We start from the raw sequence: 144,179 nt of genomic DNA, 5'->3' as shown, positions 1-144,179 counted from the left end.
AAAAATAATATAATTATAATAACAAGAATTTTATATTAAAATTTAAAAAAATAAATGCCAGATTAGACAATAGAATCGTAATTATATGAATTTCTCTAGGACAATCTTTACCTTATCAAAAACTTTGTCGATAAAGAACTTATTGATTTTTAACTATTCAGTAATATGCATATCTCAAAAATGTTTTCTTTTAGAGGTTTTTGGATGTAATAAAAGGTTTATACATTTTATTTTTTTCAATAATTAGTAAACAGAGCCAATACTACCGATATAATTATAATATCTTAATAAATTTATATTATTTAAAAAAATTTTTTAAAATTTGATTATAGAAATTAAAATTTTTATTTTTTGTTTCATATTTACATTAATAGAACTCAAGAAATATTTTTAATAGCATTTATCAGTTTTATCTATCCTAATATAATGGAAGAAAAATATGGAATATTTAAATTATAGGAATAATCTTTTATTGAAAAACAGGAGAAGTCCGAATCTTTATTTGTCTATATAAATAATCGAACACAGTATAAATCTATAAATATAATAATCTATTTACAGTCGTGCGATGTATTAACGTAGACGTCCTACATCTTGTGATTTTCAGATCGAGGACGACCTTAACGTTAGTGACTCCCACATCGAAGAGGTAATGGAGACAAATATACCAGTGAGAATAATAAAATCCTTTACCTATATCCTCGACGATCAAACTAATGTCTCGTCTATCGGAAAACTTCATTATTCGCAAATAAATATTTTCCGATTTTCTAAAAAAATTGTTATATTTTTTCTTACTTCTTTTCTTTTACTTACTAGAAGCAGAGTTTTATATTTTCCAATCATTCTATATTGTATCATCAAAATCGCTTAAATTTAAATTTAAGAATTAAGAATTGTACATATAGATTCTATAATTTTATATATTAAATCGACTAATATAAATATCTAATCCGAAAATATCATGCCTGGTGCATTCGTTTGATCGTCAAGTCTTATGGACCGTAATGATGAACTTCATGTGGACAATAAATTATGGTGAGATTGACAGTGTGATATACATGATACTCTTTTGACTATGATGTATACTATACCATGTACGATATTAATTCGCATTTCCAGTTGCACTTTTAATTCTTGAGCCTCTATTCATAATAACCACTGTCGAGACTGACAGTTCAGAATAAATTCGGCTATATAACACAATCGTCATCATTAAAGATTATCGAAAGCTATGAAGTCATAGATATGTTACTAATTATTGAATTTTTTCCCAAAAACAAAGACTTATATGTAAAAAATTTATCCTGCATTTTTGACATATATATATATATATATATATATATATATATATATATATCTTTAAAAATTTTCTCCTTACCGATGCATATTATAAGAATAGAAGAGCGAATAATTTGAGAGAATCTATTAAATTTGAAGAGACAATAATTAAATATCAAAAATTATATTATCATATAATTGTCAATTTTTGGAAATGATAAATGCCACATACTTAGAAAGATTTCAACACGTCTCTTTATATCCATTAACTCCATTAAATTCCTTATAAATCGTTCTACTTGAGTACTCCTGGAAAAAGAGAAGCTTAAGAATCTCTATCGTACAAGATGAAAATTACCTATGTAAAAAGCATTGAATCATTTTATGCTCCGATGATAGTATCCGATGTATGAATATTCTCTAGCATCTGCTGCGCTTCAGTTTCCTTTTCCTTTTCATTCTGCTCTGCCCCTGATATCACGTAAACGGGCTGTTGGCTATAAGCGAGAAAGTGTTGGTCCATGGGAAACGTCTTCGTGGGATCTTTTACCTTCATCTGTAACGAATTTATTTAGAGTGTTTGTAGAGAATTGAGGTTGTAAATAATTCTCATGAACGTTAAAAATATTATTAGATATTTTTTTATAATATTAAAATATTAAATAAAATTTAAATTAAGATCTAGAAATAGAATATAAAGAATATAAAAAACAGATTCTCGTTGTCTCAATGAAGTTTTATGATGCTTTATGAATCTTTACCTTTTTGCGGTACAGCATCAATAGAATCACGAGGCTGCTAATGACAAAGGCGCTACTTGCTGCGAGCACGATCGTGGCTGTTTGGTAAAACGGCGTTTCCATTTGCGTGAGAATCTCACGTTGTTCTAACGCGACGATTCGACTCTGCGTGGCCACAGGTGTGGAGCGATGTGTAAAACGCGAGGTCGTTGCATCCGCGGACGAACCCAGCATGGATAACTTCTGAATTCGCGTGAGTTCTTCCAAATGGAATGCCACGTCCACTTTATTCGCGCCGACAATTTCGAAGCTCAAAATCGCTGAATCCTGATTAATTTCCACTCGAATGTCTTTCCGGAGTCTCGCACCGAGCTCATGCAGAAAATTTTCAGCCTCTTTGGCGAATCGCGTCTCATCTGTGGCCAGGAATCGACCGGGAAAACGTAACGTCACGTCTACAGCTTCGACTGGAGTGGGCACTAATTAATAAATATAATAATTAAATTGTGTTTGCATATAACATATACATGTACGTATATATTATACGATATTATTTTTAATTTATTCTCTACCTTGATATTTTTCAAACTTTTTTGGATTGCGACTCTTATAAAAAACAAAACATAAATACTTCCTTTTAACTTTTGAGTTGAATGAATTTAAAGATTATTTTACTAATTATTAATATATTTTATTACTATCTAAAGTCAAATATATAAATGGAAATTTTCGAGGTTTTTTGTAACTCCTTTGAATTAGTTACGCAATTCTCACTTTGAAAAACACTCTCTATTCCATGTCCAAATCTTAACACAGAAAGCTGTACTTTTAATAATCAAATTTTCATTTAACTTTATTATTAAAAATTGATTTAAATTTAAATTTAAAACATTTTTATTTATATTTGTCGAATTATTATAATGAAGATATTTAAAAAAAAAAAACTTCCACTTACAGCAAATGCTCGTTCCTTTAAAAAATGGTTCAGATCCGATCAATTGATTACCGGCTTCATCTACACACCAGCAAGTATCGCCGGCACATTGCGTAGGTTCAAATCTGCCCTGTGGGTCACATATCGCCGGCACGTGGCCTTTGTCCTTCATCGCCTGACATCTAGTTCCGAGGATCTTTTCTGTTCGTCGTTCATCCGTTTCCAAATTCAGCAGAGCGTCTTCCATGATTGCTTGAATTTCACGATCTATCTCTTGCGATTCTGGTCTTCTGCCACCTCGTCTGGCTTGCCGAAAGTTACACTTTGGCTCGGCGGCTCGAGTGAGCGAACCCTTAACCGGCTGGCCTTTTCGATTCACGCACCAGCAAACACCGACATGCTCCAAACACTGTACCGGTTCCCACGTTCCGCTTTCAGGATTGCACTTGGGTAGGAATGTAGGTTGTTTGAGTCGCTGCGACCGCTTCAAGTTCTTTTCACGTAGTCTTTCACATTGCGATAGTACAGGACACACAGTGTCGCACACCAGCCGGCTAGAGAAATCATTGTGACCTAAGGTACACTCGTGCTTGCGTCGGCATTCATTGCGTTCTGGATCGAAGAACCATCTCTCGGTCTCGTTAAAACCTGCGCTTGGATTACAGGGTACCCTTCGGGGTGGCTCAAAGCAGACTTCACGCGGTTTCGGGCAGCACACAGCGTACTCGTCCAACGGCGATAGCTCGCATTTGTGCGTCGAAGGACAATGACGACCATGCGGACCACAGATAGCGACCGAGCCGTTTTGATCGAGTAACGGTGAGCTATTTGGGCATGGATTATCCTTCTTTGGCAAGCAGACTGGTACCGGAGGACACGGCGGTGCGCTACACGCGACCTCCACCATCCGACACGCTTCGTTCTCACCACGGCACGTTACGCTGCGACACGGGTCGCGGCATGAACACGTTGGGCAGCCCGTGTCCGCGTCTAGCTCGAAGCCATCTGGACAGTCCAGCTTGCAATCGATTTCCGGACATCTCAAGGGTGTACTACAGCGCGGCACGATCCCTTCCAGAACTCGAGTGCCGGCGGCTTCTTTCCCCTCCTCATCTACGCACCAGCATATGCCATTGTGACATTGCACCGGCTCGAACGCGCCGTTGGTATCGCATCTGGGTATGTAGATTCTTCTCGCGGGTTCACCCGATTCTCTGGCGGCATGTTCGGCGACCGCACGAGCGTGTTGGCAAGCCGTGGCCATAACCGGTGCCACGCATTGCGTGCCGCAGCCGGTCGAGCAACACTTGTCGCCGGATGGGCACTCTTGATCATTGCTGCACTGTAGCTCGCAACTCGATGAGCTCGGCACGAGGTATGGGCACTGACCCGGCTTGGTTGTAAGACACGCCGGTACCGCCGGACAATATTCGTTCGGGCCGCAGTTCACGTCGATCATCGTGCAGGTCTCGTGCGGACCGCAGGTGACATCGTGGCACGGTTCGTGGCAACGACATTGTTCACAGCCGGCTACATCCACCTCATAACCATACGGGCAGATCAGATTGCAATACAGACGTTTACAGATCCTCGTGAGTTCCTTGATGGCTTCACAGTCGGCCGAGGCCGATGGATCCAGATCAGTCTTCAAGATTACTCCGCGATGATTCACGCATTTGCAGCTGGTATTATTGTGACATTGTAGAGATTTGTAACTACCATCTTGTTCGCATTGAGGAGCTGAGATTGCCAAGGACATTCCCTCCCTTGTACCTTCCATGCGATCGTTGAAGTCCCGCAGATATTCGCACACTAAACATTTTAGAAACATTTTCACGTGAAGATCTTAGAATAAAAACTTTAATTTAGATATTTATCTTTAATTTAATTAAACAATATATTTGTTGTTATTGTTAAGTATTGTAAATAGATAAATAGATAAATTTATTTATTATTATTATTTTTATTATTATTTTTATTTATTAAGATTGATAGAATTACTTGTGGGTGCTTTCGCGGGGCTTGACGGTTCCATACAGCACACCGATTGACCAGCTTCCAATATCATTGTGCATTTATAGCCGTCGGGACAAGTTTCATTAGTCGAGCAAGTCGCGGCGTTTCCATCCTGATCGATCAACGGTGTACCGAAATCGCAGGGACTCTTGTAGGTCTTCCTGGGTTTACATTCCGGTTTTGTCGGACAGAGAAAGTCGGGACAGCCGTTCTCCCGCTTTAGAATACATTCCTGTTCTTCAGGGCATGGAAATCTGTAAAAATAACAGAGGAATTAAGAACTACTCACTCTTTCTTTGTTATTACTAAAATAAATAATGAAAAAAATAACAAAAGAAGAAATTTATAATTTCATAACTTTGACTCACAAATAAGAGATTAATTATTGTTGCGTTGATATGCTTACCCCTCGCATGGATCATCGCATTCGCAAGTCGGACAACCGGAAGCGTCAGTTTTGAAGCCGTACTGGCAGACTTGGGCGCACTGTTGAAACGTGCAAGACGCCGGAAGTGAGCGTGCTTTGCTTATCGATCTACAATCAATCTTCTCGGCGGGACCCATGGATCCGGATATCTTTCTACCCTCGTCGTCCACGCACCAGCAGACAAGTCCGTTTCTCGAGCATTGTCTCGTCTCGAAACCTCCATCTGTACAATTATTTTATGTGTTAGAAGCTTTAATTCCATTGCTGCAGAATTCGCTTCTCACCTTCCGTGCATTGCGGAATATAGCCACGACCCTGACGCTCGGAGACACTGAGTATCTCGGCGAGCATGCGGTCGCGATGACACGCGCTCAGATCCTGAGGTATCACGCACACGTTACCACCGCAATGCTTGCTGCTGCAGCACTTTTGGGGACCAGGGCACTCGAGGTCATAACGACAGGTAGACCCGCATGAACTTGTCGTCGATTCCTCTGCAGGGCACGTGCCGGGTCGTTGCAGCTTCACGTTGGATGGACAACAGACCCCGTATTCCTGTTTGGGTTCTACCAGGCAGCTGTACATCGGCGGACAAGTTGGTTTACCTGGCGTGTCGCCGCAAAGGAATGGCCGTGGCGAATCGGTGATCTGCAAGGGTTCGCCCGCCGGACAGATTGTCGATAAGGATCTGGTCTTCCGACAGCTGGGTATCGGTGGACACGGCTCCCGAAAACAGCTCACGGCGATTAATTCGCATGTCTGTCCAGTCCCTGGACAGGTAACGTCGTGACAGGGATCCCGACACTCGCATTTGGGGCAGCCGGTGACCTCATTGATCTATCATATTGGGAAACACGGCGTTTTTCTATAATAAGAATCTTATGAAAGATTCCCCACCTCGCCTACATCTAAAATGGTATTCCATTTAAAAACACAAAAAAATTCCCCTTTTTATATCTTAATATATATCTTTAAATGTTTGCAGCCATTTACTTTCTAATAAAATTAGACCTTATAAATTATAACTGTACAGTCGTTTGTAAAATCGATTCACAAACGTTACAAGATATTTAGAAGTTTATTCTTGCAATATGAGAAACGATAGAAGAATCAAAAGAACAAAAAGAGGCTTGTTCCTGGACATTTTCAAAACTGATGATAATCTTTAACGCTGAACACATTAAGTGTAAAATATATAGATTTATATTGGATATACTTCGAATCCCAGAGGGCAGAGCATTCGACAGCTGTGGGCTGGACAATCGCGAGGCCTGTCACAGTCTATGACACTCTTGCTGGGCGCCCTGGTGCCGGGTATCTCGGCGCCGATCTCATTGACGCACCAACAGCTGCGGCCGTGTGGCTCGCATTGTATCCTCTCGAATTCGCCGGTCGCGTTGTTACACCGCGGCACGAACTGCGACGGACCCCGATCGCCGAGGGCCCGTGATCTTCTCACAGCCGCCAACGCCAGCTGTTCACATCCGGTCAGCTCGCCCGCGACGCAGCGGAGACCGCATGCGGTTTTGCAGCATCGTTCTCCCGGCATCCCCTGACATTCGTAGTCATTCTTGCAGGCCGGCGCTCTCGATGGACATACATTCTGTTCGACGAGAGACGGACATCGACCGGCAACTTTCAGCAGTGGCTCTGCGTGAAATGCAAATCATGCGATTTGTAAATCCAAACATAATATCGATATTGTATCGATATGGATTTAGTGTTAAGAAAAAAATTAACTAAGAATATGAAGTCATCATTTCTGAGCATTTCTATTTTGTAAATTAATATTTTCCTTCTCATATTAAAGATATAATTTAGAAATTTTCTAACTTTTCACATCAATTACTCGCTTTATTTCGACGGAATGTTAAAGTCGAAAATTTTTAGAATTCCATTTTCGATATCCAGAAGAAATATTAATTAATTATAAAAATAAAAACAATCGGAAATAACCGTGGTATTTCCGATTGATATTTCTATTGTTGATTCCTATAGTTTGTAAGATTCATTTCAGTATAAGATTTTGCATTTAAACTTTTAAATATTATTCAATCAGATTTAATATTAGCTATTGATTTTTAATTATCATGCTGATAATTGTAAACTATTCGCATTAATAATTCACGAATACATAATTGCAAGCAAAAAATAATAAGAATTTTGAATACATTTATAATACAATGTTTTTTAAGTATATTCAAATCGATATTAGAGAATAAAAAATTCAAATCGATATTAGAGAATAAAAAATAATCATCGCGTTTTACAAACAATTAAGATCTATAAATATAATAAATTAGAGAAAATCAAAATAATATTTAACAGAAAACATATAAATTAATAAAAGATAACAATTTTTAATAAAAAGCACAAAATAGTACAAAAGCGTATGCTCAGTGCCACATTGTGAGTTCAGATTTAAGCTGGTTTAATAGGTTTATTAAGAAATTAATAAGTTCGCTTTAATAAGTTCCCGCGAGATGAGATGTTTTCTCGGATGAGAAAAGTTGGAGTAGCGTTTTTGAACACGCTTGGACTAAAGTGTAGCACAACGATGATAATAATAATAATAATAATAAAAATAGCTGGACTCAACAGCTAACGGTTCCTCGGCATCCTACTGCCACACTTACTATACTTACCTAACGTGCTATGAGCGCATTTCAAGGCGGTACCGTGATAGCGAGTGTCTCCAAGCATTCAAAAAAGAAAAAAAGAACATGCGCCAAAATGGGATGAACGAATGAAAAAGTTAATCTATAAAAAGTTACTATGAAAAAATGGAAATAGATATATGGAAGCAAATAACTCTTAAAACAATTGCTAAAGTATAAGATTCATGTAACAAACAATTTTTACAATTTTTTTTTTTTTTAATTTCAATTGGAATTTCTAATTACAAGAAGATCAATGTACATTAAATGTCTTAAAATACAAATTACATTAAATGTTTTTCAATTCGAAACATTTAAACTCTCGTAGCAAATTTATGCACGATGCGATGGGTGTTTGCCATCCGCGTTCCGTTACATGACACATATTAATACGCGGAACGGTGATGCACGTTCATGTGACAAATGAAGAAAGTGTCCGACTCAGACAGGCACACACGAAAAGAAAATCCACCCGAATGGATATTCCATTTAGGTATCTCCTAGCGAAAGTCCTCAGTACGCTATATATATCAGCGTGTGCAGTGACTATTAATCTGCCGCCCGTAGTATTTTTTGAACGTGGATTTTTTCATCAAAACAGAGTTTCATCAAAATCCAGGTGAAATTCGAGAGGCTTTAAACGCCGTGCGTTCAATTACCCAAATTTCCGATTCGTCATAGATATTCTCGTCTCTTTCGTTCTCTAGATTTATATCATGTAATAGAATATAACAATTCTACATTATATAATTAAATAATTATATAATATTACATAGAATTTTATGCTGATATATACAAAATAGAATTTTACATTGCGTTAGCGTAGAATTTTACGCTGATATGTATATATGTATCAGTTCTTCAAGACAGCAAAAATCTATTGTCTTCTATTGTATTTCAATAAGCGTTACAAATGGATTTAATATATATTACATTGCTGAAGCCAGCGTATCCTCGTATCCTCGATACAATTCTCTTTTAAAAGAGAGAAAAATGATAAGAGGAAGGAAAAAAAGAGAAAGAAAAAAGGGGGTAGAGAAAGAAGTAGAGAAAGAAACAGAAGAGAAGGCGAAGGGATATTTTAATGGTGTGGGAGAAATTCAATTTGTTATTGACATGCAAATCGGGTTGCCCTCGATATTTATTGAGAAGATGCATCCTGTTGTAACACATCGCGATAAGAATCGATTGCCGGAATACGAAATCGTCAGGGAAGTCTCTAATCAGAGTAATATCGCGTTATATCGTTAGATATGCTATTTAATTCGCTGATTCGAATATACATGCATTGCTTTTCCGATCATCTCTACGTCATGTACGTTAATGATCCGTGTAATTCATGCGTGTACGCACGCGTATGACGTATGCGAAATTCGTAACGCTACGATTACCAAGCGAATATCGAGCATTACAACCGATTTGATTCTAAGTTTAGATTCCAAAACTACGCGTGAAAACGCTCTCTATTTATCTCTATTTATATAGTAACAGTAGAATTGCTGCGCATCATTTTTCTATGACGTGGAAAATGAAATTTATTCACAAATTTTTAATTATTGTTGTAAACAAACAGATCTCGTTTATTAATAAATAGTTTTTAAGGATCATTATGGAGAAAATTTAAAGAAAGCCTTCGTTATTTTTTCTTTGATTTTGTATATAAATATTGTTATAAAAATTGACTAATTTATTAAATTAAAAAAAAAGGATATAAACAAGAGATATAAAAATACGAAGTTTTAAATTTTAAAGGAGTGATTCAAATAATATATAACGTTGCACGATTTAAAATGTCGAAATACACGATGAAGATGTCAATTTATTTTCCAAAGATACTTTTTTGTAATCGCATTAATTATCTATTTTTTAACACTATTTACGCACGCATTGGATAAAGATGTCTAACGAGGAGGAAATAACGAAGCAACAAAAAAAAATAGAAAAAATAGAGCGCATACCAGCGGTGATCGATGTCGACAGCGAGAGAACGAGTAGCAGACAAGTCGACGACACCCACACAACGGCGCAGGCAAGCCCACCGTTGCAGAAATCACGGCGCATCCTCAGCACATCAAGTAATTTTTGAGCCGGCCGCTATTATCTGGAACAGTCACAATTGTGCCTTGATTAAAATACGAAAAAAATCCAATCGTCGCGATAATCGATAGGAACGCTAATTTAAAGGCTACATGAAAAGCCGTAGTCGTCTGGCTCCACCATTTTTCTCCTTTCGAAACGAGAGTAAAATAGCTCTGTCCGCTCTGTTCGCTTCAACGTGACGCACTCTTAATAAATTAACGGCGAAGTCCGTTGACTCTTCTTTCAAGTGCACCATCTTTGTGGAAATATCGTTATCCGATGTAGAGTCTCTCCTCTTTTTCGTAATCACCGTGAGTCAGAGACTCTCCCCTTTAAAACCCGGGGAATAACAATGGAAGTTATGTCTCCTTATTCGTTATGCCGCGGGGAATATTCTAATGCGCTCTCTCCTACGTTATTCATGAGCCAAACTCGACTTCAGATCTACGAATTGTCAGACCGTTTTCGTTTCTTCTTTCTCATTTTCTTCTTTTTATATCTCATTACAAGCTCGGCTGTGACGTATCGTTTCTTTTCATCGCGACGATTATCCCGCCGTTGCCCATTGTAGCCATTGTGAGATTCTTCACAGAATGGTTACAATGTAATTAAAAAATAAAAACAAAAGAATTGTAACAATCGTACTCTATCTAATGTAATTACAATTTCAATATTGGTAAATTGATTGATTGCGTGAGACATTCTGATTGGATATCATTGCTATTATTAGAGACAGAAATAAAAACACATTATTATTAATAACAGACATCATTAATATTAGTTCAATAATATTTATGGGAACAGAGTTAGATACATTTTAGGAAATATGATTTAACACAGAAGATAAAATTTTTATGAATGCGCTCTAAAAAAGACGGCTTCGCCGTGATCAATACCGACGAAAGTTATGCCTGTGAGTACGCAATAAATATTTCAAGCGTTATTTTCGATGTATCTAAGCTCTAGAATGCAAAGAAGCCTATCGCTCCCCTCACGGGACGGTCTTTAATGCACCTTACTTCGTGATTTATATGGCGATAGCTGGCAAGGCTGCTCGACGGTGAAATTACCGGCGCGTTGCGGCGGTTACATCCTCTGGGAAGTCCTCGAATTTAGGGTGTGTAGCCCGGCGACATGAATAATGCAACGATAGTGGGATATGGCCGTAATGCCACGCCACTTCTTGGTGCATGATGGCAATTACGTGTAGCAATCGCGTCGAGATTATACGAGATTGTCATTAGCCTGTTGTTGACCGTCAACGGAGAAGTGATTTCTACGTATTGCGATAAATTGCGGTTGATGAAGATGCGAGAGGATTTTTCTCTATTTCATTAATCTCGATTTTCTCGGGATTTTTATTTTAATAAATAAACAAAGAAAAAGACGATGCGACTCAAAACTGAAATTAAATAATTCTAATTGAATTTCTATTTAATATAACCGTTTGTTTTACCTCTTTGGGACGTTTTTTTGACAAATAAATCAAAACGATGCGATCCAAAAATATGGAATTTTATTTAATTAACAGGTACTTCTTTTCGCTATGTCTTTTTGTGCTGAAGAATATATTCTATTATAAACGCAATGGTTAAAGATAAAAGTTATATTTATCCCTTATAATAATACCAATCGCATTCGTTCGAACGACCTCAATAAAACGTAACGAACTCGATCGTGCGAGAAAGTTTGCATTAATGTTCGCGCATTATTTAAGGTATCATTGCTCATTAATTATTCGTGAGAGTAAAAATAAAGACGGTAGGTAAATGGATCATAAGGTGAATTTGATTGAAATAAACGCGTATTTTAATTCAGAGAATATGATAATTATGAACATAATGGAGAAGTAGATACAAGAATAATTCCGCATATGGAAAACTGAACATTTTCATCCTTAAAATTAGTTTTATCAAGCTTTTAAAAAAAGGTACATTTGATTACCGTTATATAGAATCGTTCAATCATAATTTTATTGTACTTTCTGAAAGTAAAAAGAATAAATAAAAAAAGTCGCTCTATAGTTAGATACATAATCAGTCGCATAAAACAATTTCCATATTCGTGTAAACGGTAGAATGTGATATGGTAATATTATATATACTGCAATATAATAAATGGAATATTATCTGTTGAATGGAATAATTATTGTTAAATCAAACAATCGAATCAAGCGCTGAACGTTCGTCAACCTTTATTACGCTTTGGAGCACGTTCTGGATGCGTTTATATTGATATTAGTTATCGTTTTGTAGTTCTCATCTCCACTATCGAGTTTCTACTTATTCGTGATATTTTCCTCAACGGTCCATATAAGCGACTGCATACGTCTACTCTCTCACGGTTGATTCACCGGATGTGGGTCACTCGTCGTCGTCAGCGTCTTCCTTCCGGATCTTGGCCTTTAACTTTCTATTGTCGTGGCATCGTATGGATTCCCGAATGCGTCATCGTCGGTACACTTTCGTGAGAAAAAGAGGAGAGGAGAAAAAAAAGCGGCCGCGCTTATGAAAGAAGGCAAGGTCCGCATATCTTCCAAGGAAAGAATCTCGATTCCGTCGGGCCTGTCGGTCGTCGGAGAATCGTGAATGAGAAAAGAAGTCGAAGTCGCGCCGGAATCGAGGAATGGCCGATCGGCCGAGAAACACGAGAAAAAAAGAAGCGAGGCATCACCCGTCGTAGCCTCTTACATTCTTCGCGAATAATAAGTGGTACGGTCGTGTAATAAATGCCACGGTGCGATTTTAGTGGCGACAGGGTAAACAAATAACTACTGCATACTTGATGGCACTATGTGACATTATTATTAAATGTGCTCAGAATTCAGTATTGAGATGCAGTAGATGTCTTGAAATTTCTAGCTTTAACGACTGCCACATGAATCTTCTTCAAATGTGTAAAATTCAAGATTTCGTTGAATATAACATCTGAAATTGATTTCTGCGCGATTAACTCGAACGTATTTTAATTAAATATTAATTTTTTCAAATTGCTGATTAATATAATAGAATTATTAAATATAATAAAAAAAAAAAATACAAGACATGTGGAACAATTTAGTTTTATATTTTGCATCAATATGTAAACTTCAAAGAAGATTTTAATTTCTTTAGAAAAGTTTAATTTTTTTAAAAAAACGTTACATCTTTTCCGATCAATCAATACCTTCATTACCGTGATTTTACTCGAATAATAATGGTTTTGACGTTTCACGCTGGAAATTGCGCACTCAAACGCAAAGTGCACTTGGCTAATGGCTGCATAGCGAGGTAGAAACAGTTATACGCGAAAGTTATCTCGAGCCTTTGTTTAATGTCATCGGTGCTTTCTCTAGATTCTATTAAAGCATTGTCGTGTATAAACGCTTTATAGAAATCATTATATTTTTCGCAAATGTTACTTTAGATTTTCTCCCAAATTATCATCGTTACTTCACAAAAAATATCATACAATTTATGATTATGTTAAACAATTTTAATACATCATTTCTTTTTATTTTCACTCTCTCATCTTATCATTTACTTGCGTTTTTGAATATATATATATTTATATATATATTTATATATATATATATATATATATATATATTTATATATATATATATATATATTTCCTCAGAATTGCATTATATAATTTTTATTTACTTTTTAATGATAAATATAAGTATGGGATTTATTATCTATATACTTTTAAGGGGATCTATCTCGGATTGAACATTAATTTCCTTGTTTACTCTTTCTTTTTTTTTCATGTCTCTATACATCTCTAAAAGTATCATACATTCGTTTGTTGGTTTTATGTAGAACGTGCTTCGTAAGCTTTTGCAATATTCACATCTACAAATGGAAGTAAGATAGAACCTTGGCTTCTCAAAACTTTGCAGCTCTCTCTTGGATCACGAAATCCAAGCAATACTATTATTTTGCGGAACTTCTGGAAGTACATAGGCATATTCAGAACTTTCTTTCGAGAGGGGTTTTTATCAATTCTGTTAATATATGAATAACAACTTTTTGCGTTAATGAATTGCTTGTTTAAATATTTTAGAGCTTGGAATATCTCCTCGTTCCTGATTTTAAATGAGAAAAGTATTAGGTTTTGTAAATTGTAACTTTAACTTTATTTTAATTGCTTTTTTTAAATTTTGGGGGAGGATTTCAACTCTTCAAATCCTTCCCTTTCTCCACTTAATGGGACACTCATGTGAAGGTATAATCTGTTAATAAAAATATTTTTCACAAAACTAATTTACGATTATGTCTAAATAAAATATTTGATATGCAAATACCGGGGCTAAAGAACATGTGCCTGCTTCCGAAAAGCTCCAATATTTATGGTGGATACCATAGACCGGACGAGACTCTCGTTCGTAATTGTCAGAATCCGGTGGAGGCATGCCAAATCTTGTGCGAAATGAATATGTGGAAGAACGTATGTTGCATACTTAATAAGGGAGATAGTGGCCAATAGCGCTTCAAAATTACGTGCACGATTCATCTTTTTTAATTGCACAGTCTCTTGCTTCTGAGAGCCGTACGCGTTGAATCTTGTGGTAGCCAAAACGGCAGTCCAGTAAGGTCTAGTATATAATTTTCTTACGCGTGTATTATTAATAATTCGTGCTTTCATATTCTATAAATGCGTTTTATTGGAATGCATTAGCAAGTTTATATTATGCAAACATTAAGCTTGCATTACATTTAGAAATTCATATTTTACATAACATCGTAATATGATTTTTAACATATCAATTTGCATAAAATAAAACTGACGCCAATTAGAAGATTAAATATAAAGATAAATATTTTATATCATACAGTTTTATCAAATTGGATATAAAATTGTGCTCTATTACTCTTTGTAGAATATTTTTTATGTATTTACTTATTATTATTCTGTTTTAGATTTTTAGTATTTCTTTTTTAATAATCAATATATCGATAAAAGACATAAATTTCAATTAGATTATTTTTTATATAAATCAAGATTATATGTTTAAATTTTGTAAAGAGAATAATTTTTGATTTGATAACAATAGATATTTTGGGAGTTAAAAAAGAAAGAGAATATATTATTAAGCAAAACTTCATCTTTGGATCATCTGCTGGATGGATAAATATAATAAGTTTATAATTACTCCTCTTACTCGTACGAAGATTTAATCAATATAAGTCATAGAACGATATTCGGTCAAGATAATTAATTATTACGTTATACAGAATGTCATAAATAGAAATTGTTTGAAATCTGAAATTGACTTTTGCTCAGAGGAAATATCAAAATGTTTAATTGACGAATTCTTGAATAATTAAAGACTAAAAGAATTTGTGATAAACTAAACTTCAGGAAGGGATATAAATGTTGAAATCACATTTATCTGTTAATTTCTTAAATTGACATTATATTTTGACAGAGTTTTAAAAGTAAAAATATAATTATAAAAATGAAAAAACTTACATATCTATGAAAGCTTATTTACGAAATATCTATAGAGATATATATATTACAGATTAAAAGTCTCGAAAATCGCATTAAACGATTACTTTTCTCAATATTTTTGCTATGAAACATTATCTTTAAATTAATAAAAAAGTTGTGTTTGAAGCCACAGTAATAATCATTGAGTCAGAAATATCTTGTAAAGGCAAATGCATCGATATAAATCGATGCAAGCAAAAAGCGTTGTAGGCCGCACAAACCCTGGTCGTTCCGATCTGATTAGCACGCTGATATAACATTCAATTTCCCACAGCAGGTTGCTGGTAGATTATATGGATATCTTTGGATGATATGCGTTCCAGATCGCGTCTCCCGAATGTAGACGACCGGAAGAGTAAATGTGCGATTGAACGGTTCGATGGGTGAGTTGTTTTTTGCATACTGTTGCAAATTTTTATTCGAATGGAACCGCACGGAAGTGTGTCATCTCTTCACAAAGCTAAACTGTAATGAAAATTGGAAAATAACGGATGTTCGGCTGCCAGAACCAGATATTTTATATACTATAGATATGGAGTCTAAAAAAAAGATAAATGGAAAAAAATACGACCAAAAAAAATCTTTAAAAAGAATAGAGGAAAAAGTTTTTTTTTGATAGATAGAAATATATATATATTTAGATAGAAATATATATATATTTTTATCTATTAAAAAAAGACTTTTTCCTCTATATATTATAAAATATCTTAAAAATAATGCAATTTTATATATATATATATATATATATATATATATAAAATTGCATTATTTTTTATCTATCAAAAAATTTTTTAAGAAGAATTTAATCTTTTTGATTTTAATTAATTAAAATATTTAAAATTATATTTCTAATTTATAATCGATATATGGTCTTGTAATACTATAAAAAATTTTGATTGGAAAAATATTATTGATTGATTTCATTGTAATAGGAACATATACGTATAAAAGAACCGAAAATAAAATAAAATCTTGAGGTAATTTCAAAATAAAATGAAAAAGTAAAATAAAATATATTATTATATTTCACGAAAGAACTAAATAACCAGGAGAGAAAAAGAAGAAAAAGAGATTATATTATCTCAATGATTATCTTTATCTGTATATTGATTAGTATGCTATCTTTTATAGAGCAAGAATCTACGTTGTGTTTGAATTAATAAAAACATGGCAAATTTAAATCTGTAAATATATAATATATGTAAAATAAAAAACAGATGTATAAAATAGCTTGATATTTAAATCCGATTTTTTTTTCAATTTTATACATGTTTCAATCAAAATAATTGAAATTTCAAATTCTATGATACACGTTTAAACACGATGCAACATTCTTTTCCAGAGCATAGGAATTATCTTGTTTTATTACGTCACGTAATCCCCATGACGGAAACCAAAGTGCATACAAAATCGGGACGAGTGTGCGAGTTGATGCGAGAAAAAAGAAACTTTTTCGCTACAAAATAAAAATCACTACCGACTGTTGGCCTCGGTCGACGTTGCTCCGAAACCAACGACCCACGTATTTCTACCTACGGACATTTCCTCTCGTGGGACAAAACGCCAGGGAAATTCTTTCATTCACTAGAGTCCTTTTTCCAAAAATATCGCGATATTCTGGTAATGTTGCATCGCCGTTACGAGTGGTTTAAAAAGTAATTTTTGCTATTTTGAATCACGTACTCGTATGTGGAACCAGAATTTTGTGGAACCAAATGCAACAGTCTAAAGTCACCAAAATTATTAACATTGCGCTTGTAATGATTTATTAAAAAAAGTACAAGGTGTTGTATATATTTCATCCATTTAATATTATGCATAGAAAGAATTATTTTGTTCAAGAATATAAAAGTTTAATATGAGTCTGAAAATAATTTTATTGAATGATCAAAATAATTATGCAGAATACTTAAATCTGATGATTATATTGTATTAATTTTTAATATTCTGACAACCAATTTAAGAGTCTGTATAAATCTTTTAATAATCTAATACAATTATTTTCTTTTTATCTGTATGTGGTCAAATTTTTAGACATTTCAGCAGAGTTGTTCTTTTCATGAAGATAAAAGCAAAAAGTAATTAAAATATAAAAAGAGATACTCTCAATTTCAATTTTTGTTTAGTTGCAGCAAGTAAATTATAAGCAACAAATCATAAAATTTTCTATATTCGTAGTCGGCTTGTGAATAAAACAAAAAAAAAAAAGAGAGAGAGATACGGCAGTATAAACCGTCTCTCTCTTTCTCTCTCTCTCTCTCTCTCTCTCTCTCTCCTGTCGGAAGTTACGAGCGCGCCACTGTTTTCCTCGCGCAACGCTATTGGAAATTCTTTGTGTGCTTTTGAAAGTAACGCGACGGGTGTTGTCAGCTAGGCGACTACAAAGTACTGCAGATTGCTACAGAGAAGCACAGAGGAGCATTGAAAAATTTTCTTTTGCCCAAATATTTCGATACTTCATCTCATCGATTGAAACGTCACATCATATTGTTCTCTTTGAGCATTTATTCATATAGACGAAATTTTATGGATTGATGAGAAATGAAAAATTCGAATTCACAAAAATCATTTGCACGAGTTAGATTTTAATAAAATTGGAATATACCGCCGAACTTAGATTGTTCAAATGGAACCTTTCGCTACGTCTAGTAATCGCGGAACGTGTTACTACACATGATGGATATGTTACGGCAAATTTAATTTAATTTACGCGTTTCGTTACGACATATTAATGTTCATAAATTTAAGTTTACCTGTGTTCTCTCGGTCGAAAGTTCCTTGGAACAGTGATGGAACGGGCACGCGTGAAGAAAAAAAAAAAAGAAAGAAACTGCTTTCACGTCCGCGTCGCGCGAGGACGAAGATATCGCGGAAATAGAAAACGTTATACAACGCGGTAACAAACGGCGACTCCGTCGCGATTCGAGGCGAAGATTCCGCTATGTGCCGGGCACGCTATTTGAAAATTCTTAGCGGTGCATCCCGTGCAAATGCACACGCGAGGTGTGCACGGGCAGGGCACGGTTCGGGAAAACGTGCGTTTATATGGATATCGCATTCCAGCTGCTTTAGAAAGTATTTGCGCGGGGAATCAGTCAACTCGGGCACGGTATCGATTTATGCAAGAATTTATAGAAAAGATTATAATATTTAACAAGATATACATTAATTGAAATATACAGAGAAGTAAAATTCACCTCCTTTTTTTAGAAATGAAGTACACTTGCGTACCCTCTTGCTCACCCTCTTAAATTTCCATGTTCAAGCTAAATAAGACTCTCTTAAATTTTTCAACAAGTTAAATAAAGTACTTTTTTAAATTTTCTTTTTACAAGTTACATAAATAGATTTTACTATGTCGTTACGTTTAAATTTAAAGAAAAATAAATAATATATGTTTATAAGAAAAATAAATAATATATGTTTCAAAAGACATTGCTTGAGAAAGAGGAATTTGACGTTTGCTGCAAATAATTTTTTGGTGGTATTACGCATGTAAGCTTTACACGGAAAGTTATACCACAAAAATGCAGGAAATATAATGCTCGATTACGATGTACCGCATAATGTCTATAAAAAGTTTCGATACGATCACTTTCTATTTAAGTGCTGAAAGAGTTACGAATATGAAGGCGGAATTTGTTTTAATCCTACTACTATAATAGATATAAAAAAAGACGCGGAAATTTACTGTTCATTTAAGCAACAAATAACTCTCATAACTCTGTACTCCTGCGAAAAAATGAGTATTCGCAAATTTTTACGAAAGCGACAGGTTGAATATCGAGGCGATTTACTGGAGTTCATGGTTTAATGTAAACTATTTAAAAAAAAAAGATTAAGTTATCCCTTGGAATCCCCACGATACTCTTCTTCTCGGGGAATATCGGGGGATCCGTTTAAGCCTTATTCTAATCGCGGCCTGGAAAGTATTTTCTCGGAGGGAAAAGAATTTCTCCGCGCTCATAAATAAATCAGCGAACATCTCGTGATGAGAAAGAAAGATTTTTCGCATGTTGAGAATATATCTCCGCTAGAAAGTTATTGGTGTTTTATAATTTTTTTGTGAAAAATCGATTCATTTGTCTGACGATCTCAGAAAAGCATATTTCGATTTCAATTTGTTCGGCGTAACAATATGAATTTTTGTTTCAGAAAAAATAAAACCATAGTTTAATAGAACTACCAGTAAACAATTATTCAGTCAATTTATTTTGCTTTTATTTTTTTATAAACCAAGATTTTTTTTAGAGATCTAATTAATTTGACAATTTGTATTGTCTTAACAATTTATTACTATATGTAAATTTTACAACAGAAAATTGATCATTAATCATTTTTCTATCGTCAAGAAAAGATGACAGCGTACATAAATACATAAATACATAAGAAGAATTACATTAAAGATGTGTAAAATGAACACGGTATGAAATACAGAGTTGCAGAATATAAAGAAAATATTCTTAAAAAGACTTGCATTTAGCAGAAATATTAATAAAATTTATATAAATTATGATAATATACATTTCAAAATTAAAAAGGTGTTATTCTTGACTTGTTCGAGAGAAAACCTCTGTTTTCACCAGCGTCATTGCAAATTAAAACTCACCTCGCGATCGTAGACGTATCCGTTCGCGAGGATGATGCCGACGACCGGAACTCGTGTAAAATCCTTTCGAGGTAAACCCCTTTGAGTTAGCACCCCGCGTGAAAAATCGCGTGCGGTAGCACCGCGCGACGACGCGTCACGACTGCGCTTCGTTTTATTTACAACGACGACACGGCGACGCCGCTCTCGTGTGGTCCTCCGACGCGCGTCTCTCGCTTCTTCCGCTCAGTCCGCGCAGAACGACACCCGTATACTGGTTCTCGGCTGGCCCGCCGCTCGGCGGCCTCGTATGATGACCCCCTTCTAGAATTCTACGGCCCTACTGGCGACGTACGACACGATCACCACCACCGCGTCGCACCGTGACGTCGGCTCGGGATCGAAATCGATCGCCGAAAGAAGATTTCGGGAGAACAATTTCGCGGAAAGAAACAGTCTCGCTGGAAGTAGATCTGAAGAATAATTTTGTCGAGCCATCGAAATATAGGACGTTCGAATTAATTGCTAGAATATAAAAAATTCTGCGATACTTTCATTATAAATATCCTATATGATAGTTTTGATGGTTCCACAAAATTTATTTTTAGATTTGTATCTGGCCGAAGAGCCTACAGTAAAATTGTTCTTTTTTTGTGTGAAGATCAATTATATCTGTGCGACTTTAGCAATTATTAATTGTCGCTTTATGAATTATAATCATCGATATTCTCTTAATGTAAATAATTATTGAATTAAAAAATGTCCACCATATTTGCCATATTGATCTATATTGAAGTTTCATTCGAGGCTATTATTGGAAATATTTTCGCGTTTTACAGTGAACATCGACTGCGATGAGACGCTTATTGGCCAGTTAGATTGTCGCTGCACAAGCTTCGAAATGTCATGTCGCGACGCGGTCATGTCAATAATAAACGAGATTAATCGATGCGAACGAAAATTACCCAGGAGCAATGTGTGTGATGAGATTCCACTTACACATCGAGAAAGACACTTCTCCAATATCGAGTTAAACTTCCTTGCCCAGAAATTCGTTACCACAGCCGCGAAAAAAAGAAGAAAAAGCGAAAATTTCCGAACAACAAGTACACTTGCGATAATGAATAGTTACGATCCTGAAACTTGTTGACGAACTTGGATTTAACTACAGTTTTGAACTTTTAATTTTAATAAAAATATTATTACAATGCGAAAATACCTTATATATAAAATTCGGTCAAGCTTTTAGCTATACAACAAGATTTTATAAATTACATTTTATAAATATTTGAGAAGTAAATTTCCCACGTGGAGCCAGAATTGAGATTTAACTGATCTTAAATAATAAATTAATGTCCAAGTTAATAATAATAATAATAAGATTATAATTTCATAGTAGTTTTTGAATTTTGATTAATTAATTAATATCCTATGTTATTCGAAGTACAATGATTTAGAAAATATACTTTTCAAATTTAGCTTTCTAAGCGCATGTATGTTCATTAATTTAATATTACACGGATGCAATCTGTTGATTATAAACGTATGGATGGCTTATTGATATTTTATGAGTAAAATGCTAATATCTTTTTTTGCTACCATGACGAGATTATCGGATACGTACGTCACAGCGCGTTACGTGTACGTTGCGCCCATTTTCTGCTATTTTTTTTCATCGTTGAATGAATCGTCGGTGTAATTTAAACGCGCGTGTTGAAAATTAATGTGATCCCGACTCTGGTAGGCGAGGAATTCAATGCTTGTGCGCGACCCGCTTATTCACCTTTACGGTACTCGCGGTACTTTTGGCTGAATCGCGCCGCGTCGGCGTGGAAACTCGCGCGATGGAACGCAAACGCGCGCTTTCGCGCTTCTTTCTCGCGTGCTTTCGCACGCGTTGAAACGTCACGGATAAACGGCCGTGATGTTCATGCATGTTCGATCCCTATTTTTACACCTTTCCTAATTAATGCAATTATTCGCGATTTTTAAATGCGATTTACGTGTCAACAACTGAGCGATTAAGTTGCAAAAACTGCTTGCGAAAGTAATGATCGCTCGGATGTATAATAAATGCCCATTTATGTGAATTTAATCGAGGCCAATTTGGACATTTGTAAAAACTTGTTTTTCAAGATTGTTTTCCGATGATTTATATGCAAAATCTGCGTACAAAAGAACAGAATAAAAAGAATACTATATACATACGTGTAAAAATATTTTCGAAACAAAGAAAAATTTATTTCAAAACTAATCTATACGTATGGATTTATAAATGGACAACATCGAGACAAATAAAAAAAAAAATAATTATAAATAAAGAATAGATTCTTTGTGACTTCAAATTCGTTGTTATGACATTTAGATTAAAGGAAAATCTGGGTCAATCGAAAAAACCATCGTTAAAAATGGATATCGGTGATTCTCGAGCGAGGTATTGTATTCGCGTTTCGTTTTGTTGCGTGCGGGAGAATCCAGTCAGAGTGATAAAAAAAGAGAAATACCACCGGGGAAAGAATCCTTCAACGTTGTCAGAGCGCGGCGCGTGTTGGTTTGAATTCACATAGGCGACGGAAACAGGAGGAATGCCAGAGAACGAGCTGCCACAGCTGGGAAAGAGGAACATAATGGAGAAGTAGGGGATTCTCCGCAACGAACGTGCACTTCCTAGGTGGCTCGAGTTCGAGCCGGAGCACGGAACGTGGCACGGAACGCTCGTCGCCGAGAGAGGTGAGGCCCAGTGACCGACATTCCTCCTCACTCCTGATCCTTCTACCGATCCTCCGCCCGGATCTCACGGCGACCCGAGCATCGCGAGCAACCGGAACCCGTGGGCTCATCGCCCTGAATTTCCGCTTAATACAGCCGTTCGTTCGAGTACATCACGCGTAAAATGTGTATCCGATATGTAAGGGAGTTAAACTGCAATCGGAAATATCGCGCGCGGACATAGTAAAATAAATGACATTACGTTGCGCGCGGATATAGTAAAATGGATGACAAAAAATAAAGAATTATAATGTGATAGAATACAGAATAATTAAAATCGCAACTTAGTTACAATGGAACAATATTTTATATATCATTGTGTATCATAAATCAATCATGGTACACGTCATATTTGCAGCACGCTTGCGCTCATACGCTTTCCAATAAGCGAAATAAATGTATAATACAGAATACGTGAATGTTTAATAAGTTTAAAATTCGCGTATAACAGGATTCACATAGAACTGTGACAGGAAATGTTGGAATAGATCGTGAAACGAGTTGATGATTCCTCGTCTCAGGAATTAATCTTTACTTGCTTATTTGATTTTCTATCCATCTCTGGTATTTAGTACGGATATGAATAGAATAAAATAGATAAAATTGATCAAGTTCCTATTTTCTCATTGCAATCATATTGGATCATGATATCGTGAAGTGAAAAATCATATGATTTTTTTCTATGCTGCGTTATGCTGAAATAAATTAGTTTTTTTTGTATGCCACTATTTCACGCTTGATAAAATGTAAAAAAAAAACTTTTATTTTTATCATCCTGTGTTTGACGTTTTGAATCATTTTATAAAAATGAGTCTTTCTCCCAATACTCCAACTAAAATGGCATGGGTTCAAGTTTAAAATTTATAAATTCTTGCGAAGATGGCGAATTTAATGACAGAGAGAAATTGCTCTTAACAAAAATATAATATATTAAGATATATTTTTCTTCAATTGGTGTATCGAATTATGCATTGACTTTAAAATATCGATTTTTTCAAAATATTATGTATCAGATGACAATATCGACTTTATTAGTATATTTTTTGGTGTGACTGAATACTTTTGAATGCTCTATATCTATTTCTATTTGCATGGGCAAAATCGATAAAATTAACAAACTACTCGATAAAAGCGGAAACAGAAATAACAAAAAAATCGTTTAAATGATTTTATTTATGATTATCATGTAAAAGATATATGCATTAGGTTGACATTTATATATATATGCATATCATTAATATAGAAATAAAAATTATTTATTAGAATTGCTTAAATTGTATTTAATTGTAAAGGAATTAGATATTTTATAAAAAAAAGGTAAAAAACATACCTGAAAGTATTACTTTGTTTAATTATCTTTTTATTTAACACAACCTTAAACAAAAAATAAAATAAACTACACAAAATATATATGAAATCAATTTAATTAGTCAGGTATAATTCAAAATTCTAAAATCAATCAAAATATTAAATATCTAACTACCAAAAATATTTTTGAAAATATTATATAATAATTATATAATATTTAATTACAATTATTTCTATTTTATAATTTTATTCAGATTTGAAACTATATAAAATGATTAGTCATTTAAGTGATAATTTATTAAAATAAATGTAATTGTTATAAAATAGATTACAAGTAATAATTATAAAACTAGAAATCACATTAAATAAAAAATTAGCTATCCAAAATAGAATATTCAATCAGTTTAATTAATCAAATATTTTGATAATTTAGTTAAAAAACTTACTTTTCAAGGTATTATATATGATATTTAATTATTAATATAATTTTTTCTATTGTATTTTCACGCAGATTCTAAATAGAATAAAATAATTAGATGCATATTTAATAACTCATCAATGTTGCATACAATTATTATGCAAAACAGATTACTAATAATAATTATAAAACTAGGAATTATGAACACTCTAGGTGCGCGCGAGAAAAAAAAAAGAAAAAGAAAATACGAATTTCTTGCGTGCGCAGATGATGCGCAAAGGATTTTTGCGCATATTCCACGTAAGTGACAGAACAGGACAAGCCACTACGTCAACATAACCTGTATTATACGCGTGATTGCTTTTACTTTCCGATCCATCGTTTTACGAATATTTAAAATATCTTGCGATACACATAATAATTACCTTTTTACAATGGTGTCCGTTTTAAATACCGTCGACACTGGTCACGAGGACATGATTCACGACGCTGAAATGGATTACTATGGTTTAAGATTAGCTACCTGCTCGAGCGACAACTCGGTGAAAATATTCGATTTGAAGAATGGTACTCAGAGCCTCGTTGCTGTGCTCAAGGGACACATTGGTCCCGTGTGGCAGGTCGCGTGGGCCCATCCCAAGTTCGGCAATCTTTTAGCATCTTGTAGCTATGACAGGTACATAGTCCTATCATAGCCCTGTAACATATATTTACAGAAATATAATGTTTAATAATTAAATCAATTGTATTAAATAATGTAGTAATAGCTGAGATATTTGACATACGCACAATTAACGATCGTGCTTGTTTAGGAAAGTAATTATCTGGAAGGAACTTGGAGAATGGACCAAGATATATGAGCATGCTGGTCATGATTCTTCTGTCAATTCGGTCGCATGGGCGCCACATGAGTTTGGTTTGATCCTGGCTTGTGGAAGTTCAGACGGATCAGTTTCCATCCTTGCAAACACTGGAGATACTTGGCACATGCAGAAAATAACAAATGCTCATACAATTGGATGCAATGCAGTCAGTTGGTGTCCAGCGGTAGATTCAGGCGCTGATCCCAGTGTGACTCAACAGAGAAATGAACCTGTTAAGCGATTAGCCACTGGTGGTTGTGATAACTTGGTGAAGATATGGAAAGAGGATGGTGACAGATGGATAGAAGAAAATAAACTAGAAGCGCACAGTGATTGGGTATGACTTAATTATGATTGAGTTTAAATTGACTGTTATATAAATATTTATGTATTTATGTATATTTTTGTTGTATTTATAGGTTCGCGATGTAGCCTGGGCACCAGCAGTTGGTCCATCCCGAGCTGCTTTGGCATCTTGCTCACAAGATCGCCGTGTAGTTGTATGGACTTCCAATGATTATACTAGCTGGACACCAAATGTTCTTAATGTTTTTGATGATGTTATCTGGAATGTTAGCTGGTCATTAACAGGTGGTATTTTGGCGGTTAGCGGTGGAGATAACAAAGTATCACTCTGGCGTGAAAATTCTGAAGGACAGTGGGCATGCATTTCGGAATTGAACAAAGATCAAGGGAATCTAAATAATCCCGATCAACGTGCATTATAACATCGTTTTAATGGAGATGTAAAATAATATGCAAAATAAGCATTGTAAATTAACATAATTTGTTTGATATCAGATATCTTTTAGCAAAATGTTGTATTCTCAATTTCAGAGTTAGCATAAGTATGATTTATTATTAGTCTTTAGTTATCCATTTATTCCAAATATAACACTGATCTTTATCTGTTTCATCTTTATTGCGATAATCATCGAAAAAAATACTTTATACATATCGTACACCCTTATAAAATACTTTTTTATGAACAGAATGTGTATTTGCAACAATATTTCAATAGTTGTTTTTTTTATTAAAAAAGTTATCAATTTCATCGATATTATATTGAGTAATAAATTACTTATTTGTAATCAATCTTGAGTATATAAAGATGCGGCGAAAACTATGTCGCGTTTAATTGCGGTTGATGCTTCCTCCATCTTTTCTTTTAAAACCGGATCACCTATAGTTACAGCCGCATTTTTAACGTCTCGCAAGGTTTCGCCAAGTTGCTGTATGCAACGAACTATAATTCCTTCCTGGACATCCGTCATCTTCATGATTTCGGCGAACGATTTAGCTTGCGCCCATTCATAAACAACTTCTACTAAGCCAAAATTCAATGGTTGCAATGTTGACAGTTGATAATATTGCTCTAAATGTTCTAATTCTCCATGCACCTCGTTCATTATCATGCAAGCCTAAAAAAAGATTATTTTAAAAAGATATAATAAAATTATATCTTCTTGTAAAAAGATATAATATGTTTTAAATGTTGGATTAACATATACATTAGTGAGACTTGGCGTGAGTTTAGGTTCGACATCCGTACGTTGTTGGAAAATTAATGCTGATAATAACGCTACTATTTCCGCCGGTTGTAAAACAGTTAATACATTTTTGAGAATCAATTCTGTTATCAGCAATTCATTACTACCCATTTGTAGCGCAACTCTTCCTTTTAAGGCCACTAATAAAAAAATATATTGTTTTAAATAAATATTAAATTTACAATTATAAATGTAATTATATATTTTGATACATTTAATATACAACCTCTTTCATCGTTATCTATGTATCTCAAATGTTTGAGGAGTGCTACCATATTCAAATAATCCGGATATAACGCCATTCCTTCATCACTAAGTTTAAGTTGAAGCTGTCGCTTTTTATCCTCGAGTTGATTTCGTTCGAATACAGGTCTAAATTGTTCTTCAAAATTTGGTATTTCCATGCACTTCATGTCGTTAAGACTAGCTTTTAATTTGTCTTTATGTTGTATTCTCAATTTAAAATCAGTTTTCGATGAAGGTTCGATATATGGCTGTAGAACATGTATATTGGTGGAAGCATTAAATGATAGAGAAGTCAATTCTTGGACTGCTGTCTGACATGTTTGTCCTGGTGGATCATTTCTAAAAAATGAGAATCGATAAGTAAAACTCCAAAAATTTTATTACTTTGTTATATTATTTCTTACTTAAATCGTGAGATTTGCCTCTTTTCCCAATCATTTAATATCAGAGAGCAATCGACTTTTATCTGGCAGTTGGTTATTTTTAATATGTGCCATGCGGATAAAGTCACAACCTCATGCGACGGATTAATGTTTGGGACAAATATCTCTTTTTTCGTTAGACTAATAATCTCGCACCATTTCTTGAATATCTGAGGACTTTTGAATTCACCAGCTTCGGAAGTGGACGCATTCGCATCCTTAAGTATCAACGCTTTGTATTGTGTAGAATTTTTGAGATATAAAACTTGCAATAATAGGGCTAATTTATTATAATGATTTTCGTATGATACTAGCAAGATTCTGCCTTCGGTTAAATTCTTTGCTGTTTTTTTGGAGTCAAACAAATAAGGATTCAGAAATTTAACATCTTCCAGATAATCGACCGCTTTTTGATAGAACGCAGAAAGCTTCTTTTGCATTTCAGTCAAAGCCGGCAAATTTAACAACTCGCGTTCGATTTTTCGTAACTCATTGCTATATGTTGCTTCTTGCGAGGCTAACGGTGATTCTTTGAAAGACTTACGCATCATTGCTTCAACAGTGACAGATTCATTTACTCTTCTCAAATTCAGAAGCATAGAATATGTGACTTTAAACTTCGATTCTAATGTTTGTGGTTCACCGCACATCATAGGTTTCAAGTCGTTAAAGTGTGGCACATCATTTCTGCACATTACTATAACAGTTCCCGTGGTGTCGTGACCTCGCCGTCCAGCACGACCAGCCATCTGTATGTATTCAGTTGGATACAAAGTACGAAAATTATTGCCGTCGTACTTTCGTATAGAATCGAACACCACTGTACGTGCTGGCATGTTAACTCCCATGGCAAAAGTTTCTGTCGCGAATAATAACTAAAAATATAAGTAAAATGCAATTTTGTTAAATCTTCTTTACACATCTTTAAAAATTTAAAAATTTAAGAATTTTTAAGATATAATTTTGAAATTTTTTTTTATTTTTCTACATTTCTTTGTAATGTTACCTTTACAACTCCATTCTGAAACAACATTTCTACGATTTCTCTCAAAATTGGTAATATTCCACTGTGATGTATACCCACGCCTTTCTCTAAAAGTTCTTGCATCATAAGTACTTGCGGTAATTCTCTGTCGCTACCTTTCAAATGTTTTATGTTAGATTGGAAAAATACATGCACTTGATGCTTTTCTCTTGCGGTCGTTAAATCGAGATTTCTTAACGTAGCAGCATTCATATCACAGCGTTTCCTTGATAAAGTAAATACGACGACAGGTAACATATCCTATAAAAAATTGATATTTTACATAAAAAATAATTACTGTAAATTTTTTTAGTGGAATAAAAAGTAATATGATTAACACAACGTACGTTGTTCTGAAGATGGCTTATAAATGCTCTCCATAATACTTCTTCTTGTTTAGGTGTCATTTGAATTTTCCTTCTAAAATCCTTTGGGATTTTATCCTTTTTTTTATCAGATGTGTTCGTTGCTTTGTACCATCTGGAATATAAAATATAAAAATATCAGAATTAATATTGCTATGTTTCTCTTTCAAAAATACATAAGAGTAGTACAATAAGTGATTTACCCATCTAATAAAAAAAGGCCATTGCCATCAAGGACTAAGAATTTGTCATCCTTAGTTTTACCGTCAGTGCCAGTATACAAGTAATGTAAAAGAGGTATTGGTCTTTTCAAAGTGCTAATTACATACATTTTTCGTTTTTTGATACGACCAACCCAATCTGCAAATATTATCGGGTTTGGTACAGTCGCAGATAACATTACTATGTTAATATTCTGTGGTAACAGAATGACTATTTCTTCCCATACATGACCTCTCTAAAAATATAAGGCAATTTTTACATATAGATAACAAATGTAAAGAAAAATGATTAAATTACATAGAATATACGCATCATTTTTATAAAATCAATATTACGTACATCTTCATTATTTATATAATGCACTTCATCAAATATAACAAATTCTAAATCTCGTAAAATATCGGATGCACAATACAACATTGATTGTAGAATCTCTGTTGTCATGATTAGACATGAAGCAGTTTGATTTATTTGCAAATCACCTGTTAGTAGTCCAACACTTTCAAATTTCCTCTTAAAATCACGATATTTCTGATTTGATAATGCTTTTATAGGAGACGTATAAATTACTCTGAAACATAAAAGATAAGAGCAGGAAACTGTTAGAAATGTTAGAAAACTATTACATATCTATTATAATAATAACAATACTGCAAATCAATTTTTGACTTTGTAGCTCTACCTTGTCATATGCTTTTGACTCAATGCAATAGCATATTCTGCAACAGTAGTCTTCCCTGCTGATGTATGTGCAGCAACAAAGACATTACTGTTCTCTTCCAATTTAAGAATAGCTTGCTTTTGAAAAATATCCAATTCATAATTGAATGTAATTGCTGGATCAGGTACTCTCTTGTCAAAGTCAGTTACTGGTGCCGATACATCCAGCTGTTCTGCCCATTCTGTCTTTGCAAGTTCTTTTTGTTTCTCGGATATTTTCAAAACAGGTATATCTATATCTTTGGATAAAATGGGATTATCGTCTATAAAAGGAATATTATTATCCGAAGTTTGTACATTCTCTTTCTTTGGCTCTTTGATTTGATTCTTTGAAGACCAAGAACCAAGCAAATTTCCTTCTTCATGTATAACAGACATTAAATTTATATTATTATCATTATAGATTTTTAGTTTTTCGAGTTCTTCAGATACGAATTTTTCAGAATCTTCTGCTTCATTCCATGTACAATTAATTGGTGTGCAATTGTCACTTTTGAATTCTAATCCTGAGCTGAATCCTTTGGCTAACGTTCTTAAATCCTTTTCAAAATCAATATCATCCACGACATCAGTCTGAAGTATTTTAGGTTCATCAAAGCCACCAGGCCAAAATGGAATATTACTAGGATTACCTGTGGAAAATATATCATTTAATATAATTTGTGATTAAATCTTACTAAAATTTTAAGTAGGATATACATGTCAAAATAAAATCAAAATACCTCGAACTCCATCTGTAAGTGGACCAGGCGCACGAGTCATAGACATAGAATTCCTTGCCGTTTCTCCTGCACCTTGCAAGACACTCTCTTGTATTTCACCAATCTTACCTGTTATTGGATCACGATCAAACTTCAGTGTGGTGTTAATTGGAGCTAAGTCAAATTCCAACAATGAAAGAACATTAGATTTGCGTAGCCAGTAACATTGAGTATTATCCAGCTGATGTATAGGCAATCGTTCAGGACATTCAATATATTCCCGTAATTCTGATCTGATATCAGGCCAAATAGGTGGCGGCTCGACAAACTGTAAGGTTAACATATATAAATAAGTAAAATTATAAAAAAAACTATAAAATAAAAAATTAAAAAACTATAAAAAAATGATATATTTAATATTAAATGAAGATTACCTGCGTTGATTCAGTCATTGTTGTTTTATAAATCTTTCTTATTTATAACATATTAATACATAATATATAATTTCTGAATCTTTGCAATCGTCTAATATAAAGTGTAAGTAGTTATACTATAATTAACATAAGATAAGATAATTTACTTGAATTTAATCGATCACTGAACAACAATTACATATATATTTCAAGTTATTTAAATCTTGATGTTTCATTAATGTTTATTCAATTAATTTGAATTAGTAATAATTAACCTCGCAAATACTGAAACAGGTTATACACGAATACCAGGTAGTAGTAAGTCAAAGATTCTCCTCTTAGAACGATTTTCAGCGCTGCCATGCTGAGGATAGCGATCATTTGGAAAAAGAGAGGGAGGAAAGAAGGGAAAAAGGGAAGAGAGAGAGAGAGAGAGAGAGAGAGAACTTAGAGCGATTATGTCTTATCCGCATTTTAATTGAAATCTGTCCCTCTATTAGCACAAATTTGGGTTTATAAATTCATTTGTAAAAGATGTTACTTTCAATAAATGTATAAATTGAAAATGTACATTATTTTAATAAATTATTTTTATCAAATATTAAAATAATTTATTATGTTTTTACATAAAATATCGTATTTTTGTTATATTCAAGAGATTTATGAAACTAATATTGAAAAATAATTACAGAAATAATAATATTCTTTAAAATTTAATATAACTATAAAAAAATTTAGTGAAAAAAACATGATTGATAGTAAAATGTCTCTGTAATAAATCAATAGTCTTCCATATCATCCATGAAGTATTATTGAAAATGCATTTTCTTAAACGGAATCTAGAAGGCTCCACTTAAGCAACAAAATTAATTTAAAAATACATTTAATAAACGTTAAAAATCAATTTATAAATGTTTAAATTGAAAAAATAAAATTTAAATTTGTTTCGTATTTTAAATCATTTTAAATTTATCTAATTTATATGTCCATATTTATATAAAAAGAACATAATATTTTATTTTAATATCATTACTTCGTTAAAAGAAAAAAATCTCTGTAAACATGCCATATGTATGTATACATATGTACATATAAATATGAACATATTTATAAATATAGATATTATGTTGAAAATAATTAGTACTTTATTCTACAACAAAAAATTATGTACGGGTGTATATTATATAAATATATTCTTCGTCCATGAATTGTGGATGCAACATGGATACGTACCAGAATACGATTTTATCAGCAATATTGGAAGATGGATGTTCCAAATTTAAAAATGGATGTACTGGCGATAATGTATAGAAGACATTGACGATCTCACAAAAAAAATCGGAATAGCCTAAGGTTTCTCTCTGCTTACAGTTAGGAATACCATTAAAAAATTTATACACAATTACAAATTACATTTACATATTTTATTACATAATTACACATCTCTTATATTATTTAAGTATAAACGCGTTTCATTTTGTTCTGTCTCTTTTCAATTTTGGCCTATCATTGCGTTTATTCTTTTCTTGCAGTCGCAAATGCTTATTCAGTTTACCTGTGTTTTTCAATTCTTCATACCGTGAAACTAAATTTAAGATCTTTTTATCAGCTGCAAAAAACAGACAACATAAAATGATTAGAAAATGTGATTAGAAAATGAATTAGTATTGTGTTAATGATAGGATTTTAGAACTTACATTTTTTCTTGAAAACAGGCTTTTCTCCTCGTTTAAAAGATTGTAGCAGTTCTTTCTTTTCTTGTAATTTTTTTTCTTCTTTTTCCTTCCTCTTTTTTTCTTCTCTTAACTGATTTTCAAGTCTCTGAATGAGATATTTTATCTTTTTCACAACTTTTTTATCTGTAGTTTCTTTCAATTCTTTTTGTAAAGTTTTGAGATCGTTTTCTCGCAATTTATTAATAAATGCATAAGAACGTTTGAAGGCCTTCTGATCAAATGTACCACATAAACTATCAAATCTAGGATCTCGAGATACAACTTTTTTGACTTCAGTTATTTGTTTATATTTTGGAACTGGTTTTTTGGCAGACATTTCTCTTGGCCTGTTCTTATTTTCCCGCTTAAATTCTGTTCTCTTCTTATATTTTTTTCCAAGTACTCTCTGATTATACACTTTGGTACCTAACTTTTCTTTTAACTTCTGCAAGTCCTCAAAACTCATATGTTTTAATTCCTCTCGTATTTGCTCCTGAAACAAACACATCATGCATATACAAGCTTTTTCATGAAAATTGTTTTGTATAATCAATCTAATTAAGAGAAATAAAAATATAGAGAAAAAAAGCTTACCTGACTTTTATCTTCCAAAAGTAAAGACTCTTCCTCGTAATTCATGTTAAATTTTATGATTTAATATAATGATTTAATATAGTAGAATATAAATTTGTTGATCACTGTAACAAAATACAATACATACATTTTTAGGTTAGAAATATATTTTGTTCATGTAATGAACAATATTTAAGAAAAATAAATTTATTTATTACTTACATTTGTACAAATACTATAACAAATACTATAACATTTATTAAAGATTACGTCCTTCAATTATTATCAAAAATATTTATACAGCCCAGACAGATGATTGAAACTGTCTTATCTACAAATGTCACCAAACTCACAATGTGCTCAATATGTGCTTACAAGTTTCTAACAAATGACACGTGAGGATTTGCAATACTGTATTATCAACTGTTGATTTAATTTTTGTTTTTTATTAACATGAGTTCGAAATCTATTTCAAATCTATTTCAAATTATCAGAACGAAAAAAAGAAAAAAAATGATTAATTGTGATTAAAGTTGATCTACATTGATAAAAATATAGATAGATAATAATTAGCTTACAATGAAGTCTAATTTATAATTTATTATTCACTATAATATATTTATGACATAATAGTATTATATATCGCCGCGGTATTGTATTTTCTTATAATCATTGAAATAAGTTTCTTGAATAATTAAATGATAACATGACACTCGCATTTATTTGCATTAAATTGAATTTATTCCTATATCATTCATCATTATAACTTTATTCTGATATTTCATAGTATATCTATCAATTCTTATGTTTTAATGTAACCTTATATTACATATTATTAGTATTATATTATACTATTTGAAGAGACTAAAATAAGATTAATAGTGAATTATATTATTATAATAGTAAATTAATATTTTATTTATTAATCTTTATTTTGTCCATTTTGCATGACTATTCGTAGCGTCGTGAAGTATGAAAATATAGACGACAAATATTGTAACATTAAAAATAATTTGATATAATTTTTGATCTTTATTTTACAAAATCTTGTGTATAATTATTGTGTATAATTATTATGTAATATCCAATTATAATTAACGTCAATATTATATCAATTTAATATCTACCAAATAATACACGCAGTATTTAATTAAATTAATTTGTTATAAGTAAATGAATAAACTAAATAAACAAATAAGCAAATGAAAAAAAATCTTATGAAAATTATTCATTACACACAATTATATTATATTATTTATATGCAAGCGCATAGGTACATGTAAATAAATATAAAACTAGCAATAAATATGTAATGATAAAATAATAGTTATAAATAAAGCCTATAAAGAAGTTGATTGAAATTTTATTTAAACTTATACACTTATAAACTTATACACTATATGTTGCTAGGAAACATTTTTTTAAAGAAAAAGGAAATATATATTGATTCGAGCATACCATTATTCGAAAAATAAAATGTATGAAAATTGACAATTTTTAAATATATATATATATATATATATATATATATATATATATAATGATTAAATAAAGGTAATGACTAAATCTTTCTCTTGGAAATATTTATATCATTTTGTTGAGGAATAAATTAATTAGTTGTAAGAAAATAATTTAACGGACGAAAATTTTTGAAGTGATACTTGCTGTATTCGAAAATTTTCATTAATAACCATTTAAACAATGATATGATTAGGAAACTGAAAATCATATATATTAAATAGTGAACTAATTTGTGACAGTACAACATTGTAACAGTGAATTAATTTGTCCAAATAATTGATGTGCATGTAATGATGTAATATTCAAACTAATTTTCTCACCGATGCATAATAACTTAAAGATAATGCCGGTATAACGCATGGTATTGAAACAATTATTGGATATTTAGCCTTTATCATAATCGCAGGTAGATATTTTTTTAGAGTTACTGAATGCTTGTACCACTGTGCATCAAAAGCAGCTTGCTGGATTTCACCGCTCTTGCAATCAAATAATTATGCAATAGAAGTAAAATAATTTTTTGTAATAAAATTGTAATTTATTATAACTTGTAATTAACTTACAGTTTGAATCAAATTTTCTGCTGGTCATGTATACATAAATACTTCTGACAATGCACAAAAAGCTAAAAAAATACATTGGATTTTTATAGATGATGGCTGAGTCTGTTAAAAATAAAATCAAATAATTGGTGTAGGCAATGATTATATTATATTAGAAATATTATATAAGACACACACACACACACACACACACACACACACACACATTATCGTTATTACTGGTAAATGTTTAGGTTAGATCTTCCATCTCAGAATTGAATAAATTTACATTTATTCGATTCTTTTTTATCGAAAAATAAAGGTTAATAAAAATGACATAACTAATTAGTTCATAATTTACTATTTAATCTATGATTTATTATTTATTATAAGCATGCACATTTTCGAGGCAACAATACCATCGTGGTATTATATTTTTTATAATTATTGAAATAAGATTCTTGGATAATCAAACATGACAATTGCATTTATTCCTGTATTATGACAACTATATTCTAATGTTTTGTAATATAGCTATCAATTTTTTTTGTTTGAATGTAATTTAATATTACTTATATTGTAATATTTAATATTACTTATATTGTATTACTTATATTGTATTACTATATTGTATTACTAAAGAATAACATAAGATATTACAATGAACTAATATTTTATTTCTTAATCTCCATTTTGTTCATTTTGCATGACTACTCGTAGCGTTGTGAAGTATGAAAATATAGTTGACAAGTACTGTAACATCAATGATAATTTAATACAATTTTTGATTTTTATTTTACAAAATTTTGTAATTTTGTTTAATTATATAATTAGTAACACTATAATATCAATTTAGCGTCTATTGAATAATATATACAATATTTTATTAAAGTTATTTAATAATATAAAAAAAATAGATATAATGATCATATTTAAGTCTTTTAACTTTTTGAAATATATACTTTTTATTTTATTGGGGAATAAATTAATTAATTGTAAAAAAATTAGTTAAGAATTGTGATTATGAAGATATTTAAAGTTATACTTGTCATATATTGACTGAACAATGACATGATCAGAAAATTAATTATTACAAAAAAATCACATTAAATAGTGAATATTAATTCGTCTAAATGATTGATATGCATAATCAATGTAACAATATTTAAATTAATTTTCTCACCGATGCATAGTAATTTAAAGATAATGATGGCATAACGCATGGTATTGAAACAACTAATGGGTATTTAGCCTTTAACATAATCATTTGTAGATATTTTTGTAGAGCGATTGATTGTTGGTACCATTGTGCATCGAAAACAGCTTGCCCGATTTCACCACTCTTGTAAAAATATCAGATAATTATGCAATATAAATAAAATATTTTTTTGTAATAATTAACGTACAGTTTGAATTAAATATTCTGCTGGCCATGTATACATAAATACTTCTGCTAATCCGCTAAAAGTTAAACCAACACATTGCATTTTCATGGATAATGGCGGATCCTATTAAAAATAAAATCAAATAATTGGCATAAGCAATGATTAGACACAAATTTTGGTTACAGATATATAATTTGAGAAAGACTGATAAGACAGCGCGCATGTGCGTAGATTTTATAATGAAGATAACATTGAATACATTTTATTTTTATGCTCGCCATGCCATATAGAAATAGTAAAGAAATAGTTATAAAATTATTATTATAATTATGAAATTTTAAGTAATTAAAAATAACTTTCTGATTGAATGGTAAAAATTATTAAAGATAAATTATAACATATGTACGCATTATTTTGCATCACTTAACCGAATAAAAATCTTTAAATAATTTCAATTGCTTGTTATTTAAAAATTATAGCAATATCTCGATATCAAACTTTTAATTCTTTTAAATATTATTAAAATATTATACAATGTTATTGTATATCACCGTAAAAGGATCATAAAAGCGTATTTATAATGATTAAAAAAAATAAGCTTATCTAGTGTTACAATATTGTTATATAAATATGTAACATTCCCAAATAATTTAATGTCCTAAAATTTGATCATAATTTTAAGTTTGATTTAAAAAAACTTTGTTGTCTAGACTATTGTTAATATTGATATTATAATACTCACGGTAATAAACACTAGACCAACTATTATTAATGCAAAAGTACTAAGACTTATGGTTATCAATGCAAAGGGACGAACTACGACGATTACTTCTTCCGCATATCTGAAATAAATTTATTAAATAATTTTGTTGAAATATTTTATTTTTTATGTAAATGTTTTAAAAAATTTTTTAAATATAATGTATTATAATAAAATTTTATTAAAAAAATTTTGAAAAGTTTTATCTTTAAAATGAGATAGATTGTAATGTTTGTCGAAAATTTAAAGTCATTGTTTTTGATATAACAATATATTTGTAAAACTGAAGATATTCAAAGAAAGAAACCAGAAGTTTACTTATAAAAATAAAATCTTTTCTAATTGAAATATTATTGTAAATATTATATTATATTATAGATTGGACCAACCTTAAAAAATATGTAATACTCTCTTTGCTATATGTAATAATCTAATATAAGTAATTTAAATGTAATGTTAAATATTCTACTTTAGTTTAGTCTTTCTACTTTAATCTAAATACATCTCAATTACAAATTTTCAAGTAAAATAATTATTTAAAAAATCTCACTTTAATAATCTTTGATGTTTTCGAATGCAATGGATTAAATCGTGGATATTAGTAATACTTCGTAATTCCTCGTTCAATAATTCAAATTTCACTGAGGTAATCCAAAGCAAAAGAGTTATGAAGACATTCATACATAGCTGGGAAGCTGCCTGAATGAATACAAGAGATTGATGTATAAAGATAATACTTTTTAACGGTTGTTCGTAAATAACTCGGAATGGATATTCGGCGTTCGTCGGAAACGGTTGATTCAGCGTGACAGGTCCAGTGATGATAATAACAGCACTTAGATAAATCCAAAGTATAGATCCACCGTAGAAGTGAATGCATTTGTCAATGTATTGTCGAACAATTGTTTCTTCATGAGGCTTAAGTAATTTACAGAAATTTTCCATTTCAATTGTGACGTACTAAAATCAATTTTAAATAAAAATATTAAGTATATTTAAATATATCCAATAATAAATTTTATTTTATATCTCACTGTTGAAAATTAATGAATATATTATTTACTTGTAAACGATGCGAATTGACTTTACAGCATATAATATTGCAAATAACATGTATTGTAGGACACATAACGATTATTGATTTTGCCATAATAAGAGGTTCAGCAATGTGATTTTTAACTGTATTTATTAGTCCTACGGTTAATCCTAAAGTTAATATTAGACACAAGTATTGATATAATGTCACACAGATAATTTTGAGCTTAACTGTGTCTTTTGGAAGAGGCCAGCACCAGGTTACAAACATACTTAATTTTATAGCACCGATCACTTTCTTCAATGTCAAATTCTTCTGCATGATCATATCATATATGCATATATATGTGTTATGACAAATATATGCGAAATCTTTCTCGCTTAAAAAATTGCCATTTTGCAATAAACAAATATATACATACAAAACAAAAAATTTTCATGCAAATTGTTATAAAGAACTCTTGTAGATTTTTTATTTGAATTGAATATACTTCCGTGATATAATTCCCACGAAATGAGAAGGATAGATAATGTGTAAGATACTGTCTAGTATATAGATCTGTATTCTACAGGTATCTATAGCACTCATAATATAAATTATAAAAGAATATATATCTCAAGGGATGTTCAATGCATTTATTTAATATGTTCTTATATTCTACATATTTTTCCTTTTATTGAAAATATGAAGGAAACTTTCATAACGGTATTTTCTACTGTTTTTATGATGATTGAAGTATAATGTGAAGATTGAAGATGATTGAAATAAATTATATAGAATACGTAATAGTTCAAGTAGTAGTTCAAGAATTGTTTTTCACTTTCTACCAACACTTGCTTTAGATATTATTTATTGTATAAGTTTCTCTAATCAACTGTAATTTTATTAAAATGCTTTCGAAAGCAAAGATGCTATCTTTTATTATTTTATATGCTGAAGCCAATAATATTACACTACTATGTATATTTAATATTATTATTGTTTGTTGATATAGCTTTTTTCAAATTAATTTGTATTTATATCAAAAGACACTGGTAATGTCTCATGTCAAGTGTGCACATCAGTGTATTATGAGAGTGAGATTTTCTTAACATTAATGTGAGTAGTAGTGTATCTTCATATGACTATAGGACGTCCAGTTGGGAATATTTGAGATTATCGGAATGTTAATTACAACTGGACCGATTACATTTTTAATATGTTTAATCAATTTTAAGTTCAAATTGCATAAGAAAAAATTGCATAAAAAAAATTTCTTTATTCTTTTTCTTTAAAGTACAAATATAACGATGCGAAATTAAAACATATAAATTTTTTATTAAAAAAACTGGGTACCTTCTTCTCCATACGATTGTTTTTGATTATTTTTCATACTAAAAAGCTTTAATGGATTATCCTTAATTTTCTTAATAATTATAAACACATACACACATACTTTTACTTTCATACATCCACATATCCGAAATCTCTCATTTTTGTATGTTTGTATATTTACACAGCAGTATCTTGCAATTTTATCTATTCATTTTTTAATACATCTGCACTTGCACATTTATATTTCCATACGTTTACACATCCACCGTCTCACATATTATACATTTGCACACTTACACCTTCACATGTCTATATACCAAGCAATTTTTTACATTCATTTTTTCATGCAATCATGCATCTCTGCACTTATGTATATACTTATATATTCATAATTCATAGTTAGATATACTTTTAAAAAAATAATTTTGTAGGGGATTATAATAAATGATATATATTACATTGTTACATACATATACGCGTATATTAAATTAATAATATAATATTTATTATTATTACATAATTTCTATATAATAAATGCAATATTTGAAAAAGTTTAACTAATTGCTTGCTTTAATTTATGTCAAATCCTAAATATTTTTTATACAATTCGATAAGAATATCTGCAAATTATATCTGCATAAAATATCTAAATTTATTCCAAATATAATATTGTTCGTAATGTCATAAAATATGAAAATGTAGTGGAAAGAACCTAGGAACGTAATTAATAACTTATATCAATAATTATGAATAAAACATGTTCGTGCGTTAATTTTATCGCAATTAATATTTATGCTTACCTTTCCGCAAAATCTTATAGAAATTATGGATATAAGATTTGTGCCACTAATTCCAATTGGTTTCTGACATCTTTGAATAATTATAAGAATTGTCCGACGTACATTTACCGATGCATTTAACCATGGAGAATCATAAATTTGCCAACATATACTATATGACTATAACAAGAAATAAATATGATACACACACACACACACACACACACACACACACACACACACACACGCACGCACGCACGCACGCACGCACGCACGCACATACACACACACACACACACACAATATGTATTATAATTATAATATATATGATATATTATAATTATAATACATATTGTTCAATATATATTATCATTATAATAATTATATTTTTTAATTTGCTTGTTTTTTTCAAAAAAGATATGAAAATGTTTAGTTTGTGATTATGATTGTCATATAGAATTGAAGAACTAACCATATCAGTTACTGCTTGCGCTGACCAGCAACAGACAAAGAGTCTCCATATTGAAAAAGAAGTGATAAGAAGAAATAAACTTATTTCTAGAATAGGTGCATTCTGTAATTAATGTGAAATTATGATACAAATTTAGAATATATTATGCTTTATTGGTTAAAATAGAATTTTAAATGAATGCTTACATACTTAAAAATTAATACATTATAAATTCATTAATCTAATCTCAAGAAAATTATTAATATAATTATTAATTAGATATTAAAAAAATTTTGGTGCAATAATTGATCAGATGCAAAATAAATAAATTGAAATAACTATAACAAATATATTAAAGATAACGGATAAATGACAGTATTTATTCGAATATATTGAATACTCACATTTAGAATCAACAGACCACTACTAATTATGTATATGGAAACAACAATTGTCAATTTAAAGATTATATGACTGAAAGTACAATCAATTCCTCGTACGTAACTAAATTGAAGGATCATGAAAAATAATATGGTAATATAAAATATTCATTTTTGTTTGCAGTATCCAAATGCTTAACTTAACCACTTAAAACATTTTCATTTTAATGGAAAAATGTGTTAGAAAACAATTTATTTTATTTAAAATATAAAATATTTTTAATTTAAAATTATTAAAATATCAGTTCTTAATCAAAATTTCAGTTTTCATATTAATAATATTATTTACAGAATGACCACGATAGCCAACCGATATGTATTTGTCGAGTAATTGATTTATATCTATATAAAAAGGAGATACCTACATAAAAATAAATTAATCACACTTATATAAAAATAAATTAGTTTGAGAGAGAAAGAAGGAGAGATTTTATAGACAAAATGTATTTCTCTGAATCAATCTTTTTATGTAATGATATTTTAAGTGCTTAAGTAAGATATTCTGTAATTGTTCTAACAAAACATTTTTAAAAAGATATATTGTAAAGTAACGTACTCAAATGTATTTTGATGTATTATGATGCAGGCTCGAAGTTTATCGACAGTGACTGCAGAACGTATTTGCATACCTAGCAAGCTGAATTTAAAGACAGCTTGCCACAATGTAACGATTACCATTATGTCGACAATTATAATTATTGAACATGATAGAATGGAAAATACATTTATTGCATAAGCCACACAATAAACCCAAAATTTGGATAGTGAAAAAGGATATATAACATTGAGTGGTAAAATTCTATCTATCATTACTGGCGAAAGAATGAATAACCATGCACAAATAATATATATTATTATTAAAGAAAAGCATATTGCACATGTGTTATACATAAATTTTCTTCTCATATTTTTTTCGTACGGCATCCATACTTTAATGCATTGGTCTATGTCAAACAATAATTCCTGCGAAGCCATCGAAGTCATTTTTATATCATAATATATAGTATATAACATGTTTTAATAAATTCAGTAAGCTTTTTAGTGTAAAGTTTTATATAAATAAATATATATAAATCAAGAAATATAAGAGAAAAGAATAAATTAATTAAATATTGCACAAACATTATATTATAAAATGTATTATTTACGATATAATATGACAATATGACAATATTTGTATAAAAAGTCTTTTTTTATTTTAAAGAAAAAAATAATTAAAAATACAATATAAAATTCAAAAATTTTATTTTATTTTATTTTTCCTTAATATAGCAAAATATATTATTATTATTTCTCTTTAAATTTTAGTTTGCTATAAATAAATTAATTAATAATTAAATTTTATAGAGTATTAACCTGCAATTGTTTTTCCCGTATTCTGCAATAAAGAAGATTAAATGTCGTTTCTAAAGAATATGTCATCTCCACTAACGTTCTCATCGTATCGATGAAGTTTTTTCGATTGAAAGGAAATATTCTGTTAGCGAGTAGATAACACTGGCATATCATATTCACTGTGTAAATACACCAAAAAAATTTATAGAGAAAAATCTTAACTTTCCCAACTTTAGAATTTAATGGCCAAGTAGTTGTAAATCTCCCCCACACACGTATTCCGTATATTAATTTATTGTAATTCATAAAAATGCTCATTTCAAATATTAAATTGCACAATAAAAATACCGCGATCTTATTTATAGTATATTTGTAAATTATTGTTAAAGCGAAAATATTACACAAACAAATATGTACATAACATATGCTTCTCATAAGAAATTGACACTAAACTATCGGAAAATCATATCTACAAGTTATAAACACACAAATCATATCGCGTGTTATTTTATTAATTATTAATTAATTTAACGGACTTAAGAAAAGCATGTATTTATGGCAGCTGTTTTGCCAATTACTTTATCAATTCATTAGGATAAAGTCATTAAGTCTACTTTAAGAGACTTTACATTAATTTATAATATGATTATGTCATAACAGTTTAATTAAAGGTAACATCAGTTTAATTAAAGTATTATTGACAGCGTGTTTAATTTTTGTTTAAGTAATAATTTTAAAATATGTGGCAAAATATAAAAAGAAATTTTTATATTACATTAAAACATAAATATTATGTTAAAGTAAATCTCAATTTATACATTTTACAACAATTTGTGTATTGTACAATTTGTGTATTGTACATAGAGTGTCGGATTCCTAACAGTATATATTGTTTGTATATGGATAAAGAGAGTCAAACTGAGCAAAAAAATTTTCTACTATTTTGCGGATTTTTGCAGTTAGTAGAATTATTAATTATTAAAGATCGTCGAATGAGCGCATGTCTGCTCGGCCCATCGGCCAATGCAAGCGCGCAGCGAAGTGCAATCGTCCAATATGCGTTTTCGATTGGTAGATATTTAGATGTGGTGAGATTATTTATTAAACGTGAAGGCTACAAATGACGGAGCATCTGCTTATAGTGCACACTTTCAAACATTTTATAGCGCTTCTACCACGAACGCGTTAGGCGGTCACATATCGCTGCGTGTTTGTCATTTGCCAGTGGGCAGATATGCATTTATTCAGCAATTTTTAATAATTGATAATTTATTACTAATTGCAAAAATCGCAAAATAGTAAAGAACTTTTTTGCTCAATTTGATTTCTGTTTTATCTGCACACAAGTGGTATACCATTATTCAAACACCTTGTGTATTCTATAATAATTAGTGTTATATACATTAAGTTTTGTTATTACATAACAAAAAAAATTTGTATTTATTATATTTTATGATAATTTCTAGGATTGAAGATATGTATATTTCTTTAAGTTATATTATTTACATAAAAGAAAGGAAAGATGCAATTTGTAACATGACAAAATTAATTTGATTTCTTGTCGAATCAATTTTGGAAAGATTAAAAAAGACAATTTATATAATCAATTTAAGAAATATTTTTATTATATGATATGTTATCTAATATTTACTAATAAAGAAAGATATAAATATAAATCAATGTCTTATATAAATTTTTGTGTCATTATTATTAAACTGTATGTGCCATGGAACATAATATGTTAATATGTATGGAACATAATATGTTTGTTAATATATAGTTGAATAACGATTTGATTGATTTTGATTGATTTCTTCAAAAAATTTTATAAAAGTGAAAAAATATTCCATTTTGCAAGTAATATTCTGCAAATAATTAAATTATTATTGATAACTAATAATGATATAATGAACTAATAATTGATATAACTAATAATTACAACATTTAATCATATTTGTATTTAAATTTTTTATGTTATATAAATAAATATTAATTACTTATACGTAATTAAATTTATGAAAAATGAAGTTATGAGGCGAAGAATATCTTTATTAGAAGAATGATCTTCGTTAAGAAAATAGAATTGTCAAGATGATTTGAGATAATATAATATACTATATGAAACGTACCTTTGAGTCGATCACCAAAATACTGCACAAATAATGATATAGCATCACACAGAATATTTTAAACTTTGTCGTATTTTTTGACAACAACCAGTTTAGAATCAATATCAATTTAGAATCAAATTTAACTTCATGACGCACTCCTTTAGCATCACCTTTCCTCACACGACTGTCTGTGCTGCGTAACTATAGTTGCAAGTTGATATGAGAAATAAAAATTTTTTCACGTATTGTGTTCTATGAAACGTAATGAATGCTTCAAAGATTTGCAGCAATACTACGATGAAAGGGTATAGAAAAAGGGGAGTTATCATAAGTGTATATACTTCCTTACTTTTTCCTGCTTCGCGTGAGGCGCCTCACGCGAAGCAGAAAAATATATACAGATAAAAATATCATAAAACCTAGAATAAATGTGAGAGGCGCAGGGCATTGTTTATTAAAATTAAATTTAGTTAACAATTAACATTTCCTGCAATATCCGTAAAAGAATTAGAGAAAACATAAATAAATGTAAATAAATGTAAGAAATAAGGATAGGAAATAAGTTAAAATTTTTATCCTTTTTTTATAAATAATATGTCCTAGAAATATGTCCTAAAATATGAAAAATATTAATGCATATTCAAATGCATTTCAAATGATGTAAAGACGCAAGTCTTTCATGTTAACCTGTCTATTATTCTGTACACCTGGCTGTTTTCATAAATATTACAAGGTGTTTTGACTTATCGAGTTTCAACACCTGATAGCATACCTCATGTGCTGCATAATAATTTTATTCTGGCGTATCTCACGAAAGAGTGTGTGAAAAGTAACACATGTTTCACTAGAATACGTAAACAGTTTTAGAAATACGAACTCTACGCGCTCATGCAACATTTGCATGTCATAATTTTCAGGGAAGAGAAGATTTATGTTTTGTAAGAAAAAAATAGGAAATAGAATGATATAATAAGCTATAGGCATAACAAAGCTGTTATGAGGGTGTTATAAGAGGAAATATTTGAAAATAAGACTTCACTAAAAGACTACACTAAAATATGTTTTTCAAAATCAACATACATTTAATAATAAATATAAAGTATTTTCTTATTAATGTTCTAAATTTTAAGTCTTGTTTTTTTTTTTATTCGAAGAATTAATTTTATTCTTTAATTTTTCTTACTACTTATATAGAATTTTAAATTATATATGTCAATATAATATTAATTTTACTATTATTAAATCATATTATGTAAAATATTAATTTAATATACTAGTATACTAGTATATTATACTATAATATAGTATACTATATACTAGTATACTAATATACTTTAATATATTATGCGAATATTCTACATTGGTCTACAATTTATACCTCTTTATTAATTTAATTAAAAGTTTAAAATTTTGGTATTTAAATATTGTATAATACTATAGGTGTTTTTAAAAGCAAAATTTCTTAATAAATTAAATATATTAATTTCATTTTTAGATACAAATAATTTCTTGAAAAACATATACAAATATATGCCTTATATTTTTATATGTTCCTACATTTTCATGTTTCACACCGTGTTTCTTATTCTATACTTTGTAGTTATATACTAATAAAAATAGCTTACAAATTTTGTAAGTGCGCAACTTACAATATAAATAAATCTTCTATCTTTAAAATCTTCTCTAAAACTTTTAAAATGATTCTAAATATTTAATTTTCTTTAAAATGCTGTGAATTAAAATGATTAGTTTTTTCTGGAATTAAAATGAAAAAAATCACAATTACAGTAAATTTGTGGAATTGTTGTATTAATGTGTTTTTTTTATTTTTTGCTGGAAAACATTATACCTTTTCATATTACTAATATGCAAACAAAATTCTCCCGTTTCAGGAAATTTAATTTCTTCCTTAGAATTATGTTTCATCAGAAAGTATTATACGAAACGTTGTTAAGTAAGAAAATGCCGTTGAAACATACTGCAAAATTATTTATTTTTACTTGTAAAAATAGCTAAATAATAATGCATGATAAAATAAGTTTAAATTATTACTGCTATTATATTTAAAGCATTAAAATTAAAAGAAAATTATAAATACATTTATATAGAGTGTTTCATATTTATTGATACAACGTTCACGTGCAGCTGAAAAAATTAATGATTAAAGATCGCCAAATGAGTCCATTCACTGTCCAGTACATTAACAAATACAAGCATGTGACAAGATACAATCACCCACCGTTACGCGCATTCGTCGTTGTTAGAAATAATACAATAAGACGTTTGGAGGTATGCACTATAAGCTTTATCATTTGTAGATTATACTTGCACCGAAGTATATCTTTAGTTATTAATTTCTGATTAACTATTGCGAACATTGCAAAATGAAATAGAACTTTTCTGTTCAATTTAACTCTCTATTTGCACACGAGCGATGTACCATTAATTACCAAACATTTTATGTTTTATGTGTGTGTATATATATATATATATATATATATATATATATATATGTATATATATATATATATTTAATATATAATTTAATACATATATGTATATATATATATTTAATATATAATTAGATTGCAAGTTTTCTTACAGAAGCATAATGTTGAAAAGTTAAAGCTCTTAATAAGCCGGGAACAGATATAACAACAGCTCGTTGACATCGAAGTAAAGTATATAACATAATCCTTCGCGATTCGATATTTTGATTGTACCATAATGAATTATAAGCTGCTTCAGCAATATTGGAATTCTGAAACATATATTTTGAAAACATGTATAATTTTATCAATTATTATAATATCAATTTTTGATAAATTTGTTTTTTTTCCGACTTACTGTTCTCATTAGATGGTCAGCTGGCCAAGCACACAGAAGTACTTTTGTTAATGATGTAGAACATACTATCATATATTGAATTTTTACAGATGGCGGAAATTGCTGTTTAAAAGAATTTAGGTAAGAAACACAAGTAGAATTTATCTAATGATATCTAATAATTATGATAAAGACGGTAGATATACACACGCTAAGAAATGTAACGCCGCCGAATACCAATGCTACAGTACTGACACCGAGTGATGATAATACTACGTGTGCAATAGAATTACTCACTTCTTTAGCAAATCTATAAGAATTTATTTAATTTATGCAGTTTATAAAAATTTATTTAATTTATAAAAATTTTATTTAATTTATAAAATTAATTTATATATATAAAAAATTAAACATTGTAACAAAAAGTCACATATGATAATTTTGTATTAGAATTTTTTTAGAAATATATCATTTTCTAAAATAAAGATGAAAAAGAAAAATAGTAAATAAGTATTCTGAGAGTTATGAAAAAGATAATTAAAATATTTATTTTTACGAAAAATTAATTGATCGGACTTAGTTTGTATTTTTTGCATACCTTAACGTTTCTTGGTGTTCTTGTATACATGTTTTCCAATCACAATATTTCGTGATCATATGGAATTTGTTTGTCAAAATCTCAAAACGAGCTGTCGTAAACCACAGTAGCAGCGCGAGGAAAACGTTAGCGCTTACTTGACAATAAACCTGATACATACCAAGTGCTTGATGAAAATAGATTATCGCTGTCATTGGTTGATAGTCCACGCGAAATGGATATTCTATTTCTAATGGAAACATGCGGGATCGAATTAATGGCACTATGAGAGAACCAGCCAGAGATGCAGTAGTTAAAGTCAATGTAGTTCCATAAAGTGTAATATATTTGTTAATATATTGTTGAAATACATCCTTTTCTTGAGCGTTTGCTTGTTCATAATAATCTTCCATCTTATAAATTACATTCTGTAAATTTATTAAAATTTAATTTAATTGACTTCATTGAGTTACATATACATATATCACGTAATTTAGGTGTAAAGAAAAATATTGTGTTATATAAATGTATATCTTGCTAGAAATTTTTTTTGCTTCTATTTTGAGGGATTAAAATAAAATAATATAAAAAGAGATATAAAAAACCACGAAATTCAAAACACATCAATGTATATCATATCCACTATTGTTGTGCTGCAAACTTTTATATTTTATTTTTGAAAGCTTTTTTTAAATTGGTATAATAAAATATGGAAACTATGATAAAGTAATAAAAAATTTAGTATATTACTTAGTAGTTGATATCTACCTAAAAATAAAAAAAGTTCTCTATGAAAAAAAAAATATTTCCAAATTCGATCTGGATATGGTATACTTGCAATCAGATGTGTTTTCTAGGATTATAGGAAAATAATATATTCTATCTATATTATTTGTTACATTATTAGTCAATATATAAATGTAATTATTATTTTTTTCTTACTTGCAATCGATCGTGCTGTTGCGTAAATAAATATATTTGTAATGGAACTTCACAAAAAATGCCCAGTGCACAAGCTAATTGCATAATTAGAAAAACATTATCCAGATGATTAGTAATTGAATATACCAATTCGATAATTATGAGTGCACCATTCACGATTGACAAATATCGAAATATTCTGTCACGAATGATTTGAAACTTTGTGGCAGTTCGTGGTAGAGGCCAACAACAAGCGAACAATAAATCTATCTTCAGGAAAGCAATAACTTTGTCTAACGTCGGCGCAGTTCTCATATTACTATCTACCTATCACTTCTTTGTACGATCGCACGTTACTCCCTTCGCGGTTTTCTCAGACTTTTACGAAGAATTTCATACATAAGGGTAGAACCAGCAGTTAGATGATATGAGATTACGCTCATTAGCAATATGAAGTATCTTAGGTGGAATATTATCGCGCTTATTATTTCTTCCGTTTGCTTTCTTCTCTTTAAAATTCACATGCAATCGCGTGTGGATTAATAAGTTATATGACTAGGGTGTAGAGTTACGTATTCCACGCACGTACATTTCTATCTTGAATTATGAGATCTACGCCTTTAGCTAATCTGTGTGTAATTATTATACATTGAGAAAGATTATTACTATAATGGAAATTTTACTTTCCTAGAGAGTGAATGAAATAGAGAAAGTGTATATTGTTGATAAATGAAAAGTGACACAAGAGAATGCATATGATGATTTATTGTAATGTATTATAATGCAAATATTTTATATGTTACTTAATGCAAATATTTTATATGTAAATATTTTATATGTTATAGATTATTTATTAACTTATTGACAATGTTGTTTAGTGAGATATATTACTTTTAATCGTAAAAAGCATTTATATTTTCGATTTTTGTTAAGTTGAACAGTCATTGAGTTATTTCAAAAATTTATTTAGTTCTTTTTTGATAATTTTGTCTTAAAAAATTATTCATAGTTCTGAGAGTATTTTCTATAAGATAATTTTATAGTAAGATTATAATAAATGGTGCATGTTATATTGTTACATATATATATATATATATACACATATATACATAAATTAAATTAATAATATAATATTTATTATTATTATTACATAATTTCTATACAAAGTAATATTTAAAGAAGTATGGCTTGTTTTAATTTATAATAAAAATTCTGAACTTTATGCGATTTTATGGAATTCAGTAAGAGTATGTGTAAGTTTGCATAAAATATTTGAATTTATTCTAAATCTAGCTCTATCATTTTCAATGTCATAAAATACAAAAATATAGTGGAAAGAATCTAAGAATATAATTAATAATTTTTATCAACAAGTATTAATAAGATATACATGTATATATCGCATTAACAATATCGTAATATTAATATTTATATTTATCTTTCCGTAACATTTTATAGAACTTATAAAATTTGTGTCACTAATTGCAATTAGATTTTAACATCTTTGAACAATCATAAAAATTCCGACGTTTACGTTTATTAATGCATAATCATAGAGAATTGCAAATTTATATATATATATGTGTGTGTGTGTGTGTGTGTGTGTGTGTGTGTGTGTGTGTGTGTGTGTGCGTGTGTGTGTGCGTGCGTGCGTGCGTGCGTGCGTGCGTGCGTGCGTGCGTGCGTGCGTGCGTGCGTGCGTGCGTGCGTGCGTGCGTGCGTGCGTGCGTGCGTGCGTGCGTGCGTGCGTGCGTGCGTGCGTGCGTGCGTGCGTGCGTGCGTGCGTGCGTGCGTGCGTGCGTGCGTGCGTGCGTGCGTGCGTGTGCGTGTGTGTGTGTGTGTGTGCGTGCGCGCGCGCGCGCGCGCGTGTGTGTGTGTATGTATGTGTGTGTGTGTATATATATATATATATATCTTTATTTTTATTATCTTAAATTAAAATATAAAATGTTTGTTTAAATTATATTATTATTTGCCTTTTATAAAACAAGAAGAAATTTTGTAATATAATGAAGTTAAATTAATTAGATTTCTTGTCAAATCAATTTTGGAAAGGATAAAGACATTTATTTTATTTTAAGGATTTTTTTATTTTAAGATATATGTCATCTAATATTTACTAACAAAGAGAAATATAAGTGTATTCTAAGTTTTTGTATTCTCAATACTACAAAATCTTTTATGCAAAATATAATAATTTTGTTTTAAATAAAAATTGGAGTTATTTATGCAGATTTAAAATTTAATACTTAATTTAATTCTTCCACAAATACTACTCGCAATGTCATTAAATAGGAGAAAGCTGTTGATACATACTGAAATATGTAAAATAATTACATTACTGTTTTCTAATTATAGTTATAGAAAATGTATAGATAGAAATAAAAAATATATTAAAATTTTTAAAATTTATTGTACTTATAATGAAGTCTATTATACAGGGGGGATTAAACATTGCATCAAATTTTCAAATTCTTATCTCGGAAACGAAGCATTATATGAAAAAATTTTATTCTATATTTCTAACTTAGTTTTCCATGTTGAATAATTTCATGTCCAGTTATAGCATTCGTCTCGTATGTATAATTCACTCTAATCAATATCACTCACTCCAGCTTATTATATTGACAAAAAAATATTAATTCTCTAAAAATATTTCTCAACTTTTGAAATCTTACCGATGCATAATATTGTAAAGATATAGTTGGAAGAATGGAGTAAACAGAAAGTGCCACTGGTACTTGACTTTTTAGTAAGATAAAGCATAACTTTTTTTGAAAGATTACGTCTTGGTTGTACCACGGTGATTCATAAGCTGCTTGCGCAACATTGAAACTCTATAAGTAATATGTAAACTTTAGAGCAATGTAGCATCGAAATTGTTAACATGTTAATTGTTAATAATGTAATAATCAAAAATAAAGGTGAGGATAAATTAGTCATTCAGAAAAACATAAAAAAAATTTCTCTTCTTCTTTTATATAGAAGAAGAGAAGTCTTCTTCTCTTTTTCCATGCATAGGCTTAAAAGCCTGTTCTTTCCTCTCTCTTCATATCTTTGTAATGCACATATAGGTGATGTGCAGGCATATGAGGTCTATTTTTTAACGCCGATTCCGAACGATAAAATTTTAAAAATATTCTCGTAGTTTGCCAGATCATCCAGAGGAGATCAACGCGCGTATGAAAATATTTTGATCCTATCGGGACTCGAAACCCGGGAGCATCTCTAGCATATTAGATCAATGCGCTGTCTACTATGCTACGCTCGTTCTTAAAAAAAAATATTGTATTTTCAGATTTTCAAGACTATAAAATTAAACATATTAGATATTGTTAATAGATAATTAATTTAATATTAAAAATTTTAAATACTAGCTTCTTTATCAAATTTTACTGTACATACTTACTACACACATTTTATATTTGAATATTTACTAATGTATTTAAATAACTACATTTGTTATGCTTATTTAATAGCAAAAATTAATAATAATTAATATAGAAAGAAATTGATATGAAATTTTTTTAATATGCGCCATTCAGCGAAAAAAAATAACAAGTATATCTGATCTAAATTAGACAATATGGCCAATAGTTTCCTCACTTAAATTATACCAAATTGATTATAAAATGTTATTAATATAACTTACCGCATCTATTAAGTGATCAGCTGGCAAAGCATATGTAAAAACTTCCATAAGACCGGCTGTACATAGAATTATGAATTGTACTTTCTCCGTTATCGTACTTCGCTAAATGTATCAATATATAATACTAAGATAAATAAATGTATGTGAGCATTTTCATATGTACAATAATTGTTTTGAAAAAAAGATTCTATTGAAAAATAGAATTGCCCTTTCATCAGCAAAGAAAAATAACACATAATAAGCACTTACGCTTATAATTGTTAAACCCCCAATTACAACCGCCCATGTACAACATATTATTATACATAAGATTATTAAACGAACACTAATTATTACATCTTGAGCATATCTGAAAAAATTATTATTTATATAAGCTAAATATTTAACATTACTTAATAAACACAACACTATAGATAATGTACATAAAGAAAAAATATAATGCTATTTATACAATGCTGAATATTCAAGAAATATATATATATGAAGTGTATTAATTAATAAATTTTGTTATAGTGATGTCTGTTAAATTTTATAACGCTGTCTTACTTTAATAGTTTGGTATGTTGCCGTATACATTCGATAATACCGCAAATGTCGGTGACTGTACGAAATTGTTGTGACAAAATGTCAAAACGTGCCGCAGTGAATAATATGAGAAAACCAAAAAAAGTACTCAGACAAACAATGGAGAAGGTTTGCCAAAAGACAGAGGCTTGTTGTAGATATATAATAGGTTTAAATGCTCCTCGTTCTATGTCAAAAGGATATTTCGTATCTAATGGAAATATTTCATCGCTAACTAATGGCATAAGTGTTATTCCACTTGCGGTGAGAAAAACTGCAAATGTGGAACTTGCGAAAAATGTTGCATATTTATCAACGTATTGTTGATAGACCATTTTCTCGTGTAGTTTTCCGCATTTGAAATTATGCTCCATTTCCGAAATTAAATACTAGAATTTAATTCAATCTTTCAGCTAGAATACATGATTTATATTCTCTAAATAATCTAAATAAAGTTAAAAATTAAGTCAGATATATTGCATGTTGCATGTATTTTAAATAGGTGATAATAATAATTTTTGTAAAAATTTTTCGAAATAAAAGAAAGTTTGGTAAAAGAAACTAATATTTAGTGTTAATGTTATTAAAGATAATTATTTAATTAATATTTAGATATAATTGATTAAAGTATATCAAATATTGTTTATCAGAAATCGGTCTAATATCGCTTCATATTTCTTACAGGCATTTCTTACTTGCAATCGATCATGATGTAATGCACACATCGTTATTTGCAGTTGAATTTGGAGAAAGACACCCAGTAAGCACCATAATTTTGATATCTTTAGTAAATCGTAGTCATTGGAATAATAACAAGTATATATCATAGGCACAATCAATAGGATTATATTTATATGAGTCAAAGCGTGAAAAATTTTGAAACGTATTACTTGAAATTTACTAGCGTTCTTTGGAAGTGGCCATGAAAAAGACAAAGCGACTATTATTTTCGTAAACTTAACAGCAACTTCCGGAGTTATTTTGCTCAGCATAATTAAGCTGACAAAAATATTCAACGATGTACAATATAATATATAATAATAATTTTGAAGTCTATTTTCATTTACAACACTTGCGTTGTTTCTAATAAAGTATTATAAACTTCTTTTCCAATTCAACCCGTACATATTTCCAACCCGTACATATTTAATGTATAATAGCATAATCAAATTACGGATATTGATTTATATACATGCTATAGTGTAGAATGAAATAAGCTATAATTTAGATGTAGAATATTACAGCCCATCTAAGTCTTCAACAAGTGCTGAAAATGTTATAACAGTTAATAATAGTTTCATGAAAAAATAACAGAATATCAGATGTAACGTAGGAGGAATACAGGGAAGTTCTAATGTTTATAATAAATTATTACACACCATCACAATAAACTACTAAATTTTAAATATTTTATTTAATAGCAATTTTATTTAATAGCAAAATAACAAAGTTATCAATAGCAGAATATTTTCAGCAGTCAGTACATATCATTTCGTAGAGGTATTTATAATGTTCGTTGTTTTGATACGAACAAAATTAGAGATAGAGTAAGTTTTTTTATTGAAATTTAAAATAATCTTTTAAATTCAACTGTGTTAACATTTTTCAAGAATCCATTACAAGATACATAAAAGAAATTACTTTTCTTTTTGACAAGTACAATCAATTTATAAAATGGTAATAACAAATATAATTTATAAGAAAGATAATAAGAAAAATAAGTATATAAAATAAAAATTACGTTTATGATTTTATAACATTTCTAATATTTTTTTATTATTAACTATATCTTGAGACTTATATAGATATAAATTTATATAGATTTATATAGATATAAATACAATTTAAAATATTTACAATGTTATGTGTTTCATAAAATGTCTTTATATTAAGAAAATATAATATATATATATATATATATATATATATATATATATATATATAGTAACTTATATTTGTAGACCATCCTCTACGGCAAATATTGCTCGAAAAGTCGTCAAATAAGAAAACGTAGTTGATAAATACTGCCACATATAAATATAATTTTAATTTTAGTAAATATTGCTAATATTCAATAATAATTGCAGATTACAATAAATTAATACATTAATATATATATCCTAATTGTCTAATGTTTCAAGTTTTATTTGAAAATAAGGAGTAAATATAGTTAGAAGAATAATATAAAAAATAATAAAATAAATTTATGAGTCATGACCATTAAAGTTTGATTATTAAATTAATCAGATTAATTCTCATTTATCTCCATTTAGCATATGACTTACCGAGGCATAATAATTAAGTGAAAGACTCGGTAGCATACATGGTACAGATAGATATACAGGATGTTGACATCGTGACACAACATATAACATATTTTTTTGTAATGATACTTCTTTGGTATACCATGACGATTCATATCCGGCATGTCCAATGTCATTGCTCTAAAATTTTAAAACAAAAGTATCTTTAATATAATTTTGTAAAAATATATTTACATCCAAAATAAGAATACAGATTCATCCATTAACATGATAATTTCTTTATGTAAGATGAAAGATTGATTACGGATTATATTATTACTTTTTGATATATATATGTTCAAGAAATCAGATACATTCTAGCATATGTTTTTAAATTTGTACACATCTTATATATATATATATATATATATATATATATATATATATATATATTTGTGACTTCTGATGCATTACGTATTGACTTTATTAGAGTATTCCCTTATTTATTTTATTTATTTATTTAATTTTTTTGTGTAACTGTTCACAGGCACATACTTTTGCATAACGCATAATGCATATCACATAAGATGAACCAATCATAATTCTTCATTTCTACCCTCACAATGGAAATGAAAGATTCTGATTGGTTCATTTTCTTATGCGTTATGCATTATGCTTTAAGCAGAAGTGTGTGCTCCGGCTCTTACCGTTCTTAATAAATACTCAGCTGGCCACGCGCAAACAAAGACTTCTATAAGTGCAGATGCGCCAACAGTAAAAAATTGAATTTTTATTGCGAAAGGTTGTCGCTGCGCAAAATAATATTTTGACAAATATAATGTAATGCAAAATGATATTAAACATACGTTTGAAAAGAAAAGAATTGATTAGTGTTTATAAATACAATTATAAATTAATATATTAATTTTTATATTTTTTATATAAAAGTAACAGTTGCATCTATTTGAAAAAATTTGATAATTATATAAATATTATTCATATAATATAAAATTTTTGAATATATTTCTATTATCTTTAATAAAATATTTTCTACCAATAAACGTATTCAATATTTTGTAAACAATAACAAAATATATAACAAAATAAAATAAGTGTTACTTACGCTTAAAAAGGTAAGACCGCTAAAGACTACTGCTACGGTACTAAATCCTATCGATGATAATGCTATATATCGAATTGTCATTGTAACATTTTTTGCATATCTACAATTACCTCTTAATTACTAGTTACTTAAATAATTAATAGTTTTTAACTTTTAATTTAATTCTTATGTACATGTATGCTATATATTAATTAATTAAAGTAATTTTCAAGTTATTAATTAGGAATAGAATGAATAAGAACGCAAAATTTGTTTTTAAATGTGATATTCTGTAATAATGTTTTTTTATCTTACCGTAATAGTTGTTGGTGCAGCTGTACGCACATCATAAATTCTGAAATACTACTAATTTTCTGAAATTTCTGAGATAAAATATCGAACCTTGCTGCTACGAACCAAAGCAGAAGGGCTACAAAGATATTACTAGATACTTGTACATAACTTTGATATACAGCCATTGCATGATGCAAGTAGATAATAGTTCGTAGCGGTTGTTTGTTTACATCAAATGGATAATCAACTTCAATTGGAAAGGGTTGAGATAGCAAAATTGGTCCAAAAATCATAGCGCTTGCGGTTATGGTTAACCAACAAATCGTTGTAATATAAAATAATTTACATTTCTTAATGTATTGATTAAATATACTTCTCTCTTCTGATTTCGCTCGGTTGATATAATCTTCCATTTCACATATTATAATCTGCATATTTATATAATTGGTCATATTGATAAGATCTAATAATAAATTTTATAAATTTTATTTATAAAACAAGTCAGATTTATTCATTCAAATAATGATATTTTTAATATTTTTTTTCATTTGCAATTTCCTAAGTTTTTAGATTACAAAAATTTGCATAAATATAAAATAAAACAACTTAAAATATACATGTAATTATTATTATGTAATAGTTGAACATTTTTACGTATAAAATTTTTAGTAAAAAATTAATTATTTATTATATAAGTATGATTAATTAAATAATTATAAAATTAATTATATGATTATAGTATTTGTATATGTTAAAATAAATTAATATAGGACATCTAGAATGCTTTACAGTTAATGAGATATTTATTTATAAAAATCCGAATGAATGAATGATTGAATGTGCGTCTGCGTGAAAAAATAACCTAGCATTATGCCCATTCATGATTACTAGGAGTGCGACGAAGTGTTTAGAGATGTGCACTATAAGCGGATGTTCTATCATTTGTCACATCTCCAAACATTTTGCTTTTAAAATATTTATATTATAATGTATTCAATAAATAAAAGAAATTTTGTTAAAAGGTAAAATAGGATTTTTTAAAAATATTTTTTGAAAAAAATATCATAAATTACATTTCGAAAAGTTTCTCTTAGATTGCAAAATTCATATCTTTATTTCATTTAAACTTAATTTTATCTTTTCGATAACAGTAATACAAATGACGAATGTAAGCATATGTTAAAATTATGATAAGATGAACATGAAAACTTGTTTCTTACTTGCAAACGATCACTTTGAAATGTGAACAATGTAATTTGTATCGGAATTTGCAGAAAGGCACTTAGTTCACAACCTACTTTCATTACAAGTAGCATATTATAACATTTATTACTTAAGGTGTAGAATAATGATACTGACATCAGTATGCCATTTAAACAACAAAATAAACGAAATATTTTATTACAAATTTTTTGAAATTTTGTAGCTTTTACTTGAAGTGGCCAACAGCATGCAAATACCAGATCTACTTTTAAGAAAGCAATAATCTTCTCTAACGTCAATATCCCTGTCATAATAATGATAATCTCATAGACTATTAGAGGCAGAAAATGACGCACTTTATTATGATTTGCATCCAACTTTACAATGTTCCCCTAAGAATTCGTGGAAAAATCGTGCGATGTACGCTTGTATATTGAACTCTTAGATTGCACCTATAATTGCATTCATTTATATTTTAACGCAAAATGTACTTTCCGTCGATAGAGGGATGCACATGAAAGTACCATATGGCAGAAATTGCAAGAGGGAAGAAGGAAATAATGAATTATATGAGTTACGTGATACACATGGATTTTCTTTTGTTAAACGTAAATACCAGTAAGTATCATCTCTATGTTTCAATGGCGTCCTGTAATCTTTGTATGAATTAGATTTTATAAATATAAAATATATCTTAAATAATTAATAAAAGAAAATATAAGAGTAAATACGATTAATGACATTATTATATTATTATACTATTGATTTATGTTAAGAGAAAAATATTCTCTATTATGGTGTATACAAAAAAGATTTTTTGATGATTTTATTATAAATAACGATTTATGACGATTTATGTGTTTTATTACTTGCAAATATATATGCAAATAAAAATTCTTTGTAATTTTAAAACAATATATAATGGAACTAATATAATGTTTGTTCGATTAATATTAAAAATATAATATAATGTATAAATAAGTAAAAATAAGAAAAATGTTCAATCCATACATATTTATTATAAAATTTTATAAATCAACTGAATATATTAAGTCAATATTATATTAGGTTTTATAATAATTTATGATATTGAAGTATGTGCATATATTTGTTTTAATTGTTTATTTTACTTGTCTTACTTTGTAAGAAAATTATGTATATGTATGTATATGTAATTATGTTATGTAATTATGTAATACATACTTCTTTTATAATAAAATTAATTTATTTTTATGTTACGTTAATTGTGAGAAGGAAAAAAGCTGATATAACATAATTTAAAGTCTTTTGTTTCGAGATAATGCATGTCAATTAATATTTACTATATACGATTTCAAGATACAAATAAATATCAAGTTTTTGTGCTGACAGAGATAAAAGATTTATTATGTAAAATATAGAAATTTTTTGTGAACAAAAATTTGGAGGAATTATGCATAATTACATTTCAATTTTTGATTTCATCATTTTCCAAAAATACTATTCGCAATGTCATTAGATAAGATAAGGCTGTTGAAACATACTGAAATATATAAAATTTTGATATTAATATGCTTTTTGTGCTTTTAGTATAAAAATATAAGTAATAAACAACAAAAATTTTATATAAAATTATAATGTTATAAAATTATAATGTTAAATATAATGTTTATATTTGTAGATTAATATGCAATTGGAAGTAATAATGCTAATATGATTATACACTAAATGATCAAATATTTTTATAACAAAAAAATATCTTTTTTAACTTAGATACTAATTAAACATTTATTATTCAAGAATTTTATTTAAGATGTAAAATATTAAATAAATAATAAAATTTTTTTCAACTTAAAGATCTTACCGATGCATAATATTGTAATGATAAAGTTGGAAGTATAACAGAAATAGAAACTATCATTGGTGTTTGACTCCTTAGTAGAATAAAGCACACATTTTTTTGAATAATCTTGTTTTGATCGTACCACAATAATTCGTAAACTGCTTGTGCAACGTTGGTACTCTAATAAATAATACATTATACAAGTTTTAGAACGATCACAATAGTCAAGAAACTAAATATATGATAAATATTTTGAATGAATATTTGCTAAAGAAATTTGTATTTTCACTGTATAGCACTAAATTTATTTTAAATATTGAGTACATATTAATAATAAATACATTTAATTTTAATTTAAGATAATAAACATACCGTGTTAATTGTTTTAAATACAACTTAATGTATTTATTACATTTTATATGTAATTATTTATAAACAAAGCGATACATTTATTTTAATATTTTTTTTATTTTATAATCAATTTAATTTAATTTTTTGCTTCGCGCTATTAAGCAAAAAAAAAATAACAATTACGTGCGATAAATGGTCTGAATATCTCTAGTTTCTTTGTTCAAATTATGATTTGATAGCAAATGTCGTTGCAACTTACTGCATCTATCAAGTGATCAGCTGGCCAAGCACATGCATAAACTTCCATGAGTCCGGTTATGCATAAAATCATGAATTGTACTTTATCCGTAAATGTACTTTTCTAAATATATGATGATAACATAAAAAAATGCATAAATATATATTTGTGTAATAAATTGTTTTTAATAAAATTGTCATCGCGAGCCAATTTTAGATTTTATAATAATAAAGAATGTAAATGCTGCACTTACGCCTACAATCGTAAGACCACTAGCTATAATCACCCATGTACAGATAATTATTACTGTTAATATCAATGAACGAACAGCAGTTATTACTTCTTGAGCATATCTGGAATAACTTGTAATTTGATAATCCTGATATATAATTGTAGAGGATGTCTGATAATAATTATATTATCTCTTGTGAACACATGAAGCGGATGATATTGATAGAAAACTTTTTTATCATTTTTTATCATTTTTTTCATAATAATTGTTTCGAAGTTTGCAAAATTTTTCTACATAGTTCAACCCGCCTTATTTAATTATGAGAGATATGATTATTACTAGAGATGATTATACCTGGACAACCTGTACATTGCTTGTACTCCAATATTTGTTTATTATGTATAGATCTTATGTCAATGATTTTGTTTATTATTATTTTATAAAATAATGATATAGATGAAAATTATTTTATTAGATTTGTGAAAAATAAAATACCGATTAGTGAAATTATTTTTAAAGAATATAATATAAGAAAAATATCAAGCGATAACTATTTCAAGCTTTATGAACAAAATACAATGTATGTGTGCTAAGTGCTGAATCTTGTGTCAAATTTGTTTAAAATACACGTTTAAAATATTAATAATTTTTTATTAGAGAATAATGACTATTAGGTTTTAAATAATAAAATATATTGTTCTATTACCTTAACAATTTTATATGTTGCCGTATACATAGAGTAATATCGTGGATGTTTGTGACTTTACGAAATTGTTGTGACAAGATGTCGAACCGCGCCGCAGCAAACAATATGAGAAGTCCAATAAAACAACAATGGCAAACAATGGAAAAACACTGCCAAATAACGATGATTTCATGTAGAAAGATAATAGACTTCACTGGTTCATATTCCACGTTAAAAGGATATCGTGAGTCTGTTGGGAAGCTCTGATCGGCTGTTATCAGTGGCGCGATCATTGAGACGAATGCAGTGGAAAAAACTGCCAATGTGGAGCTTGCGTAAAACATTGCACATTTATCGACGTACCGTTGGTAAACTACTTTCTCATGGTGTCCTGCGCACTTGATAGTATAGTCCATTTCCGAAATTAAATACTGAAATTTACTTGAATATTTTAACTTTAACTTAAGATACATCACACGGTGTTTTTAGCAAATTATAAATAAGTAAATAAAATGTAAAATTATATATTAATTTTATAATAGTGATGCAAATTATTATTTATATAGTAGTGTTATTCAAGAATTATAAAGATAAATAATATTATGAAGGTAAAGATAAGCTAGTTTTTTAATTCATTTTAATATTTTCATATATAATTAAATAAAACAAAAAGTGTTTATCAAATATTGATCTAATGCTTTATATTTCTTACTTGCAATCGATCATACTGTAGTGCGCACTGTGTTATCTCCAGCGGGACTTGTATAATGGCACCCAATAAGCACCACAATTTTGTTATCTTTGGCAGATCGACGTCGTTACAGTAAAGAGTATAGGCCACTGGCACAATCAATAAAGTTGCATTCACACAGACTAAAAAACGTAAAATTTTGAAACGTAATACTTGTAATTTACTAGCACTTTTTGAAAGTGGCCATGAAAAAGATAAAGCAACTATTATTTTTGTAAATGAAACAGTAGCTTCCGGAGTTATTTTGATCATGATTAAATCGATGAATTTTTCGATGTAATGTACAATAATAATTCAAAATCTATATTTGTTTATAATGTCCTCTCGCGTTCCGTTATTTCGAATAAAGTGTGTTATAAGTTTCTTTTGCACGTCCATAACGCATAAATATTTAATGTATAATCAAACTACATGATTTATGAACTTATGATTTATGTACGTATACCATGAAACATCGATACATGCTGTAATTTACATGTAGAACATTATAGTTGATTGTTTTTCAAGTGTTGCGAATGTTATAACAATTTATAGAAAGAATAATAGTTTCTTATAAGTAATAAAGAAAAGAGAATGTTCTTACATTTGCAATAAAATGTTACATTTAATGATAATAAGTTGTTAAATTGTTAGTATGCAATATCTATAAAATCGAGGAAACGGTATGAATAGCAAAGAACAACATTCTTATGTCTATTCAATTCCCTCTTATTTCATTTCTTCGCCAAGATGTTATATTTGTAGACTTTTATAGAATTAATAAACAATATTTAAAAATAACACAAGCAGCAGAAAAGAGGGTCAATGTGGTGTTTGCGTATAACATTGCGCATTTATCGACGTATTGTTGACAGACTATTTTTTCTATGACTATTTTTTCATGTTGTTTTGCACATTTAATGTTGCAGTCCATCTTCGAAATTAACTACTGAAATTTATAATCAAACTTCAAACTTCAATGACTAATTGTGAGAAAAAATATACGAACAATGATACATCACATGGATATTCTGAGCATATTCTCATGATGTAAAAATATACGATAAAGGAAATACTATATGAATGTTCGAGTATATCTTAAAAATGTACAGTTATATATACATCACGCGGATATTAGATACATCACGCGGATATTAGATATTAACATAATTTTCTTTTCATACCAATTGTCTTCTTTCTAAAATATTTTCAAGAAAAATAATTTTTTTGACAGGTATCAAAATATAATTAATCATGGAATATAAATGATGAAACAAATGTGTGTGTATTGCTTCGATCGGGAAAGGGAAAAGAGATGTCTACTGGTAGGGAAACACTCGCACTCACGCGCAGAAGTGAGTACTCGCAAAGCAAGTAAGTTACGTTAACCTGTGCACGAACTTTATACTCTTTGTATACACGAACTGTATACAAACTTCATAACAAGTACAGTTATCAACGCGCTCGACGCTATCGAAATGGATCGATAGCGGCGCATTATCGGTCCAAATTCGGTGACAGTTTCGATCAAACTTTCTTGTTTACCATTCTTCATGATGGCCCGTTGGCAGGGATCAATTTTTCAGTGAATTTGCTCAGTTCATCTAACAATTACGCAACACACAAAAATCCATGGACGCAGTATAATAATTGGAATTGTAAGTCTTATATTACTTTTATATAATGTGTGTACATTATTTAATTAGTTAATACTAATTAATTAAAAAGTTATAAAAAATAATAATAATGCAACTATAACATTCCGTAATAGAATAACATTCCAATTGTTGATTTTGTCGTAATAATAAAATCATATATTCGTAATCGTAAATCATATATTGTTAACTTATTATGATTAATGCTAAATATAATGCCTTATTGTATAAAACAAGAGTCAGACAGATTATTTTTATTCTATTTGTCTTCTATGAAAGAAAATAGAATTATTTTTATAATTTAAAAAAAAATATATATATATATATATATATATATATATATATATAAATATATAAATAGTTGACAAAAGTAAAAATGCGTTTACAACAAAATTTCATTAGACTTATTTTATTTTATTTTACATGATTACATATCAGTTTGTTGATTTATTTTGTTTATTAGATGTGAGATATTTCTACAATTTTTTGCATTTACAAAAATAATAATAAATTTAATTTTACTAACATAAGTAATTTTTAATAAATTTAGTGTAAAAAATTTAATAATATTTTCAAAAGATTGCTTAGTACTCATAAATATTAAAAAATTTATAAATTTTTATGTAAATTTTTTAAATCATAACTAGTTTTCTAAATATTAATTTGGCAGAATTATAATTTTTAGCAATATATTCAATATTAAATTTAAATTTAAATTAAATTTAAATTTAAATATTATTTCTGTATATTGTTTAAGGTTTTATATTATTGATATTATATGCATATTTAGTAATACATATCGACAAATAATCGATTATTATTAATTTAAATTGATGTATTATTATTAACACTATAATAACAGTTTTATTTTTTGATATTTTGAAAACAAACAATGTAACTTGTTGGAATATTTATTTTATTTTAGTAATATTGCAATGCAATAAAAAAAGCTTTTTGTGCAGACATTAATTGTTTAAAGCAATTATTTTGATTACATATCTACAAATTGATATTGTGTCTTTTTTTAATTGATATTGTGTCGTTTATCATTACTTTTATCATTACTCGCAATTGTAATCGTTGTAAAATAGGGGAGTATGGTTGAACAGTACTGAAACATATAAAAATAAATTTATATTTATTTGTATTTATATTTGTTTTTGTTTATGCTACAAAAATGAATAATTTTTGATTATACATACAAAACAATATTTGTATATTGATGAGATTAAGTATATTATATATGCAAGTTTGAATCTATTTACATAGTTCTATTTACATAGTTTCATATTCTTTGTAATTTATTATTTACAATTTATAATTACTTTGAAAAAAAGTAATTATAGAAAGAAGTACTGAAAGAAGTACTTTTAAATAAATTTAAATTTAAACAAAATGAATTCGAACTCCCCATAAGCAAAGTATTAGTTTCAAATAAACTCAAATATGGATCAAGTATGTTTATTTAAGTTTTAATTAGATCCTTTTTTTCATTTAAAAATATTTTGAGAAAAACAATGGAAAGTTACTAAATCTTCAAAAAATTTTAAATAAGTAACGAAACAAATTAGTATCTAACATAATTTTAATCGAGTGTTTAAAATAAAATAATATTATAATTATTTAATTTATGATATATGTGCATGTATGTACGTTTGTACATACATGTGTGTACATATATGTTACAATATATAAATCTATAAACATGAAATTATGAAAAATGCCAAAGAATTAACATCTATGTTATGATGGTAATTGTTATGTAAATTTTGTCTTTTGAAATTTTTATCTTACCGTTGTAAAATAATTAAAAGACAATGCAGGCATAAGACAAAGTATTCTAACCGTTGGTTTTTGATCCCTCATTATAATAATTTGCAGACATTTCCATATTATAATTTGTTGATCATATTGGAATGCATATTCGATTGCGGCTTGTGTAATATTACTACTCTGCAAAGATAATAAACATTTATTAAAGTGATTTTATTAATAATATAATAACTTATAGCATTAATAATTTACCATGTATATTAAGTATTGTCCTGACCAAGTATACATAAATACCTCCGTTAAACCCGCCACAGTTAATGCCGAAAATTGGATAAATGCTATAATTGGTGGATGCTATTTAAAAAAGAAACGTAATATTTCCCTGTCAATCTTTTCACAATAAAATTCTTCGACATAGTTTAATAAAATATTCTTTATACATGAATAAATAAGCAATATAATAATGTAATAATATATGTTGTATATGCATAACTGCTTTTCCTTAACTTCTTAGATGTATTTACTGATTGTTATTTATATATATATATATATATATATATATATATATATACATATACATATAAATTTATGCATAAATTTTGGAGAAAATATATAGAAGAGTTGCATAATAGTTTATATACTTACGGTGAGAAATAAGCAAAGGACAAGCAAAACGTGCTACAGCACACTGTTATAAAAGCGAAAGGTCGAACAGTCATTGCAACTTCTGCATATCTGAACAAATACATTAGTTACTTATTAAAATTCATATCTTAAACTATTTTAACTAAATCATATTGTGTAAGACGAGTTGGTAGTATTTACTTGAGTAATTCTCGATGTATTTTGATACACTTGAAGAATTGATAAATGCGTGTGCTGGTTCTTATCTCTTCCAATAATACTTCAAATCTGGCCGATGTAAACCAGAGTAAAAGAGCTATGTAAACATTTGCGCATAATTGTTCTGATACTAATACACCACATAAACCTTGGTGTATAAAAATGATTGTTCGTTGTTGTTGAGTTACATCAAATGGATATTCGGAGAATGATGGAAATGTCTGATGCATTACGGGAAGTAGTAATAGAACTGTTATAAATGCAATAAAATAAAAGATAAACAGAGAAAAATAAAGAAAAAGTGTATAAAATTTTATACACTTGTTAATATATCGTTGAATAACAATTTCTTCATGCGGTTTCATGAAGTTGCAAAAACGTTCCATTACGATAGTAACATTCTGCAAATAATTACATCATTATTGATAAAATAAAATAGCATTTTTTAACTTATTTGCACTTGAATGTCTTAACGTTAAATGTGTAAATAAATATTATTTACCTGTAAGTCATAATTAAGTCTAAGAAAGGTAAAGTTTGCAATAACGTGGAGAGTACTATTTGTCATGACTAACTGATTTACTAAAAACACAGGGTCCTTTAAATGATTTATGGTGCCATAAATAAATGGCGTTACTAGAAATATTACTGTTAAAATGTATGAATAGTGATATAATTTTATACAAAGCATTTTATATCTTGTCGTATCTTTAGGGACTGGTCAACCTCAAATTGGAATTAAACTTAGCTTTATAACAGAGATCACTTCCTTTAGCATCACTTTTCTTTGCATTACCTATGTTATATGCGTTTTACAAGTTGATATTTCCGGAAGAAGTTTCTTTTATTAATTATTATATGTTTGTTAGTGAGATTTGCAAGACTGTAGGAGTGTAGTCGAGAGGGATTGGGTGCTACAAATGTATTAAATACATTTGTCCGTGCGTATTTTTCGTTGTGCATGGGATGTACGTTGATGAAATTATTATGAAGCACGTGAAGGAACGGATAGCGTTTCTCATTTAAATTCAATAAACTGAAACGTTTTGTAAACAATGCTTGCAAACTGAGCTAACAAAATATGCATGCAAAGTAAAAGATGTATTATGATTTTTCTGGGATATACCGTATCGGATATACCATAGAACTTTACCCACATGATAGATATTACAGAAGAACCATGTATTATCTTGTCTATCATTTTACGTGTTTTTCTTCTGTTATTATAGGTACTGTAATAGGGTATAATAGGTTTCTTACTTATTAAATCTTAACGTGCAGTATGTATGTTCTTCATTGTACGCCCTACAATTTTATTGATAACTATTCTGTTTGTGAAAGTACATAAGAAACGGCACACCTTTTATTAAACTGAAGTGTAATGGTTTTAGACGTATTAATTTCATGTTTATGTTTATATGTTGTCATAATGTTGAGAAAAAAGTAGATTTGATATTTTGAAATAAGTGGAATGCTGCAGTCAATTAAAGATACATATTACAAATTAAAGATACTTCAAATCTGAACTAATATTATAAAAAGGAATATTCAAAATTGGACGAATCTTTGCTGAAGGATTATAAAAAATCAGAGACATTACACCAAACTCATAATGTAAACAGATTTAGTATAAACAATAAATTGTTAATAATTGTCCAGTCTCTAATTTTTATTTTATAATAATGTTAATTTGATGACTCCATTTACACATTTTATCAAATTATTTATTTGTAGTTGCACTCACATAGTTACACTTTCTTTTATTTCCTGATTTAGATAAAATTTCGTATTAAGTTATATATAATGTAATAATAATAATAATAACTATTCTATTCGTATAAATTCTATTTGTGTAAATTATTATCAAAGAGTACATAAGTATATAACGTATGCATAACATATGTAGCGTTCACACAGCACATCGACAAAAAACTCAGTTATTGATGTATTAATACATCACATACATTAAATATTTGATCATATTAAATGTTTGATGTAATGACAAAGACCATTCCTCATACTATTTAAGAAAATAATTATTTTAACGAATGTGGAAAGAGAAGCAGTTCTCATGATAGCTTTTGTATCGCATAATAACTTTATTAAATGATAGAATTTTATTCGCTTTGAGAATTATTGCATTAATTTCATTTCTCTTTTATTGTCTCTCGTTTAAAATAATATGAATTTAATAAAGTATTGAAAGCGCTTTTTATGTTTTTTGTCATTTAGAATATTCAATGAAAAAAATAAATTAATATTAAGATAGAAGAAAGGAATTATATTCGTTGTTAGACATATTAAAAATTGATATTATAATATAATATGTACCGTATATACATTGACTATTTTTTAAATGACAAAAGAAAGATATAAAATATAAAATATAAAATAATAAAAATATACATACACATAAACTTGTTTGATTTTTCATTGGTTTCGAATAGAAATATTTCTTGTTAAACTGTAAATAAATGGAATTGACTAATTAATTAACTAACAATAATAATCAATATCAATTCAATAATCAATATTTTACCTTACTATATTTTCAAATTATAATTCAAAAATGATTTTTGGGATTATTAATTTGTTATTATGTACCTCGTTTTATTATTATTCTTAAAACTGTCAAATCATCATCATTAGAATTTATTTGTACATGCATTCTTATTTATTAATTGAAGAATTAACTTTCTATAGAAATAAAGAAAAGATAAGAAAAAAAACAATTAACATAAATCAGTTAATTCTAATCAGTTTTATAGAACATAATACTGTTAGCATCACGTGCATAGTAAACTAAAGCTTGCGCACAATGGAGCAAATATTAGAAATAGGAACAAATTTTATTAAATTTTGGAAATAAAAGATTTGGAATAAAAATTAAATGTAATGAATAATGCATATAAATAAGTATAAAACATAATCATATCTTATAATACTTATATTTATTGTACTTATATTTATTGTGGATTACGTTTAATTTTTATTCTGAATTTTTATTTCTAAAATTTAATATTTATTCCTATTTCTAATATTTCCTTCATTATGCACAGGGCCTAATATAACATTGTTGATTTTCTTATTATAATAGAATGATATACCGTTAACTTATAATTAATGTTAATTATAATAATGCTTTATCGCATAAAGCAGGATTTATACTGTTTCTTTTTTTATCCTATTTTTCCTTTAAAAAAGAAAATTTTTCATTATTTTTATAATTTGAAAAATATAATGCATAGGAATAATTAAAAACAAATAAGTGAAAATGTGTTTGCAACAAAAATTTTATTAAATATTTATTAGATTATTAGAAATTTTTTTAGATTATGATTACATTTTGCTTAATGATTTATACCTGTGATTTATACCTGTTTTGTTGATTTTTTCCATTTATTAGACGTGAGATGTTTCCATAATTCTTTGTGCCTATAAAAGAAATTGTAAATTTAATTTTATTGATGCTATGTAATTTTTAATAACAATTTTAGTATTAAAGAGAATGTAAATATTACTTATATATAAACACTAAAAAGTTTATAAAATATTAGATAACTGATTTTATTAGAAAAAATGTATATTAATAAATAGTTGATTACTATTAATTAAATTATATTACATTATTAACACTAAAATAATAATAGTTTTATTTATTATTATTTTTAAAATAAACAATATAGTTTGTTGAAGCATTTATTCTATTCTATTTTAGCAATTTATAATGCATAGAAACATATAGAAAGTTTTTTTATGCAAACATTAATTTTCTAAAGAGATTATTTTTTATTACATACCATACAAATTGATATTGTATTCTTTTTATTCGTTTATCATTACTCGCAATGTTGTAAAATAGGAAAGTATAGTCGAACAATACTGAAATATAAAAATAAGTTTACATTTATTTTTCTTTGTGCTTTAAAAGAGAATTTTTGATTATATATGTGTAAAATATATCAAATATATATAATAATTTATATATATACAAAACACACACACACACACACACACACACACACACACACACACACACACACACACACACACACACATGCAAGATTTCAATTCAAAACTGAATAATCATCATAATGTAAATATTATAATTCTTTGACATTTTATACAGTCTCATATTTAAAGATTTAAAGATTTAATACATTGTTAACATATGCGCATACGCACACACATGTATACACACATATATGTATTACAATAAAATATATTATAATATTATTTTATTTTAAATTCAAAATATTATTCAATATATTAAAGTTAAATTTCTATTTTGATTTGTTTCTGCAAATATTTAAATCTTTAAATATGAGATTATATAAAATGCCAAAGAATTAATATCTACATTATGATGATCGTTCAGTTTTGAGTTGAAATCTTATCATACCGTTGTAAAATAAGTATAACATAATGCAGGTAAAAAACAAGGTATTTTAACCGTTACTGGTTTTTGACTTCGCATTATTATAATTTGCAGACATTTCCACATTATAACCGGTTGATCAGTTTGTAAGGCATCAAACGCGGCCAGTGAGACATTACTGCTCTACGGAGACAATGAACATTTATTAAAATGATATTATTTATAATATATTAATTATAACAAAATTTGAGGAAATTAATAAAATCGACCGGGATTCAAACTCGGGGATCCTTTGTTTACGAATTGCGACACTTAATCTTTATGACCGCGACAACTTTCTAAAAACTATTTCCGAATCTCTCTATTACTTGGCCTTACAATATTTATATTCCAATATAACTTTTAAACTAATAACTTACCATGTTTATCAAATATTCTCCCGGCCAAGTATACATAAATACTTCCGCGAGACACACTAGACTTAATCCGAAGAATTGGAATAGTTGTATAAATGGTTGATGCTATTAAAAAAAAATTAATGTTTTCATATTCTTTTATAAAAACTTTTTAATATAGTTTAAATTGCTTTTTTTGCATAAGTATATGAGCAATATAATAATTTCCTAGTATATACTACGTGTGTATAAGTTCTTTTTTCTTATTTCTTAAATTTACTTGCTGATTGTTATATATATATAATTTATACAACAATTTCTCAGAAAGTAGATTTGCATAATATAGATAATAAAATAATAGATAGCAACTTTAGATTGAGATAATATTTTATACTTACAGTAAGAAGTAAACAAAGTATTATTATTATGCAAAACGTGCTACAGGCCACTGTTATGAAAACGAAAGCTCGAACAGTAATTGAAATTTTTACTGCGTATCTGAACAAGTAGATTAGATACTTGTAAGAATTTATATAATTAAAAATTTTTAATTATGTTGTATAAGACAAGGGTTATCACTTGAGTAATTCTTGATGCAATTTAATCCATTTGAACAATTGATAGATATCTGTGCCAACATTCTTTAGTTCTTCGCACAATATTTCAAATCTTGCCGATGTAAACCAGAGTATAAAAGCTATATAAACACTTGTGCATAATTGTCCTGATACTAATATTCCGGTTAGAGATTGTTGCATATAAATAATTGTTCGTAGCGGTTGTTGAATTACATCAAACGGATATTCGGCTAATGTTGGAAATGGTTGATGCAAGACGTAAGGAAGTGTGATTGTTATTAATGTAAAGAAATAGAAGATAAACAGAGAGAAGCCGTAGAATATAACACACTTGTCAATATATCGTTGAATAACGATTTCTTCATGCGGTTTCATAAAGTCACAGAAATGTTCTACTTTCGTAGTAATATCCTGCAAATAATAGTATTATTGATAAAATAAATACAATAGTAAAGTAGAATTTCTTAACTTTATTGCATCTAAATGTCTTAACGTTAAATGGATAAATATATTACTTACCTGTAAGTCATTATAATTAACTTTATAAACGATAAAGTTAGCAATAACGTGCAAAGTGCTGCTTGATATAACTAATTCCTGTACTAAATAGATAGGTTCCTTTAAATGATTTATGGCGCCATAAATTATCGGTATTGCTAGCATTATTGCCATAATAATACACAAAGAGTGATATAATTTTACACAAAACATCTTATACTTTGTCGCATCTTTGGACACTGGCCAACCCCAAATTGGAATCAAACTTAGCTTTATGACAGATATCACTTCTTTTAGCGTCACCTTTCTTTGCATGACTGCACTGCGTTATCTATGTTACATGTGTTTCACAAGTTGATATTTCCGAGTAGAGAAAATTCTTTTACCGGTATGTAATTTTGTTAGTGTTCGACAGATTTGCAAGATTAGATATTGCGCTGTATGGGCGTAGTCGAGGGGGATTGCGCGCTATGTATGTATTACACACATTCGTGTCGCGTATTTTTTTCGTTTTGCATGGAGTATGTTTTGATGAAATTATTATGAAGCACACGATGTGTGTAGACGGATAGTTTCTCATTCAAATTCGATAAGCGGAAACGTTTTGTACAATGCATGCAATCTGAGCTAACAAAATATGCATGCAAGACAAATAATGTATTAAGATTTTTCTATCTCGGATATACCACGGAATTTATACACATCAGATATTGTAGAAAAACTATGTATTATCTTATCTATCATTTTACGTGCGTGTTTTCTTTTTCTGTTATTATATAGGTACTGCAATAGGGCGTTACGGATAGGGGTTTATCAAATTTTAACGCGCAGTGGTTGCACCATGTTCTTCGTTGTACGCCGTGCGATTTTATTGGTATATATTCTGTATGTAAAAGTACGTAAAAAGAAACACACGTTTTATTGAAAAAACGTGTGCAACGGTTTTAGAAATATTAATATATGTTTACATTTGTGTGTTATAATAGTTATAATAGAGGAAAGAGTGGATTTAACATTCTGAAATAATATTAATATAAATTAAGTGAATGGTGCAATGGATCATAGATATAACAATTCTGTTATGGAACTAATATTATGTGAAAAGAAATATTCGAAAAGATTGGATGAGAATCAAGCTGCACGATTAAACTGTTGAAAGATTATAGGAAGTCAGAGACATTACATCAAATCTATAATGTAAGCAAATGTATGTTTATCAATAATATTCTAATGCCTAATCAAAAAAATAATATCCATAAATAAAAAGTTTATAAATAATTTTTGAAATTAATTTTAAAATATTTTTAAAATCTTTAACTTTTAGTTATATTTTTTATTTAGCTAAAAAATATTGATCTATGGCATGCATAGGGATAAAAATAATTTTACTCTGCAATGATAGATTCATTATGTCTCTATTTACTTTACATACAGGTCCCTACAAGATAGACAAAAGGTGAATTGTACTAAAGCTACTAATTGTTTCAGGAAGAAAAACGTATTGTCATTATACAAAATGCGTCCGTGCGTCCGTTTATTAATGGTTTTTAATCGTGCATTGCATCATGACAATACATATTTAACTTAATAATTCTAATTTTGCAAACATATTTTTATCAACATATTATATGCTATAAAAGCTAATAGTTGTTTTATAGATTATAAATTATAGATTTTAAAACATTTTTTCACTTCATTTTTCAAGAAGACATTCATGATGATCGTGATATTTTGTGTAATTAATGAATAACAGTGAGCAATTTATTATAAAAATTACTCATTCTTATTTTTCTGTTTTAATACAATTCATGTGCAAAAGGATTACTTTCATCTAGCATATTCTATGAGATACTTACATAGCTATACTCACACAAATGCACTTATACTTGTTTTATCTTCTGGTTCAGATAAAATTTTGTATTATATATATAATATATAATAATAATTGTGAAAATTTACTGAAATTCCATTTGTATAAATTATTATCGAAAAGCACACAAGTATACATGCATGTACGTAGAGTTTAAATGATGCACATCGACTTACTGTTAGTTACTGATGTATTAATAGTGCTGAACATATTAAATATTTGATGTAATGATGAAGAACATTACTCATACTATTTAAGAAAACAATTACTTTAACGAGGATCGCAAAGAAAAAAACATGTTCATGATAGCTCTTCTATCGGATAATATCTTTATTAATTTATAGAGCTTTATTCGCTTTGAAAATTATTGCATTAATTTTATTTCTATTTTATTAGTTATCATTTAAAATAATATCAGTTTAATGAATTACTGAAAATGCTTTTATCAGTTTTTTGTCATTTAGAATATTCTCTTAAGCAAAGTTAGAAAGTTAAAATTAATAGTAAGAAAGGAAAAAGGAATTATATCCCCATTGTTAGACATATTAAAAATTAATATTATCATTTTATTATATGTATATTATATACATCAACTGTTTAATTAAAATAAAGATAGTAATATATACATATACGTTAGATTTGTTTGATTTTTTTATTACTTTAAAAATATTTCTTGTTGAATTGTAAATAACTGAAATTAATTAGCTAATAATAAATAAATGATTCAATAATCAATTTTTTATCTTTACTGTATTTTTAAATTATTAATTTAAGAAGAATTTTCTGGATTATTAACTTGTTACTATATCTTTTACTTTGTTACTATATCTTATTTTATTATTACTTCCGAAAATTATCAAATCATCATCAATTAGAATTTATTTACGCGCATGCATTTTTACTTCTTTCTATTTTTGTTCTATTTATCTTAATTAAAATCTAGTTAACTTCAAAAAAGGGTAAGAAAAGACAATTATTGCAAATAATTTACAAGATTTTGAACTAATTAATTATGATTACACTATTACATTATTATATTATTACAGATCATGTTATTATAACAATTTTAAATTTAATGTGACATTTAATTATAATTATCGTAAATTAATATTGATTTTTTATATTGAAAAAAAAACATTAATTTATCTTATATAACCGTTTGCATAATTTCTATAATGCAAGTGTTATCAACAGCATACGTTTTTGTTTATTTTGCATTTTAATCATCTTGCACGGCTACTCGTAGTGTTGTGAAATAAGAAAATATAGTTGATAAATACTGGAACATTTATAATATTTTCATATATTAAAATTTTTATGAAAGAGATATATATTAACTATTTTTTTTTATTTTTATGTGAAAATTTCTTTATGCAGATAGATGAAGAAAATAATATTTACTATGCATTCAATTATATAGTGAAAACAATTATATTGTGCGACAACTTTAGACAACTTTAGACAATTATTAAGAAAAACTAACTAAACAATATTATTTTTATTATATAATGATGAATTTCTGAAAACAACAGATGTTTGTTGTACACGAAAATGACAGTTTTATCGATTTATAAATTTGGAAAATAATTTTGTTGGATTATCAAAATAGTTACGTAGCACATAGTTACGTAAATATCAAATTGATTGTAGAATATAAAAAATATTTTGCAATATTATCATTATACTTAAAAGTTTTACATAATTTTGATGGTTTAACAAATATTTAAATTATTTTTCAGATTTATATCTGATTAAATTTTTAAATCTTACAGCAAAATTGTTTTTTTCGTGTGCATGTACAATGTCACAATATATTTAATCTTAATTTCTTACCGATGCATAATATCTCAAAGATAATGCGGGCATGAGACATGGTACTGAGATAATTACTGGTTTTTGAGCTCTTAACATAATTATTTGTAAATCCTTTCGTAGACCGATCGATTGTTCGTACCATTGCGTATCAAAAACTGCCTGTCCAATCTCATTACTCTATTTGACAGTAATAATATTTTATTTTAATTGTAATCAAAATAAATCTCTTTTGTAAAATAAAGTTCTTTTATGATAATTAACTTACTATATGAATCAAATGTTCTGCTGGCCACGTAAACATAAATACCACTGACAATCCACTAAAAATTATGCCAATACATTGGATTTTCATTGACAATGGTTGATCCTATTTAATATAAAATAATTCGAGTTAAAAAATTAAAGTATTTTGAACAGATAATTAAATTGCTATTTTTCGAATTACTTTGTTTACTTATCTATCACATTTATATTGAAATTTTTCTAGTTTTACAATAAGTATAAATTATTAATGTAACAAGTAAGAATTATAAATATTAGTCAGAATTTATTGTATTTTATTGAAAATTTTAATAAATTTTTTTAACAATATTTTATATTTAAATAAAAGAGAGCGATATAAAATTAAATATACACAAACTGAACATATATATGTACATACACATATATCCAAAAATAAAAGTACGTCACATTCACATTTTCATATATTAGACATTACAGATGTGTGCTATTTATCTTTTTAAACAGAAGGAGTAAAAATTATATAATACTGTTGCAAAATTATATAATACTATTAACTTTTTGTTATAACACAAATGTCAAAACGATTTTCGCAAAAACAGTCGTTCACGAAATAAGTGCAATAAGAGAACCAATCGGCATCGCAGAAAAATTTTAATACATTCGAGGCACTGACTTAATATATTTTTTTTAGAAATGAAAGTGGAAATACTTCATTTTATATCTTATTATAAAAACTTTACAAATTTATTCTATTTATATTTTTTAACTTAAAATTTTATTGGATTAGTTAAAATATTGGTTTCTTTTAAAAAATTTTTTAAAGTTTTGATTAAAAAGATAAGACGCGCGCGCGTACAAATATTGATGAAATACATATTATCAAACATATTATCAAACAAACAATAAAACAACAATAGTACTCACAGTAATCAAAATAAGACCCACTATTATTAATGCGATAGTACTAAAACATATAGTTGACAATGCAAAGGGGCGAGCTAAGATAATTACTTCTTCTGTATACCTAGCATAATATAAATGATAACATTATAAATTATTGTTATCGCTTTTTGTGTAAATAGATATGACAACATTGCTATTTAAAAAAAAATAATAAATAATAAAATAAAAAAATAATAAAATAATTTTCGGGAAACTGACGTATTTTGAAAAATTCTTTTAACAGAATTTTATCTTAATTATGATTTTTATAATATAGTAAAGAAAATAATATTAATTAATCTCAACGTTTATATTATTAATATAAAAGTTAATTTTAATATATTCATGAAGATGTTAAGATTATTAATGACAAATAATGGATCTTGTTGAAATATTAAACGATTATATGTGTGTTATAACAGATAATTGCAATATTGTAATTCTGTGCATAAATACAAAGTTAGACTAATCATATAAATTTTATTAATATAATAATAGTATTCTTAAATGACAATAGTATCTTACTTTAGCAGATTCTGATGTTCCTGGATATATATCTTCAATTCATAAATGTTTGTGATTTCTCGAAATTTTTCGATTAATATTTCAAATCTTGCCGATGTAAACCATAGTAAAAGCGCTATAAAAATATTCATACATAACTGAGCAGCACCTTGCATGCAAGCAATAGTTTGCTGTATAAAGATAATTGATTTTAAAGGTTGATAATCAACATTGAATGGATATTCGGCGTTTGTTGGAAATGATTGATCTAGCGTAAGAGGTCCAGACATAATAAAGACGGCACTCAGGTAAATCCAAATCATAGATCCACCATAAAAATAAGCGCATTTATGAATGTATCGTTGAACGATTGTTTCTTCGTGAGACTTAAGTAATTCACAGAAATTTTCCATTTCAAAAGTAACCAACTGAAATCGATAACGCGATAAATAAATTTTACAAAAAGGAAACATAAGAATCAATTGCATTTACTTCTATTTTTACTCTTGTATAATTGCTAAATGTATTTATATTAATTACTTTTAGGCGATAGAAATTAATTTTACAGTACATAATATTACAAACAACTTGAAGAGCGGGACACAGAACACTTATCGATTTTGCCATAATAACAGGATCATCAAGATGGTTCCACACCGCATTCATTAAACCTACAGCAACGCTAAAAGTCACAGTTAAACAAAAGTATTGATATATTCCTGCGCAGATGACTTTTAACTTGATAGTATTTTTTGGGAGAGGCCAACACCAAGTTATTAACAAACTTAATTTTACAACGGCAATAACTTTTTTTAATGTTAGTTTTGACCACCACATGATTAAAATGTTAAATTTATATATAAACGTATCGTGATATTAAAAGATTTTCCTTTCAAAATGACAGAACAATGAGAAGCGCATATACAGCATATACAGCAAGGAAACTTTTAGCCCAAACGGTTATGCATATTTTCATCTCTCTCTGTTTTGCATCGAATATACTTCCGCAATAAATTCTCATAAACTAAGCAATAAGGATGTGTATGTACGTGTACGTGTAATGTAAAACGTACAGCTTGCAAAATTTATGTTCCACTAGTATCTAGAGCATCTTTAACATTTAAATTGCAAAATTGGCATATAATAGAGGTATCATCATTAATGCATGATTTGGAATTTTCTTTCCTCGTGTTTTTCTTGAAATCATCGAAAGCACACAGTTTTTAGAATAAAATTTTCTGTAATATGCAATGTGAATACAAGGCTGAAGATGATTAATAAGTTATAAAATGCGTCAGAAAAATACAGCTACTGTACTATATTATACAGCAATTTCTTTAGAAATTATTTAACATACATGTACGGTGGGTTTCCTGATGCAACCTTAGTTCCACTGAAATGTTTTGGAATTTAGAAGTGTTTTATTATACTGTGAGTCCTACAACTACGTTTAAATTATTCATATAGATTTTTTTACGTAATATTTATTTGTAGAAATGAAAATTGATGCAGAGAAGCTTAAATATTATTTTTCTAATTTTTTTAAATACATTTATTATTTAGTTATCACATATACTGTGCAAGTAGAGATGTCATAAGAATGAAATAATTAAAATTGAATAAAGGGTAAGTTAAGAGAACAATAAAAAAGGACTGATAATAATTGCAATATTATATCCCACAAATATGTGATACTAAATAATTACTATTATATAATACTTTAAAGAATTTTAGTTTATTTTTTATTTCTTTTATACAATCTGAAAGAAACATGATATATATAGTAAATGAGATTTAAAAATATAATTAATGAATAGTATATGATTACTAATATTGAAGATATGTATACGTAAGATGTATAGATGTATTCATTCCACAATGTAATACTTTGCGAGAAATTTTGCAAATATTTTATTTATTATTATGTTGAATTAATATAGTTTTCTAAAGTAATGACATATTAGTACATGTGCTGTATTACATATTAGTAATATGTGCAAAAGTGTGGTTTTTTTTTTTACATAAAATTCTAAATTTGCTAATTAAATACATCATTTTGTAAGTTTAAAGCGGTTATTTAGGTATGCAATATCTTTAATTATCATCTAGCATTATTATTCATAGTGTTGTGAAATATGACATTATAGTTGAACAGTACTAAAACATATAAAAACAAATATAATTGTTTTATGCAATAGTATAAATTTTAATATAAAAATAAATTTTTTACGATTAAAATAAACATGATAATAATTAAATAATTAATGCAAATAATTTAACAGCAATTTTTTTCAAATTGTTTAACAGCTTTTTTTTCAAATTGTTTGGAATTTTTATCTTACCGATGTAAAATAAGTAAAAGATATTGATGGCGTAACACAAAGTATTCCAAGCATTATCGGTTTTTGACTTCTCATAATAATGTGCAAAGATTTCCACAGTTCAACTGATTGATTATACATGTATACATCAAAAGCTGCTTGTGCCATCATTGCTCTAGGGATAATAATAAATATTTATTATTTGCATTATAATAAGTTATAATAAATTATAATAACGAATGACTTACGATAAAAATTAAATGCTCTGCAGGCCAAATACATACATAAATACTTCCACTAAACACGTTAAAACCATGATAATATATTGGGTTCTTATTGTCGAAGAGTGATCTTATTTAAAAAAAATTAATAATCATAATGGAATTTTTATTTTAATATTAATATATCTAATATTAAAATAAAATATTTTGAGTTTCACATAAACACTTTTCTCTCTCTTCGTTTTTATTATATAAATAAATTATAAATATATTTATTTGATAATATATAATATATTGCAGATTTTCAAAATTTTCAAAATCTTAACTTACAAGTATAATATTTAGTAACTTCGATGAATATAAGAGTTTAGGAAAAATTCTATGGGAAGAAATTGATTTAAAATATTACATATCTTACGCAAAGAAACGAAATACCGACTATTATTGTAGTAATTGTGCCACAACATATACTTGTTAATACAAAATAATGTCCAACATTAATAATTTCTGAGAGTATCTGAATAAATACATTATATCTTCAAAATTTCTATCACTTAAATCTTTTCAGCTTGATTATTTGTAAAAGTAAAGTAAAAGTATAAATTATATGTATTTGAATGCGACACACTTAAATAATTCTTGCTTTTTAATGCATTTCATCAAGTCATAAATATTAGTGATAGCTCGCAGTTCTTCAGTCAATATTTCAAATCTTGCCGATAAAAACCAAAGCAAAAAAGCAACATAGATATTCATATAGATTTGTACAGTTACTATCATTTCAATTATACATTGATCCATGTAGACAATAGTTTTTAGAGGCTCTTTATATGCATCAAATGGATATTCAGCTGATGATGGAAATGTTTGATGTTTTATAGTAGGCACGATAGCGACACCCGTTATACCAGTCAAATAGAAAATAGTCAAAGATATGCTATAAAATACGATACATTTATTAATCGTTGAATTATGACTTCTTCGTTCGGTTTCATTAGAGCGCAAAAATTGCTTATTTTAAAAGTAACGTTCTGTAAATTATTATATACAGACATATATATACGCACACATACACATACTCACACGTACATACTAACACACACACACACACACACACACACACACACACACACACACATTATAGAGAAGTTAACTTTATATGTGTAAAATTAATTTAGAAAACTTTTAGTGATCAAATATATCGATAAATACTTGTATATGATGATGATTAATTCTGAAAAAGATAATATTACGCATAGCATGTAAACAACAAGATAGTTCAATAATTCATCAATGTGGCGTTAAGATCATTATTATGGTATATGTTAACGGTGACATTAGGATTATGATAAAACCAGTGCACATATAATGATGCAGTCTTGACCAGATTATCTTAAATCTTGTTGCGTCTCTTGGTAACGGTCAACTTCAAATTGGCATTAGTACTTAATTTTAGAATAGAAAGCACTTTTTCTAATTTTACATTTTCCATTGTACTACGTACGCGTATTGCAACTTATAGAAATGATATTTTCGGAAACTTTGAATCATGAATCATTATACGTAATGAAAGGTTGAAGAATATGCGATAAACGAATATAGCGAAGGAAGAGAGGAGAGATTATTACGAATGTATTATGTATATTCTTGTTAACTTCTGTCTTAGAAGAGGTATATATATATATATATATATATATATATATATATATATATAAAATTATTATGAAAGATAATGTGAGAGAAGAACACACTATATGTTTATACGACACTATGTGTTTAGATTCAATCATACAATAATGTGTTTTGAAACATCTGCAATAAAAGTTACAGAAACATGCATATAAAATAATAACTATAACAAATGTATTATGTATCTTTCTGTAAATTTCTGTTTTCGAAGAGGTATATATTGATAAAATTATTATGAAAGAAAATAAAAAGGGAGAATAGCAATATACGTTTAAATTTAATATATATATTTTTTAAAACATTTGTAATAAAAGTTAAAGAAATATGTATATAGAATAATAAATAAATTAAAATCATGCATCAGTGGCTCGCTCGAAGTTTGCGTCACGGAAGTTCACGCAGAACTACGATGGAACGCGGTTCTTTCTTTCTCTCTGTATGCGTATAAGAATTAGTTGTAATGTATGTATAAAAATTAAATAAAAAAGAAATAAAATAAACAAATTTTTGTTGTAAATTTTGATAAATATAATGGATATATTTAATAGCAAAATGTTTATTTTGCTATTTTAAAATAATTTATGTAAAATATTTACATAAAATATAATTTACAAATAATTTACACAAAATATTTTATCAAAGACTTTCTCAATGACTGCATCTTAATTGTTTGCTAATGGCTAAAGTAAAAAAAAAAAATTCATTGATACAGAAAACCCATATGATTTTGATTTGAATTTGTGTATAGACATTTTTCATTATTAAATTGATAAATATGAAAAACTTCAATTGTAATCAGAAAAATATTGTTAATAATTTAGAATTTTTTTTTGAAAGATATTTATGTAAAGATTCTTTTTATCTAGATATTTTATATAGAAAAAAAGAAAAGGAAGAAAGAAATATTATTATTGTATTTCTAGAAATAAGAATGACTATATCTTAACAACACAGCTATTATTATATCTTTCTTTACATACTCATAATCTCAAATGGGTAAAGGGAGCAGGAAAGAAAAGGAGACTATATAGCTTTATACTTACTGCCCTAGTGGATGAAAGTATCTACAATACATGATTAAGTCTCCCAGACAAAATACTTCAAAGCAAAATACTTCAAGGATCAAAGAAAGGTTTATGAATTTTAATTTTTCGTAAATTGTAATAAAATAATTGTAAAAAAATATTATGCAAGATACATTAAGATAATTTTTATTATATGTTAAATTGTTGTATTTTTGAGTATATACAGTTATATGTTCTATTTGTCATTAATAATCGCACGAAATATGCAATTAACTTATTGTATGTATAATATACGTATACGAAAGAAACTATCGATAATTATAATTTGTCAAATTCCAAGTTTCTATACTTGAAAAAAATATTTCTTTTAGATAAAAAGAATCACATAATCTTATATTTTTCATTATCTTATATTATATTATTTTAAATTCTTTACGGTAATTATTTATTAAGATTTATGTTTATTTTTTTAATATTATGTACATTATATATTTTACTATATTGAAACATTTTATGGTAAAATCTGATTAAGATATAAATTAAATTAGTTTAATTGAAAATAATTTAATATTGTATAATAGTAGGTGCAGAACTTCTTAATAATTTGTTGCTTTACTTATATTCCAGAATCTGTTTCTTCAAACATTATTCGCATTGTAGTGAAGTAGGAGAATATAGTTGACAGATACTAGAACATTTATCATATTATAAATATATATTTTTATAACAAGTTATTGCATATGTAAATAAAAATTTCACTTAATCATAATAGATATGTAATTGCAAAACATTTTTGGAAGTTGATATTTCTTTGTTACTTAATGTATGTTTAAAACGTAGATTTATTTTAATTTTATTATGCAATACTTACAATAATTAAATATTGATTCAACTGAATTATTGCTATATTTTGTTAAATTGAAAATTTTGTAATACAAATCATTCTATTTTTTTATTTTTGTATTGATATTTTTTTGTTTTAAAAAATAAAAAAGAAATTCATTTTCTTAAATTCTAATTTTAAATAAGAAAATAGAACTACAAAACAAAATGTGTAGTGCTAAGAAATTTTAATAATAATCGAAATCACTATCTTACCGATGCATAATAACGTAAAGATAAAGAGGGCAAACCGCATGGTAATACAACAAGTATTGGTTTTTGGCTTCTCAATATAATCATCTGTATGTTTTTTTGAAAGTATTCTGAATCATCGTACCAATCCATTTCAAAAGCTGCTTGTGCGACATTGGTACTCTAAAAAAAACATTTAAAAATAATGAAATATAAATTATGTGTAAATGTGATACTATGTGACTTACTATGTGAATCAAATGTTCCGCTGGCCATGAATACATAAATACTTCCAATAATGCACTTGTTGCTAAAAAGACACACTGAATCTTCAAAGATAACGACACTTTCTATTTAAACAAATATGGTATAGAACATTATCATTAAAAAAAATTTTGATAATGAAAATAATCTAATAAAAAGATATCAATGCGTTTATTAGATCTATATATTAAAAATTAATGAAATTAATCAGAATATTTTATATTTTTTTGTTAGACGTAATATCACATTTTATGTTTTTTTCATCATTAAGTTTAATAATATTACTACAAGTATGTAATTATAATCTTAATCGTATAGTTTGCTAGTAAAGCTGTGAAGTTATACTTACTGTAATAAAAATAAGACCGAATACTATTAATGATACAGTACTGAAAAATACAGTTACCAATGCAAAAGGTCGAACTGTAAGAGCTACTTCTGCTGCATATCTAAAATTATATTTCATGATTTCAAAAACTATATATATGTCTTATATATTTATTCTGACTAATTAAATATACGCAATACAATTTTTCAATATTTTTTTAAGAGTTTTAAAAAGATGTCATACTCAAGTAATTGTTGATGCTTTTCGATGCATTTTGAGAAATCGTACATATTTGTGATTGTTCGTAATTCTTCAATCAACAATTTGAATCTTGCTGATGCTAACCAGAGCAAAAGCGCCATAAAAGCATTTACACACAAATGGGCAGCTATATACAGGCCAACCACGATTTGATGAATATACGTGATAGCCCTTAGTGGTTGATGAGACGCGTCAAATGGAAAATCAGCAGGTGCTGGAAGTGGCTCATCTAGCACGATAGGCCCCACAAAGAGGCCAAAAAGACTCATGTAGAATAAACTTATGCAGAAGCCATAAAACTTTGCGTATTTATCAACATACTCCCGCTGAATAATTGCTTTTTCATGAGGCTTGATCACTGCGTAAAAATTCTCCATTTCGAAAGTGACATACTACAATCAATTAAATTATTTCAACTAATAATAGATAAAAGGAACGGCGGTCTATTTTTTTAAAAGCAATATTTATATTAATTACTTGTAAACGTTGATAAATAATTAAATGACATAGAATGTTGCCGATAACGTGACTGCAAGGGAACAAGCCCAATGCCGATTTTATGAGAAGATCAAGATCATCTAGATTTTGCACAAGCGCATACATCATCGACGCTAATACGGCTATAGTCAGTATTATACAGATATGTTGATACAGTTTCATGCACAGTATTTTACGTTTATTAGTGTTTTGCGGTAGCGGCCAAAACCATATGACAAATAAACTCAATTTTACGACGGCAATTGCCTTCTTTAATGTTATTTTTTCTTGCATGATAATCATTGGTATAATCGTTGGTTATGTGTACAAATATTATGTATCACAAATACTATTGCTTGATAGTAATCATTTCTCGTATTGTCGAGAATCAACAAACGACAATTCAAGAACTTGCGATGAAATGACAGATGAATTACAATATTGCTAGGTATAATTTAAGAAGCTATACACTGTCTTGTAAATTTTTCTTTGGCGCAAGATACACGCCATCTTAATGGCATTCTTATAAAATATGCGCTAGATGAAAAATGCGGAAAACCGAAGTCGATGCATGTTGCATCAGCTATCTTTGGTGCAAAGAGGAAAAATATGCAAGTATTGTAGCAAATTGATATATGACTTTTTGCTATTTTTATTGAAATATGAAATGTCAAAAGAAATTGAAGAGATAGCTGTGTAATGTAAAATTTTCCTCTATATTCTCTCTGTAGACTAACATTAGGTGGCAGAAAACGTTCATAATTTATCGGATATGCAGAACTTCAAACGGGAATTGCGATATTACGTAACAGCTGTTTCCGATACCATTGAAACATTGATGAATCTTCTAACATAAACTAAGATATCGCAGAAATAAGTAAAAAAATAAAAAAAATTTTCTTTTGTTCGCGAACAGTCTACTTTAGAAACTTATTCGAAAAATTTCTTTCTAAACAGAGAATTTACTCTATCTTTAACTGTCAATCTCAATTCCTTAATTAAACTAATTTTTACTTTTTTTATTTCTTCTTAATTAAATATTTTTGTTGTAATTGTATAAATTATAAAATAGATATAGTGAAAATTTTTTTACATATACAATTGAATAGAACAATAAGTTGTACAAAATTTTGATACATCATTTTAAAATTTATCTAAAGTTTGTATAAAGTGACGTATTTGTATTATAGCAAAAGGCACTAAAAAAGTAACTACAAATAGAAGACTATTAGTAAATGGAATGTTACTATAAATAGAAAAAGTGTAAACGTAAGTGCGATATTTTTAATACATTTAAATTATTTGTAAATTTGCTCGTAAATTGTTAAGATGTTAGTAGATTTAAGATTCTTAATTGAAAATGTTTGTATATTAAAACGAACTACCGGTCACATTGCATAGTGATGATTGGCAATAATTGAACAAAAATAAATTTTAAGTTTCTGAAATAACATTTTTTGAAAATATCTTTCTTAACATTATATTATCAAATTAGAAATTACAATTGGCAATATGAGAACAGAACAAATTATAAAAAAAATAAATAATGAAATAATATATTTCGATATATATGATACACACACACACACACACACACACACACACACACACACACACACACACACACACACACACGCACGCACGCACGCACGCACGCACATATACACACACACAATATTACATATATACATAATATATTATAAGATCATACGTAATATTTATGAAATATAATAATATTTATTATTATAATATTTATTATTATAAACTAATAGATACATTTACTCTTTTATATTTCGTTTTAAAGATTTTTTTATTTATGATATTTTTATTTTAATATTATTCAAGATATGTTTGAGATGATAATATAAAGATTAAAAAATTTCTCTTAAAATTAAAAAGATTAAAATTAAATATATCAATTGCTGCATTTAAAAATACGTATTATTTAATTTAAAATAATTATTAAGTAATTAAAATTTTGTCTAATTTTATATTTAAATTATTAATTATATAAATGTATAAAATATTTTATAATTTTTTATTTTCATAATTTTAATCACCAATTATCGCTCTTATTGTTGCGAAATAAGACAATGTTGTCATAAAATACTGTAAAAGCATAAAACATAATTCTTATTACATTTATTTTACTTCTCATTATATTATATTTTATTATTTTAAATATTTGTTATATCTGTACTTAAGAATAAAAAATATGTTATCTTTTAACATAAAGTATACCTTAGCATAATATTTAAGAGTCAAAGTTGGTAAAAACATTCCCATACTGATTAGAAGTGGTTTTTGACTTCTTTGCATAATAAAACACATATCTTTAATGATGTATTGTGATTTTCCAAGCCATGACATATTATATATTTCTATTGCAACTCGTTCACTCTGTAACAATATTATTAAAATATATTATTATTTTAACAACATATTAATTAAAATATATTAATTATATATATATATATATATATAATAGAGTTCATAATATATATATATATATATATATATATATATATAGAGTTCAACATTTTTTATATTTTTATAAAATACATTAATCATATTATTTATAATTTATTATAAATTTAGTAAAAAATGTAAAAGATAGAAATGTTTAAATTATTAATTACATTTTCCATTAAATCGTTGGCTGGCCAAGCAGTAATGTATAATCTTTGATATCCAGCTAATACCAAACAAAGAAATTGCGATGATACTTCCAACGATTGTTTCTATATTTAGTAATAAAATTATTAATATAGTTAATTTTATATTAAATAAATGTTGCTAAACACAAACAATATAAAAATAAATTTTAATGGGATGCATACATGAATAATTGGAAAAGTACCGCAAATAGACATTACTGCCATCAAAAAGTTCGTTTTAAAAAGGCTAAATTGTACAACATCTTTTGTTTTATCAACAAACCTATATCGACATAAAAGACAAATAAAATAATATTTTTCAATTGTACGTATTATAATATACTTATGTGTCATAATAAATTCAGTGTTGTAATAAATTTTCGCAATGTTAAAAAGTGTTAAAAAAATAAACAAAAATATAATCTGTGATAATTTTCAGACTTTTTACAACTTACCGGATTATTTTCTGATGTTTCTTGATGCATGAATTAATCTGTCTTTTATTTTTTGCAGTTTGTATTTCCAAACATAACATCTCCAATCTGGCTGATGAATACAAAAAAAATACGGCAAACATGAGGTCAACACTGACGCAAAGTCCACTTTGCATAATTGCATAGACTTGGATAGTATAGATGATAGATGTCACAACTAAAGATTCAGTGGAAAATGGATAAGATCCTTCAATAGGAAATTTTTTTGAAGTAAACATTGGGATACAAGAAAAGGCGGTTATTGATACTCCGTAGCAGATTATAACAAATATGGAAAAGAAGGTATAACGATTTATGTATTTCTGTATAATGATCCTTTCATGGTCGTTATAGGTGCGAAGAAAATCCTTTATCTCCTTCAGGATATGCTAAATTTAATTAATAAGTTTAGTAACAAGATGAAAAATGTATTAAACATAAAGACAGAACTACGTAAAATAACATATTATTCAAAATATTATTAAGCATTCAAAATTTGAAAAAAATTTTAATTATGTATTTATGGATAATGAAGATGTTATTTATGGATAATGAACGAATAATGGAAAACGGATAATGAGAATAAAAATGTTGATATTTTTTATAATGACTATTATTAAATTATTAATAAAATATTAATATTATTTCTACTATATATTTGTGAAAATAATATTTAATGAAATTCATAGGATACTGTTTACGTACCTGTATATGCTTCCTTTTTAATGTGCATATGACGATATTAAATAACAACTCCATTCCACAGGCGACTTCCGATAAAGCTTTCATTACTGTCATTATATCATTCTGATCATAAATAGTGCGTATTAATGTTGCTTCTATAATAATCATGTTCGAAAGGCTAAAAATCCAGTTGATTTTTTGAAGGATATACACGAGTTTGTTGACATCAGGATCATCAGGCCATGTGCATGTTATAATATTACATATTTGTAAAAAGCGGAATACTCGATTTATTTTCAGATGTAGCAGTTTCATTATCTAATCTTCAATCCAAACTTGCTTACAAAAATCAAAAGATACATATGACGCTTTCCGATGAGCAGAACATTTCTAATAAAACTGAAAACGAGAGCAGTTTAGACGTTGTAATTCGATGTCTCGTTTACTAAAAAGGCGATTTATGATTATGAGGATATTTAACGTCAAATAGTTGAGCCTAATAAGTCGTTTTACCTAAAGAAACAATTTCGGCTTATTTATTTAAATGAAGATTAGTCGCATTGATTACAAACAGCACGAAAACAACATTATACAGTAATCATTAATGCTAGCTTTTTATTAGAATTGAACAAATACTTAATTCTTGATAAAAGCATTTTAGCATACGCATGTAAAAATGACTTCTTCAAGATATTATTGCTAGCAAATGCAAAATATATACATTTATGTACGTACATTTAAAATATTTAGACTCAGATATTGATAAATAAATTCTTATTTATCTCTTTATTTTACAAGATTTATCTTTTACGACAATATTCACTTTATTCTTGTAGATAAAAAGTAGAAAGTTAAGGTATTAAAAAGAAAGATTTATATATTAATTTTTACATAGATTAAACTTGTTGTTGTAAATTATATAAAAATGTCTAATCTATATAATTTTTTATGCGGATTTTAATAGAACATTGTAGTGTTTATTATTTTCTATAAAAAACTGATGGTTAATATTCTCAGGTAAATTACCAGGTACCAAGTTTTATCATCAGTTAATATATTGAATAAAAATATGTATGCATAATACAATTTATGCATAAACAATTTTTTAAATGCTACAAATGACATAATGTGGTATTATTATTATTAAAAGATCTGCATTTTTTTATATAAAATTTTATTATTTTATTATTTCTAACAACAGCGGGTAATACAAGATTTACCGACAACGTTTGTTATTGATTTATACCGTCGGATGATCAGAAACTAACAAATCAAATGTCGGTGTAGCAATATCTCTTTACTATTTAACATGTTTATCATTATATTATAATAATCTAATATTAAAACTTTCTCTCATGGCTTCCGATTCTCTCCCCTCGGCTAATCCATAATTCACAACTTATGTCGACAAAAGTTTCGAAAACATCTTCCCGAGTTTGCAACTCGGTGGCGTTCAGCCACTCAGCGGTTCGCACTAATGCAAGCACAAATCTTAACGCGTCGTACTGTCTTCTCGGTAACAAAATACTCTTAGCAACTTTGGCTTATATTATATATGAGTTTCGTTAATTAGTGCGTCGCGCCGTTACCGTGCATTATTCCGTTGTGATTTCATTTCGGGCACTGTCGTTCGAAGTTACGACACAAAACATGTAATGGATTTTCACGACGCAAATCGAGTATCCTCGAAATTTTCGAATAAGCTCTTTCGCAGAACCGTAAAATCCGACTGTTTAAAGAAACGCTTCGAATTTGCAATGTACTCTGCAAGTGGCACATTCGCGCTTGATGCGCCGAGCATTTCTGATCATAAGATCGTGAAAGTTTGAGATTGTATTAAACTTTATATCATTATCCACCAAGGGAAGAGCTTTATGTATGCGGCTTTATATTTGTCTCGCATTCACATCGTGGCGACACAAATTTACGAGTGACATTTCGTTATATCCGGAGCACGTTAAATCTTTTTTTCAAATCGGCAAACTTTGTTTTACCATTGCCTGTATTATCTTATTCTTTTTGTAAATTTTATTAAATAAAAGGCATTAAATATTGCAGTAAAAATTTCTGTTTTTATTAATATATATTTATATTAAGTTTTAAATGTCATGTTTGTATTATTTGTTATCAATTTAAAAATGACATCCAAGGTCTGATAAAGTATCAACGAAATCCAAAATATAGAAATGCGAATTTGTTAAAAATTCTAATCACTTGTCAATTAAAAACAAAAGAAAATAAAAATTTTAACTAAAATTTTTTTATATTTTAAACTATATTTAGGCAGTTATTTGATAGACGGACTATGTTACTGGATGCAGTTGTAATTAAAAATTTTATTTGGCCTCTGACTCAAAATCAATTTCAACGCGAATATTTGAATCGCGTCTATTTCGGCATTCACTGATACGTTAAGAGACTTTATCACCGATTGTATTTTGGTTGATTCAATCAACGGTTTGTTTGCTTCAATTGCTTTGCGCGCGCAATCGGCGTAATAACTTCTCTAACAGTTTATTATAGTACGCAGAATTTGTCGAATAATTATGTGAATTTTAATTTTTTTTATTGTACAACTCTCACATTGCAGAAAAAAATATAATTGTCAAATATGAGTTATAATTGAATATATAAGAACTAAATTATTCTATTTAAAAATATACAAAACGAAAATATAAGTTTTAAATTATCCTATTTTAAAAAAGCCATATATGCACAGTGAAAGAATATATCAGCATCGCGAAGGAAAAGCTTTTATGATATACTTAAGATATATTTTAAAAACACTAGACGCGCTATTTAACATTATATATAACATTATATATTTTTCAATTAAATATAAAATAAATTTTATTTTTTTATGCTGCAGCTATATCAAAATATTTTGAATATATCGAAATGTTGAAGCGATGCTGATATGTTCTCTCACTATGTTAACTTTATAAGCAAATGTTATCATAGAAATCGTGTACTTTAATAGTTGAATCGAGGAAGTTATCAGTATAATAGCGCAATAATATTAATTGTAAGTTATTTATGCACTTTAGCATACGATTGTGCACAGAAATTTCTCTTTTTCTTTTGAATAAATCTAAAATTGTTTCAGATAAATTTTACAAAATTTATCCTTATTATAATCTATATTGATATATATATAAATAAAATTGGATAAATATATAAATATATATAAATATATATATATATAATATATAATATATAAATATATAAATTAATGAAAAAAATCATTAGAAATTAAAAAAAATATAAAATAAATAGCGTGCGCAAAATGCGCGCTCGGAAATGCTTTAGATTTATTAAACTTTACAAAAAAAATTTTGCTCGTTATTTTCACAATTTCAAAGCTCCTTTGTATTTTGCGAAAATCAAAGTCTCAAGAATACATTAACTTTACAGGACAGGATATGAGTAAGCAAGATATGGATATTACATGATGTGTCGAAAACTTAGATTTGATCGTGGACAGAATAAAAATGCGATAAGACTACCATTTTTATACGATAATATAAGTACATTTCCGCGTATTTTATAATAAATTATTTTTCTATACTGTTTCAAAGTCTACTCATATTTTGACGCGATAGTCATCGAAATCTCAGAAATACATTGTTTTCAGATGTCAACAACATTCAAGCAAGCAGACTATTGTTTATCTTAGATTGATTAAAATAAAAAAAAATGGAGGAATATATATTTAAGAAGTATTGGATATATCGATCTCTAGAAAATTTGGATTTCCAGTGGATATTTCGGAATGCCATAAGCTCGTTTCTGGCAAGGATCGTTTCAAAACACATTTGTTTTATTTATTTTTATTGATATAATGAGAAAATTAGATTTTTTGAAAAAATTATTAAAAAAAAGCATTATTAGCAGTAGTCTTTCCGGGAAGGAAAATTAGCCATTGAAATCATTAAAGACTTTTACTATATTAGAAAATATAATCATCAAAGATAAGATTATTTTTTTTTAAAGTTTATTTTGCAAAATTGCAAAAAAAAAAAGAAAAGATTATATTTTTTAAATATTTTCTTTACGTATTTTGATATTTAATAAACATTATATTATAATCCATATTATATTTTTGTTTGCTAAAAAATTTATAAGTAAAATTTTAACATTTTTAAAAACTAATATATTTCATGTTTTTATAGGTGTATGCAGCTGCTTAATACTAGAGCTTTGATCGAAAATGTTAAAATACTCGTATGATAAAGGAATAATGGGAAATGTAAAATACTATGAAACTTGTATTAAAGAAGATTTTATAAAGAGGAAGATGTGATCTATATATATAGCTTATATAAATATTAGCTATAATGATTATGTTAATAATTATAACGAAATGTCTTTAATAAAATATTTATATTACAATAATCATATTATATGTATATTATAGATATACGCAGTTGATGGACAATAGCAATACATGTTACGCACGTACTCAAATAGTATAATACAATGATGTGTTACGTCTACAAAAAGCACAACTTTTGTCATGTTTCATATTTGATCGAATTAAGGCTTAATGTATAGCCCACAGAGTTGCTAACAACGAGTTAAACTAGATTGATGAATTAATTATCGAATACAAATTAGTCTGTATCAACTGTTGTTCATTTACGTAAATTTATTGAATTACGTTTACGAATTAACTGCAGCGTATGGCAATTTTGAAATAAAAATTTGGTTATATTTTTTTTTTAAATCTTGGTTTGATCGAATTCTTATTTAGTAACACAATTTCGTGTTGGTAATCATAATGATTGAGTTTTAATTTGCATACAATCGACGAATATTTCAACTAATATGATTAGCCATTATGAGCTTCAATCCCTTCCTTAGAACAGTACCTGCTGTGAAAACAAAAATATTTATTAATAAAATATCAATATTCCAAAAAATATTTTTATTACACATATTAAGAAGTAAATTTATTAGAATTATATCACGTATTTGTTTATCTTATTGATTAAAATAAAAAAAATGGAGGAACATATATTTAAGAAGTATGAATAAGTATGATTAAGAAGTTAAAACTATATAATTTTATTATTTTAATTATCATTATGCGTATAAAAAGTATTTTACACAAAACTGATTTTATAAAGATTTTATATAGATTATATTAATTTTGTAGTAAAAAAATTTCGCGATATAAATACATATATTTTTATATAAAAAAGATATTTACTAGAACAACACCGTAGGAACAAGGACAACTATGACGGAAAACATAGTGCAAACCATAACAATTGATAGGATTTCCGATTCGTTTAACGTTGATTGATAAGTTTCCAGGTCCTACAATAAAAAAAATATATATATATATATATGCAAAATATATAACAAATAAATTTAAATAAGTACGTTGAAGGATTAAAAGAAATAGATGTCTTTGCAAATATCGGCTCAAGAAATTGTCATAATATACACGAGAAGAGTGTTAAATATAGAAAGTTCACACGTAATAATAACATGGTTTTTGTAATCAAAAGTGAATTGTTCCTACAAAAATACTTTGAAATTCTGATTAAAATTTCTGTTCAATTTATTGTGTGTTATGAGAACTGACGCAAAAAACGCAAATGTGTCGCCGATTAAGTATCGCAAATGTATTAATTTACTAAGAAGAAATTATCCCCAAATTAATCAAATAATTTGTCATTTAAGTGAAAGCTGCGAGCTGTAAAATATTCTATATAATATATATGACGTCTATAAAAAAGTGTAAAATACTAAATACTAAAACAAGTATAACAGTAAGTGTGAAGAAGTATAAGAATATTTAATCTATTCTGTAGAACAAGAAGTTTTAGAGTGAGAAAAAATTTTTCATTAAGATTATTAATAAATATTATAAATAAAAACATTTCGCGCAGTTGATTAGCTTGCTACTTCATTCGGTGTCATATCGATCAGTCGCGTAAACCAGCGCGACTGATTAGAATTCCCAACGAGCGTTTCGTAAGAAGGCGTTAATCCTTTAAGTAGTGATAACACAACAAAACTTTATAATCCAGTTTTGGGCGCGAATTCTCTTGAGCGCGGCTTTTATCTTCTCTCCTTTATTTTCCTTCCACGTCTTTATTTTAAAAACGTTACATCATGCATTTTCTGCTCAACTAAACATAAAACAGTGAAGTGATTAAGATAAGGAAATTTTTATAATTATATGATCAATATAAGAATATGTATATAATTTAATTAAACGTGACGTTAAAATCCGCTAAAATATTATTGTAAAAAAAATCTGTTATAAATTTCTTATCTACTATTTCGAAAAATCAGTGAAGATTTAATTAAAGGCAAGAAAGTTAAATCTTTCCACTGAGTGTTTAAATGGTCGCTTGTCCTATAAGTCCTTCAAGAAAAAGAACAGGTAAAGTTATCTTTCGTATTACAAGCGAGATGAAAGATGAGAGTACAAAGTACTCATTACGTTAGTTACTTGATTCTCGTTAAGATGTAACCGCTATACTGAATCGAGAATCAAAGATTTGCACTAAGAAATTAAATGCATTTTTCGTCGAATTACCCAGAGAACGGTTAGTTCATCTCAAAGCAAATCCTTATTGGGTCATTAATTTTCTTGTAATTATTTCTCTTGAAGATTAATATTTTGATTCTTTTAATTACGAAATTTTAATATAAATCACACGGTAACTGTGTTTCAATAGCTGAGATGTATATTGACATTAATTTATTTTATTTGTAGAAATAAAAAAATATAGCAATTTAATTTTGAGACATGTGCAACATAATCATACACTGTTCATATTTTACTATTTTATAATACTGCAACCTCTTTATTTTTATAATTTGATTTAACATGATCCCTTGTTGTTTTAATCGTAAACTCTCGGTATTATCTTTTAAAGATAAAACGTGTCATTTTATCAATGCGCGCTCGAAATGTGTTTTCCGTATGTGTTTTACGCACAACCCATTACATTTTGTCAAGATATGACAGGTATTATCGTTTGCAGTTCAATAAACATTGGTATATTTCAGATTACGGATACAGCATTATCGGAATTTACACGATTCTTTCTCTCTCTTTTTTAGAAAATGCTCGATTAATCGGAAATTATCCAATGTTTGTTTTACTTTTATAAAATAGTTATTATCGCGACAGAAATAATCATTACCGTAGAAAATCGATAATATGGGCGGAATGAAATTAGACTAGTAGACTATAATTATTTCTCATAAGTATTTGTATAAATTAGAAAATATATCATTTCATATTATAAATATGCAAAGTATGTAGCATAAAAAGTGGAAGTTTCGTTTTAATGTAATTAAAAAGATTATATAATTTAAATATGATTAAATTAAAGGTATTGTTATATTTTATTTTTCTGAAATAATTTTACATGAAAGAGAAAAAAATATTTTTACAATGTGTTTTTATCAAAGTGTACATTCTCTTTCCTTTCTTGTATGAAGTATTTTGTATCAACATTTTTCTCCTCGCGTGAAAATTATTCACAAAGGATGAAATATGTGAATACAAATTTTTATTTATGATACGTGCCTTTGTTATATTTATGAACAAAAGTTTTAAAAACACAAAGTAGATAAGTATTAAAAATTTACATATTATCAGGAGAAGTTAATATTAGCATAAAATAAGTCAAATGTAAACAATTTAAATCTAAACTTCTGCAATGTGATTGCTTTGTTTATTTCCTTCTATTTAGTTTACGCTTCTATTTAATATGTAATTGCCGACGTTCGAGATTCGCAGCGTGTCTGACCGAGGCGGTAGATCGAGATTATCCGTATCAAATGGGAAATCGAGCGATGCAGGCGACTTGTCTTTCGATCCTCATTAAAACTTTTGCCGACAGCGTCGCTTTTCCGAGGAACGGCTTATTGTTTAACTTAGCTCGTTATCATTACTTGACCCGAAAATGTAGTATCGGATACGGGTGAAGGGGTTAATCGCGCGACAAACGCGCGCACTTATCGCGCCGACTTAGCGCGACGCCAGCTGCCGAATTTTACGACCCGACGCCAGTCGTAAGAGAGAATACTTATGCAGTCGATGAAAACGTGTGAACTTTCGTTTTGATCACCCTTGACGCCTAGGCGAAATAATTGCAAGCTCCAATTTTGTGTCGCTAATTTCCTTTAATTCCACTCGACAATTATTCAACACAATTCTAAATAAATTACTTCTAAATAAATTACTTAATTCCAGTAGAATTTGAAATTTTGTAAATTAAAATTCTTCTACATTATTTTTTGTATACCGTATAAATGGATGTGCAATTTGAATATAATTAGAAATATTATAAGTTATGAAGCAAATGTCACAGTTGCTTATATAACTCATAGAACTTGATGAATGAAATGATCGAGCGACAGCGAATCTCTTACAAAATAGAATATTTAGGAATGACAAATTAGAAATGACACACATACATACCCTAATTTGTTGTGCGTAGCTGTAGCAGATGAGTAGTGGCATCAGTAATAAATCTCGCGGAAACATTTTCGCTGTCAATGCTGCAAATGACGGACAGAAATGACGTATTTTTACTTGCGTCGTAGCATTATCTGTTCTAGCCGGCTTGTGACGACGATAACGCCTGCGATTGACGGATTGTCATTGTTCGTCGGTCTTTATCGCTTGTATTACGATCCCGTAAGCTTATCTTATCTGCCGCGTTGAACGTGTAACGACTACTTGCACTTTAGGTACAAGTACAAACAGTAACGGATTTATACTTTTAGAAACCTAAAGCTGAATAAACTCGACTTCTTTTCCAAAAATTATATTTATAATTATTTAATAAATATTTATTTACTTAACATTCAAAAGATTGAAAAATTAACTGTACGATTATATTAATAATATTGTGATATTAATATTAATAATTCTTTACAAAATAATATTAATATAATAGCAAAATAGTAAATAGATAAACATACATAATAAAATATAATAAATTAAAAAATAAATTTTACATTAATGTCAATTAATGTAAATGTCATTAAATAAATATTATTTAAGAAAATATAAATATATATTAAAAAAGATTTAAATGTTATTAGCTTATCGGTAGATCCGCTACTGAGTGTATATGTATGCTGGACACATAATCTTTGTGTGTAGATACGTGACAAGTTGTTGGAATGTTACAATATATTTAAAAAATGTCTTATTTTTGCAAAGAAGAAATAAACGAAACGGTGGCAAAATAGAGCAATTGTATGATACACACACACACACACACACACACACACACACACACACACACACACACACACACACACACACACAATCATTATTAGATTTTATTGTAACTGTAAATTGACATTATACAGAAAGTTTTTAATAAAATTTCTTGTATAAAAATTCTTTTCGTGTATAATGTAGAGTGCGTAGACTTGGTATCTTCTTTATCTTTTTTGAAAAGGTAATTTTAATATCTATCATTTAGGAGGTAATTTTAATATCTACCATCTAGTCTTTCTTTTTAAAAAGAAATTAACATTTTCACAGACGACAGCTGAGACCTTCGATTACCAATAGAAATAGCAAACTGAAGCCAGAGAAAACTTCGCCAAAATCCTCGAACCGGTGTTCCGAATTTCCGGAATGTTGCAGACGTGGAAGTTGCGGAGATTCAGTGGAAGAAAAATTACGTACACGGCTCTTGCATCAGGCAATAATAAGGGTGATGCGCTCTGATTCATTGAAGAAGAAAAAAGATTTTCTTGCAATCCGTGCTGATCCTATAGAAAATAAGCAATTTTTTACAGAATTACTTGCTTGTTCATTATTATTATATGCAGGAAAATAGAAATGTTAATATATAATTATAATTTAATGTTAATATATAATTCAAATTTGATAGAACTATTATTTTTACAATAAATGAAGAATGGAGAAATTTTTTATAATGATGAAAAATAATAACTTTTTTTAAATATTTGTATTGTAATAAACTCAAATTATTGTGCCTATTTACGTATAATTTTTACAATTCTTTTAAATTAGAATTAATTTTTTTTTTAATTAAAATATTGATGGTACATCTCATGTTTATATTTTATAATATAAATTATTTTTGCATGCGTACAGATGTGTTTTCTAAATTATTCTTCCTTTAATCATCTTTCTCTGTGAAATAATTTTATTTATATTACATTTACATATATTATAGTTCTCAAATATATATCGTAGATTTCATATTTTCTGCACAATTTATTTTTTTCTGCACAAGTCTTAAATTTAATTTCTCAAACTAGCTTTACTTAAATAAATACTCGTTCAAGCCATGATTATCCGCTGAATATCGATTATATCGACGTATAGCGCAAGCCTCCCTTTAGCTTTTGTAATCAATGCGGCGTTATACTGCATGTCCCGCATCCTAGATGTACTACTAAGGACCGATGGTACTGAACGTAGTTTAATACTAACCCAGTTCAACTAAATTTTCTTTCCCTGTCGATGTTATAGAAAGCACTATAATCCAGAAAGGGACAACGAGTCCCTAACTCAGAATTAGATAATCTATACTGTCGGCGTAACCGCGCCTAACAGTGTCTTTTAAGGTATTATGCACAGTTGATTGTATTAAGGGATGTTATGTGGGGACAGCGTCCACTTACGGTTCATGGAGGGTTTTAACGCAAAATGATTCTGTATTCTATTGCTTTGTTGGAGAAAGCAGCTGAGCATATAGTAATGAATTTTATAGGAGATATTCAATTTTACGTTTTAATTTTTTATCTTTTGTGTATCCTTTTACATTAATATATTATACATGTAGATATTAAATAATAATAATATACATGCAAATTTTATAGAAGATGATTATAAAGTTACAGTACTACGAAAATTAAGATATAATAATGAAAATACTGCAATGATAACACATATTTTGCTACTTCTATTTTGTAAAAAGATTCGTTTGTAATATATACTGTAGCGAAAAATTAATTTTTGGAGTATTTTTATTAGTCAGATAAAATCTAGGTTTTTATAATTTTTTCTATTCTTTTATATTTTATATTTATTTCTAAAAAATATCTTCAAACATTTATAAATTATTTTTATTTTAAAAATGTATATTATTTCATATACATCTTATATATTTTCTTCTTATATATTTTCTATAATCGCATACAAATTTTCGTAATGATTTTTAATTAATCTACTATTTTTATAATATGTAAGGTTGCATATTAATATAAAAGATATAATGGAGGATCAAATGCAAACAAGATCAAGAAACTGTGTGTTTTCGTAAGTAAATAATTGGCCTGTCCGGGAAAAAGAAAAAGTCGAAGCTGGCATGAGAAATTATTTCTCACAGATCGCATACCCAAAAGGCATTTGCGTAGGTGAAAATTAAATTAAGACGCGCGAAGATCCGAGTTCTGGAATTCTTTTCCACTTCTTTTCCTTTTTTTTTCTTTTTTCTCGTAATAACATTCAGAAAATATTGTTATTTCGTGAAACAGATCAAATCAAACTAGTGGAAAATAGTGCAGTGAAATTATAAAAAATATTTCTTCACATAGATAACTTCATCTTGATAAATCACTTGCCCGCAGCGATAGAATTTTTCGAAGAAAATTTGTATTAAACATACATCATTAACTATTTTTCAATTAATGAAATCTTGCAGATGTTTAGTTTCTCTATATTATTCTGTATAATCAATTTTTTCAAAGAAAAATGAAGAAGGTTAGCAGTTAAATGTTAATATAATGTGTATTTTAAATTATTATGCTCTTTTTAAATTTTATTATTAGAGTCAGAGAAATATCTATATATATTTTTGTACAATCTAACGATTATTCTGTTCTTATCTTATTTAAAAAATTTAGAAAAGTAGTACCAGAAGAAATATGGAAATACAGAAATTATCTTTTTGTTATCTTTAGTTTTTCTCTTCCTTTCTTTATGCTATCCAATTGTAGTTTTGTTGAATTAAATAAAAATATACATACACTTTTGACGCATATATTCTAAATTATAGAAATTGGAAGAGAAGTGGAAAAAATTGTTAATTATTCCGTAAACTATAAGTACAATACAACAACGAGACAATGGCTTGCACAGAAACGTAAATTGGCTGCGTGCGAAACAAGAACGTAAATTCCCCAATGTCAAAGTGCCGACATTCATCGCGCGCATCGAATTCCCGTGTCGCCTTTTGAGCACATCTCTATGACAATAGAAATAAAAAGTAATGGAAATAAAATAACAGGAAGCTAGAACATATGTAAACGCGCGCATACATTTAAATTCTCATTTCTTGTCTCTCAAACAACCACTCTTTTTTTTCTCAATATCAGTGACGATTATATCAGTGTATATAGCTTCTTGATCGTTAAAAAATATAGCATGTCTCGAATATAAACATGATATTCCCACGAGATTTTTATTATTTCCGATATTATAATGACCAGAGCAACCGTTGCAATAAAGTTGATAAGATTGGACAGATTGCACGAAGATATGATCGCGAACATTTCATAAAAAGAAATGATAAATATAATTTTATCACAGAATAGAAAAACAAGAATTTATTAGAAAACTTTTCGAGCACACAATACCGTGTGAAACATAAAAATTAAATATATATATATATATATATAGATTTTGATAAATTTTGGTTTGATATCACAATAAATTAAATGAAATATTGCTTATGAAGTAATTTTTGTAAATGTTAGTAATAGAAGTACGATTTAATAAACTGATTAGTTCGTCTTAAATGTGGTTGGTAATATTACGATTCTGCTGTATCAGTCACATTTCAACTGCAACCGCGTGTAATCAATGCGGCAAATTTCTCGAATAATTCGCTAATATTTCGAATAATTCGTGTCGGCCGACGCGAATGCGAAATCAATAATTGCTTTAATCGCGGCGGCGAACGGAATGCAATACTCTGCCGTTGCGCGTATTCCGGGTAGAAGAGCATTTTTAAAGGGAAACAAGCACTATCGAGATCTAACTCAAATGAACGGATTTGCAAGTTTAAATAGCCTCCAGGACAGTTTAAGGCGCTTTAGGAATTAAAATCTGTCCGTAAAGTGGCTTTAAAATTCTAAGTCCGTATTTTCGAAGCTGTTCAAATCTCACTTAACGTAACACATTTTATATTGTTCAAGTAACTTTGCTCTTGTATTATGCATTACGATATTACGCATATTAAATTCACGCGCGATATTCACTCCTATGTATTTATTTGCATTCATAATTTTATAAAATAAATTCTTTTAACTGCACGGTATATAAATGATAAACAATTCAACTCGACCATTATAAATATTTCGTTCAATGTTTGTATGACTAAAGAACTTTTGCATAATAACATTTTTAATGACGTATATGTATGTATAAACTTTGACCATATGTTTGTTAATATATTATAATGAATATATTAATTATTTAACGTTTCTTTTTTTAAGTAGATGTTAGAAGTTCTTAGATAATTAAATTAACAACATATTTTTGTCGTACTTTAACTGATTTCTTATCATTATTCTATCATTTCTTAGGCTTTTAGTCTAGAAGGTCTTTAGGCTCTCGTCTAGATCGTCTTCATCGTTCATGAAATAAGCAAGAGACAAGACGAATTTCAGCCACGCTCTCGTAGTAAACTTGCGACGGGGATAAATCATAAAGTCTGCTTCTATGTAGCGGTGCAGATCTTAACGCCGAAAAAGGTGAAATGTCAAGTTTCATAATAGTTTTGTGTAAAAGAACAGTAGTATACTTAGAGTGAGATTATTTTCTGTAGCTATTACATAAAGTTTTATACTTTACTTTAGTACTTTTTTATAGCGTATCGTCTTATCTCAATTTTGGGATGTCAGCTTAATTTTTTCATGTCAAAATGTTATTTTATTTTTATTTACGGCGTAATTATTTAATAAAAAATGATGTACGTTATAATAATAAAATTTCTAAATTGTTTTGCTCTTCTATTATCAGAGAATAATTGTCTTTTTATTTATTCTTACGCGATAAAATAGGATTCTATTATCGCAAATATTTAAATACAGAAATTTTTATGTATATCTGTAATATTGAAATTTTAATCGATAAAAATGATATTGTTTTCGATTCTTGATTCCGATCGCGTTAAAGAGATTAGATAAAAATTTCATACTTGGAAACGGATTGTCGTGGAGTTAAGAGAACGATCAATTCTTCTTGATGCGATGTTACGCGAAACTTATGGAAACTCGTTAATTCTTAGTGCAGTTCACTCCGCCGACATTCCGTTTCCGTTTCGGTGAGATTCTTCTCCCCGGAATTTTCATCCCCGCTACTTTTCTCTCCGACTATCTCCGTGAGAAAATGAGCGATGTCCATTCGAGAGCTGTGCGATCCAAAGCGTCTAGGTTTCCTTTGACCTGCGAATCGAACGGCGATCGTAGCTCGGCAGTCCTCTCAGACGCAGGATATTAAAGGTAGATTAAGATCTTTGACTTCCGGTTCTGCCATCCATCGAATAATCGTCGCTGTCGTACAGCTAAATCTTTTAATGCACCGGAACATCTGCTTTGAACGGAAGCTGTCATGCTGCAAGATGGATGTAACGCGTTGAAGCGTTTATGTCCAATTTCGTGCAGCTTATTAATGCTGCCAAGGTTAGGTTCAGATATGAAGCCTCTATTTTGTGGTTGACAGCTACTATCATTTTTTAAATTGTTAGTTTACGTATTTTAAAAAATTTTTTAAAACTGAATCAATTTCCCACTATTTATACGAACTTTAATTCGACAAGATTTTAAAGTATAATTGTAATAGATAAAAATTCTTTGTCTTATTTAAATTCCGGATCTTTATTTAATATATTTATATATTAATCTCATTTTATTGAAAGATAAATAAATTGTATATTATTTTAAGAAAGCACGATTCTATCTTTCTAAAGGAGTATCTGTCTTGAAAATTATTAATCAATCTTTTTGTTATAATAAATTTAATTTCAGAAGTATATTTTGATTAATTACAATACCGAAACGTCCGCTTTCATTTGTCGTGTTGATTGGGATAGCGGGAGGTAGGAGAGAGTTGCGGCTGAAATATACGGTAAATCGTAATGAAGTACATCAACGCGACGCTTTCAGCATGCGATAATACTACAAACAAAAGCGACGAACGATAAAATGCAAATTTCGCGAGGACGCAGAACTCCGACGTCGCCGCCGAACATAAATAATTTTAATCGCCGTTTTTATATGTCGGTTTTAGTGCGCATTTGGCGCATACGCGCTTTGCATATAATGCCAAATTAAATCTCGCAGAGATATAAATATTTTGGACAGTTAATAAACCCGCAACCCACGCGTGCACACACGCACATACGCACGCAGTTGCGCGAACAGATTTGCATAGCTCGCTGATCATTTTTGATGCTCGCTACACCGAATAACATTTCTAGCCTGTTACAACAGTAATCTGCTACGTATTATTAATAATATATATTACGCGTACATTTAATTTTAATTTAGTAATGTCGGTGTATAATATTCGTGGGTAACTAAATTGATTTTACTTCTTATGTCGCTTAATATTAATAATTGTTTGTATGTAGAGTTATTGTATTGGTTTCTGTGATTTAAAAGGAATATAATTTAAAATACGCAGCAATCTTTTTACTAGCCAGTTTTACAAACTTTAATTTAATGTGTACAGTTTTCATTCGTTCCAACAAACATTAAAACACGCCGAAAACTTTTAATTGCTTTCTGAGAAGGAAAAGGTTCCGGCCATGCCAGCTGCCAGTAAACACAAGATAAAGTATTCTGTAATTAGGAGTTTTACGAGACTAGCAAATCGCCGACGCTTACTAAGCAAAGATAAAGAATGTATAATAAGTTGCCTGATTCCGGTTAATTTCTAACGCGATAAATATTTTACAGAGATTACTACTTCGAGAAAAACGTCCCAATGGTTAACAAAGTATTTTTATAAAAATAAGCAAACGTAAATGAAAGATATTTAAAATAAATTAATAGTAATCAAGAAGAATGTAAAATCACCAATGCACTTAAAATATTCATAGCAAAAAAAATTATATTTATAAACTCAAACGCCAAAGTTTTGAATACTTAAATTCTATACTGTGATTTTTATTATTTTCATATAAGATTTAATAAAAATTGTATGAAAGTATGAAACTCAATACAGTATACTAAGAAAGTTTAATATGATAGAACGTGTTCGTAATTATGTAACAATTTGATTGAAGTATATATAGAGAAAAAAAAATTTAATAGTTTTAAAAATATTTATCTACAATTTCTTTACGGTAAAAGTTTCTTTTGAAATAACAAGTCGGACGGAGAGAGCAGTGAGGTCAAGTTAAAAAAAGTTGGTGAGGACTCTGTCCCTTTTATGGCAGCATTAGAGGAAAAATCAACGGCTATGTTGGCACATCTGGCCTTCTTCGCGGCGATTTGTTTCACTTTGCGGGCGGGCTTCCACTCTCGTTCTACTTCCGACTCTCTTTCGGTCTCCGTTTAATCTTCTCGAGTCAAGTCGGATCCTACCATTAGTTCGCGTAGTCCATGTACTTTTCTTTCGGATCCACGTTTCGCTGGCGACCCGATACCAAGTTTCGAGAGGCCGAAGGGATAAACGACCGACGAAGTTTTTGAGGGGTGGTGAAACTGTTTTGTGTAATACCCAAAGCTGTACTTATTGTTCTCTTTATATAATCGCTATGAATGGCTAAGACAAAATGTACAAGTAAAAAATATATATGTTTAATAATTATATTGTGTATGAATATGTAATATATAACTATTATAATATGTATTTATATCTATGCATACATATACACATTGTACATATACCTTTATATAAATATATTAAATTATATATATATAAAATTGCATATTACTAAATTGAATAAGATAATTATTATTTTTATAATTGAAGGAAATCACTGTTATATTGCAGTTGACGAGCGAATTAAATTTAAAGGAGAATTATAAATTTGAATTAGCCGTAATTGTTATTATCCACGAATACTTCAGATTTATAAGTAGCATGAAGTTTCGTGTGATATTTGCACGTGTATATTTACGCGATTCAACGTGATTGATCGCAAAAAAACCGCCTGTGTATACACACACACATATACATAACATCTATATACACCACACACACACTCATACACACACACACACACACACACACACACACACGCGCGCGCGCGCGCGCGCGCGCGCGCGCACGTCATACACACCAATCCGACGCGTAAACAATTCGAGTAAACAATTCTTGCGAGCCACGTAATTTTCGAAAGTGGAGTTCCTTCCTGTTCTCGCGTTGTATTTCCTTTGCGCAAACGTCACCGAAGTACAACTCCGCTGTACAAACCTGACGATGAGTAAATTTCGTTTTAATGTCGTGACCTACAATTGATTGGCCTGTAAAGTCGAATCTTCTTTTCGAGTAGTTTAAAAACATGTTTATAATATTTTATAATATTTAATATTACAATATTTTGAAACTTTAATTTAATAAATTATTCATCAACTAATATAAATATAATTAATATATTTTTAATTGCGTAATATATATGTATATATATTATTCAAATTAATTTACTTTACTTGAAATTGAATTTAAGTAAATTATTTAATTTATAATAATTGTACGAAATAAAATGAAAATAATGATAAAATTTAAATGACATGTTAAGTACTAGTTAAATTCCTTTTTGTCTTTGACATAATAAATATAATCTTGACATATATGAATTCAAAATTATCAAAATTATATTAATTATATAATTTCCATTTTAAAGCTATAATCAATATCTATATAATGCAAGAATATTATTACGTTGCAATATTAATTATTATTTACAGATTAATTACAATAGAAAGATTTTGAATATTTCTATCAAATAAAAACTTTTATCAGATATTTTATTAAAAATTATGTAACTATAAAAAAACAACTATTCATCGTTATATTTATTTTGATTATATATATATATATATATATATATATATATATATATAATCAATACGATTCAGTTTATATTATTAGTTTACAAAAAAAAAAATATTAAATATTGACATGTCGCTGTCGCATCATTAAATAATGTATTGCTAAGATTTTAACTTTACATTTTAAATTATTTTTATTTATAATAAAAAATTATTGGAAAGTGTTATATAAATATGAGGTATTCTGTAAAAACAATTGCAAATTTACATATCTATTTATGATCAGTGTCCCAGGATTGAAGTTTATTGAAACATTTTTTAGAATAAAATTCCTATAACATTAACGTAACCGCATTTATGTTAGATGCCTGATTTTATAAGGAATTAAGGATTTTATAAGGAATTTCGCTACGCCTTCTTTAATAAGAATATCAGCATGAAAGAATACCGAAGAGGAGAAAGTAAACTGAGATAGTTTTTTCCCGGCGATGTAAAGCCGGTTAGAATAACATTTAAAATACCTGCGCAACGTTTTCTCGGAGCAGCGCACCGAAAACTTTAAACAAAGATTTATCTTCCGCAGTCGGTCAGACTCGAAGCGAAAAAGGACTTGAAGAAAGCAGTCGCATAGAAGTTCCGGCGGGCGAGAACTTCCCGTCCGCGCGGGAACTTCGTTTACTAACGTAATTTGCGGTTACCAGTGAAGAGGTCCGTGACTGTCGTTCGCGCTTATGTAGTGCGATCACGATCCGTGGTGTTCGTAATAATAGGGGAATAGTTGGATACATACCGAGAATGCATTTTAGCGCGACCGGTAGTTTCATGGTAGATCATAAGTCTGGAAGCTATCCGACAGTTTACGTAAGACAGCATTCACACGGGTCCCTGTCTACCTGACCGGATTACGCGTGTCGAAGTCAGAAAGAAGTTCCGCAAAAAGAACTTTTTTTGTGGACTTCGAGATATTTCACGGAGGTGGCAATTAGCGTCGGTGGTTTTAAAGATATAAGTATCGCATTGTTTCAAATCGAGAAAAACTAATAAATTAATAGTTTATTCATTTTAATTATAGATATAACAGTTATTTTAATTATAGATATAACAGTTATTTTCTTAAACCATTTGTTATAGATAATTAAATAACAGCAATTAAAGTTTTTTTACATTGTTCACTACATTGTTTTTACATTGTTCATAATGAAGCTACTGCTTTTTTGTATGTATTCTTTTTGCTTGATTGTCCTTTTTGCTTGATAATTACGGGCTACGTAAAAGAAAACAAAAAAATGTACTGAGATGAATGCACCTAGAACACGCGCGAACAATAAAAACAGTATTAATTAACAGTAGTAATTGAAAATTTTTTAAATTTTTTTTATGAAGATGAATATATGTTATATATTCAAACAATTTGAATGAGGGTATTTAATAAATATATAACCAAATATATAACATAAATATAATAAATATATAACATAATTTTATATATTTTGTTATATCGAGATTTCTTGATAGACAATATATTTTAGTTAACTATTATATATTATTGCTTATAAAGTGATGAAATTTACATACATCTGTATATAGCAATTCTATTTTAAATAAAAAAATATTTAGCTTATTTTTTGTCCGAAGGTAACTCATACTTTGCACTGCATAAGAAGTTTCACATAAACTATTTTGAAACTTATTTCTTCCTGGGGAGGATAAATTTGAATATTTTATCTTATATCAAAAATCATCGGTCCATAAACTTCTTTAGTAAAATGTTTTCTTTAACATATCTTTTCTTTTTCCTACAACACGCGATCGTTATCCTTTATAGTTGTGGATCTTGTAACTCAACTCCGGAAACATCATAAAGCAGGCAAGAATTACCTATACCCATAACCATCACGAAGCACTTCGTGTTGAATAATACTATTTAACTTTTGCGATTTAGTAATCGGGCGGAGATACATTTATGAATATAAAACGTGCGCGTGTATCCTTGCCCAAGGGACAGGAAATTACATAGCTTTTCTACGCCAAGCGAATTTTCAGATTTAAATTCTCATCATGCGGAATTTTATAAACAGCGAAATTTATAATACGCATGAGTGCATTTACTAATTGTGTAAATTTTATTGATATACTTAAATTTTAAAAATGTATCAAAATTAGAAGTATACATATTTTTTATCATTAATGTAATGTAATGTGTATTAATGTAATGTATATTATTAGCCATCTACGAGAAACTTAAAGATATAATTATGATAAATATATGAAAACTTTGTATATATAGTTTAACATGGAGTTATGTATTTTGATTTTAAAATTATATATGTGCAACCATCGATAAGTCATATATGTATATATTCGTGAACATATTTTTAAAAACATTATTTTAGTTGTAATGTAATATTAATTGTAGAAGTTATTAATACTGATCTCATCAATCAATTATTAGTATTAAATAGATATTGCATTATTTTTTTGCACATCTATATTTTTGGAAACGAAATGATAACGAAAAGAACAATGCTTCTATTCGAAAAATGAGTTCTTCTAATTTTAATTTTAATATCTTTTAGAAGATTTCTCTTCCGATTTCCTTATGCTTCTCACATTTTTTTCTTTTTTCTTTTATCTGTTTTTCTATTTTATTGACTTTTTTCTTGCTTTGGAGAACACTACCAAAGATTCTCTGATAACTTCGCTCGCTTTCTACCTCCGTTGTATTCCAGAATTTATAAAGAAAATCGTATCTGCGGTGATAATCGATAAAATAAATGTTGTTTAGGCCTACACCAATTGATTTCAATACTCTCTAAGATACTGAGTATAATTGTTTATCTCTCTTTTTTTGGAAAGATATAAAGATATTTATTGCGTTTGAACTGTAAAATATTTAATTAAAGCTTGTTTGCCTCTTAATTTTTTAAAGGGAAGTACATTCTGTTTTTATAATTTCTGTTAGATTTTAGAATAGAGTTTTATTTACAATTTTTCATGGTGTTTGTGTGTGTGTGTGTGTGTGTGTGTGTGTGTGTGTTTGCGCGTGTGCACTGGGCATGTTCTATTCATTTTTAAATATTTTTGTGATATATATAATATATAATACATATGTATGTATGTATGTATGTATGTATGTATGTATGTATGTATGTATGTATGTATGTATGTATGTATGTATGTATGTATGTATGTATGTATGTATGTATGTATGTATGTATGTATGTATGTATGTATGTATGTATGTATGTATGTATGAATGACGTGATAAATTATAAATAAAATTTTACATTGAATTTATATTGTGTTTCTGATATTATATATTTTACTACATATTCAGATTTAACTATTATCTATTGAAAGATTTAAGTCTAATTAGCGATAAAGTTTCTCTATAAGTGCTAAAAAATGAAATTAATTTTCTTTTAATTATTTTACACTTATTTTATCAATTCAAAATAATGAAGATATAACTTAAAACATTTATAATAATTCTAATCGGGAGTAATCATCTCGTATTTAATAACAATTGTCTAAGCGTAAAAGACACACAGATGAAAATAACATATGACATACAGTTCTCCAGAAATGGGATTAGTGTACGCCATTGACAATGGAAGCGTATGTTGCGGATGTACGGTATTGTATAGAAATGCAATTAAGCTCATTTATTCATTAGCTCGAAATGCGATTTATGATGTTTAACGCGGGATATTGTCAATTAACGGACTACACGTACAAATTCAGCAAGTTTACTATTTTCTATGATATTACATGTTGCGTGAAAGTGCGTTATCAGGTGTTTACTATGCGATCCTTTCCAGTCGCATTTGATGATTTATCGCTCGACCGTGTGCTGAATGTAAATTACACGTGGACACATCCAGAATGGAATATCGACATTTTGCGGACCTTTATTGTATTTTGGCAAGACACGCCTCGTGATCTTCGTGATTTATATATACGAGAAGAAATCATATGAGACGTATATACTATATATAGTATGTGCATAAAATATATTTTCTAACAGCGTATATTTTTACATACGAATAAATCGTATCGTAAATGTGTATTTTTCAGTACTCTGATGTGATTTGTACAGTATGAAATAGTTAATGCTTTCTAAAAATATGAAATAGTTTGTTCCTTGCATTTCTAAATTAATTTCGATGGCTGAATATATATTACTGTACATGCTAAATCTGATATTTATTGAAGGAATGTCTTCCACGTTTATTTTAAATAAAAATATTAAGTATTTAATTGCTTTACGAAATCAAAAATAGCAGCAGTTCAATCAGATTATTAATCGGCAAATGTCAACTCTGCTAAAAAACATTGTATCCTTTGGAATTTCATCGGCATTTGGCTGTTCCTGCATATCGATTTTCGATCGCAGGAACTACAAGTTTCTACTCTTTGCAAGAGGACGGAAAGTAATTTGGAGCAAACAATATCCGGCCTGTATAGGCCACGTAACAAATTGAATTTCGAGTATTACGTCTGTTTGCTTAATGCCTGTCACAATATGTTTTCACTGTGATGAGTGAGAATTATTTGCGAGTGTGAAAATTGACGAGGAAGGGTTGCGGTAAGCAATAAGCAGATACGCCTCGAAATCTTTTCTATTTTTTTTTGTTATATGACAGCAGTACTTTCGTAATTGAATTACTATGTAAATTTAAGGATATATTTATCGATTCTGATCAAAGATAAATATATGCTTATTTTTAATTTACATGCTAATTTATATGCTAATTTAGATTTATATTTTTCATCATTGAATGTTTATAATTATTAAATGTTTGCAATATATGTTTTATAAGATAAAGAATATGTCAGCTTGTATATTTTTCTATATATTGAAGGTTATAAATTAAACAAAAAGACTTTTATGATTTATTTTTATGACCGTTAATATACGATTTACAAATTTAAACAAGCATTTTTTAACAATAATGTAACTTAATTAAATCTAATATAGAAGTCTATAAAAATATAGGCAATGGATTACACGATGAATTTTTCGCAAGACTATTTCTTTATTCAAATCGTTTTCCTCGGATATTAACAATTCAATGTTGCCGGTTATTAATTAGCTGTACTTCCTTGAAAGAAGTAATCATTTCCTTCAAAGCAATTCTTCAGTCTGTTAATTGTGAGATTGACTAACTCATCGAGTTTTCATAACAACTTTAAGGCCACTTCGCAATATTGAAAGGCTTTTATGAAAATGACTTTGTTATGAAACTAGCTGTAAAACTAGACGAGTGACTCACCGTGAAAAACTGAGAGAAACGAAAACGCTAAAGTACTTGACCGATCTTTTAATGAGTATAGCGTAAATTAAATGTCAACGATTACTCAATAAGAATAATGGATATAAAAAAAAAAACAAAGTATTGCATGGTATAAAACAATCGAGTTTGATGGGGAGGTAATATCCGGTCTTTATCAAGCAATTAAAAATAATCATCATGATGGTGATCATGATCTTGTTGATGATCCTTTCGGTGACTGTTATGCACTTTGGCGTGAAATCCGTCCTTGCCCGCACGGTACTTCACGGTTCTAATATTGCCGTCTGGTTCCTTCACAGTATATTCTCCAAACACCTCCGAACCTGCAAAGCATCGACATACGAGTTATCTGTCTTGCGTTGCCCCACGCAAAGCTGGCACATTCGGGACACGAGTTATCGCTCTTTTTTATGGAAACGAATTGAGTTTTAGGCGAATACGACGAAATGTAAAACCACGCTCTCCATAACCAGTTATATATTTTTCATATATAATTTGAAAAGGAATTTAAAATGTTTCGATTAAGAAATTAAGTAAATTTATAGAATGTTGTTAGGATTATTTTATACCTACTTGTATCAAAAGTACTTGAAACTGTTGGAAACACATGCTTTCGTATATTTGGAAATTTATTATGCATTTTTTATTTTAAGAATAAAAGAATAAATAAAGATATTAAAATTTACACAAAAATCTCGTATTTGCACTTCACTTGTTAAGTTTATTTATTTGCAAAAAAATTTGAAATGTATAAATATAGAAATTATATAATATAAATATAGAAATTAAAAACATATTGTATATAACATTTAAAACATATTGTATAAGTGATTCCGTTTATATGATTGATGACTGATAATGTATTCATTAAGCCAAAATTCTATTATTTTATGTAGTATAATATGGATTTTATTTATAACTTTATAATACAACTGATAAGTGTCAAAATATGTCTCTCATCAAACAGAAAATTATTTAAATGAGATTCATTTATCAGAAATAATAATTGATAAACTACAATTTAATTTATATTTATAATAACGTTTCTATGTATTCGCGTAATCCCCACAATCGCGAATTTCTGTTAATACTTCATTGAAATAAATTTCTTAATAATATAATCGGTTAGATGATAATATATTTTATTATTACACACTGTTAAATTTAAATTATACTCTTGCTTTAAAGTAATTTTAAAACAGCCGAGATTTGTAATTGGTCTTAGTTATTCTAATTAGTTTTCGCATTGGCGAATACGTTTACAGTTGCTCAGAGACTCTTCTATCAATAGCTGCTATCTAAGCTTTATATGGTTATAAACTTTTCAGCCGGTGTGCGTCTGCCTTTGAAGGCAGAAATACTGAAGCGGTTTTTTAGCAGCACTTTTATCGTTCCTAACTTTTCTCTCGGCGCGTTGCTACGAAATCTCTCGCTCCAGTTAAAACTTGACGACGCTCGATGATCTCGTTTTATATAGAGAAAGTCGTGCTTTGTGAAAATACCATTACGAAATTATAAAAAACTAGACCTTTAAGAACGATTGCTTTGATATTTAGAAAATTTTTTTATCTTGACAGAATTTACTCATCTTCGGTCGAGTGTTCGAACTACGATTATTGTGTACAACGAGGCAGACTGATTTTAAAACTAGAACTCATATTGTAAATACATAAAATCTGTACAGATAATTCTACTTTAAATACATTACAAAACTAGAGAATAACTGTGCTGAAACGTAGATTTTATTTTGTAGTAGATATTGGGAAAAACAATAACAATTTTTTCTACGTAACAAACGTAATATTGAGATTATAGGGAGGACCCGCGTGAGCTTACTATATGTCTTCGAAATCATTTTTTCAAAATCGCAAATGACATTAATAAAATATTCTTAACACCGTCGGTCGTTCGTCCGACGAACGATGAAGCTTATATAAGTCAAATCAAAGGAATTACCATGCCGCGCTTTCCATTGCGTATTCCAAGAGCAACATTATAAAATTGCTCAAGCAAAGGTCACGTTGCCACTTTTATTCGCACAATCAGTCTGTCCTACGTTCACCTCGGTACATTTGTCAGCTTTTTCTCCCTCAGAGCTCGGCATCGCGATTCCGCGTACGTAAGTAGGTTATTCTTATTCTCCCCACTCGCGGGTACGTACGAGATGACAAGAAGGATCCTCCTAAAGCAGAGGAGATTAATCTTCATTCAAACTACGCAAACCTACCGTCCCTTTGCTCCTTTTGACCGTGATAATCGCCCGTATGGTGATCTTCGATCCCGTATGAAAAGGTATAATGTGGATGAGCGACGTAGTCCTCGTGGGAGTGTCCGTCGTCGTCATTCCAGATGATTTCGTGCTCGTTACCCAACACAGGACCATGGAAATGTTGAAAAGAGTGTGCGTGTCCTTCTGGCTTTGCATTGATCAGAAGCAAAGTCGAAAGCAGTAATACGGATAGGAGCTGACAAGAAACATGTTGAGCTCATTAATCAAATTATAATTCATGTAAATTACACGTTACAAAATATTAAAATTTGAAAGACAAAATGTTATAGTATAAGGCAAATTAGAACAGAAACAAATATATAGTTAGAAAAGCAAGAATAAAGTAATTTTGAAAAAAATTGTTATTAAAATAAGAACTATAGAAATTTAGTTTCAAAAATGTGACGATTGTGGAATTGACTGACAGAAGATAAAAATGTCTGTGAAATATGGAAGGACAAGAAGAAAATAGATAAAGAGAGATTCCATAACTCTAATAAAATAAAAAGGAAAATTAATCAAATTATTAGAAAAAAAAAAGAAATAAACTAGATAACAATGATAATTAAGAAAATTAAGATATTGCTTTTTTAATCAAAAATATAAAATGTATTTTTTCAATATTTAGTACATAGTTTTAACTATTTTATATGTAGTTAAAACATACAGTCTCTTTATATATATATAAAATCTATTATTTAAACATTTATTGTTTATTTTCTATTTTACTTTGAAAATATAACATATTTTATTATTCTTGTTAAAACACATTTTTCGCAAACGGTAAAAAAGATAAATAAAAAACTTTATTTTTATATTTTTATATAGGTTTTCATTGAGACTATTATTTTTCTATATTTTCCTCATACATATAGTTTCTTCATAGATATTTTTTCCTTCTTAAAACTTGCAATTTTTGTTTAATTAAAGTCAATCCAATATATGCGAAAAAATTTTTCAGTTAAGAAAAGTGTGAAGAACTTCTCACTTTTATACAACATACGGCAAGAAATAAAAAGATAGATTTATTAATAGATTTTCTAATCTTGACCGCAAGAAATCAATCAAATTCCAAATATTTCTCCTTTCTATTGTACGACGATAAAAGTGTGCTGATACATGCGGTTTTAACAACTTTCTCCGAAGAAGCGTTTAAGGACGGTGAGCGGTCCATCCGAGGAATGACGCGGGATAATCGCACGATATGCACTCACTTCGGATGCCATGGCGCCAATTATCGTCGCAGATCGTTCCCTTTTGCGCAAATGCTTGATTGATCCGCGCGACCAGCGATCGTCCCAAAAACTGCGCGATTCGCACGATACCATTGTTCCTTTTATAGTTCCGCTTTTCAAGTTCCCTCTTTGCTTAATTCTTCTTTGGATCCGTGCCCGAGAGTTCGGCTAAGCGCTCCCGCGGACGGGTTACAAAACACAATTATTCAACCGGTCTGGCCGGCGCAAAAAGCGCCGCGATGCTCGCTCAAGCGCGCATCGGCCAATCCCGGACTAATGGAGATCCGCTCGTTGCGGAAGAAGAGCGAAAAAATGGATCGCCAGACTCGTTCGTTTCTTTCGCGCTGCGACACGCGCGTATCGATCAGGATGCCCGCGATCGAACGCCGTCACGCGCGACAACGCTCACGTCACGATGCCGGATTTTGTCCCGGCACAACCGAAAAACTCCACTCCCCACGGTCCATTTTTCTTAATCGTCTCTTTCCTTACGCAAGTTACCGTTTGATAAACTGGGAATCGAATCGATGTAGGTGACGGTATAGTAAAAACGGAGATCAAGAAAAAGAAATCGTCCAGCTGTCCGCTTTTAACTGTGAACTAATTAAAAGCACTTGTTGTATTTACGATTATATTTATAGTATTTATAAAGATATAGATTTAGGAATGAAACCTTTTAATGATGATATTTCAGGTAATATTCGGCTAAATTATATTTTGTATGGAGAAATAAAATAAATTTTAATATTAAAATTTACTAAGTTTATCAAACGTTTTCTGTCAATTTAATATCCAATTGTAACTTTATGTCTATTAAATACGGATCTGAACGAATCTCATAAATTTTATTTAACGTTGAGTAAATCGATCGATCTCTCCTAATTTTCGAAAAAATTCAGATGTAGAAAAATTCCAACGCAATACTTTATGTCGTGCGGATAAAATAACAATGTATTGAAAAAATTTGCAGGATACTTGATACTGCTGAGTGGTCCTCGGGTATATTAACAAAAAAACGGAAGGCTCCATTTGCTCTTTCGTGATATACAGAAGGCTAGCGCGAAACGGAAGGGCGAGTAAAACGGGAGAGAGGAATAGAAGAAAAGGGGAGGGAGGGGATTGGTGCGCAGGGTGCAGGGACGACGAGAGGACAGATTCTGGCACACAATGTGCTGGAGCGGCGGAAGTGCTCGAAGAGGCGCTCAGGTTTTGAGTTATGACACTTTTTGAGTCGAGGAGTCGCATTGTGAATGGCGCATCCGGGTCCGGCGTAATATCCTACCTCGATCTCAGAGCCGGGGACTTGGCGATAAATCTGCCTTAAATAAGATTTGCCGGCGACACTCTGGCGAAATAAAAGGCGGAACGGAGGCGGACGCGGGCTGTAGGATGTCAGCTTGTTACTTCTTCGACTTTAGCCCGTTGATGCGCTTCGTTCGCCGGTTCATGCCGGAGTTAATGAGTAGCCTGGAGTCTTCGTCTTCATCCTAATTGCAAACGCGCTACGGCAACAGCAGTTTCTTCGCCCTCAATTTCTCGTCTACTGTGATGACTCTTACCACCCGTATAAAGGAAATGACGAAGTGCACCGTTGAGATCCTCTTTTTACGAACCTTCGCATTCGAAGTTTACTCGTCTACCTCCAGCGAATAAATTATATACGTAAGGAGGTGATAATGTAAGCAATGACAAGAATGCTTCTAATTGTAATAAAGTAACAGCCTTAACAAATATTATATAATTTTAATAATATGTCTTTCTGTATGCAAAAATTTATTAATAATTAATATATATTTTTAATATATGTTCTGTAGTTAATATCATACACACATTATTTTTTAATAATAATAATTCTTATTTAATGTTATACATATTGGTGTTGTCCATATTACGTTTTATAAATTGTAATTTAATCTCAATTATAATCCCTATATTCAAATAATTTGTGTGTGATATACCAATTATCGTTAGCTTATTAATATTATTATTATATATCGCGTCATAAAATAAATCTATTATTCTATTAATCTTAATATCGGATATTATATTGTATGTTTTCCGAGTACACATATGTGACATGCATACATGCATATAATTCGATTTTTATATATTTATCTTGTAATTTTTTTTTATTAAATTTACAAGTTAAGTTTACAAGAAGTTTTTTATTTTAATAGTTAATTATTCTATATTATAATATAAATACTTTTTTTACTAAGTAAAATTCTTTTTAGGAAAAATTGATTGTAGATTGTAGATTGTAAAAAATTTTCAGATGATAATATTGTAAACGACATTTCCTTATGTATAAGTCCATTTATTTTCTTTTATTTTATTTGTAACTGAAATGTGTTATAATTAATTAAAAATTTGTTTCAAAATAATTAATGCTCATGGAGCGAAAAAATTCACAATTCCATATCTGGTGCATAAAATGGGGAGTTATCATATCATGAAAACATTGAATAAATGCTGCAGAACGAAAACGACAGCAGCTCTGCGATTGCGTATTATGTATATAGTTTCTCGAGTTTTATAGTCTCTTGGAATTATGAAGTTGCATTGTGAAAGTGACAGCAATAAATCAGGCTCAAGATTAAATTGTAGGAAATATGATTTGTTGCTGACGTAAAATAGCGAGCGGACGCGAAAAGGAAATTCCAGTAGTTTATGTCTAAATTTATGTTGACGTATGTGCTTTTTCCACGATAATATGCATTAATTATTTACATTGCATGTTTTATAAATTTTTGTTTGCTTTAAAGGCAATGCCGCGCATAAAAATTATAATATCGTAAAAGCAACTCAAGCTTCAATTTCTAAATAATAATTTTTCATATCATCGATTATCAATATTTAATATTACTTTAAAAACATTCTTTTTTTCTTAAATATATAAATGAATATGATAACAAAAATATTTAAAAAAATGTTGCATTAAATTTGAAAATTAATATATCTAAATTATTATACTTAAATATACTTATATACTATATACTTAAATAGAAAAAAAAATAAATAAATTCATATTTTTGCAAATTAATAGAATATCTAATCTATAAAGCGAAAATTATAATTTATTCTACATAGCATTGACTTTTACGGGAAACGAGATTGGTGACAATCAACGTTATGTTCTGTGCAAGGTGTATAAACGATGTAATTCGGCAATACCATGACAACCACACGATTAGTAAAGTCTCATCCACCACCAGACGCGATAATTGTCATTTCATTTCGCGGACAATTATTGGCGTATCTTCGGTGCGGACACGTCAGCCGCATTCACGTGTGCAATCCCCAGACAAATTTTGTAATTTCATCGCGCGCACGCGCGTCACACGGGCCATCGAGACCACTCTATGAAATGCAATCCGTGTTTTCGTCTGCATCCTGCGGGACAGGCTCTCACGACACGAGACAGTTCACGCGTGGAAACGGGACAAATTGGCTGGCGCGTACATTAGACGATAAATCACCATATTTCATTTTATTTTACCCTTTTCCCACCTGGGAAAATCTAGGCCCGTATTTCCGACTGTTGTCTCGCCTTCTCGTTTGCCTCGCTAACAAGAAGTATGCGTGCATATTACACAATGAGTCTTGGCGATTTACTTAACGAATTGCCACTTTATGTGAGTTACGAAATGCTCGATTTTATAATATCTCTGAATATATCATCAGTTAATATTGGTGATAATATTTTTAATGAATACCGACGTTTGTCTGCTTTTGCACAAATTCTGATTAGACAGTATTTTTAAAAATGTTTTAATATCTGTATTAAAATGATTAGCAAATAGTAACTCATTTAAATATGATGTCTTTATTCTGATTAATTAATAATAGTAATCAAACAAGTATTATTACTGCCTTTTGAAAAGGTAAAGAGACTATTTTTTGTTAATGTAAAAAGATTTTGATAATTTTTGAAGATTATTATTGTTATGCACATTAAATCTTTGAAAAAGTATTTTAATTATATAAAAATATTAATGTATATTAATTAACTATTAAATAAAATTTTCATACATTGGATTTTTATGCATGCGCGTATCTGATGAGAATTCGAGTTGATGTTCGGAGGGCGGCGCGAAGCTATAAAAAAAAAACTACCCCCGGGATAAATCCCGGGAAGATGAGCGTTACGCTCGTCGTCCGCATAACGTGACACCGAGATGCCTCCTTTTATCCGTGGTCGCGCACGCGCCAAGGCATCGTAACTATTCCGCACGTTGTAACTACGGTCGAATGTCTCCGGGATAAATTCCAAGGAAATTGTTCCGCCCAGAGAAAGACGAATAGTTCTGTTTGTCCACGAATTTCGAGCCGTTCTGTTCGCCAGCGCGAACCTCACCGCACCTCTTTCCGTCTCTCGCCCGTTTATGGGTCAGAAACTTGTTTCAACATCGGCCGTAAGACGTAACGCGATGCGGCGTCGCATCGCGGCTCGGCGCGGCCCAGGACACCCCCTTGACCCTTATTTGCAGCTCGGAATCCCAAAACAACTGAAGCATCCTCGTATGCCGCAGAGTTGCCGGCAGATATTCGCTCAAAAGTTTTCGCGTAATTGCGCGGAGATGGAAGTGCGCCGGGAAAGCGAGGAAGCAAGAGAGAGAGAGAGAGAGAGAGAGAGAGAGAGAGAGAGAGAGAGAGAGAGAGAGAGAGAGAGAGAGAGAGAGAGAGAGAGAGAGAGAGAGAGAGAGAGAGAGAGAGAGAGAGAGAGAGAGAGAGAGAGAGAGAGAGAGAGAGAGAGAGAGAGAGAGAGAGAGAGAGAGAGAGAGAGAGAGAGAGAGAGAGAGAGAGAGAGAGAGAGAGAGAGAGAGAGAGAGAGAGATTTGCTGAGAGCACTGTACGGTCCGTATAGATGCGGGTGGATGCTTGAAAATGCGAGAGAAGACACGAAATTCGATGGAAATATCATGGAAAGATGCTGCGACTCGCAGAGTTGCCGGCGAATACTCCTTCGCGCGCGAATCAAAAGCTCCGCGCAAATTGCCCGCGTGGTTCGTAACTAGATGTTTGCATATTTTGTGACGTCTCTATTTGCCTTGCTCTATGTTAACGAAAGCTGCGAGTTACGAAATATTACCATAAGAAAGATGTATGAAAATTCTTTTTTTAACAGAAATTTTAATGAAATTTTCTGTAAGAAAAGTACAAATTGCAGTAAATTGTTTAACTAGTTGTAAAGAAATAATTTTGTAAGATCTTATTGGATTTAAAACTTCTAAAATGTTTTCAAAATCATTATTCTTGATATGAATTAAACAAAAAATATCATTTAATGGGATATAAAATATAATTTTGATTCAGGTTTTCAAGAGTTCTACGTTGGGAAGAGTTTGAATAAAGGAAAAAGGATTAACTCCGTGTAAGAATAGGATCTCGATTGGAGTTCAAAGATTTCCGTGCAAGCACACACACCTCAGTACCGGAAAGTTTATCACGCCGAGTATATCTCGGTATAGTCACGCAATGTAGCGAGATGCCTCCACTAATGACCAAGGGCATTTTCCGGGATATTGCTAATTTTCCAAGTGTCTCGATTACGGTCTGATGGCACGACTGAGGTCACACCAGGCCCGTCGGGCCTGGTTAATTGGTTTTCACAGCGACGCTAAAGTTAATGTAGGTTTAGGGATACCCGTTGCGGATTACTGTCCGTTGTAAACAGCATTCTCAGTGTGATTCGATGACAAAAGGTTAATATCTGATGGCGACGATCGGCGTTGATATCTCGGCTCCTTCTCGAACGCATCACCTAAACGAAGCCTGTTATCTGATTCACATCGTCCCGCCCTAATTGCGGCTCGTTTGCCGCTTGCGCTATCTTACCGCCTGTTTCTTATATTAATTACTTTAAGAAGAGTAACGCGCATAGGGTGGGGCACGGTGGCAAGTGCATGATTGATCGACAAACTGCAAGGTGCCACTGCAAGCATTTCCAGAAGAAAATTTGCATTTTCTTTTGTCACCCAGCAAAGATTGAATTTATGATTTAGTTACGTGCGGCAGATAAGGGGGTCATAATTGTTTTAATTTACACTTTGCGACTTTATTTATTACGTGTGCTTTTAACGCTCACTGTGCTTTGACCTCGTGAACTCGAATATATCAGTAAAGAATAAAATAAGAATCAAGTTGCAAATGCAGCATATTTGGAAGAGAAATAAAGAAATTTATTATTCTCTACTAATAGTAATATTAATAGTAATCTAATTTCTACTAGTAATCTAATCTTATTTAAGATATTAAGATATTTAAGAAAAAATTATATATTTTTTTATTACCTGTGTGCGTATGTGTGTGTATATTAAAACTCCAGGCAATAATTTTGAATGTTATCTATGATAATATTAATAATAAGAAAAATAATAAAATAGTACTTCTTTAAATTTCATATTGAATTATAGATTTTGCTTTATATAAACTAAAATATTCTTTAATAAGACGATAAGAGACGATAAGAGAAATGACTTCTATTTGTGAAAGAAGAACTTATAGAAATTAATACATATTTTTGTGCACAATATTATTTGAACATTACATCAACCAAGTTTGCTAAATAAACCTTAGGAAATATACTATTTATACTGAATAAAGTGAATAATTTCGTTCTTAGATATTTCTAGGATTATTAAAATTATTTATAAAAATGCAAGGAAATGGGGTAATCAACAAATTGAATGAATCTATAACAATATTTTATATTCTTATCTGACTTATATTGATATAAAATATAAAATACTTAAAATATCCTTTTTATATGTGTGTATGTAAATATAAAGTCTATTAAATTCTTTTTTATGAGTACTTCATGGTTTTGATGTAGAGGGATTTATGAATCTATTTCTTCTATTCGTAAAAAATTTTCTATGACCCATTCTTATCGTTTGACTATCCGACCCTTCACTTCCACTTTAATGAGTAACGAAACCGCGGCTACCAATGCCATCATCTTCCGTCCGTTTTATGCGCCAATAATTTTCCAACAGCGCCTTTAATCCCGCCCGGCCCGGGTAGTAAATTAAACATTGTAAATCCATTCCGCTGCCGTAATTCGCTGAATCTCGAAATCCGGTGGGACGAGGGAGAAATCCCTGCGACGCCGCTGTAATAACTGTCAGGATTTCTCAGGCATTATACAACCGTGCCGGAATAATGAATGAGGAAGTTGGATCGTCCGCGATGCAGTGTCTCTTGGAAACAGTTACGTATCGCTTGTAAAGTACATCGTTGCAAAGGTCTCAACAAACTTCCGACGAACTGCTGAAAAAAATATATACACGAACGAACTTAAATGTGCAGCGTAAGGTAATCACATATTTATCTTCATAAGTTTCCACCCTCGATCGCAGTAGCGAGACTACCTCCGATATATATGTGCATTCACATTCAAGATTCCGGTAAGTTTCGTGCGTTCAGGGATCGGTTACACGAGAGAGCAATTAGGATTCCTTTTAAACATGTAGCTGCAAGAATGAAACTAATTTCCCTCCGACTTCTACGTACGCGGTACATTCCAGAACGCGGTATTCCATTGTTCGCTGATCTCGCGTTCGGTAAATTACGTGAGATGAACGAATTCAGTACTGGTAGTGAGTGATTAAAGCGAAATAAAGTTCCGTGGAAGCTGACTGTGGAAGTCGACAAAATATATTTATTAATCAGAAAAGAAAAAATAATTTTTAGCCTTTTATTATTCAATTCAAGTCTATTGAATTTATTTATTTATATGTACGTTTATATATACATATATATTAGTATATATATATATATATATATATATATATATATATATACTAGTATATATATATAGTATATATATTAGTATATAATAAATAAATTCAATAGACTTGAATTGAATAATAAATATATATATAATAAAATATATATTGTTTAATAAAAACGTTTCTTTGACTATATGTATCTATATTTAATATGAATTTTAAAACATTCATTTATTTACAAGTCTTGCAATTTTTAATCACAAGGATGTACAGAACATTTGTTAAATAAAAAATTAATTTGGAACTTTAACAATTGTTACAAACTGGCGAAAATTCATGGATTAAATCTGCGAAATTATTAGCGATTATGTTATATTATATATAATTTTAATTATAATTTCTGGAAAAGATAAAAGTTTAAATTTCTGATGAACCTTTCTTGCAACATGAATAAATAGATTTACATTATCTAGAATAATCCGTCTTTTCTCTGACACAGAGATTCCATGATGGTCGTGATTGATTTACAAACGAGAAATACAATGTGCTTAAGTTATTGATCTTTTCCCGATATGTCCGATGGCATATCGTTTTACATTGACAAAAGTAATTATATTGATGAAGATCTCATTGTTCCCATTTTAAATGAAGAAACATTTATCGAATTTCGTTGCTCTAATTGACGCATACACGTTGCGAGGGTAATATCAATCTCGTCCGGTGTACGTATATACGTCTACGAATCGATCGGATTCCGCGTGTCTCAGCGAGTTACTGTCGGAGTTATTCCTGAGGTCCACGTCTCCGCAATGTGTAATTGGTTTACGCTCGCAAAATCGCAAACATCCCGGGGCCCGCTCGCCGCGCGCGATCTAGACAAACCTCCAGGGTGCCTCGCCCTCAGAGGAATTCACCTAACCGAAAGAGATAGAGCTCGCACAAGATGTAATTTCGTAATGGCTCTCTCTGCGGACCGAATCGTAATTGCGTCTTAATTAACCGCGTATAATTTAAAGATGTTATGATAGTGAGCGGAGATTGAATAAATCACTGCTGTTGCTAGTAATAACATATAAAAAAAGTGAATAACTGTATGTTTCACAATTTTCTAACATAACACAAGTAGTATTAATCCTTCAATAAAAGAATAGAAGGAGTTTTTGGTTTCTCTTTCCTCATCCTCATGTTTACATATAAAAAAATTAATTAAAAGACACATAAAAGGATTTAGATTTTTAGATATTGAATGGGTAATTTACAAAATTAGGGATAATATTTATTGATTTTTGCGAAGAAAATTTTATATTTCTTTTGTCAAATTACCGTGTTAGTGTATACGAGATTTGGGCAGACGTTATCGAGAATCGTGCGAGCATCCAACCATCAAGCCAACGTCCTCAGGGTAATTTGAACTATCCAGTCAGTCGAGCCGTTAACCACCTGGCCGTATGCGTTCACCTTCGTTGGCCGACAGTGGTGGTGACGAAGGCGGTTAGAGATGCCCGGAGGCTAGGGTCGGTTTCACCGACCTGCAGGGACTCCGCCAATTCATATGCAAATGCGAAAGCTCCCGCGGCCTGCCGGCATTGTTCGCCTACCCGAGTTCCAGTGTCCCCGGGCTTGACTTACTACACGAATTTCCGGAAAACTCTAACGGGAGGTACCCGTGTAATTGATACTCACCCTCTCGCTGCCGGCGAGCCGGTCAGCGAGTTCCTCCTAGGTCTCTCTTTCTACGTCTCTTTCTGTTTTCGGTTTAACTCTGACAGGAAGATTTGAAGAAGGATAAAAGGAAGGAAGAAAGAAAGGAGAGGAATGAGAAAAAGGAAGGAAAAAAAAAGGAAAAAAACGAGATTGACGAAGGATGCGCAATATTGTTGATCTTATAGATACTCGTACCATTAAGATTGTCAGAAATTGTAGCATTTTGTAAAGATATAATCGTATATAAGATATATATAATTGTATATAATTTATTAATGGTACCTTTTATTAATAAGTTAAGTAAAATATATAAATTAATTAAATTAATCAAACATTAGAATATTATATAAAATATAATTATATAAAATAAAATGTTTTTTTATTTATAGTTACAAAACAGCATTGCTGTATGTGTGCTGTTATAAAACTTAATAATATATATTTTTGTATCTTGAAGTTTAAATGCTTTGTATTCTTTACTAATATTATTGTATCAATACATATTAGTATTAAAGTGTGACATAGAAGATTGTCACGCTTACATTAATTTTTTTTTTATTTTTCAGATGTGATAACATTTATTAATTTAAAAAATTTTTTTATATCTACTTTTAATCTTACTAACCATTAAAATTAAATAATAGAAATTGAATAATATAATTAAGTTAATTTTTCCGAAAAAAAAAAACACCTAGATCTCCTTTCTTTATCGAGAAGTAAGTTCTTGCGTCTCGCATGTTCTCATTACTGCCTCGAAAAAAAAAAAAAAATAGAAAAAACTGAGAAGGAACGGACTAGTGAAGAAAATGATAGAGGAAGAACGCGTGCGATCGCCTTTGTCGCCTCAGCATGGCCATTGTCGTCCCTTTGCATCGTTTAATGGTTCTCCGAGTTCCTTTGAGCAAGCTTGGTCGTCGCTTTGTGACGATCGGATGCAGCGGAAAGGACGGAAAAAGCGCCCAAGGGGACGGTGGTTTGTCGATCCGGAACGACGACGACGACGCCGCGCCGGCGTATATCGATTAGGGTCGGAGCTTTTCGCGAGGATGCCGGTACATGATGTTTACTGCACTTTAAAGTTAAAGCGTAAACTTTAATGACGCTTATGAACTCTGATGAAATTACCCCGCGAATTTCAATAGCAGCTCTTCACAAGTATATTTTATTTTGTCGATGTGCAAGTGGTACTTACGAAATACTTTCGAGTATTTTCGTACTTTTAAACGTAGCAAAACAATTTCTGAAAGATAGATCATGGTGAAATTGGGGATGTAAAATTAGTATTAGCAAGTTTTTTATAATATTCCCTTTATTTATTTGTATTGTAAAGCTTCCTGTGCCAATAAATTATGTAAATTTCTATGAACAATTACCCAAGGATAAGATACATAGCGCAATATGGATAAAGAAAAAATTACAGTACACGAGAAATAGCAATTGCGAATTATATCTTAGGAACAAGTAGTGATCTCAAAGTTAAGTTTCTTAGCTTTACCGGATTAGCTTTCTGAGATCTTACCGTCTCTGTACACTTTTAAGGCTTAAGCCTTTTATTACATTGTGCAGTAAAGCCCGACATGCTTAAATTTTCAACATAAATTAGATGCTTTATATATTATATATTATAGTATAGTTATATCCTGCATGTTAATACAAGATTACTATTTTTAATTATTCTTATTATTTATTTTTTATCTTTTTTTAATCTTTTTTTAAATACATTCGTTACTTACAAATAAGATATAAAATAAATCGATAAATCACACCTTTCTCATTATGTTATTATATAATATATAAAAAATAAATTTCCATATATATTACATATATGTATATATATATATTTATAATTTTATTTTTGTCAATTATTATTTGCATTTTTAATAAAAACTAATAATTTATTACATAATATTTAAGCATTATTTAATTAAATAAAAATGTCATACCTTCTTTATTCAATTTTCTCGTTAAAATATACGTATAAAAGCACGAAATCAGCTGACTCGTTTTCAATCTTAATAGCATGCAACGTCATTTCTAATTACATACTGCCAGGCTTATTTCTCATTCTCCATTTCTGTCTGCGCTATGATGTCCCGTCGGGCACGAGATGACGTATACGTAGACGTCAGTATAAATGATAATAAAAACGAGGGATGCGAACAAAACCATTCTGCGAAATATGCGACGTGACACATTCTATGCTTTCAGAGCAGCCCAAGCTAACTCGCACACTCGCGCATTACAGAAAAGCTTTTTACGCAATCTGCGAGACCGTAATTGGGATTACGTCGCGATCATTCAGTCACCTGAGCTTAATGCGGATCTCAGGTCTAACGACGTTTTGTTTCGTTCTGTAGATACGAAACGTGACATGCGCGTGCGACATGCACACTTGCAGCTGAATAATAACACAAAAATGACTATAACTAGAACGGAAAGCGATTCTCGAATTCGATTTCAGAATGTTCTATTCACTTATTGGATTAAAAGATTATAAAGTCGTTTGCCTGCCATATTTCCTCCGTTTTATAAATTATTATCAAATTTGTACAATTAAAAAGGAAGAAATAAAAAATGATTAAGTATAATAACATGAGAATAATAATTTTTATAACAAATATATTAATTGAAAAAAGGAATGTAATATTTTTTATAAAAAGGATTTAATATTTTTTATCAATATCAATATTGCTTTTTATGGACATATTATAAAATATCTTTACCCTTTGCGTAACAGAAGTATAAATTTAGGTGCTATTTTCTAACTTTTATTGGGTTATTAAATATTTAGTTTAAACTGTTTTAATTTCACTTTAACATTAGTTACGAGTCAACAAACTAATTTCATTGTTAAGCGCATTGCATACTTATTATGCTAATTTATGGAGACGCAACATAAATTAGGTTGAATAGCATTTGCATTAGTTTACAACAGAGAAATTTAGATATGCATATTATAACACTTTCAATATTAAAATAAATCAAATTAAAATATAAGTTTATTTTTTTCTAATTATACAATACTGTATCTTAAAAATCAGAGAATATTAAATGTAAGCTATTTCTAAGAAAGACTTAAATATCAATATTTTATGTTTATTGAATTGACAATAAGCGAAAAAAATTATTTAATTAAATTTCTTCGTGTGGTATAAAAGATAATATATAATAATTTTGCAAAATACTCTATACACGTGTCGTTGTAGTCTAACAGATCCTGTTACCTTTTCGTTAGCGGAAGAGATTCAGTTACGTTAATTATTCGTGTTTCATTTCACTTTGATTTCATGTGCAGGAAGGTACGCAATTTTATCTGTCCGATCTCGATTACAAGCTGTCGAATCACGATAATATAATTATTGATTGAGCAAAGTGAATGCATTCTATTTACTTAGATTAAACACATGGATGTTGCTTAACAAATATTTTATAAATTTAGCAATTTAAGATAAGTAAATAATTTTTTAAAAGAAAGATTTATCAGTAAAATAATTTTATGCTTAAAATATAATGAAGAAGATTTAATATTTTTTGTCATATTTTTGAGTAGCAGAAATTTACCTTTTGTACGCTAATCCATTATTAAATTCATTATTAAATTTAAAGCTAATATTATTAAATACATTTTTGACAAAGAAACTTTACAGATCAGCTTTTCATTCTTTTAATTAATTATTATTAATAATAATTGTTGCTCGCGCGAGTCTTCTGCGGCCGAGTGGAATCGAGTCGCCGTTTGGAATAGAAGTGAAGCGCTCTCCGGGATTGTTTACGAAGAAATACGACGCGGTGACTCGTGGCGTACAGACGTGTGTCCGCGAAATTGTTGTTGTTGATTAGTTTGAATAAAGCCTACGTATTTTATTTAGATGGCGTTGTTTATTGCCGAGCGTGGCTTCCTCGCGAAACGCGCGTTAAGTGAGATCGTCAGTGACCGCCGCGGACGTAACATTGTTACGCCGCAGACGTAACAATATTATTATTAATAAAAATAAATTAATAAAAATAAGATGTTAATTAATATTAATAAGTTTTTAAAAATAAGAAATAACTAACATTATTATTATTTAAATTTTTAAGAAAAATTAATATATTTTAGGGAAGTTAATAAAAAATTGGTATATGATTTACTGTTTACTATAAATAACGAATAATAAATTTTATTAAACCCATATATCAATTTATAATAATTATATTTCAAAATCTATCAATTGTACGTGTGTGTGTATATATATATATTTTAAAAATGATTAATCAGATGAATATTTTGTCTATTCGAATTCATCTTTTTTGCGCCAGAGAGATATGCGTTTGACGTTTTAAAAGCATTATGATGAATTTTTTTAGCAAAAGTTCAAATGAAAAATATTCATGAAGAGTTGTAGCGACGGGACACAATTTCGAACAAATTCGTCCGATTCGAATTGATTTTGGATTAAACACGGGACAACGGAAGAGTTTTATCAGCGGTGAAAATTATTTCTGCCGATTCACGGTGCCAGTAATAGCTTCATCATAGCCGAGATAATTGCGTTGCGACGGTGTATAATTAGAGCGTATTCTGCCCTGTGAATATATGTTGCGTGGCTTTCGTCGGAAACGTTTCACCTGCTTCACTCTCGTACAATTTACCGCGAACTCGACGTTCGGCTATAAACTCCATTAATTTTACAGTAGCGTATTATCACGGACACATGAGAAGCGCATCCAAGATTTATGACCATCGAATGGCGAATTAATTACTTTCACAGCTTTCTGTCAAACGCGGCCGCGATGTTAAAAGTAACATTTTCGATGTTACTCTTCTTTATTGTAGTTTTATCTACAATACATTTATATTTAGATTAGAAACAAATTGATGAAAATTTCTTTTATATAAAATTTAATTATTTCTAAAATCTTTTTATTTTTTTTAAATTTTACCTCTTAAAAATATATTCTTAAAATATTTTTGTATTATTTAAAAAATTAAAGTATTAATCTTCCGCTTGAAAATCAAGTAATGAGTATTAGACATAAGAGAATTAGAATTCAAACAACAAGCAAAGTATTAAAGTAAATGTCTATTATTACCTCTTCGTTAAGCAAAATATTCTAGAATATACTCCAAATTTTAATAAGCGTTAGCTAAAAAAAAAATCTTCTCGTTTTTTATTTACAAAAATTACTTAATTATTCCTTTAAATGAAGAAAGATCACTCCTTTAAGAATTAACATTACGATGCATATAAAACCAGTTAGTTATCTTATTTTCCGACAAATCTGGCTAGTTTTTAGATGTTTACAATGTTGGAATTTTATATACCTGATGTTCTATTGAAATCCGTGTTAGATGCATATTACGGCAACTTTCTTCTGTTCCGAGGACGTTTGTGTGCGGCGGCGCAGTAAAGTTTGCTCGAGCAAGTTTGGTGGATGCTGCGGAAAGCTGAGTGATATGCGGATAAGAAAGTCGCGACGTTCGAGCCCGCTCGTGTCCGCACGCTCAAAATACCAAGCGTTATTTGCCTATCCTATGATTCCCGCCGACAGGAAAATATCGTAAGTTTGTTCGCCGCCTCGGGGAACACTTAAGGGATCGGATACTCGCGTTTTCTTTTCCGCCGCCGAGCCGGGGAGATCCCCGCGCGATCAAAGGGACTACAAACTCTCGTAGAATATGCGCCGCAAGTTTCCCCTTTCTTTTCGTCGCGACTACTGCGGAACTATTATTTTATCGGAGATCTTCATGTATTTGTCCTGCGAGCAGTTACAGATCCGAAAATCCAGTCATCCAAGTGTTCGGCCAGAGTTCCTAATCGTGAAAGTTTAAAAAGTCGTAGATCTGAATACACTAGATATTTATCAGTTTCTTATCATGCCCGTAACCGTTATGTCAGTTCAATTGGAAAAGTCGATTATTTTTTAGAAAATATTAATAGCTTGCTAAATTGCTAAATTGCGATTATGCAAATTCAGCCTTGATGGATATTACAAAATTTTTGTGAAATAAATTCTAAGAATACAAATAAATGAAGAAAAGGAATTTAACAATTATTTTCAGTGTACAAATATTAGCAGAAATAATACTTGAAGTTTAATTTCTAATATAATTAAAAGTTTTCAATTTATAATTTTCCACTGAATTTTCCATAACTGAAAATTAATTTTTAATTCGTCAAGAATATTAAATTTAAAAATGTAGAACCTCGAGCACGAATGGCTATAATGCACAGACAATTTAAATACCCGGTATGTGAAGTTGTGTCATCCGCAAATCATCCTTATCGCATTGATTGCTTTCAATTTCCCAAGCGAAGAAAACTAGATAAAGAGAAAGTGAAATAGACCGTGGTGATCAGCGGCCGTCAAAAGCCGTAAGTTAAATTTATTGTTCCGCGCGACTGCGGAAATTACACCGCTGTAAAAGTGATGTCGTGTCCATCGTGAAGTGTAAGTAAGCCAAGAATATATCAGAATCAGAGTTCTCGAGCTTTGAGATTCGTCTGGCGAATATCAAACAGGTAAGGCTGAAAAATACTACGCTAACGTAATTCTGCGCTATGCAACTTCTTGCCGAACTCCGGGGCTCGTTTTTATAGAAGTTATTAAAATAATGGTAAGCATGGTTTTTAATTATCCACATTCACAAATATCAGGCAACATCCGTGGCAGTAATTAAATTACGTTCACCGGCGCGAAAATATACCGGAGAGATTTCATATTTTCAACGCGAAATAAAAAACCGCGCTGCTCGTTGCGCGAACATGCCGGATAAGAATTGCATCTGGTTTTTTCAGCTTATTTCATGAACGCTGCTACCATTCGGATATTCCGAGAGTACAGATTTAACGGAAATGAATGTAATTTCCGACGTGCTTTGAAGGCGCTCGAATGGCACTTCAATTACAGAATAGAGGAATCTAATTATCTAAATTAGATGAAACCTGAATCACTCAGGTTTCAATTTTTGATTTCTTCCCTTTTTTCTTTTTTTTTTTTTTTCCTTTTGCGATAACATAAATGCGAATATGCCGATGTGGATCTCTTCTTTTTGAATGCGCGCCGCGCGAAGAAATCAAGCGGGAATTAATCACAGACGGCGGATCTTCTAAACGCTCCCAACGGAACGTTTGCGGAAGGCAACACTAATTTATCGTCGACAGTACGAAAAGTTTGCGATGGACTTCAGTAATTTCATTCTCGGGCGTATCTACTAAATTTGAAAGAAAGAGAAAAAAAGACAGCTCCCGCTCTCCTTCGTCGGGTGTGCACTTTACTAGATTTCTCGCTTCGTTCGGCGGGTCACGGGAGCAGATTGTTACCAGCCATTTTTCTTCTGATCTTTTTACCGCGGGTCTTCTGAAAGAGGACGAATGAAAGAGAGGAGGAAACGGCTCGGCGTCATTGTTCATCCGTTCGTCATCACCGAGAACCGTTGGGAATCGCACGCGTGCACACGTGCGCACGTGGGGGGATGAATGCGGGAGCGGGAGGGGCGCGAGGTGTCGGACGCGGTTGCATTTGCATAAGGCGAACTTAAAACGACGGCATAAGGATAGAGGAAGGAAGGAAGTGCCGATCGATCTCCCGCAACCGACGTTATTTTCGCGGCCGGTTCTGAATATTCATAAAACAATGATTTGTGGTTTATTGCCGACGCCGTCGCCGCCGCTGCCGCTGCGTTGCGTTGCGCCGCGCAATACCGTGCAATCACGTTTTCTTCCGTCCGATTCATTTCCTCTTTCGACCTAGTCGTTTTTATCCTACGGTTCCTCGCGATATTCGTTAATGATCGAGCTAGCCCCGGCGTGAATTATGCGCCGCCGACGTACAATATTTTTGGGCCATTATTGGCGCAGCTCCGATTGTCGCACGCGACAATGCCCTGGCACACGCTATTTAACCTTATCTAGGGAAATTGAAGTCTTAAAATTCAAAAAATTTAAACAAATACTAATATTATTAAAGATATATAAATCGTAATCTTTCTAATCGTAAACTTTCTTTGGATTTGTCTATAATTTGCAGATTTGAATTTAATTTTAGTTTATCCACATTTTTCTTTTTTTTTTTAGAAATTATATAGATCAAAATAATTTTCTCTTTAACGTATTGTTATTTTTATGTAGCAAAATTAATTATCTAAATATATTAAATTTAATCAAGATATATTTTGCATCAGAGTTTTATTATCAGAGCGAATGTTTTAGTTATAAACATATGAATTTTGAATAGAATATAATAATAATATTCTACAGTTCTTTCCTTTATCAATGAAGTAGATAAAAATAAATTTTATTCTCGGCAAGCTGCGATATTTTATTCTTTCCATTCTGAATTGTAATTCGTTAACATTAATAACTCACAATTATTAAATTCTCGTTCAAAAGATGCTCTCTATTTATTACGTGCAGTTTTTAATGTAAATTCATGTTTGACAAGACAGATTCGTGCCCAACAATGCACATTACGAATATAAAGGCAGTCCAAAGGTTGCTATTTCCACTGTGTTGCTCTGCATGTCATCTCATGTCGCTTCTTATATCGCACTTGACACGCTTGGTTTTATTTAGCGGGCGAGCGAAAAGGGGTATCCTTGCGCCTGTCTTGGTTGTGTTTTATGCAAGTCTAGTTAAGCTCACGAGTGCAGTAAAAAGTAAATGTAGATGCAGCATCAAATATTTACGTCAATTGTTTCATTTGCATCGTCGAGCGCACAGGTAATTCGCGTCCGACTTTTCGCGAGCACATTCACATAGAGCGGCGAATATATATGGGAAACAAATATAATAAAGACAATAAAATAGCACGTGTTCTACTTATCATATTATATGTGTATTCGTAAAATTTTTCTAAAACTAATTGAATTTATACGAATAAATGATATATTTAAATTATTCACGATTGTGTCTCATTATTTTATTCTCTAGTTTTTCTCGACAAGTTATTCACATTAACTACTTTTTTGAATTATGTAAAATACTAAAATATAAATAAAATGTTTAATATGATACATTTAACCAACTATTTAATTAGTATAGTTATAATATAGTTATATTATAGTTATAATATATTCCTTTTACTAAGAATATATTTTTTACGTAATGCAAGCATTTATATTCATAAAATTATTAAATTATATAAGAGATAATAAATTATGTGCTATTTAATGTATAATATAAATTGTTTATAACAATTATTTTGCACGTTTGTAATAGTTTTTCTCATATCCATAGCCAAGTGATCTTAGCTGGAATTAGTTAAAGCAATGATCATTGAATTATTATCAGCGTACTTCAATTTATGACCAAAGAGATGAGAAATAGTGATGATGAATGATCATCTGCCGATTGCCACTGGAGAGCATTATAAGATCGAACATTCCCTACCTCAGTGGGGATTTAATTTTCAGCTATTCATAGAAGTCGACCGTAAAACTTTTGTTACTCCGTCCGTGATTTCTGAATAAGTTTCCAACGGTTCATATCCTCTCGCTCGATTGTCGTTGAGGCTCCTTTCGTTTTATTCTCGAGAGGTCTTATCCACGGTCGGCTCGTTTGCCGATTCAAAAGTCAAAATGGTAATCCGCGTCTATGTAGGCGGATTGCTTTTAACTTCCATTTCTCGCTTCATCGTAAATTTAAACGTGTTATAATGCGGAATAATGCAATGGTGTAATAATAATCTGAGGGAGGCGGGGAGGGAGTTTTCTTATTTCATAAAGAAGCAGTTTTATAACAATTATTTTTTAATTACTTTGACATATAATTAAACATTAAAATTGTATCAAAGTCACATAATTAAATTTTAATTAGCTACTTTTATATTATTTTCGTGATATTTTAAAATTCAGTTAAGTTGTGAAAAAGATTTTTTATTTAATTTCTAGCACTTTAATTGTCCGTGCTTATTAGTCCGTAACTGTTTTGACTTACTATGATTTACCGTAGATGCTTAGACGATGAAAGCTACTCGTACGTGACTGAGTGTAAGCAACAATTATGATCACGTCGTTGTCGCAATTCCCGTGATATAATGAGAGATTTCCTGAATGGTATATAGACGCATTTAGGTTGATATCGCGGTGCTGTAAGCAAGCTGCATTGTATGGACAATGTATATAGGTAGATAAGGCTTGGCCGCAAATTTGCTGATTACAAGCGATCGTTACTACACTTTAGCTTACAATAACTTTGTATTTATTCATACGAGCTACAAGATGTAAATGCCGAAGAACTAATCCTACATACTGCTATCGTAAACATACCGCAAAGGTAGCTGCAGCTAATGCCGCTGGTAATTACGGTTTCTATGTACGTGCAGATTATTTCATTACTTACCTAGCGCAGATCATAGACTGCTCATCGCTTCGGCGAAGACTAAATTAGAAGCGATAATTTGCAAATAGTCGTTACACGTTCTTACTTGTTAAAAGTAATTTATATTCTTAGGCATATTCTTAGGCATTTATCAACGTAATCTTTTCAGCATAATCTTATAATTTAAACTTCCTTTAAAATACTCTTTAAATTAACGATCAAACGATATACAAAATAAATAGTCACAATATATTTTTAATTATATTTGCATTTATCTGATTTACATATTTTCTTTCGGAAATGGCTTTTTTCCTTATGTATACAATAAAACGAGTATTCCTTTTAACTTATAAAAAGCTGAGACTTTTTCTTGTTACGTATTACTGAGATACTAAAAATTGAATATGCTCCATCATTAATTAAAAAAAAAAAAATATATTTGATGAGCGGAAAAACCTCGTTTAATTATGAAAACATGAATCTCACGGAACCGATTCAACTGCAGCACGCTAGAGATCGACTCGACTCGTCCCGACTCCGTTCGATATGGCGTTTTCCTCCGGATAGCATCTCGATGATGCTTAGAGAGACGCGTAAAGACGAGAGTGTAAGGGGATCGACTGAAAGGCCGAAGGGCCTTCGGGAGGAGTACTCGAAATTGAGTCTTCGCCGCTGCCGCTATACCGGAAAATACCTGGGTCAAGATCTCGTGGAGGATTCAACGTGCGCCGGCGAAATGCAGAGCAATCGTCAACGACCGAGGGATCAGACTCTTACTTGCTATTCGCTGCTCGGGCAAATCCTCAACGAACGCACAAACGTGGGGGTTATGCCACGGGTTATTCGGCGGGGACGAAACGTCCGTCCCGAGTTAAGGAAAATGCAGTCACAAACGCACGCTCGCGCGCTTGTACTCTCGAAAATGTGTCGAGGGCGGCTACCACGGGTCGGTCCCGAGGGCGATCTTCTGTTTTATTTCGATGCACAAGAGTTGGATTTGTCTATTGGATCTCCGGCGGAGATTAAAGAGCTACTTACTGAGCAACGGTAGTCCAACAAAAGCATTAAAAAGTTCACTAATTAGAACAAGATTACATCGATGCACTTATACGATGCGCGTAGCAACTGCTCCCTTTGTGATTGAATCGCCTGTGAATATAAATGGAGATCTACCGATGCTAAATGGAAACAGTAAAACTTGATCTGTCCACTAATATATAATGCTAATATTTGTATGTGCTGGTATAAATCATGTCTGCCATCAGTATCAGTAAAATATCGATTAGCTGTGCAAGCCGATTAGTTGAATAACGAGGGCAATAATACGTTCTTGCTATCGATTGTCCATATGAAACTGTGGAATTTAAAAAAGCTTAAATGAGTATAATATTGCACAAAAAGCATAATACGGATTTAATAACAATAAAATAATTTTTTAAAAACGCATAAATTAAGAATTTATATTTATATGTTCATATATATAATTATCAAAAATTAATTAATTAATCTGTAGGTAATTAGTGTAATAATTTACTTAAACATCTTGTTTTTATTTTTAATACGACACTTCTAAATAATATATCAAAAACTAAGATTTCTTTTCATACAGAAAGTTCAAAATTAGGCGGAGAAAAAGCAAACAACTTTTTTATATCATTTATACCATTTATTGTTCTGCGTAAATACATTTTATTTTTCTACGTTTCTATATCCTCTTTATAAATAGATATATAATATTAGGTTTTAAAGATTGCTTATTGCGTTATAGTTTTAATACTAGCGGTATATATTCAATACTAACAAATACCATCAAAGCTACGCGAGAGTAATATTTGAATTAAATATTTGACGAGATGCGTAGATTGACAAGATTTAATTACATAGCTCGGCACGATACATGCGGCATATTTGCGAGACAAATTCGTCACCGACGAACTCACATATGTAGAATGTCATGTAAAGGGAATAAAATGTTTACAAATAAAAAAAATTCTAAGATTGATCTCTGAGCAATGCGCATATGCCGAGAGATATAATCTGTATAACGTAAATGTATAACGCAAATGGATTCACAATGCCCTTTAATATATTGATGCATTTGGGAAAATGTGAAAAAACGCGTTGCAAACTATTTATTAACTAAATAAATGTGACTAAAAAATGCTCATTGTTTAATGTCAAAAAAATAATCTATATAATACTTCTGTGAAATTATATTATAAAAATAAAAAAATTGTGATAAACGTTTTCTTTTTATCCATTCTTTATTTACTCATCATACATAATTTACATGAGTCATTTTTCGATAATCCAATACAGTTATAAACTTTTTATATCTTTACTGACAAATTGTAATATAAATTGCTAATATTTTATTTCTTTTAAATAAATTTTAAAATAAATTTTTTTAAAATAAAATACAAAATTAACAATTTGTTAAATTAAAAAGATAATTTTTACTTGCAAAATGCAACTATTCGTGAATAATAAACTCATACTTCTTACATAAATGATTATATTTTGCAGAATGATTTTTCAGAATGTTAGTTCTAACCATCGAACAAGTCAAAGTGTAACTGGTTGAAACCGATGTTTAATAAAAACGATAGCTAAAATGATAAAGAGTGTTCTTAATGTCTGCTACGCTGAGACAGAGTATAGACCAGCGAAAGAAGCACTCAGTGAAATTGCACATTTTAATCTATCCTTCTTTCTCACTCCGCTAGTTTATGTACGAGGTGCACATTCACAAAGAAGGTGATAAATTCTTATTACAATTGATCGAGGTACAAAGAAGGACAAGGTAAATGTATAGTGCCGTCTTGTTGTCTGAGAAAAAAGATGAAGCACTAAAGATTTTTGTAATAGTACTATTATCGAAATTTTTAATAGAAGCGGGATTATTCTAAGTTTTTTTCAGCTTAATTTCTTGGAGAATTATATAAATGTATGAATATTATTGATGAATGTAGACTTAAAAAATGACTTTTTAATACTAGAACGTTAGGAGATTAATAGTTAACAAGAACACATCATGTATTTTAAAATGCTAGTAAACTAGCTTTTTCATCGTTAGCTAGCGCGTTAATCAAGTTAAAATATTCCAACTTTGTAAACTGCAACAAGTTTTCCAGCATGCTTTTAAACAAGCATGCTATCGGAAATACATTGTGCAACTAAAACTACGCTTTATAAGTATCTTGTTCAGTTTGTAATAGTTAATTTCCTACAAAAGTTGATGAGAGGAAAAGAGAGATATAAATTTCTTATTATATTTTAATTATTTACTATAATTATATATATATATATATATATACATATACGTATATATATATATACTTTTATATATATATATATATATACATATACGTATTTATATATATATATATATTTATTTATATTTATAGTTACATAAACACACATTAGAAAATGTAATAATAAGGTAATTTATTGTTCTAAGATAAAAGCATAGTTTTGTTTCGATAATTTGTAATTTGCATCATATTTCAGAATAAAATTCATTTATCATGTTATATATCGTGTTTAAATTATGATGCAAATTATAGGAATTATTTATGCAGATTTATAATAGAACTCAGTATATGACAGGAATCGAATAAATAATACTTTATCCTTTTTAATCAACTATGCAAAGAGAAGAGCGTTGAGGCTAATAAATTGTTTGTTCTTCGTTCTTACGATCTCTCGGTACTTTTATTAGACAGAGATTGAAGAAGGCGATGGAGTGCCATTACAGCGGAAAACAGTTCTCTGTAGCCAGAGATATTACTGGATGGGATGTTATTGTGGCGATGTATCAGACATTTGATAACAGCCTGGTTAAATGGCCTGTAAGGAAGCGCGAATAGAAAAGGACGCAAAAGGGAAGAAGAAGAATTAGCAAATTCGGTCGGTTGGGAAAGAGACAGATCTTCTTGTGTTAAGTCATTAAGATGAATTAAGGACATTCTCGAGTGGATTTTACCACATCATGGTATCTACATTTGTACCGTACATTTCCACGGTACACGGTAATAATGTTACACGTCAACGACAATAATGCTAAGATTTGTAATATTTTGTTTGACTTGCTTAGAACATGCATTACAATCTGCCTATAATTAATAAACATTTTAAATGAAACAAAAATTATATGAAACAATACACATTTTTATAAAAAAAGATGCGATATTATAAAAATCACATTATTAAATTTTATGCTCTATATAAATATATTTAAATGAAACTTTTTTTGTTGCATATGTAATTTGTTTGCATATATGTAGCCACATAAATGTCTACTGAAGAAACTGGCATTCCATTATTAATTTATTTATCTACGCGAGCGTGCTTTACCCCCCCATCGACAATCTAACTTCTAGCACCTTCGTGCTTATTGAGACGTATTTCATTCTATATTTCAAGCGTTCATATTGCATCATCTTTTAGTCTTACAGACTTAAATCAATTCTACCTACTTTGTATTATTAATTTTAGCGTTTAGTATTTTTGTTGAAGAATGCATTGTGCAAAAATAATGTGAGCTATTTCTTCGTCATATTTTAGGTGAGAAATCAGAGAAGATATTCTTCAGAGGGTCAAAGGCCCGACATGGTCGTCTATAGTTTCGTAAACTGATACCAATGAGGGCGCGATGCAATTAGATGCTGAGTGCAAGACGACACCCTATGGCTGATGATGTGATGTTACAATTATTAAAAGCAGATGAAGTTAGATGCTAGTTTCACCTTGATGAAACGCGAACATTGTCATCTTACATTTGTCTTTGCGTCTTTGTAACAATGATAGCTCTTTATAAGTAATAATTATCATCCTTTATCAATTCCTTAATTTACTAATTTGATACATTTATGTTACACCGAATATACAACCAGTCAGATTTTTATATAATTATAGAAGAAATAGAGAAATAGAGAGAATCGTTTAATTGAAATAGAGACATTTTTAAAGACACAATTATTTTAAATTTTTCAAATAATGTATTAATTTAAACATTTACAAATTTATACATTAAAAAATAAAAAATCTGATATGTTATACATTTATTTTATATAATATTTACATTAGCATATAATAAAAATTAATTTAAAAATTCTGCGAAATAAAAGTAATTATTATTTATATCACATAAAACAGAGATATTAATTTTATATTTAACAGAATTGTTTACAAAAAAATTATTTTCTAGAACAAATATTAATATTACTATAACGAACATTGCTTGAATGAATGCTTTTAGTATTAATAACATTAATAATAATATTAATATTTGCTTATTATTAAATTTTTAAAAATATTTTTTCAGCTGTGTAATTTGCGAGGTATGCACTTGTACATGCAAGAAAAGCCCGGCTTAGATTTTAATCCGACGTTACGTTAGATACTTTTTTTATCCATCTAGTTTGCAATGAGAAAGCTAAAAACGATTATAAGTTAGGGCAAGACTGGCTTCAATAGCTATTGCGAGATGCGAAATACTTTGTCAGGCGAAAAGGGGTCAAAAAGGAGCAGCTCTCGGCCTTCTGCTACCAACAGATAATAACTTTGAATCCCCAACGATCCCTCCCCTATCGCAAGATACCCGACTGTCCTCCGTCGAAGTTCGAACTTCTCGGGAACTTCGTCCACCGAGCCTTAGTCGACTAGCTAGGTAGAGATAGGTATATTCGGAACTTTTGGAGAGAGTGCAAGTTTGGGTAAAACGGCGAGTTTTCGGTTTCGAAGAAATCCAATTCTGCATCCCTTATTATCATCAGCTTCCTCGAATTCGCGTACGTATCCGGGCGCTTGCAAACATCTGCTTTGATTTTCATAACGTAATTACCGCATACAATCCTTATATTATTGAATAATGTGTAAGTATAATTAAATTTTACGATAATATATCCATTTTATTAATAAGCAGAAAGCTCGTTTTTTTAATTACTAACTATATGTAATAAAAGTACTGTAATAAAAGTACTGTATGTATATTGCATGAAACATAATCTCGAAACGTTGAATATTTTAATTTTCAGAGATAGAAAGTTGCTTGAAAAATAATCTGACACGGGAATAAAATACCATTCGATTGTAAAATTAAATATTATAATGTATTTGTGTTATAAATAAATATATTATGGATACTTTCCTATTGTACTAAATGTTAAATATTATTTAATTACTGACGAACGATTATTTTAAAAAGTTATATATAATTCTGACTTATACATTAATTTGTGACATTATGTACAGCTTATGCAAAAGATTTTATTATGAAAAAGTTGGCTGGAAAAAGTTGGCTACCAAATCTTCTTACTCGCAGATCAAATTCTTAGCTCATTTTCAAGATCATTTCTTAACTATTTGCGGTCTTCAAATGAAAAGCGTAACTTCAAACACGATAATCGCATCTAATGATTTGCCGCAAAAAGTTTTGATGAGATATTATATTTATCGTAATTTTTAAAAAATATAACGTATTTAATAAAGTATCGGACCCATCGCGACAAAGTATTTTGCTCTCATACTTACGTGTTACGAAATTGAAGTAGTTGCTACGATCGTCATTAAAACTAAAAGGAACTGTTATAGAAACGAATAACTCTGGCGGTTGGAGACAATATCGCTTCGAAACTCGATCGAAATGATATATTGTGCCGATGAGAGATCGTGCCGTCGCAGTCATAGCCGGCTTAAACGATAGGACAAGAGATAAAGTTTTCTAAATATCCTGAACTTCTAGGTTCTAGGTTGCTACACGTTGCTCTTCGTTGAAGAGCTTCTGTAATACAGGGGATAAAATGTCCTTCTCTTAGACATACCATCTGTCAATATTCTTGAAACATATCAAGAAAAAAGTTATTATTCTGAAGTTTTCGCATATTATGCGATAAACAACGCTTCTAATTGTTTATCTAAAAAAATCAAATGTTACATTATTACATAATATAATAAATAAATAGATATAGCGTACATTATAAAGCGTGTTTTGCGTTCTTACTATACTTATTAAAGCTACGAACTTCATAAATATGGGCATTATGAAATATGGGCACAATACGCTCGATTGCAGTGGCGAACTACGAAATTATATTTTATACTGGCTATAATGATATTAAATTTCAATTAAATACGAGCCAATTATGTACAAATCAAACAAGCACGAAGGGAAACTTATTCTCGTCGCGACCGCATCGCAACGCGCCGTCAACGGCAATAAAACGGCATTTAATGCGATTATAACGTATAATAGGCTGATTAAAAGCGCGTGTACGCGGGGACCGGTGGGGAGGGGGGGGGGAGTGATATTTATCGTCTGGTCCCTGGATTTTCATGCGGGTGGAATTTGCGCGCAATTAAAAGGCGTTTAACGAAATGTGACGCGTAGATACGTACCGCTAACGATCGTCGGTGATACGTGGCATCGGTGCGACGATGTGCATTTTAACGAATCGCGACATCCGAGCGTCGCGATTCGTTAAAATGCACGTCATTACGAAACACCGAAATAACGGGGCGGTTCGGCGCGATCGAACGAGACGAACCCGCGTCGCGAATCCCTTTGACGTGGGTTTGATTTATGGCTGGCCTCTTATCGAAAAACGTTGTTACTCCTAGAGAATTCGCGAATCGGAAAGCCGTGTTCCTGCGGTCGGGGAAAATGGTTTTATCGCGCTTCCCTCTTTCTCCCACGAGCCCTCGGCAACGACGTTGACTTTATTCAAGCGGCCGCCAACTTTTTGCAGTTTTGGCGGCCCGCCAATTTCGCGGCAGAAATTAACGCCAGATTTACGAGGTGTTACGAGGATAGGATTTACGTATTTGTTAACCCGCCGCCGGCGGGTATTACGCCTCTCCTCCCTCCCCCCCCTCCTCCCTCCCTCTTCCCCTCGGTGCGATACTTCACTCGGCGATCGGTAACATTTCCTCTCCATCTTCCTTTCTCGCAAGAGTGGAATATAATATAAAATATCGATTAGAGTTTGGCGCAATTACAGTAAGGAGTGTAATTATCTCGAGGTACATTATCCGTAGCACGGGACTTGTGCTCTAAGTACACATTTCAGCAAA

The 144,179-nt window shown here is 29.5% G+C and overlaps 14 protein-coding genes, 2 long non-coding RNA genes and 1 pseudogene across 17 annotated transcripts; 2 read left to right on the top strand and 15 right to left on the bottom strand.

Annotated features, from left to right (window-relative positions):
- Nucleotides 1-467: 467 nt before the first annotated feature.
- Nucleotides 468-20,542, bottom strand: LOC105428545 (uncharacterized). The gene is made up of 9 exons (XM_011640921.3): nucleotides 20,222-20,542; nucleotides 10,014-10,156; nucleotides 6,615-7,048; nucleotides 5,683-6,235; nucleotides 5,378-5,621; nucleotides 4,957-5,225; nucleotides 2,977-4,767; nucleotides 2,043-2,500; nucleotides 468-1,837 (listed from the first exon to the last, which is right to left on the bottom strand). Exons 2-9 carry the CDS (start codon nucleotides 10,114-10,116, stop codon nucleotides 1,664-1,666), a joined length of 4,026 nt encoding a protein of 1,341 aa, XP_011639223.2. The 5' UTR covers nucleotides 10,117-10,156; nucleotides 20,222-20,542; the 3' UTR covers nucleotides 468-1,663.
- Nucleotides 20,543-24,983: 4,441 nt separating this feature from the next.
- Sec13 (nuclear pore and COPII coat complex component secretory 13) lies at nucleotides 24,984-26,465 on the top strand. Its single transcript, XM_011640919.2, has 3 exons — nucleotides 24,984-25,371; nucleotides 25,508-25,895; nucleotides 25,978-26,465. Exons 1-3 carry the CDS (start codon nucleotides 25,130-25,132, stop codon nucleotides 26,284-26,286), a joined length of 939 nt encoding a protein of 312 aa, XP_011639221.1. The 5' UTR covers nucleotides 24,984-25,129; the 3' UTR covers nucleotides 26,287-26,465.
- Nucleotides 26,462-31,385, bottom strand: tst (superkiller complex helicase subunit twister). The gene is made up of 11 exons (XM_011640920.2): nucleotides 31,243-31,385; nucleotides 30,830-31,136; nucleotides 30,070-30,739; nucleotides 29,727-29,958; nucleotides 29,369-29,622; nucleotides 29,148-29,280; nucleotides 28,783-29,061; nucleotides 27,759-28,651; nucleotides 27,335-27,693; nucleotides 27,070-27,248; nucleotides 26,462-26,979 (listed from the first exon to the last, which is right to left on the bottom strand). The coding sequence occupies exons 1-11, from the start codon at nucleotides 31,258-31,260 to the stop codon at nucleotides 26,650-26,652; spliced, it is 3,654 nt and encodes a 1,217-aa protein (XP_011639222.2). The 5' UTR covers nucleotides 31,261-31,385; the 3' UTR covers nucleotides 26,462-26,649.
- Nucleotides 31,386-32,630: 1,245 nt separating this feature from the next.
- Nucleotides 32,631-33,960, bottom strand: LOC105428542 (ribosomal RNA processing protein 36 homolog). Its single transcript, XM_011640917.3, has 4 exons — nucleotides 33,732-33,960; nucleotides 33,531-33,634; nucleotides 32,919-33,429; nucleotides 32,631-32,830 (listed from the first exon to the last, which is right to left on the bottom strand). Exons 2-4 carry the CDS (start codon nucleotides 33,573-33,575, stop codon nucleotides 32,694-32,696), a joined length of 693 nt encoding a protein of 230 aa, XP_011639219.2. The 5' UTR covers nucleotides 33,576-33,634; nucleotides 33,732-33,960; the 3' UTR covers nucleotides 32,631-32,693.
- A 1,195-nt stretch (nucleotides 33,961-35,155) lies between these two features.
- On the bottom strand, nucleotides 35,156-45,601 carry LOC105428541 (uncharacterized). Its single transcript, XM_011640915.3, has 6 exons — nucleotides 45,202-45,601; nucleotides 38,268-38,677; nucleotides 37,700-37,799; nucleotides 36,979-37,080; nucleotides 36,756-36,914; nucleotides 35,156-36,325 (listed from the first exon to the last, which is right to left on the bottom strand). The coding sequence occupies exons 1-6, from the start codon at nucleotides 45,244-45,246 to the stop codon at nucleotides 36,254-36,256; spliced, it is 888 nt and encodes a 295-aa protein (XP_011639217.2). The 5' UTR covers nucleotides 45,247-45,601; the 3' UTR covers nucleotides 35,156-36,253.
- A 2,153-nt stretch (nucleotides 45,602-47,754) lies between these two features.
- LOC148934538 (uncharacterized) lies at nucleotides 47,755-50,319 on the bottom strand. Its single transcript, XM_089084519.1, has 4 exons — nucleotides 48,608-50,319; nucleotides 48,220-48,319; nucleotides 48,031-48,132; nucleotides 47,755-47,944 (listed from the first exon to the last, which is right to left on the bottom strand). Exons 1-4 carry the CDS (start codon nucleotides 48,997-48,999, stop codon nucleotides 47,765-47,767), a joined length of 774 nt encoding a protein of 257 aa, XP_088940645.1. The 5' UTR covers nucleotides 49,000-50,319; the 3' UTR covers nucleotides 47,755-47,764.
- A 3,054-nt stretch (nucleotides 50,320-53,373) lies between these two features.
- LOC148934537 (uncharacterized) lies at nucleotides 53,374-55,049 on the bottom strand. The gene is made up of 2 exons (XM_089084606.1): nucleotides 54,377-55,049; nucleotides 53,374-54,112 (listed from the first exon to the last, which is right to left on the bottom strand). Exons 1-2 carry the CDS (start codon nucleotides 54,713-54,715, stop codon nucleotides 53,702-53,704), a joined length of 750 nt encoding a protein of 249 aa, XP_088940732.1. The 5' UTR covers nucleotides 54,716-55,049; the 3' UTR covers nucleotides 53,374-53,701.
- Nucleotides 55,050-55,109: 60 nt separating this feature from the next.
- LOC105428540 (odorant receptor 13a-like) lies at nucleotides 55,110-62,325 on the bottom strand. Of its 2 annotated transcripts, XM_089084518.1 has the most exons (6): nucleotides 61,915-62,325; nucleotides 61,230-61,329; nucleotides 60,998-61,099; nucleotides 60,409-60,567; nucleotides 56,009-56,167; nucleotides 55,110-55,747 (listed from the first exon to the last, which is right to left on the bottom strand). In XM_089084518.1, exons 1-6 carry the CDS (start codon nucleotides 62,307-62,309, stop codon nucleotides 55,673-55,675), a joined length of 990 nt encoding a protein of 329 aa, XP_088940644.1. In that variant the 5' UTR covers nucleotides 62,310-62,325; the 3' UTR covers nucleotides 55,110-55,672. The 2 variants fall into 2 exon arrangements, with proteins under 2 accessions (XP_088940644.1, XP_011639216.3); XM_011640914.3 differs by lacking the exons at nucleotides 55,110-55,747; nucleotides 56,009-56,167 and adding an exon at nucleotides 59,026-60,087 and having other exon boundaries at nucleotides 61,915-62,324.
- On the bottom strand, nucleotides 56,486-59,037 carry LOC105428559 (uncharacterized; annotated as a pseudogene).
- A 1,558-nt stretch (nucleotides 62,326-63,883) lies between the features above and the next one.
- LOC148934535 (uncharacterized) lies at nucleotides 63,884-94,049 on the top strand. The gene is made up of 4 exons (XR_016141242.1): nucleotides 63,884-64,281; nucleotides 88,948-89,210; nucleotides 93,006-93,383; nucleotides 93,764-94,049. It is a non-coding gene; the product is annotated as an uncharacterized LOC148934535 (long non-coding RNA).
- On the bottom strand, nucleotides 65,303-67,280 carry LOC148934536 (uncharacterized). The gene is made up of 5 exons (XM_089084599.1): nucleotides 66,877-67,280; nucleotides 66,731-66,786; nucleotides 66,304-66,389; nucleotides 66,073-66,231; nucleotides 65,303-65,389 (listed from the first exon to the last, which is right to left on the bottom strand). Exons 1-5 carry the CDS (start codon nucleotides 67,278-67,280, stop codon nucleotides 65,303-65,305), a joined length of 792 nt encoding a protein of 263 aa, XP_088940725.1.
- LOC105428558 (uncharacterized) lies at nucleotides 70,171-73,515 on the bottom strand. The gene is made up of 7 exons (XM_011640940.3): nucleotides 72,765-73,515; nucleotides 72,247-72,656; nucleotides 72,066-72,165; nucleotides 71,692-71,793; nucleotides 71,297-71,455; nucleotides 70,695-70,776; nucleotides 70,171-70,329 (listed from the first exon to the last, which is right to left on the bottom strand). The coding sequence occupies exons 1-6, from the start codon at nucleotides 73,056-73,058 to the stop codon at nucleotides 70,720-70,722; spliced, it is 1,122 nt and encodes a 373-aa protein (XP_011639242.2). The 5' UTR covers nucleotides 73,059-73,515; the 3' UTR covers nucleotides 70,171-70,329; nucleotides 70,695-70,719.
- Nucleotides 75,814-79,365, bottom strand: LOC105428537 (uncharacterized). Its single transcript, XM_089084520.1, has 5 exons — nucleotides 78,658-79,365; nucleotides 78,139-78,545; nucleotides 77,596-77,695; nucleotides 76,694-76,795; nucleotides 75,814-76,605 (listed from the first exon to the last, which is right to left on the bottom strand). The coding sequence occupies exons 1-5, from the start codon at nucleotides 78,952-78,954 to the stop codon at nucleotides 76,435-76,437; spliced, it is 1,077 nt and encodes a 358-aa protein (XP_088940646.1). The 5' UTR covers nucleotides 78,955-79,365; the 3' UTR covers nucleotides 75,814-76,434.
- Nucleotides 83,872-86,711, bottom strand: LOC105428538 (odorant receptor 13a-like). The gene is made up of 6 exons (XM_025218597.2): nucleotides 85,778-86,711; nucleotides 85,283-85,692; nucleotides 85,061-85,160; nucleotides 84,696-84,797; nucleotides 84,472-84,630; nucleotides 83,872-84,061 (listed from the first exon to the last, which is right to left on the bottom strand). The coding sequence occupies exons 1-6, from the start codon at nucleotides 86,078-86,080 to the stop codon at nucleotides 83,990-83,992; spliced, it is 1,146 nt and encodes a 381-aa protein (XP_025074382.2). The 5' UTR covers nucleotides 86,081-86,711; the 3' UTR covers nucleotides 83,872-83,989.
- On the bottom strand, nucleotides 87,773-91,362 carry LOC105428557 (odorant receptor 10-like). The gene is made up of 6 exons (XM_089084517.1): nucleotides 89,613-91,362; nucleotides 88,890-89,296; nucleotides 88,618-88,717; nucleotides 88,417-88,518; nucleotides 88,019-88,177; nucleotides 87,773-87,886 (listed from the first exon to the last, which is right to left on the bottom strand). The coding sequence occupies exons 1-6, from the start codon at nucleotides 89,904-89,906 to the stop codon at nucleotides 87,830-87,832; spliced, it is 1,119 nt and encodes a 372-aa protein (XP_088940643.1). The 5' UTR covers nucleotides 89,907-91,362; the 3' UTR covers nucleotides 87,773-87,829.
- On the bottom strand, nucleotides 93,945-98,253 carry LOC148934534 (uncharacterized). Its single transcript, XR_016141241.1, has 3 exons — nucleotides 98,047-98,253; nucleotides 94,804-94,913; nucleotides 93,945-94,465 (listed from the first exon to the last, which is right to left on the bottom strand). It is a non-coding gene; the product is annotated as an uncharacterized LOC148934534 (long non-coding RNA).
- A 10,826-nt stretch (nucleotides 98,254-109,079) lies between these two features.
- LOC105428536 (uncharacterized) lies at nucleotides 109,080-116,980 on the bottom strand. Its single transcript, XM_011640911.2, has 3 exons — nucleotides 116,348-116,980; nucleotides 115,092-115,329; nucleotides 109,080-113,187 (listed from the first exon to the last, which is right to left on the bottom strand). The coding sequence occupies exons 1-3, from the start codon at nucleotides 116,459-116,461 to the stop codon at nucleotides 113,027-113,029; spliced, it is 513 nt and encodes a 170-aa protein (XP_011639213.2). The 5' UTR covers nucleotides 116,462-116,980; the 3' UTR covers nucleotides 109,080-113,026.
- Nucleotides 116,981-144,179: the final 27,199 nt, after the last annotated feature.

This window comes from Pogonomyrmex barbatus, unplaced genomic scaffold (genome assembly GCF_055798465.1).
Source record: "Pogonomyrmex barbatus isolate J1 unplaced genomic scaffold, ASM5579846v1 scaffold9, whole genome shotgun sequence".
Classification (NCBI taxonomy): Eukaryota; Metazoa; Arthropoda; class Insecta; order Hymenoptera; family Formicidae; genus Pogonomyrmex; species Pogonomyrmex barbatus.
This window is presented reverse-complemented; position numbering and strand designations above follow the sequence as displayed.

Coding starts and splice junctions, on each gene's coding strand:
- LOC105428545 (XM_011640921.3), bottom strand. CDS start 10,116: ATGCGCCGTGATTTCTGCAACGGTGGGCTTGCCTGCGCCGTTGTGTGG. Junction 4,768..4,956: donor CCCCGCGAAAGCACCCACAA/GTAATTCTATCA, acceptor TAAAATGTTTAG/TGTGCGAATATCTGCGGGAC. Junction 1,838..2,042: donor TGATGCTGTACCGCAAAAAG/GTAAAGATTCAT, acceptor AATTCGTTACAG/ATGAAGGTAAAAGATCCCAC.
- Sec13 (XM_011640919.2), top strand. CDS start 25,130: ATGGTGTCCGTTTTAAATACCGTCGACACTGGTCACGAGGACATGATT. Junction 25,372..25,507: donor GCATCTTGTAGCTATGACAG/GTACATAGTCCT, acceptor GTGCTTGTTTAG/GAAAGTAATTATCTGGAAGG. Junction 25,896..25,977: donor TAGAAGCGCACAGTGATTGG/GTATGACTTAAT, acceptor TTGTATTTATAG/GTTCGCGATGTAGCCTGGGC.
- tst (XM_011640920.2), bottom strand. Junction 29,623..29,726: donor ATTATATAAATAATGAAGAT/GTACGTAATATT, acceptor TTATATTTTTAG/AGAGGTCATGTATGGGAAGA. Junction 29,281..29,368: donor GGCCTTTTTTTATTAGATGG/GTAAATCACTTA, acceptor TTTATATTCCAG/ATGGTACAAAGCAACGAACA.
- LOC105428542 (XM_011640917.3), bottom strand. CDS start 33,575: ATGAATTACGAGGAAGAGTCTTTACTTTTGGAAGATAAAAGTCAG. Junction 33,430..33,530: donor TTTTGGAAGATAAAAGTCAG/GTAAGCTTTTTT, acceptor TGTTTGTTTCAG/GAGCAAATACGAGAGGAATT. Junction 32,831..32,918: donor GCCTGTTTTCAAGAAAAAAT/GTAAGTTCTAAA, acceptor TGTTTTTTGCAG/CTGATAAAAAGATCTTAAAT.
- LOC105428541 (XM_011640915.3), bottom strand. CDS start 45,246: ATGCTATATCATTATTTGTGCAGTATTTTGGTGATCGACTCAAAG. Junction 36,915..36,978: donor CAGAATATTTAATTCAAACT/GTACGTTAATTA, acceptor TATTTTTACAAG/AGTGGTGAAATCGGGCAAGC. Junction 36,326..36,755: donor CTTTAAATTACTATGCATCG/GTGAGAAAATTA, acceptor TTGATGTTACAG/TACTTGTCAACTATATTTTC.
- LOC148934538 (XM_089084519.1), bottom strand. CDS start 48,999: ATGGAAGATTATTATGAACAAGCAAACGCTCAAGAAAAGGATGTATTT. Junction 48,320..48,607: donor GAACACCAAGAAACGTTAAG/GTATGCAAAAAA, acceptor AAATTCTTATAG/ATTTGCTAAAGAAGTGAGTA. Junction 48,133..48,219: donor GCGGCGTTACATTTCTTAGC/GTGTGTATATCT, acceptor TCTTTTAAACAG/CAATTTCCGCCATCTGTAAA.
- LOC148934537 (XM_089084606.1), bottom strand. CDS start 54,715: ATGCTGAGCAAAATAACTCCGGAAGTTGCTGTTAAGTTTACGAAAATA. Junction 54,113..54,376: donor ATGAAGCGATATTAGACCGA/TTTCTGATAAAC, acceptor ATTAAATTCTAG/TATTTAATTTCGGAAATGGA.
- LOC105428540 (XM_089084518.1), bottom strand. CDS start 62,309: ATGGACTATACTATCAAGTGCGCAGGACACCATGAGAAAGTAGTTTAC. Junction 60,568..60,997: donor CTGATCACTTGATAGATGCA/GTAAGTTGCAAC, acceptor ATTATTTATTAG/AGTACCAACGTTGCACAAGC. Junction 55,748..56,008: donor CACTTAATTATTATGCCTCG/GTAAGTCATATG, acceptor TATATGTGGCAG/TATTTATCAACTACGTTTTC.
- LOC148934536 (XM_089084599.1), bottom strand. CDS start 67,280: ATGGAACGTTTTTGCAACTTCATGAAACCGCATGAAGAAATTGTTATT. Junction 66,787..66,876: donor ATACATCGAGAATTACTCAA/GTAAATACTACC, acceptor GTATTTGTTCAG/ATATGCAGAAGTTGCAATGA. Junction 66,390..66,730: donor TTTTATAACAGTGTGCTGTA/GCACGTTTTGCT, acceptor CACCAATTATAG/CATTTATCCAATTTTCGGCA.
- LOC105428558 (XM_011640940.3), bottom strand. CDS start 73,058: ATGCAAAGAAAGGTGACGCTAAAAGAAGTGATATCTGTCATAAAGCTA. Junction 71,794..72,065: donor TACTTTGTTTACTTCTTACT/GTAAGTATAAAA, acceptor TTTTTTTAATAG/CATCAACCATTTATACAACT. Junction 71,456..71,691: donor GAGAATATTTGATAAACATG/GTAAGTTATTAG, acceptor TTGTCTCCGTAG/AGCAGTAATGTCTCACTGGC.
- LOC105428537 (XM_089084520.1), bottom strand. CDS start 78,954: ATGTGGTGGTCAAAACTAACATTAAAAAAAGTTATTGCCGTTGTAAAA. Junction 78,546..78,657: donor TTAATTTCTATCGCCTAAAA/GTAATTAATATA, acceptor TATCGATTTCAG/TTGGTTACTTTTGAAATGGA. Junction 76,796..77,595: donor TGGGTCTTATTTTGATTACT/GTGAGTACTATT, acceptor TATATTAAATAG/GATCAACCATTGTCAATGAA.
- LOC105428538 (XM_025218597.2), bottom strand. CDS start 86,080: ATGATTATCATGCAAGAAAAAATAACATTAAAGAAGGCAATTGCCGTC. Junction 84,631..84,695: donor CGGAACATTTGATTCACATA/GTAAGTCACATA, acceptor TGTTTTTTTTAG/AGTACCAATGTCGCACAAGC. Junction 84,062..84,471: donor CTTTACGTTATTATGCATCG/GTAAGATAGTGA, acceptor TAAATGTTCTAG/TATCTGTCAACTATATTCTC.
- LOC105428557 (XM_089084517.1), bottom strand. CDS start 89,906: ATGAAACTGCTACATCTGAAAATAAATCGAGTATTCCGCTTTTTACAA. Junction 88,718..88,889: donor AAACATCAGAAAATAATCCG/GTAAGTTGTAAA, acceptor ATGTCGATATAG/GTTTGTTGATAAAACAAAAG. Junction 88,178..88,416: donor CCAACGATTTAATGGAAAAT/GTAATTAATAAT, acceptor ATATTGTTACAG/AGTGAACGAGTTGCAATAGA.
- LOC105428536 (XM_011640911.2), bottom strand. CDS start 116,461: ATGGTATCGTGCGAATCGCGCAGTTTTTGGGACGATCGCTGGTCGCGC. Junction 115,330..116,347: donor TTGGCGCCATGGCATCCGAA/GTGAGTGCATAT, acceptor GTTTCTTGTCAG/CTCCTATCCGTATTACTGCT. Junction 113,188..115,091: donor TCAAAAGGAGCAAAGGGACG/GTAGGTTTGCGT, acceptor GATGCTTTGCAG/GTTCGGAGGTGTTTGGAGAA.